Below are 139623 nucleotides of genomic sequence, written 5' to 3'. Positions count from 1 at the left end.
ACAAAATGTCCAGAAAAGGCAAACCAATAGAGATAGAAATTAGATTACTGATTGCCTGGAACTAAGGGTGGGTGTGGGGATGGACTGCAAATGGGTATGGGGATCTTCTGGGAGTGATGGACTGTCCTAAAACTGGACTGGGGTGATATTTGAACAACTCTGAAAATTTACTAAAAAGTAGTCACTAAATTGCACACTTAAACAGGTAGATTTTATGGCATGGAAATTACACCACCACATAACTGTTCAGGGGGAGCATTCTTAAATTGTCCCTTCAAGCCCCCTCCCCTGATGTGCCCTGCAATTGCACTGATGTGAGGAGTCCTTAAATTTTGTGCCCCCGTTTCCTTGCTTGCTCCCCCATGGTCCTGACCCAGATGTAACCTCAGTTAGAAACTACGGACTGTGCCTCATATCCTTCCTTCTCCTTCCCTACTCCATTCAAACCAATGTTCACTGATCTTGATGCAGAAATGTCTCCAGAAACTATCCTTCCTCCCTCTCTCTCTCTTTTTCTCTTTCTCTCTCTCTATATATATAAGATTTATTTTTTTTTTATTTTACAGAGGTGGGGAGGGTAATACGGTGAGAAAGTCTTAAGCAGACTCCATGCTTGGAGCCCGACACAGGGCTTGATCTCACAACCCTGAGATCACATACCGAGCCGAAACCAAGAGTGTGATGCTTAACCGACTGCGCCCTCCCAGGCGCCCCTGATATTTATTTATTTAAGTCATCTCTACACCCAATGTGGGGCTCAAACTCATGACCCTGAGATCAAGAGTCACACGCTCCTCCAATTGAGCCAGCCAGGCACCCCAATAATGTATCCCTTCTTCCCCATCACCACCACCATCACTCTAAGCACTGTGGTGGGGAGTGCCTTAGGTTGAATGTTTGTGCCCACCCCCCCAATTCCTATGTTGAGACCTAATCCCCATAATGTGGTGGTATTTGGAGATGAGGCCTTTGGGAGGTGATTAGGTCATGATGGTGGCTGAACGGATTAGTGTCCTTAAGAAAGAGAGCTCCAGAGAGCTCTGTCTCCCTTCCACCATATAAGAAAACAGAGACAACACCCAATCTGCCAGCACTTTGATCTTGGACTTCCCAGCATCCAGAACTGTGGGAAAGACATCTTTGTTGTTTATGAGTCACTCAATCCATGGTATTCTGTTAGAGCAAACTGAATGCACCAGGACCAGGAGCCACGTCAAGAAATGTTTTTCCCCTGACCTGAAAATTCTCTGGAGGGAACAAGTTGACAACTGTCAGAAGTAATAACCATGGTTGCTAAGGTTTACTGAGTACGAATCCCATGCTAGGTATCATGGGCAGCAATGTACGTGTAATAACTCACTTAACCCTCAGAAGTAGATAGGACTACAATTCCTATTTTTAAAATGAGGAAACAGGAGCACCTGGGTGGCTCAGTCATTAAGCAGCTGCCCTCGGCTCAGGGCATGGTCCCAGGGTCCTAAGATGGAGCCCCGCATCAGGCTCCCTGCTCGGCAGGAAGCCTGCTTCTCCCTCTGCCCACTCCCCCTGCTTGTGTTCCCCCTCTCGCTGTCTCTCTCTCTATGTCAAATAAATAAAATAAAACCTTAAAAAAATAAAATAATAAAATAAAATGAGGAAACAGAGGGACAGAGATGCTAAGAGATTTCCCGAAGGCCCCCAGGATACGATCCCAGACGGTCAGGCTCCCAAGTCTACATGGTGCTTGGTCAACTAGGTCTATTCACAGGGGAAAGAAAAAATGTTGACCCCTACCTCATATCCTATGCAAAGATCAATTCCAGATGGATTGTGTATCTAAATGTGAAAGTCAAACAATAAATCTTTTAGAAGAAAATACAGAAGAACATCTTCATTACTCTGAGGGTAGGCAAAGATTTCTAAAATCGGACGCTAACAAGCACTAACCTTAAAAGGGGACAAATATTATCTGAACTACATTAAAATTAAGAAGTTCTATTGATCAAAGACTCCATTAAGAGAATGAAAAGACAAGCCACAGAGTGGGAGAAGATATCTGCAATCCTTACGTCCGACAGAGACTCATATCTTATTTAATCTCTATGAGGTCTGTATAGATAGATACAGAGCCATATCTAAAATCTGGATACACAGGGACACATAGATTCCTACAAATCAGTAAGAAAAAGGCAGGCAGCGGAATAGAGCATCTCGCAAAAGGGAACACTGAGTGGTCCATCAACATGTGAAAAGGTACTTAATATTAATCATCAGGAAATGTAAATTAAATCTAAAACATGTTACCACTCCACACCCACCGGAATGGCTAAAGGAAAAAGGAGAGACACCACCAAGGGCTGCGGACAATGCAAAGCAGCTGGATTGCTCAAATCCTCAGAGTAAATGGAAAGACTGAAGAGTCTTTGAGACTTTGGAGGAAGGGCAGCGTTTCCTAAAGCTCGATATATTCCTCCCTACAGCTCGGCATTCTGCTCCTTGATGTATACAGTGGAGTCTCATTATTTGCGGATTCCCTACTGGCAGACTCACCAAAGTGCTACGATTTATGTGTAACCCCAAAATCAATACTCATGGGGCTTTTGTGGTCATTCATGGACATGCATACAGGGGTACCAAAAAAAAAAAAAAATAGAGTCACCAACCCGCAGGTTCCCTTGCTTCAGCTCTTAAAAGTGTAAACAAGCGTTTTTTTCACTGGTTATTTGGTGCCAAGGTTTTCACTTTTTTTGTGTGCTTTTCATTATTATTAGTGATTTCACTATTTTTTAAAGATTTTTATTTATTTATGTGAGAGAGAGCATGAGAGCGGGGAGGGTCAGAGGGAGAAGCAGACTCCCTGCCGTGCAGAGAGCCCGATGGGGACTCGATCCTGGGACTCCAGGATCATGACCTGAGCCAAAGGCAGTCGCTTAACCAACTGGGCCACCCAGGGGCCCGGTGATTTCACTATTTTAAGTGGCCCCCAAGCACAATGCTAACTGCTCTGTCGTGTTACAAAGTGCACGCAGGCTGTGACGTGTCTTTGGGGAAAACACATCTTGTCAATAAGCTTCGTTCAGGCTTGAGTTATAATGCCTTTGGCCGTGAGTCTGATGTTAATCAACGAACAGTACATATTAAATGAGGTGTTTTTTAAGCAGAAACATACATAAAACTAGGTGGCATCCTGTTTGGTCAACAAAAAATGCAACCAGAGGCTTACAGAACTCTAACCCTGCTTTATCCCACGCCGTCAATAGGTACTCTCGAAAACCCAACAGAAATGCAAACAAGCATTTGCTGAAGACGGACTGTCAGAATATTTATACCAGCACTGTCCGTGTCAGCCGCAAGCTTCACCAACCCGAATGCCCAGAAATAGTAGAACGAATATATCACGGTAGAGTCACACACGGTAACATGGAGGCATCTTACAAACATAACGTTAAGTGAGACCAGCTGGGTCCCCAAAACAACATACCTCCTGACTTCACGAAGTTACAAAGCTGGCCAAACCCGTGCATGGTGAGAGATGTTAGCTTAGTGCTAACTCTTGGGGAGCAGGTGGTAACTAGAGGGGGCACGAGGGGGTCTGGATATTTGAAAAATTCTGTTTCTTTACCGGGGACTGCTAACACCATGTCACTTCAAGACAATTTCTCAAGCTGCACCTTTATGATCTGCACACTTCTTGGTAGATGGGTTTCACGTCAAGTCCCGTGGCCTCTTTTATTCACACGTAAGGAAGACATGAATTCATGTCCACACACACACACACACACACACACACACACACACACACACACACAGCTTGGCGCGCCTTAGAACACAAATGGCGTTACTCTCCCGGCCCATGCCTGCTTTCCGAGTTTTGCTTGGCGACAGCAAGTGTTTGGAACTGGTGTTGAAACATGTCTCGCTTTTGTCTCCCTGAAAGTTTCAGAGCCCCACACCCCTCCTGTCATCTCGGCTTTCCTGCCTGGTTCAGAATTCCAGGAGGAGGCTGGGAAGGAGACAGTTGTCCTTGTTAAGGGTCCCAGACAATGAGAGGTTCGCTCCTTCCATGCCCCAAATGTTAGTCCTGCTAGGCCACTGGCTGCCACCAATTTGCCCCAGGACTGCCAGCTCCTGTGGTAATCCTGTCTTTTTGCCTTCACTCTCCCAACTGCAGTGTCTTTCCGTGTTATAGCCAGAGGCTCTGGCCCTCACCCAAATCCAACCAGGTCTCATTCCCGACTTTAGAATCTCTTACTGGGGCACCTGGGTGGCTCAGTGGGTTAAGCGTCCAACTCTTGGTTTTGGCTCAGGTCATGATCTCAGGGTGGTGAGATCAAGCCCCCTGACCACGCTCACCGTGGAGCCTGCTTAAGATTCTCTCTTTCGGGTACCTGGGTGGCTCAGTGGGTTAAAGCTTCTGCCTTCAGCTCAGGTCTTGATCTCAGGGTCCTGGGATCAAGCCCCGCATCGGGCTCTCTGCTCAGCAGGGAGCCTGCTTCCCCCTCTCTCTCTGCTTGCCTACTGACTGACTACTTGTGATCTCTGTCAAATAAATAAATAAAATCTTAAAAAAAAAAAAAAAGATTCTCTCTCTCCTCTTCTTCTGCACTCTCTCCCCGTGCACTCTCTCGCCTTTTCCTTAAGCAACAGAGAAACAAACAACCTGATTTAAAAATGGACAGAAGAGGGCACCTGGGTGGCTCAGTGGGTTAAGCCTCTGCCTTCAGCTCAGGTCACGATCTCAGGGTCCTGGGATCAAGGCCCCCATCGGGCTCTCTGCCGGGCGGGAAGCCTGCTTCCCCTCCTCTCTCTGCCTGCCTCTGCCTACTTGTGGTCTCTCTGTCAAATAAATAAATAAAATATTTTAAAAAATAAAAATAAAAATAAATGGACAGAAGACTTGACGCATTTCGGAAGACGACACACAAGCAACAATGAACATGTAAGAAGCATCCCAGCATCACCATCTCATCGCGAAGTGCAAATCAAAACCACAGTGAGAGATGACGTCACACCCGTGGGCTCAAGTCAAAAAGCCAAGGAGTAACAACACTGCCGGCGAGACGTGGAGAAGCTGGAGCCCATGGGCACAGCTGGTGGGAGTGTGACCTGGTGTGGCCTCTGTGGGGCACAGCAGGGCGGCAATCCCACTTCCGGGCACACTCCCAAAAGAGTTGGACGCAAGGTCTCAAAGAGCTATTCCCGCCTCCTGTCCACAGCGGCGTTATTCACAATAGCTCCACATTCTGCTTATCCCTTCATCCTTCAGTGGACATCTGGGTTGCTTCCGCCTTTTAGCTATTGTGTGGGGCGGGGAGAGTGGGCACAAGCAGGGGGAGCGGCAGGCAGGGGGAGAAGCAGGCTCCCCGCTGAGCAAGGAGCCTAATGTGGGGCTCGATCCCAGGACGCTGGGATCACGCCTGAACCGGAAGCAGCCGCTTAAAGGACTGAGCCACCCAGGAGCCCCCAGGAATTGTACATTTAAAAATGGCTAAGATGGTAGATTTTGTTACGTGTATTTTGCCACAATTTTTAAAAATCTTCTTTTTTGTTTTAAAGATTTTATTTATTTATTTGACAGAGAGAGATCACAAGTAGGCAGAGAGGCAGGCAGAGAGAGAGGAGGAAGCAGGCTCCCTGCCCAGCAGAGAGCCTGATGCGGGGCTCGATCCCAGGACCCTGGGATCATGACCTGAGCCGAAGGCAGAGGCTTTAACCCACTGAGCCACCCAGGCACCCCTAAAAAATCTTCTATTTAAACACAAACACACACACACACACACACGCCCTCCTTAGTCCTGAGAACTACTGCACGGTGGGCTGCGTCACACACTATGTCCTCACTTGGTGTGTTTCACATAGAAATGACTAGAGACATGAGGAAGAGAAAAAATCTGGTTAATCATGTGTTCACCACGTATTTTAGGGGGAACCGGGACTTTCTCGGGGCCAAAAAGGGGAGGGGCTATTTGCCAATTTCATCCAGCGGCTTCAACTGACTTTGCCTTGCAGTTTCTTGCTTCTCCTGCTGTGACTCCCTGTCGTCTCGTCTATTTTTTTTTAACGTTTTATTTATTTATTTGATGGGGAGAGAGAGAGATCACAGCAGGCAAAGGGGGAGCAGAAAGAGGTTCCCTGCTGAGCAGAGAACCCAACGTGGGGATCGACCCCAGAACCCTGGGATCATGACCTGAGCCGAAGGTAGAGGCTTAACCCACTGAGCCACCCAGGCGCCCTGTCTTCTCATCTATTAAGCAGGGCTGAGATGCGAGCTGGCCAGGATGGCCAGAGCTATGTGTAAGTGAGAGTAAACAGGCTCGGAGAGAGCCTATGGGGGCTCCCAGAAGCAATGGACACAGACTTCATAGACTCTATTCTGACTCCTCTCTGTTCTTCCTGGTTTCTCCTTGGTTTGTGGCTGAGCCCTAGACGGATGAAGCTCGCTGTGAGATGCACCGGCCTTCCATGCAGCACGAAGACATATCCGTGTTCTCAGGCGAGAGTTCCCGAAAAGTGGGTAACAAGCTCTCCCGCTCCTGTCACAACCCCCTTCTTCCCAGCACAGCCAGACTCAGGTTCGGAGAAGTGCAATCTACCATCCCACCCCTTGAGAGCTCACGTCGTCACCCAGACCCTGGTGTCTGGTGTGAGGCTCAAAATGCAGAAGATTCCCAATGAGCATTTTCTAAATAAGTGAAAACAGCAAGTTACCGCCTCCCAGGTGCTGATGCTGAGTTCTAGGGACAAAAGTCATTGCCCAGACCAGTTGCCAGGCTCGAGAGAAATGCACATGGTCATGGTCATGGTCCACATGTACATGGTCAAACCATATGAAGACAGTCACTGTGGACACCTACCCACGTACGCGATTATGGCACACACATGCCCCTGTGCCCAGCTCAGTCAATGCCAAGTACGGGGTTCTGAAACATACGCACACCCCTGTGCACACTACAGATGAGCTCCTGTAGGGCCAGGGGTCGTGAGGCAAGTGATATGAGTCATTCAAGGACAGAAAGAGTTCCAGGGTTTATTTAAAATTTCGATATTTGGGGCGCCTGGGTGTCTCAGGGGGTTAAAGCCTCTGCCTCAGGTCATGATTCCAGGGTCCTAGGATCGAGTCCCGAGTGGGGCTCTCTGCTCAGCGGGGAGCCTGCTTCCCTCCACCCCCCTCTCTGCCTGCCTCTCTACCTACTTGTGATCTCTGTCAAATAAATAAATAAAATCTTTTTTAAAAAATTCAATATTTTGTATCACAGATTTTTTGTATTAATTTTGATTTTCTTAAATATTATTTATCTTAGTTTCTGACTTTTTTTTGTTTGCCATCCCCTTCAGTTTTGCACCTGAGGCTAGTGCCTCAGTTGCCTCACCCTGGCCCGGGGCATTGACACACTTTCTGCGGGCACACCTTCAGCAGAGCCACGCGGACACACACAACCTCTGCACAAACCTCATTTTACCACTAGGTGTCACCCCAGCTCTTTCATCTTGAGCCCGGGTTTGACTCCCGGCCCCCCTCCCCCTTCCCTAGGAAGAAAATGTCCAATTCACTTATCTGAGTGTCCTCAAGACTTCCTTTTACTTCCTTCCACCTGGGAGATTTACATTTTCCAAACGGGCCCAAGCGAAGAGGGTGTTAACCCCAAATAGTGGTGCCCTATAATGGTGGGATTTGAGGCACAGATAAAGAAGGTGGGGTTTCCTGATGCCTCCCATCCAAGAGCGGAGGTTGAGTTAAAATGGGTAGGGGATGGCCCAAGGGGACAGTTGTTCTCTCATTCCTCCTTTGGTACAAGAGTCCCACTGTTTGAGAAAGAAAGAAACTCTGTGGGAGGAGGAAGGAGATTCATCCATTCACTGAAGTTTTTATTTTAACAGATGCTTGTTGAGCACCTACTGGGCGCCTGGCTCAAAGTCCACCGGACCCTGAGGAGCTGCCACTCCAGGGGGAGACAGACAATGAATGAATGAACAAATTGTGGAGAAGTAGTGACAGGCTATGAAGAAAAACAACAGAGTAAGAGCTCAGAGAGTGGCTGTGGGGAGGTCATGTTAGAAGGCTAGTCAGGGTGGGTCTCCAGGAGGAGGTGTCACTGAAGTAGAAGGAGAGGGAGGGAACAGTGTCCCAGGCAGAAGGAATGGCAAGTGCAAAGGCCCTGAGGTATGCAGTACAAACTGAACTATTCTTCCCTCCCATCCTGTGGGGACCGCAGGGAAGAGGTGACTTCAAATCCACAGAGTGGCCAGTCCAGATCTATAGCTAGATCTTAGGGAGGACTTCCCAGTAGTCAGGAAGTGGGCCTCTTTCACTCAGGGAAAGCTCTCTGGTAGTCTCCAAGGCAGTCACAGGCCAAACCCAGAACATCTGACACAAACCCTGGATGGACAGATGGATGGATGACTCCTTGGACAGGTGCTACTTCCTGTTCTCAGAGTCAAATCCAAACTCCTGTCTATAGCCCACAAGTTCCCACTGCATCTGGCCCCTCCTGGCTTCCCTGGCCTCATCTCTCCGCAAAGTCTCCTCCCCTCACTCCTCTCCAGACACACCAGCCTCCTTGCTGCTCCTCAAACATACCAAGATGCTCGCACCTCAGGGCCTTTGCACTTGTCATTCCCTCTGCCTTGAATGCTCTTCCTCTGGATCCTCAGAAGTCATCCTCTCTGACCTCCCTCAGGGGTCACCTCAAATACCATCTTCTTAGAGACACCATCTCTGGCCACACCCGTTAGAATAGCTGCCCACACCACCACTATCCCTCTTTAATCCCCTGGTTTTTATTCTTCACGTACCTTCACTGTATTATATATTCATTTTGTTGCTGACACTGTATTACACATTTACCCAGGTCTTGCCTGTCTCTCCCACTGGAGGATCAGCTCCAGGAGGGCGGGGGTTTGATAAGTTGATCGCCCCAGGGCTTAACCACATCTGTTGTTCAAATGGACAAATAAAGGATTTCCAGCAAGGACCGCTGGTGGAGCCCAGGACCCATCAGGGACTGAGAAGGGGACTCTGGGACCAGATGGGGGGTGGACAAGGGGCAGAGCATTCACTCTTCAGAGCCTTTCCTTCTCTGGAGCGCCAGACTGGGTGGGCTGCTAGGTGCTGAGGCCAGTTTAGGACGCTGTAGTGCCCGTGGTAGCCGCCTGGAGGCGCTGCAGCTAGTTACAGGACCCCGCCACGCCCAACAGACTACCCCAGTTTAGCCCCGCCCCATCCACTGTTTAGCCCCGCCTTCCTAACCCAGTTTAGTCCCGCCCCCAAGCAACTCCCTTGGCCTCTGGGGGGTCCATAAACTCACCCCCCACCCCACCCCCCACCCCCACCCCCACTCCCGCAGCACCTTTCTCTGCACTCTCCTGCACCACTAGCCAATCTCAGGGCTAGCAGGGATGGAGGAGAATCCAGAGGTGGTGATTCCCAAGGGTCCTTCTTGGAAGCCAAATTCACCTTCCCTCCTGGTTCATTTTGGTGCCAGCGTTCTCTCAAACTTCTTCCTCTTTTGGTCTCTCTTCTCTCTGGCTGGCATCTCAATTGAGCGTCTACGGTGTGCGGCCTGATGCCAGGCACTGGTCACACTTCCCATCCCAGCCGGGATGTGGGTCCGGAGATGGGAAACCAAGAAGTGAGGGCTGGGACCCCACAACCTCTCTCCCTATGGCCTGGAGGTCTATTTAGAGTCGGACCTCCAGCCCTCCCATGGCCCCCTGCGGTGGGCATTTCTTCTCTTGACCAGGAAAGGGAAGGTGCCAGGACTGTTCTCCCTCTGAGCTTCTACCTAAAACACTCTTCTAGTTTCTACACAGGCACTGTCCACACCCACGGAGTGGATTATTTAACAAGAAGGTAAATGTGTGGGCTCAGGCACGGGACTGCCTTTGTTCAATCCTAGGTCTTGCCACTCCTGAGCTGTCTCAGCTTGACAAGCGACTTAACTTTTCTGTGCCTCCGTTCCTTCGTCTGCAAAATGAAGGGAATAATAACGCCCACCAGCGGGTGCCAGGAGGGCCTTCTTTCTCGTTGTGTGCTCGAAACAGCGCCCAGCACATAATGAGCACTTAATAAATGTTAGCTGTATTATAATTATTATTTTAGACTCCAGCTTCCCTCTGTGCTCCTACAGATCTGGGAATTGAGGGGGCTCCCGCCTCCAAGATGGAGGAGGAAAGAGGTTTCCCAACAGCTGAAGAAAACTGGGACACCCCCTCCCATTCTACAAGGCCCCCCAAGCCTGCCCATGAGATGGGGGAACTATGAGGAGGAAGACTTGTTTCTGGGAAAGCATGAATGGGGCATACGAGGCACCAACACACACGTACACGCACACACACATGCATGGATGTACCCGTTTGCACACACAGCTCCTGGTCTTCCCCCTCCCTTTCAAAGAGATTTACTCAAAGGCACAGAATAGCACACAGTCACCCCAAACTCTCACACAGCCACACACCTGGTCATGCACATTTTGTACAACACCCAGACAGACGGAAACAATCGTGGGGACACACACAGATCTGTATACACAGACCTTTATACACGGCTTCAGTTGCCCAAACACGGCCAAGATTAACACAATCCTCACTCGCTGTCACACCACCAGCCACACAGACACACAACTCCAGGTGGCAGGCTCACGAGCCTCGCACTGTCACATCACCCCTCCAGCCACAGCCTCCCACTGTCACACACAGGCTCTCCCTCACGCACAAACACCCTCTCCCATCACACCCCAACTCAAAGCCGAACACACAAACTCTCAGTCACACCCAGCCGTGACACAGACACACACACATTTACCCAGCACCCCTCCAGCACCTCACACACGTTCCCATCAGTCACTCACACGTGAGTCCCGCCCCCTTCCCCACACTAGGGGTGCAGGTGAGGAGAGGGGGGCTGCAAAATTTGGGCACCTCCTGCCATAATGGGGGGGAGTGAAGGGTAAGCAACACCCCAAGGCCCCCCTGAAGTTGCCCCCGCAACCCCACTCAGCTTCAGTGAGATGGCGGGTGTGGGCTCCGGGTCACCGAGAGGATGAGACCCCCGAAGCTGGGGTCAGACTGTCCCCCAAACCATCCCAGCTCGGGGCTGGATGTGAAGCCCCCTTTCCTTTCCCCTAAGCCAGGGTAGATGTCCCAGCCCCTCCCCCGCTGCGACCCCCGCCCCTCTCAGCCCCGGGGCGCTTATGAAGCCCCAAACCGCCTTTCCGTCGGGACCCCCTAAGACCCTCTCCCCTCCTGGAGCCCCTTGCGCCTGCACCTGCCCGCCGGGCCCCTACCTGTCCGGCGAGGCCTGAACACAGCAGCAGCAGCAGCAGCAGCGGCGGGACTGTGAGCGGCCACATGACGCGCCCCCGGCCCGGCTTCCCGTCCCCCCGCCCGCCCTAGCGGCGCCTGGGCGCGGGGACCGCCACCTTGCGCGACCCCGCCCGCCCGGCCGGGGCGACCCTCGCCGCCGCCTCCCCCGCCTCGCCGGCGGCTGGGATTCCGCCCCACCCCCGCCCCCCTCGCGCGCTCCCAGTCTTTGTTGCGGGCTCCGCCCCCCGCCCCGCCCCCAGCTCGTCTGCGGGCGCGGACCCCGCTTGGGTCTGGGGGCGGGGAAGGGGGAGGAGCTGGCACCCGGGAGGAGAGCTGGGGACAAGGCCCGGCAGTCCCCTGGGCCCTATGGGGGCGGGTCACGGAGATGGGGGAGGGGGTTCCGTCACGTGTTTGTAAATTTCACCCTCCCAGGATCTTTCCCACGTTGAAAATGGGGGTGGGATGGGGGTCAAGGGGCAGGGGGAGTAGGAGGAAGACCTGGTAACGTAGAAGAGAAATGGAGAGGCCCCCTCCTAGAAGAACTCAAGAATCAACAGAGAAACTGAGGCAGAGCTTGTGAAATGGGACGTCGAGGGAAGGGGGTCCGTGCTGGGGCCAGGGGGTGGGACGGAGATGGAACGAGGAGTGAGAGACCAGGGACCGAGGGGCATGGCCGGCTGGGTGGGCCTGGCTCGGGGCTACTCGTTTTCCCTCTCCCTCTCCCAGCCCAATCTCCAGGCTCCTCTTCCTCGAAGTCCGCGCTCCCCCGCCGCACCTGAGACAGTTTCTCACTCCCGGTTCAACCACCTGGGAGACCAGATCTCCAGAGGACCAAAATCTTAACACCGCCTCTAAGGAGAACCACCTGCATATGAAGGGCGTCCTCGTTCTGCCTCCAGCCTCGCTCTGCTTCTCCCTCCTCTCTGCAGTCGTCTTCCCCGCCCATAACCCCTCAGTGGCTTTTTTTTTTTTTTTTTTTTGGTGGGGAGAGCGAGCAAGTCAGGTTACGGAGGAGGAGGAATCAGCCAAAACCTACCCGGAGGAGGATGGGGTGGAGGCCCCGCATTTTTCTGACCCTACTGTATGCCAGGCAGATAACAGGTACAGAAATGAGCTTGTCCAACAGAATTGGGTTTGACCCTGGTTTTGTCACTTCTTGGCCATGTAACCTTAGGCAAAGAGCTTTCCTCCTCTCAGGAGACCAGTTTCCTCAAGGAGGTGTCGGGAGACACGTGTGAGTCTTGAGCAAATAGAGCACCCAATCAGCACTCGATCACCACAGTGAGGCATGGAGCTGAGGCTTGCCATGGGATGTGGGACACAGGACAGAATCTGAGCCCGGGAAGGCAACTCCTTCATCCCGCTACGTCCTCTCCCCAGATGGAAGATGGTCCTTTGCTGACTCCTCAGACCCAGCCCCAAGCAGGTGCAGAGTTAGGAAGGGACGTTATGTTGGTTGGTATGAACCAGAAGCTTTTGGCCAAGTGTGGGCTGTGGTCAACACTGGGGGGGGGGGGAGGGCAGGGGGAGTCCCTGCCAACTCTCACCATGTCTGTTTATCACAGAGTGGCACCCTTGTTACAGCTGTGTCTCAGGACCATGAACAATACCCTCTGCGCCCTGAGATGGTCATTGTCATGGTCCAACATGGCCTGTGTTACGCGGTTGACAGTGGTCAGTGTGCCCTTAGGTCCAGGCCGCATCCTTCCCCAGCTCCGCTCTGTTTCAGGGGTGGGGCCCCTCCAAACTACATTTCCCAGGCTCCCTTGCATCCAGTTAGAAGGAGCCAGAGGGAGGCCTGAAGAGAGGTTGGGGTGGGGAGTGGGGAGAAGCCAGAGTGTTTCTCCCTCTCCTTCCACTTTGGCAGTGGCAGCTGAGGATCCTCTGTAGTCTCAGCGCCCCTGGGATGGGAGTCCCCACTGTGGTTCAGGTCCTGACAAGGGGTGGCAGGCTCTGGACTCTGGTAAGTACTTCCTCTCTTCCGCTTCACCAGCTCTCGGGAAGCTGTGGTTGGCTCCCCACTCTAGAGTCAATTCAGCTTCTCCCATATATTCTCTTTTTTTCCTTAAGATTTTATTTATTTATTTGACAGAGCACAAGCAGGGGGAGTGGCAGGCAGAGGGAGAGGGAGAAGCGGACTCCTTGCTGAGCAGGGAGCCACATGCGGGGGCTCGATCCCAGGATCCTGGGATCATGATCTGAGCTGAAGGCAGAGGCTTAACCATCTGAGCCACCCAGGCGCCCTCTCCCATTTATTCTTAAAGCTCAACTAACATCTCTATGGCTAAATCCCCACAGGAGATTTTGCTATGGAACCACCCGGTGTGAGTTTTGTTTTCCTGACTGGATCCTGGCCAATACATCCTGTGCTGTGGTCACGACCACAGCCGTGGTCAGTAATAATTTGTGTCCCAATCACGCTGTGGTCAGTGTCCTGTGGATCTGCGATCTGTGTGGCCATCAGCATCTTGGTTCTGCTGGGGTCAGCAGAGTGGTCAGTTTTGTGGTCTCCACGGGTCATTCTTGGTGATGTTGTGATCAGCGTGCTGGTCAGTTTCCTGGCTGTGATGTGCTCAGAGCCACAATCACTGTCCTGTCATGCTGTGGTCATTGTTCTGACCTTGCTTTGCACGGTGACCTGGCCATGATATGGTCAAAATTACGGTCAGGTCACATCGTGATCAGGATCATACCCAGAGTCCTGGTTGTGCTGTTGTCAGCCTCAAGGTCAGCACTATCACCAGTGCTGTGATGAGCACAGGTCTCCCTTCCTCTACGGTTAATGTAGTGGTCAGAATTCCGGACCATCACTGAAGAGAGATCAGCTTCTCAAGGACCTCATGCGGCGAAAATGATGAACCAGGTGACTCAGGGACTGGCCCTGGGCAGTCTGCTCTCCACAATGTGTGAAGGCAGGACAGAGGATCACTGGGTCCCCGCCAACTCTCACCAGCTCACCATTGGCTTTTCCTAATTAGTGCTTGGGCAGCCATTGACTTTACTCTCCCGTGACCCCTTCCTGGGTCTAGCCAGAGGAAGACACATCAGGCCTTTGTTTTCCCATACTCTGAACAGGGCCCACACAGAGATGACCAAAAGGAATTTAATGAGTGAATGAATCAATGCCACACATGTCTACTCATGCTTTTGCTCTTGTGGGTGCCTCTGTGTATTATTCAGAGGGCCTTTGGTAGCAAGCGGCAGAAAGGCAACTAGAACTGTCTTAACAAAAATAATAATAATAATAATATCAGCTCACGTAACTGAAAAAAAAAATTTTCAGAGGTAACGGAATTCAGGCATGGTTGGATCCAGGGCTCCTGTTAGAGCATCAGGATTCTGTCTTTCTCCATTTCTTATCTCCAAAGCATTATACTGGGTTATTTGTTGCACGTCTTTCCTTTCTTGTCAAATCCACGTGGGCAACTGAGGGTCAGTCCTGCCAAGGACCCTTGGTCTTGAGAGAGGGTAGAACCTGCTCCTTCCTGTTGCCCCACCTGAGGGCGAGGGAGGTGGGTGCTTGTTCTCCAGGTCCTACATGTCGTTGAGGGAGGGCGCTTCCCCGGGGGCGCCCACTCTTCAGCATTTCTAGCCTGTCCAGTGTGTGAACTGAGACAGCCCTGAGGTGGGAAGAAGTGTGCACAGGAATGTGTCAAGGCCAAGGGGATGTGGGCAAGGCATTCACCTCATCTGCCTTTGTCCCATTTTTCAGTTGGAGACATTGAGGTTCAGAGAGCTTACGACACTGGCTGAAGGCCACAGAGAGGATGTACAGCACAGCTGAGACTGTGATTTGGTTCCTGTCTGACTCCAGACATGAGAGTTTTAATGCTGTGTTTGCAGGGGAATAGCTCGGCCAGACCCCGTGGTGTTCACGGCACTGGGAAGGCCCGGCTGCTCAGCTCCCCGAGCATCACCTCTATGCCTCCCAAGCCCATGCATCTCCACGGGGATCGTTCCAGTGCGCTCCAGGTCCAGGGCTCCCAATTCCGCACCTCCAAGTGCTCCCACAGAATGGGAGCTCAGCCCTCCTTCCATGTCCCAGAAGGTTCCCCAGCTCCGCGCTCAACCCTGGGGGCTCCCCGCAGACTGTCTCCAGTGTTCAGTTCCGTCCTCCCCTTCTCTGGGCCATTACTCACTGTGGAACTGCAGCCACCCCGGGACTCCCTCCCTTCCGGGTTTCTCACGTGCACACACGCGCGCACACACACACACACACACACACACACCATGGACACGCAGTCACCCAGAGGCACCACACCACACCAGGATAAAATGGTGTTGTTTGGAACTGGCACACAAAAGCACATGCGACTCACAACCCAATACACACCTCCCAGGCCCGAGGGCGCACAGAAACGCACACGCGGGATCAGATAGTAGAAGAACATCAGAGGCAAAACGGCCATAATGACCCAAGACCTGGCACTCGTGAATACAGTGGGTCCAACACACACACCCACACCCAACACAAAAAAATGCACAAACCCACAATCTGGCCACACAGCGCACATGCACACAGATCCCCAGTGCGGACACGGAGGTCACACCGTACAGAGAAACCCCACACGAACACGCCATCCCATATGGGCATCTGTAGAACAGCACATAGCTCCTACACAAACACATACACCAGGCTCCAGGACAGTCAGGCACGAAAGGCAGGCACTTCCTACACAAGCACACAAAAGAGAAATGTGGTCGGCGCCTGAAACACCCAGTGACCTGCGATTCAGATCCAGTCACACGCCCAAATGCACAGTACAAGGCACGCAGTTCACACACACACGCACACACACACACACACACACGGACCCATAGGGGATCCACAGACACCCTCTGACACGCAAAGCCCAGGCCAGGGCAGCGTGGGAATGAGGTTGTGGGAAGGGGGAGGTGGACAGAATGACTAAGGAGGCCTCTCTGGGGGAAGGGGGGGGAGAAGGAGGGAGGGTAGGCTTGCATCCAGCACATGTGGTTCCCATTACTGGCCTGGGAATTGAGGGATGAGTTGGCGGGACAAGGAGACCCAGCATCGCTTCCCAGCCCTGCCAAGCCAGGAAGGAGCGAGGCCCTAATCGAGGTTACAGGCCCGGAACTTGGCTCGGAATCACAGCAGCTCAGGGTCGACCCTGAGCCAGACCTGGCTGGGACTCCCTTCAACCCCTGCAGCAGTCCAGGGAAGGGTTTCCTAGGAGAGGAAAGTGAGGGACCCAGAGAGGTTAAGCCATTTGCCTGAGGTCACACAGCTAGGAGGTGGTGGAGCTAGGATTGGAGTTCAGGTCTCTGGGTGGCCCTGACTCAAGCCCCGTAGTAGACACACAAGACTCCTCTGTTCATCCACAAGTAGAGACAAGGCACTCGCTCCAGGTCCAGCCTGCCCTAGATTTGTGAGTATGAGTAAGAAAGCCTCTGCCCTCAAGTAATTGAGAGTTTGGTGTATGCACAGATGGGCAGAGCTCTCTCTGAGCCCTGAGCATGTTGGGAGAGCCCTGATCTAGCCTGGGGACAGGGCAAGTCAGGGCCAAAAGTTGAGTAAGAGTTGGCAGGGCTCAGTGGGCAGAGAGAAGAGCAGATGCAAAGGCCCTGAGGCTGCGGAGTGCAGGAGGTTTGCTCGCCTGTTGAGGGATGATGACAAGTGAGGCCAGAGCTGCCAGACGGAAAGACTTGGGGCCTGACAGGGAGTCCTGGAAGCTTGGGAGAGCGGTGAGCGGGAAGGGGAATGGTGTAGTTTGGCCAACTAGCATGAAGACTGCACCCAGGACAGCTAAAGATGTGTCTTCCCCATAACCCTGAATTTCCATTCGTCTATATTCATACACCCCAGAGACATGTATCCATGTGCACAAAGACACATGCCAGGATGTGTGAATGGAACAAAATGGAAAGCACCTAAAAGTTCATGAGTACAACAGACAGCTATGCTGAGGTAAGCATTTAAAATGACAGGATTAGCTAGCAAGGCAAGTTGCCAAAGACATGTTCAATGTTGTACCAGTTAGAGACAGTTCAAGAACTTGCCAAACTATGTGCGTCACCCATGGATACGGGCCCCCGGGATGCAGTAAACATGGAGAAATACTCCAAGGACAGAAGTTCCCATGTTCAAGGGAAGAGAGAAAGCGGGAATTGTGTTTAATGGGTATGGAGTTTCAGTTCGGGAAAATGACACAGTCCCAGAGACAAATGGTGGTCATGAATGCACAACAATGTGAATGTACCCAAGGCCACCAAACCAGACACTTAAAAACGGCTACGTGGTCAATTTTATGTGAGGTATATTTTATCTCAATTTCAAAAAAAAATTTGAGAGGCACCTGGGTGGCTCATTGGGTTAAAGCCCCTGCCTTCGATTCAGGTCATGATCTCAGGGCCCTAGGATCGAGCCCTGCGTCGGGCTCTCTGTTCGGTGGGGAGCCTGCTTCCCCCTCTCTCTCTGCCTGCCTCTCTGCCTACTTGTGATCTCTCTGTCAAATAAATAAATAAAATCTTTTAAAAAATAAAAATAAAGTTTAAAAAATTTGAGTTCATACTCTTTTACCCATAGTGGGGAAAGGAGAGGCAGTCTATGGCAGAAATGTATACAGGGGCATCAAATGCGTGTATGATGCTTTGTTTTTTAGGCGGGGTGATGGGCACATGTTTATTACCAAGTTCTTGCTATATGTATTTTTTCTTTTTTTTTTTTTGAGAGTGTGTGCGCACATGCATACACACACACACACACACACACGAGTTGGTGAGGCAGAGGGAGACAGAAAGAGAAACTCTTTTTTTTTTAAAGATTTTATTTATTTATTTGATAGAGATCACAAGTAGGCAGAGAGGCATGCAGAGAGAGAGAGAGGAAGGGAAGCAGGCTCCTCGTGGAGGAGAGAGCCTGACGTGGGGCTCGATCCCAGGACCCTGGGATCACGACCCGAGCCGAAGGCAGAGGCTTTTAACCCACTGAGCCATCCAGGTGCCCCAGAAAGAGAAACTCTTAAGCAGACTCCACTGGTGGAGCCCAAGGCGGGGCTCGATCTCATGACCCTGAGATCGTGACCAGAGCTGAAATCAAGAGTCTGACGCTTAACCGACTGAGCCACCCAGGTGCCCCCGCACTATATGTATTTTTTATAATAACAGTCTTTTAGCATTTTACCACATGGCAGACATTGTTCTAAGTGACCTACCTATTTTAAGGAATTTAACCCTCACACTATCCAGTGCCTAGGTGCTGCTATTCATGGTGGAGACCGTGGTTCACAACAGTAAAAGTCACACTTGCCCCCGCGGAGGAGCTGGTACTGGACCAGATGGCTTGGCTCTAGCCGGGATAGCACACCGCCTCCATACACCTTCCATATTTCATTCATCGGCTTTGTAACACTAGAAATGGATCCAAGAAGAGGTGGTGTCTTGGAGGGGGCGTGGGAAGGGACATGAGGAATTTCTGGGGTGCTGGAAACAAGTCTGCATCTTGTTTAGGATATGTAGACATTTGTCAAAACTCATCAAACGGAACCCTGATGATCCATGCAAACAAATGTTTAAAAAGAAATATACCGGATCCAGCAATCCCACTTCTGAGGATAGGTCCAAAAGAACGGAAAGCAGGGTTTGTAAGTGATATTTGCACACCTGCGTTCACAGCAGCATTTTTCATGGCAGCCAAGAGTTGGGAGCAACCCAGGTCTGTTGATGGGTGAAAGGATAAACAAGATGTGGGGTACAGGCTAGGCAGGGATAGCATTCAGCCTTAAAAGGGAGAGGAGCTCTGACACTACACACTGGATGACCCTTGAGGATATTATGCTCCGTGAAATAAGCCAATCGCAAAAGACGAACACCGTGCGATTCTACTTATATGAGGTCCCTAGAAGAGTCGAATTCACAGAGACAGAAAGTAGATGGTGGGTGCCAGGGGCTGGGGGAGGGGGAATGGGGAATTGTTCACTGAGGACAGAGATACAGGTTTGCAATGTAAAAAAGTTCTAGAGAGTGGCGCCTGGATGGTTCAGTTGGTTAAGCATGGGACTCTTGATTTTGGCTCGGGTCATGAGCTCAGGGTTGTGGGAGGGAGCCCTGTGTCAGGCTCCTCGCTCAGCGGGGAGTCTGCTTGGGATTCTCTCTCTCCCCCTCTCTCCCTGCCCCTCCCCCCTGCTTTCTCTCTCTGTCTCAAATGAATAAGTAAATCATTTTTCTAAAAAAGTTCTAGGAAAAGAAACTTCTAGAGATCTGTTGCACAATGTGTATCTACTTGACACTAATGAAGTGTACACTTAAAAATGATTAAGATGGTAAATATTGTTATACGCTTTTTACCACAAAAATAAGATAAAATAAAGTTAAATAATACAATAATAAAATTTTAAATAAAATAAAGAGATCTACCAAGAGCAGGGAAAGCCTGTAGAAAGACCAGACTAGCATCAAGTAAGAGGCAGGACAGCCCCTCAAGATCAGTTTGGTCCTCTGTCTGCTCAGGGTCCCTCGTCTTCCCAGTATCCCCACTGTCCCTTTAGGGTACAGGCCCACCCTCTCAAAAGGAAACTCTGGTGTACGGAGCACTCTAGACACAGGGCACATGTGTGCTCTCGTGGGGACAGGCCCTTGTCAGCTTGCATGGTCTGTACCTGTTTGTGAGCCTGGACCTTGTTGTCTTGTGTCTCTGGGTCTGGCTGTGTGAGAAGTCACATGGCACCTTCCCTCTCTCTGAATGAGCATGTTCTTCAAGGATGCCTCCTCCAGGCAGTCTTCCTTGACCACCCTGTCTCAAAGAACACCTTTCTTGTCCTCCTCTCTGTCTTATTTTTTGTCATAGCACCATGTGACACATCATATACATACTTGCTTACTGCCTGTTGGCCCCACTTGAGTGTTAACTCCATGAGGACAGAGATCCTTGTTTGATTCACTGCCGGATCCCCAGACCCTATAACAATGCCTGGCACAAGTAGATGCTTCACAAATATTTGTTGATTGAATGAATGATTGAATGTGCAGAGTCGGGGAGGGGATCTTGGAAGCACTGATGACATCAGTTTACCTGAGCCTGTGTGTGTAGGGTATATGTTGGTGGCATGTCTGTCTGGGTGGGGCTGTGTGTCCCTCTGCCTGCCTAGCATGTACCAGACCCCGGGATTCAGCAGTTCTGGGTGTAACAATGGGGGTCTTGGGTGTGGCTGCACCTCTGAGTGTGGGTTTATGAACATGGCTATGTGGCTGTATGAGGGTGGCTTTGGGTGTGTGTCCAGGCACAACTGGGTGTGTACAACTGTGTGTGTGGCCTGCTATGCGTGTCAGCATGTCTGGATCTGGCTGAAGGTGAATGGGTGTGTGTCTGAGGCCGCCTGTGGATCTGGGGTGTGACACAATGAGGGTCTGATTCTCTGGGCGGTTGGTCGGTGTATGTCCCTGAACCTGAATGTCCCCAGTGGTGTTGCCTGTGTGTGCAAAATTCGCTACTCCACCCACCCCCTACAGCCCTGAATGAAGCCACAGGCGGCTCCCACACCCGCTGCCGTGCCCCAACCCCAGTTCAGAACACAGAAGGTGTAATTGCTCAGGAAGCACAAGTGGTGGGATTAATTATGGCCGCTGGATATGCAAATCAGCTGGGGGTTTTCCCAGCAACCACCTGGGTGCCGGCAATGACGCTGGGTAAATACACAGAGACAAGCGTGAGGCCCAGAGCTCCCTCCTTGCACCTTTGTCAATTACCTGAATTCAGTAGGGCCGAGAATCTAATACTTTAACCAGCTTTTAGTTAATTAAAGAGTACTCATTACACTATTTATTGTTCCTCCCCTCTAAAATACCTGCACCAGGGTGGGTCTGGAGTTGCAAAAGCAGAGCCCAGTGGACCTGCATTTATAAATCCTGGGCTGTGTCTAGGTGTAATGATTTTTATTTATTTATTTATTTATTTGAGAGAGGGAGAGAGCGCACAAGCACACACGCTTCGAGTGGGATGGAGGGGGAGGGGCAGAGGGAGAAGGAGCGAGAGAATCCCAAGCAGGCTCTACACCCCATGCAAAGCCCGACATAGGGTTCAATCTCACGACCCTGAGCTCATGACCTGAGCCGAAATCAAGAGTCAGACGCTTCACCGACTGAGCCACCCAGGTGCCCCTAAATGTAGTTTTTTTTTAAAACGATGGAAAAAAATTCCTCTAAAAGAGATAATGGCTTTTTGTTGAACAAAAATCTCTAGCTCTAGACTCTGGGCAAGTTACTTTACCTCTCTGTTCCTCAGTTCCCTTACTTGCAAAATGGGGACAATAACAGAACCTTCCTCAAATGTTGTAATAAAGAATAAATTAACTCATCCACGGAAATGTTTGATGAACGAGACCTGGCAAGTAGATGCTCAATCAGTAGTCTTTGTTATTAACAGTGTCAGTTGAACTAATCATGGATTGCATGGGGATGAAGATTTGGTGTATAAGGGGGCGCCTGGGTGGTTCAGTGGGTTAAAGCCTCTGCCTTCAGCTCAGGTCATGATTCCAGGGTCCTAGGATCAAGCCCCATGTCGGGCTCTCTGCTCAGTGGGGGGGGGGGGGGGCCTGCTTCCTCCTCTCTGTCTGCCTCTCTGCCCACTTGTGATCTCTGTCAAACAAATAAATAAAATCTTAAAAAAAAAAAAAAAAGCCTCTGCCTTCGGCTCAGGTCATGATTCCAGGGTCCTGGGATGGGGCCCCGCATTGGGCTCTCTGCTCAGCGGGGAGCCTGCTTCCTCCTCTCTCTCTGCCTGCTTCTCTGCCTACATATGATCTCTGTCTGTCAAATAAATACATAAATAAAGAAATCTTAAGATTTGATGTATAAGAAATGTCATGCATGGTTCTTCATAAGAAAGTGAGATAAATTTGATCTAAGTGTACAGTCTCAGAGGAAGGGAATGAGGAAATTAGGCAAGAAGAGGCATCAGGGAGGGAAAGATGGCAGATGGCAGCAGAATCGTGGGAAATCCAGATACCACCAGTGACACCAGGGACTTTTAAGGACAAGGATATTCAATATTAAATTCTAATCTGTCAATATTGCTGCAGTGGGACCTCCCAGTTTGCACACATGCTTACATGCTGACCTTCAGTAAAAATTGGACTCTTTCGCTGTATTAGTCAGGATAATTAATCATAGCTGCTGTAACAAGCAATTCTTAAACATCTCAAGGGCTTTATGCAACCAAGTTACTTGTTTGATGGAATTCCCCTGTAGCATTCCTCCAAGCAGTAGCTCAGAGAAGTTGGCCCCTTTCTAGTTCCATAGGAGACACTCCCATCTTACTTACTTACTTACTTACTGTGATCTCCAAGGTCATCACAGACCGAAAGTGCTCAGAGGATCCGGAGGGAGGTTTTATGGTTACCCACATCCCCACTTGCCAAGACCCAGGCACGTGCCCCAACCTAACTGCAAGGAAAGCTGGGAAATGTGTTCTCAATTAGGAGTGCTCAGGAAGAGGAAAACAACACATAGCCTTGGTGTTATGTTACCATGTGCACCGAGTTAAGAATGTTTGGGAGAGGAACTAAATGGGAAGCAGGCCTGGGTATACATTTGGGTTGATAGAACAGTGTGAAAAAATCAGCAAAAGCAACAAATCAGGAGAAGAGGTAACCAAGGGAACACCATCCCCTCAAGAGTCAGCATCGGTATTTTAGGGTTTCTGGACTCTTCACTGTGTAGAGGATACTTCCTCAAATTTCACATGGCTTTTCCTCTCATCCTTCAGGTCTCTCGCTCAAATATTACCTCTTCAGTGAGATCTCTCCTGACCACCTTCTTTCAAATATCCACCACTCCATCACTCTGCATCTTGTCTGATTTTCCTAAAATCACACTACATAGCTCTATGTTTGTCTATTCTGTCTCTCTCAGGAATAAGATCCCTTAGACACCACATCTTTCTTCTACCCCAGCATCTAGAACAGTGTGTGGCACCGAGTAAACCATCAAGAGAATGAAACAAGTGAATGAGTAAGTGAATGGAAAATAAACTCATCAGTCAACTCCTGAACACCAATATTCTTCATAGCATCAGGACCCAGTAATGTTTATTGAATGCCTGAGGGAATCCAGGACATGCATTCAGATGGCTTTATGGGACCTAGGTGGCAGGGCGTACCCTGGCTTTTGGAGAGACAATTCACCCCAACCTAAAACCCATAACTACGCAAGCCCACCTGACCCAACTCAACTCACACCAGCTCTCCATCACTCCTAACTCAACTCAATTTGGCAATGTCCATCAACTGATGAATGGATAAACAAAATGTGATATAACCAGACAACAGAATATGATTCAACAATAAACAGGAATGGAGTACCGATACACACTGCAACATGAACCTTGAACCATTATGCTCAATCAGAGCAGACAGATCCAAAGGGCCACATACTATATGATTCCATTTATATGAAATGTCCAGAACAGGCAAATCCATAAAGACAGAAAGATTAGCGGTTGCCTACCACTGAGACGTTTGGGGGAAATGGAAAGTGACTGCTAATGGATATGCGATTTCTTTTTGAGGTGATGAAAATGTTCTAAAATTGATTGTGGTGATGGTTGCACAAGTCTGTGAATATACTGAAAACCATTTAATTGTATACTTTAAATGGGTGAATTATATGGTAAGTGAATTACATCTCAATAAATCTATTTAAAAGAAAACCTCAACCCAACATCTAACCCCCAATTCAAGGTACCTCAAACCTAATTCTCATCTTAACTAATGCCATCTTGACTTACCAAACTGCCAATCCCCACTCCCCATTCATAGCAATCCCTACTTACCTCTACTCCATTCATCCTACTTCCCAAATCAACCCTCATTCATGTCAGTCCAACATCTAATTCCAAACCCTAACTTCAATCCGCTGATTGCCCTACCTCCAACTCAGCGGATCCCATCATTAATCCACAACCTCAGACTCATTCTACTCACTCCAAACCAACCTCCTATTAGACTGATCTTCAAACCATTTTCAACGTATCTCACCCAACCCCTACGCCCCAGTATCCAGCACACCTCAAAGCTCCACTTCTAATTCAATCCTCTCTACCCTCAACTCAGCTCCTGAATGGCCACCCAGATGTTTCACCTCTAGTCATTTTATCTCAAACCCAAACCACATCACACGTCACCTCTTGATCCATTCCCTCACCCTCAGTTCAGCCAGCGACTCCAGGACTAATCACGGTCAACATGGAGATCTAGCTATCCTCTCTCCCTCTTCTTCTCCCTCCTCCTTTCTTCTTTCAAAGTTTGAGGTCTTCCTAATAAGTTCACCATTTTTTCCAGCTTTATTGACACAGAATTGACATTTGTGTAATTGACAATTGTGTAAGTCCACGACATACAACCTGTTGATTTGATACACTTGCGTATTGCAAAATGATTACCACTATAGCATTAGCTAACACCTGCGTCACATCACATAATTAGCATTTCTTTTTTATGGCGAAAACATTTACGATCTCTCTTAGAGATCTGGCCATTTCCAACTTTTCTTCTAGGGGCCTGAATTGGTAAACAGATCCAACATCTCCAGGGAGTACCATTATAATCAGATGCTCCCTAGCTCCCAAAGCCACCTGTACCCAAAGACTCAATTAAGAAGGTGGGGGCAGATACCGCAGGTGACACAAGAGCCTGACCTTAAGAAGGATGTAGCGAGCACTAGATGAAAAACACAGGGACACAGTTCACTGGTTTATTCTCAGACTTGAGATGCCAAATATACCCTATGGCCATGGAGGGGAGGGGAACATGCTAGAATCCGTCTCATCATATCCCAGCCCTCCCTAAGGAGGAAGCAGATTAAATATACAACAGAGGGGATTTTCCCTTTTAATCCAGACCCAGGTATAAATAGGGCAGCACCATTAGGATCCTGATTCACCCCCACCATCTTGGCTCCCATCCCACCTGGCATGGCAAGGTGTATGTGGGGAGATTTGGGTGGGGGGCGGTATTCAGAGCCGGGCTGAGGCAGCAGAAGGAGCACCCAGCTCAGTCCGGGGAAGTCTCACTTCCCTCTGTGGTCTGACTTCAGTTCCTTCACTGTGAACCCACCTGAAAATAGGAATGAGTGAAGGGGTCCCAGCCTGGGATCAGGAGACATCCAGTGCTTAACTATGGGAAAGGGTAGCACCACAGGGTGTTGAGAGCACTGCCCAGGGGATGGGGAGGCAGGTGTGGGGGGCATTCGTCAGCTGTGAGTTGGAAGTTCCTTGCATGGGGCATCAGGGGTGGGGAGTTGAGGGATGGGTGGGCACAGAGGGGAGAAAGAGCCAGACTACAGTATGTCAGCTACGGTGCAGTGAGGAGGAAGCCGGACCCTTGGGTCAGGGGTGTGCAGCCCCCAGCCGCCTGGAATGGAGAAGGAATATTGCTTGACCGTGAGGAGCAGACTCTCCCCGGGCTCCACAGTCACAGGAGACGATAAATATGATGGCTTCAAGGCCTCAGCACCAAAAGTACCCCATCGGGGGCTCCCTCATTGTCCCTCCCACCCCAAGAACTCTCAGCTGCTAAAGCAGACAGGGCCCAGTTCAAACCCAAACTTCTGGTTCGTCTGGCCAAAGTCAGTAGCCGCCATGTCCAGCAGAGGCAGAAAGCCCACTCGGGAAGAGCTCAACTCCAAGAGGGTCTTCGTCTGTCCCTTCCGGAGCTGGCCGCGGGGAAGACACAATGGCGGGTGAGCAGGAGGGCAGCCAAGGTCCCTCCCCACCGTGGCCAGCCCCTGCCCCTCCCCTTACCCGGCAGCCATCATAGGGGACAGTGATGGTGGCCGCTGCCATATGGTTGAAAGACAGCTCCTCCCCGTTGGCTCCGAGGAAGCGGACGGAGCGGCTGTGATCGCCTGCAGCTTCGTCCAGCCAGGCGGCAGAATTCTGGCAGGAGTAGGTGAAACTCTGGCGGGCTGTGGCACTCAGCAACTTTAGGAAGTTCATCTGGACCACACTCACTGGGGACCCATCAGCGTCCACATAGGAGAACTGCGGGTGGGATAAAGCAGGAGGTGAGAGTGCCCCATTGACCCCACTTCTTTCTAAGGGACCTATCTCTCAGGCTCTCCATCCACCGACCGACCTGCCCCCTCTGCCTCGCCCCCTTCTCTGGGTGGGCCCACCAGCCATCCAGCACCCACGGGTGCCTGGCGGGCCCCTAGGCACTCACACGTGTCTGCTGAGCACCTGAAATGCACCCGATGAGGAGGAAACTGCTTAAAATGTTAATTAATTGTTGGATTTTAAATTATTTAATTATTTTGTTTGACTGTATTTAATTCACGACTAATAACTGAGCCTCAATCCAGTTATCAGAAAACTTAGGTGTGGAACAACTTGAGTATGTACGAATCTACCTTTTCAACTGCAGATTTTATGAAATCTAAGTACGGATCAAGAGCTTCCAATGAAATTTAGTATCCAAATTACGACGTGCTATAAATATAAAATACGCATCAGACTCTGCAGAACTCGGAGGGAAGGAATTTAAAATGCCTCAGTAACCTTTATATTGATATGACACTCTTTTAGATGCACTGGGTCAAATAAAATATATTATTAACGTGTCATGGGCTTGAGATAACTGGCTGGTCAGTCCGTTCCTTCTGGCTTCCTTCTCTTCTCTGTATCATCTCCACGTTCCCCGACTGACGCTTTCTGGAATCACATCCCAAATAAAGTACTTGCAACTGAGCCTTTGTCGAAGGGTCTCTTTTGGGGGAACCCAAACCAAGATACCCCCACGCTATATTAGAGCTTTGTTTCTTTGGTTATTGTCTGCCTGTTTCCTTGGTTATGTTCCTGGTAGAGTATCAGCTTCAGGAAGTCAGGAGCCATGTTTTATTTGCTGCCACATTTCCGGTGCTTAGCACATACATGTATGTTACATAAACAAACCCCAAACTGAACCCAAGTTCCCCCCACCCATCAAGGCTGTTCTTCCTCTCATTTACATATCTCAGAATCCCTCCCGGGCATCAGCCCACCCACACTCTCCTCCCTGCCCTCCGTCTCAGCAATGACTAGGTCCTACTGACGTCCCTCCCAGAAGTTCCATGCCATGCCCTCCTCCCCACCCCCAAGAGCAGAAGCTCCAGCCTGGACCACCTCTTCACTCTCCCAGACCAACATACCAGTCTCCTCCACCCACTCCACCCTCACCAGTCCCGGAGGCACTCTTCTAACAGAGATTAGATTTGGGTCCTTCCCTCACTTAAACACATTCCATGGCTCCCTGTGCCTCACAGGTCTTTCTGGGGGGTGGTAAGCCTAACCCTCACCTGCCTACTCCACCTCCTTTCTTACTCTTTTCTTCATACTTTCTAGAGCAGAGCAAGTGGCTTTCTCTTGAAATTCACCAGACCCTCTTTTTTTTAACTCTGGGCCTTCGTGTATGCTGTTCCCTCTGCCTGCAACACTTTTCCTTGTCCTCCCTAACTTGCCGACCCAACTCATTGTTTAGGCTTCCGCTGATCTGTGACTGCTACCAGGAAGCCTCTGGTACTTCCAGCACTGCCTCTGGATTTCCACCATACTGTGCATCCCCTCCATCACACATCTAATGCTGTCTCCCCCAATCTGCCACTCCCACCAAGCCTGCAATCACCATGAAGGCAGGGGTCAGTCTTCCCTGTTCCTTTCACTTCTCAGAGCCCCTCCTCCAACTCCCCCTGCACCAGTTCCCACCGGTTTTCATACTATCCCCGCCTTGCCCTCCAGCAACTCACCTTCTTCCCTCTACGGAATGTGCTATACCAGTTTCCGGGCTTTTCCTTGGACCAGGAGGCCATTTTTACCTGGAGACGAGAGGGCTGTAGTGAGCGTAGAAGATGCCCTGGGTGCCCTCGAGGTCTTTCCTGCATTTACCCCACACTGAAAGTTGCAGCCTGTATAGCCAGGACTCTGGGGCTGTTCTCGTGCCATGGAGGTGAGCTTGGCTGGTGCATAGGGCAGCCCAAGGGACCGGGGGTCCCCGCCCTCTGAAGCAGCCCACAACCCATGACTGACAAGATTGGTGGATAAATGCCCACTACCGCTCCCTCTCCCGCTGGATGGGACAATGCAGTCTCCCCGATGTCCCCCAGTAGAACTGAGCCTTTAGTGCCCAATGGTGACATTTTAATCCTCATTGGCTGCCTCCCCCAGACCCTCCCACTCCGCCCCCCTCTTCTCTCCTGGTGCCTCCTGAGATGTCCTTCTAAATCAATGACCTGCCCTCAAATCCTTGTCTCAGGGTCTGTGTCTGGGGAACCAACTCTGGATCATTCCTCAGTCCCCTCCCCAGCCCCTTTGGGCAGGAGGAAGGTGAGCTGATGGGAACGGCTCAGGTCTCAGGGACCAGCAAGCGTTTAGAGGTCAAGTCCTACATGATTTGGGGGTCCTGAGCTTGTCTAAATTCCCATCGGGATGGGGGGGTTGAGCTCCTACTAAACCAGAGCTCTGACTAGTCAAAAAAAAGCAACAAGAAGGACATCACCATGCCTTTCTGCAGGCTCTGTGCTGGCTGCAGATCTTAGCGGCCAGGGAAGAGGCATTAGTACAGGCCCACGCGCTGCCTGTATCTTATCACTGAGCCTGACACGTGCGTCAACACCTCGATGGTACAACCATCCTGAGGCAGATACTGTCTTGAGCCCCATTTTACAGATAAAAACAACGGAGGTGACACCTCTCTCCCAACCCAGCGTTCTAGAGCAGGGGCAGCTTGCCTGCTGCCCTCCACTGCTCAGCCTGGTGCTGGGGCTGGGAGGCTGAGGGCTCCCTGATGGAGCACCCCAGTATTCCTGGGGAACCGGGTGGTCTCACCTCCCAACCCACAGCCTAGAGGGCAACGAGTCTGCAGGCCTATGAGGTAGCAGGTTGAGAGATGGTGGTTAAGGGCTGGGTCTCTGGAGCCAGCCTGCCTTGGGGTAATCCCATCATTTCTCTTTCTTAGTTTCCCTCTCTGGGGATGACGGCCCCCGCACCCCACACCAGCTGGCTGGGACTCAGTGCAAATGCAGCTAAGTGCTCAGAAAGGTCTGGCACATTTATCCCCTATTTAAAGGCTTCCACCATTTCCGTTTTCTTAATCAAGTTTTTTGGTCTATCTTTTCTCACAGACGGCGAGCCCCATAAAAGCAGAGTTTTGTTTGGTTTTTTATTCTCTGCTGTAGTCCCAGCCCTTCACAGGACTTTTCATACAGCGGGTGCTCAAAAAATGTTGGCCGAAGGAAGGGTAAGGATCCGAAGTCTGGTGCGCACGTTGGGCGGGGAGGGGAGATAGATACAGCTTTGGTGGGGGGGGGGGGTTGAGGTGGTTTCCGGAAACCCCCTTTCTCCCCCCCAACCCTCCTCCTCCAGGCACTCACCATCTCAAACTTCTTGTCCGGATAGAGGCAGGTCTCTCCTCCCGCAGTGAAGTTGCAGAAAACCCTGAGCGAGTCCCTCGCACAGCCCTGGTTGGGGTCAATCCAGTATTCCCCTGCCGCAGAGCCAAGCGGGTGAGTGTGTAGAGGCAGGACCCCATAGGCTTACCGCCCGCCCCGCCGGGGAGGGACCTCACCATCGGGCAGGTGCGGGTGGTTGCGGTGTAGCTCACTGCACACGAGGCCCGGGCGCTCAGCCGTGCCCGGAGGGCGCCGCATCTGCTCCAGCTCTAAACTCAGCGACGTGAGTGAGGCCAACACCTCCTCCAGGCCACTCTCGAGGGCCCCTGGGCCTGGGAGAGAGCGCCGGCGCCTGCGCAGCCCGTGCAGCTCCGCTGGGGGACCCTGAGCGGGGGTGGGGATGGAGGAGAGGTGAGCGGAGATGCAGGAGGAGAGACAGGAAGAGAGACAAGCAAAGATGAGAGAGACATGGGAGGTAAAGAGACACGGGTTGTGGGGGGAGCGATAAGAAAGGGGAGAAAGGGCAGAGGAGATAGAGAGGCCGACAGAGACAGAGAGAGATACACGGGAGGGAGAGATAGAAAGACCCAGAGTTGGGGAAAAGCCGAAGTAATAACACAATGAAAGAGAGATTCACAGGTGAGGTAAGGAAAGCGGAGAGAGAAAGAGGGAACGGGAAGAAGAGAGAAACAGAGACAAAACAGGGGAACAAGTATTTGGAATAGAGACAGTAAAAGGCCAGGAGGTGGAGAGAGACGGGGAGAGAGAGATGGAAGGGGAGACAGAGCCAAGCAAGAGGAGACCCATCAGAGCCCCCATGGGTATCCCCCTAAACCCCCAACACAGCCCAGACCCCTCTCCAGCTTTCAAGGCACCTCCCTCCCCGCCTGCATGCCACAAACACCTGCTGTGGGCTCCACCCAGTTCTGGGCACTGGAGGACCCAGGGGAACCCTCTAACATACTCCCTGGGGAACTTACCGGGGGGCCAGGGGGACCTGGGGGGCCCGTGTCACCACGGGGACCAAAGGATCCCTGTAGGGAGAAGTCACTTGGGAGTGAACTCTGTCTATGGAGACCCCTTCCTGCCAACATACATACATGCTCTCACACGCACACAGTCTCACACTCACACGCGCAGTACCGGGGGAGGGACATGCACTGCTTAGCACCAAATATAAAATGCACATTTTCTTTCCATAGCTTAACATCTCTGAAAGCAACATCTTAACATCTTTGGCAAATCACAGTTTCCTTGTCAAAACTGCTTTCGCTCATAGTAGTTTCTAAAATAATGGCTCCTGTTAAAATTGATGGCATCTTAGACTTGATAAAATACAACAGTAGGTGTTGAATAAATATTCATTGAATGTGTGATTGAATGAACAAACAAACGAATGCAAAAGCACTGAGGTGTGGTGATGTTGAAAGGGGGCAGGAAGCCAGGATATAGGGGCCCAAGGGACAGCATATACTCACCGGGGACCCCTTGGAGCCTTTCTGTCCCAGAGGACCCTATTGGGTAGAGACAGGGAGGGCTGGAGTCCCAGCTGGCCCACAACGGTGGCCCCACCCCACAAACCCCTCTTACTCACCGCCACGCCTGGGGGCCCAGGGTGGCCCAGAGAGCCGATGGGACCAGGGGGACCCTGAAGAAAGGAACATCAAGATTATCACGGATGGGGTTCGCCCCTTTATCATGGATGGGGTTCACCCCTTTATCATGGATGGGGTTCACCCCTATAATCCAGGCATATCCCCCCAGACAAGCCTCTAGTCCTCTCAAGAGAACAAGCCACAGACACAGACTCTGACTTGTAAATCCCCAGATAGAGGCCCCCATTTTCCCCAGACACAACCCCTTTCATTCTAGACCCCAGCTTCCCAAACGTGCGCTCTCCAAATGAGCCCCAGTTCTGCCTCCCCACCCACCCCGTCCTCTGAACACTCTTCCCACTTGGGATAGAACTCACAGGTTCTCCCTGGGGGCCAGGGGGGCCCTGCACGCCTGGCAACCCCTGATCCCCTTTCTCACCAGCTTCCCCGGGGGGGCCGATGAGCCCAATTAATCCAATGTGGCCCTGTAAGACAAAAGAGGCACATATGGGGAAAAAAATATGGTGGCGGGGGGGATGCTTCTAGAGCCTTGGGGTTGTGAGTGTGGGAGCAGAGGAGACCCCAACCTGCCAGCCCTCTGGCCAGGGAGGCAGGTAAAGGTGGAGGAGATGGAAGTAATTGGGGGAGAATAATGGAAGGTCATATCCTTACCTTCTCCCCCTTGAGGCCAGCATCTCCCTTCAATCCTGGAAGGCCAGAGGGCCCCTGGAAGGAGGGTGAGGCTCAGTTAGTGAGTCTCAAACGAAATCTCAAGGTTCATGTGGGTGATTAGGGGAGAGTCAAATGGGAAATTACTCAGATTTCAAGTGGGAACTACCAGCGATGTGGTTATGGGGATGGTCAGGAGAGAGGAGGGGTGACAAGGGATAACAAAGGGGTTGGAGCACGGTAACTATGAACAGTCAGTGGTCAGAATCAGTGCGGAAGGTCAGGGTAGACTAGCAAGATAGAGGGTCAGTTTGGCCTATCAAGATGGAGGGTCACTGTGGTCAGTATGAACCACCAAGCTGGAGGGTCAGTGTGGTTGGTCAGTGTAGACCACCAAGATGGAGGGTCAGTGTGGATGAGCAGAGCAGACCATCAAGATGGAGGGTCAGTGTGGATGAGCAGTGTAGACCACCAAGATGGAGGGTCAGAAGAGATGGTTAGTACAGATGGTCACGGTGGATTGTCAGATGGGTAGTCAGTGAGGGGTCAGCCTGCACCACCAGCATCCATAGTCGCTAGACAGTCCCTGGACACCCAGTGTGGTTCTCAGTGCCAGGACATCAGGGACAAAGAAGTCTCTTACCAGGGGTCCAGGAGGGCCCATCTGTCCAGGTGGTCCCAGGAGGCCTGGTTCACCCTAGGTTGAAGCCAAACATGGGGACGCTGCCCTCGGCCAGAACTCAGTGTGAATGCCCTGGCCTCACACACACACACCCCGACCCCCACCCCCAGCCAGGGTCAGTTGCTCTAGATTGTGGTGAGAAACTGTAAGGGAGGAGCTGACCCCACCCCACCCCATCCCTATTCCCACCCAACTCACCACAGGGCCGGGGATCCCTCGAAGACCCTCAGGCCCCACACGTCCAGGGGGCCCTCGAGCCCCCACTGGGCCTGTCATCCCTGGGGGACCATCAGGACCTGGCTCCCCCTAACGGAACAGGGCAAGGGAAGAGCCGAAAGAGTCAGAGGGAAAATTCCCCCGGACCTCCTGAGGGCGGGGAGGGAACTGGGACTCCTGTATTGATGGCCCAGCTGTTGGTCAAGCACCAGCACAGGGACCCTTCCCTGGGTGGGGAGTACTCACCTTGGCCCCTTTCTCCCCTTCTCTGCCTTCTCGACCCATGCGGCCTGAAGGACCCTGAGGACAGAAAGAGGATGTGGGGAAGGAGAGCTTTAGGTAAAGGGAGCCTGTTGGGGTGACAGGGGTCTGTGGGGGTTTAAGGGGACCTGTGGGAGGGAAGGGAGGCCTGTGGAGATGGGTCGGGCAAGGACGGACCCAGGAGATCCAGGAGGCGGGTCTCACTCACCCTCTTGCCGGGAGGCCCAGGGGGGCCAGGTTCCCCAGAAGCCCCAGGTGGACCCTACGAATACAGAACAGCACCAGGATAGTATTAGCTCATGTTGGTGGAGCGTGACTGTGTTTCAGGACGCCTCTGACCCAGACAGCCTCCCCCGTACACCACGCCAACAGCAGCCATCTCCCACCTCCTCACTGAAGTCGCTCACGTTCCTGGGGAAGCCCCAGAGAGGCGAGGCAAGGGCATCTACAGGGGTCCCAGGCATCTCATCCATCTACTTCTCTGTCCCCCCAGTTTACCCCAGTTCACCCATTCCCCCACCCAAGCCCCCTCTACCAGCACCACATCCTCTGCTCCCCCACTCACCGGTCCCCCAACATCGCCAGGGTCTCCCTTCTCTCCTGGGGAGCCATCGGTGCCCTGTGGGGTGGGCAGGGGTTGTGGAGGTACTTAAGGATTTCGGGGTGAAACATGGGGAAACGGGAGGGTTATTTGCTCCACAGACCTTGCCTAAGTCTATGGAGGGTTGAGATATGGGGACAGAAATAGGACTATATGGGAGCTTATGGGGGAGTAGGGCTCATACCCACCGAAACTCCAGGGTCTCCGGGGGGTCCTAGATCTCCTGGGAGCCCAGTGGGACCCTGGAAGACAGAACAAGGACTAAGCACCTCTTTGAATTATCGGGCATTCATTCATTCATTTATTTGCCACATTTATTTGCCACATTTGTCCCTAGGCACAGCTTGGGCTGCTGAGGATGTGCTTGTGAAAAAAAAAAAAAAAACACAAAATCCTCACCCTGGTAGGGTGAACATTCTAGAGTCTAAGGTGTACAGATGCTGAGCTAAACCCATGACATGCATCACCTCACTCCGTCCTCCAGGCGCCTCCCAGCTCAGGACTCACAGGTAGGACTGACCCTCCAGAAAGGGGTCAGATCCAACTTGAGGTTCCGTAGACCCTGAAGGTCCTCACTGCCCTCCCACCCCATCCCACTCCAAGCCCCACCATGATGGTGGGAGGGTCTCAACCTCCACCCTAAGGCCAAATCCCACATCAGCCCCAACTCTGGGCATCGATCTCAGCAGTTCCAACGCTTCCAGAATGATTCCATGTGGAAGCAAGTTGCACCCATACAGTGACCTATAACCATCATTCGTCAGTATTCAGCCACATTCTGGGTTGCCTGGGGAACCAGCACATTGGAGGAGGGACCCCTAGATAGAAGTTGGGGAGCAGGTTCGAAAGGATTCAAGTGCCCCTCCCCGATCTCTTCCTCTACTTCTCCCAGCACTCACCACACTCCCTTTGGCTCCGTCCTCTCCAGGGGGGCCTTTCTTGCCTGGGGGTCCAGCAGCCCCAGATGGGCCAGAGTCCCCCTTTTCACCAATTTCTCCCTTGGGCCCCTTTGCAGAAACAGTCAGAGGTCAGAATGGCCTGGACTCTTCAGAAGTCAAGGGCTAGCTTCCCTGGACTCAGGAATCTGAGTGGTCTGGGACTCTCCTGGGGTTAGGGGTCAGAAGAGCCTAGACTGTCCAAGGGTCAGATGTCGAAGGGATCTAGGGTTTATTGGAGTCAGGGGCCAGGACGGTCCAGCTGCTCAGAGATCATAACCAAGGCTGGTCTGGCCCACATGCCATGCTGGAGTGAATTAGGAAAGGGGATCCCTCTGGGAAGTTCATCCCCCACTCCGGGTTCATGGTTTGGACCCGAGCCCCCAGCTGCACCCTGTCGGTGTACAACCTGAAGAACTCTCGGTAGCAGCCCTATCTGACACCTTCCGGGGTTTGGGGATAACCATAGGTCTGACTCAGGCCTGTCCAGAGGTCAAGGTGGCCCTAGATGCCCAGAGGTCAGGGGTTCCCTGAGATGTGCGCAGGGGCATAGAACACAGTCACTCACAGGGATGCCTGGGGCTCCTGGGGGTCCTGGATCTCCAGCCTCCCCTGGCTCACCCTGCAGGAGGCAAAGTCAGGGTAGGGAGAGCTCTGGTTATGAAGGAAAGGGAGGAGCTCCCCAGAACAGCCATCCCCAAGCCAGACTGGCTATGCCTCCCCCACCCTAGGCAGCCCCCTACCCCCTCTGTCTCACCTTCTCTCCCACAGCGCCTGGCTGACCAACTCCCCCAGGCAGCCCTGGAGGGCCCTGGAGAGACAGCAAGTAGTAGAAGTGGGACTGTGGGATCCCAACAGCCCCTTTTGGGGAAATGGAGGTCCCCACCTCTCAGACATCCTGCCCCACCACCCCCCCCAGCGAGTCTTCACCTCTGATCCACTGGGACCATGGGGACCCCTAGGCCCTGGAGCTCCATGGGGACCCTGTGGGACAGTCAGAATAGCATCCAGTGACCTCATGATTCCCCAAAGGCACCACTAGCCACAAACACCATCCTTAATGCTGGTGACCAGCATCACCTTAAAATGACAATGTGCCCTGTGATACCGCCCCCCCCCAAAATTAATGTAATGGCCACCAATCACCAATCCTCTTCCCCCTCCCACCTTCCCCAGGTTGTCCATACCATGGACCCTACATCTCCAACCTCCCCTTTCTCTCCAGGAGGGCCTGGCAGCCCCTGTGGAAAAAAGAAGAAAGATTGGAGCACAGAATGCAGGGAAAGAGGCCACACCCCCAAACTCAGACACCCACCTGCAGGCCAGGAGGGCCAATCACCCCCACGAAGCCTCTCACTCCATCATCTCCTTTCTGCCCAAAGAGGCCTGGTGGTCCCCGGCGCCCCTGAGCCCCGTCTGCTCCCTGGGAGAAGGACAGAAGCGGGGTATGGGTGGGGTCTGAGTGAAGAGTTGGAGATAAGCTCTGGGTCAAAGTCAGGACTGAGGTTAACAATTACAGTCAGGTTTGGGCTTAGGTTTGGAAAGGGTCAGGGTTGGACTTGGCATTGGGGGTGCAGGTCAAGGGTCAGATTTGGGGAATTAAGTCAAGAGCTAAGTCAAACTTTTCACATGGGCATTGGGTGGTGAGTTGAGGTCAAGGTTATGATATGGCTGAGATGGAATTTAGGGTTGGGTTTGAGATTGGGGCTGAGGTCAGATTCAAAGTTTGAGTTCAGGTTTGGGGTCAGCATTGGAGGGTGGGTCAGAGTTGGGGTTAGGGGTAGGATGGGGTCAAGGTTCAGATTTACAGATAAAGTTGGAGTTGGAGTTGAGGTTAAGGTCATGGATAGGGTTAGGACTGGGACTGGGAAGGCCTTCAGGATTCAGGTTGAGACTGAGATTGAGTCAGATTCTGGGGTGAGTTCCTACTGGATGTCAGCATGGAGGGGTAGATCAGGGCTGGGATTGAGTTTGGGTCTGGGTCATGGTGGAGGACACTGTCCATTCCCACCTGGGATTCAGGAGATGGTCACAAAGCCAGGAGCACTCACCGGGGAGCCTGGGTGTCCCACAGGACCCCGTACTCCTGTTGGTCCAGGTGGGCCCTGGGGGAGGGGACACAGCCAAAAAAAACATCTCAAGTTCAAGATTAGGAGGACCCTCAAGATGTCAATCACTCCCTCCCACTCCACCCACCCGGAAGCAACAGCTGCTTCCCCCACAGCCCTGTCTTCCTAGCCATCAACTGACGGGATCAGACACAGACATCATCCTGAGTTTGGCTCATCAGGACTTTTCCCCAGAAGCCCCTCCAGGGACTGAGCTGGCTCACAGACAGGCAGGAGGCACTGTGGCTGAAGTCCTGGGGGAAGCTGGAATGTGATGCCTCAGAGCCTCCCAGAGTCACAGACAGAGGGAACGATGCCACCAAGGAAAGGGAGAGGAGGAGGTAACCACCTCAGCTCCCTCCCCATTCCCTCGGGATCCCAGCTACCCACCCCATCCTCCCATCCCTCTGCCTTCCCCCAGGACCCCCTCCCTCCCTGGGGCCCCACACTCACCGCATCCCCTTTGTCGCCTTTGCTCCCTTTGTTACCAGGGGCACCCACTTCCCCCTGCAGGGGAAAGAGCATGAGGGAGGACCAACGTGGACTCTCCGTACCCTGAGCCCCTGAGTCTTGCCCTCTCTGTGAACGCTTACCTTGTCCCCATCCTCGCCAGAAGGACCAACAGCTCCAGGGGGGCCGGGAAGCCCCAGGGGGCCTGGGATCCCATCTTTGCCTGTGGGGCCAGGGGGGCCACGCTCACCCTGATGGGGGAGTGGATGGGGGTATGTCAGGGGTCAGGGCAGAGGGAAGGCCTGGTATGTGGGGTCCTGAGGATGCTTGAGGAATGTAGTGGGCAGGCACTCACCGGGGACCCCTTCTCGCCTGCAGGGCCAACAGGGCCTTGGCCTCCACTTTGGCCAGGAAGCCCAATGCCTCCTGCCGGGCCCAGTGGACCCCGCTCCCCCGGGGAGCCCTGAAAACAGGGGTAAAGGGTCAGGAAAACTAGCGAAAGTAGTTCTCACTGATAGAGGCCTTTCAAGCTGCCTGGCACTGAGTTAGGTCGATACCGCTGTCTTGGCCACTCTGTGCCCTTCCCCACAGCAGCCAGAGGGACACCTGAGTCAGGGCACACACATCCCCCTGCTCACCACCCTCCACAGCTTCCAGCTCACTCAGGAAATGGGAAATCCTCCTGGTAGCCCCCAGGCCTTGCACAACCTGCCCCATTACCTCCTGCCCTCTCTGCCTCCTATTGACCCCCTCGCTCCCTTCCTTCCAGCCACACAGCTCCCACCGTTTCCTCCAGCATGCTGCGCACACGCCAGCCCCAGGGCCTTTGCACATGCTATTCCCACTGCCTGGAACGCTCTTCCCCTATATACCCACGTGGCTCCTCCCTCAGGTCTCAGCTCCAATATCGCCTTCTCAGGAGGCCTTCCTTGAGCAGTTCATTTCAGCGACTCTCTCCCTACTGCCCCTTCTCTGTGCTGTTCATGCCACTGATTCCTTATCTCCCCAACCAGAAATAAGCTCCAGGAGAAAGGAGGTTTTTAATCTGTTGATGTCTGGCATGCAGGTAAGTAAGTGTGGGATGGATCATCTCACGGATGGGGCCATGTCACAGGTGAGAAAACTGAAGTCATGGGTGTGACCCAGGCCTGCTTGACACCCAGGATAGGGGACTTAATCACGGCAATGTCCAGCTCCCCAGATGCCCCAAGGCCCCTCCACCCTGCCCCCCACCCAGCAGATGGGCTTACACTTACATTGGCTCCAACAGGGCCCAGGGGGCCTTTGTCACCCTTTAAACCAATAGGTCCCTGAGGGAGGAGATGATTCAGTCAAGAGACGCCCAAGGGTGTGCCCAGGTCCTGTCTTCCTTCTAGGGGCTCACAGTTCCCCTCTTCTTCCTGGGCACTGAAGGTCAGGGGTCTCTCTCCTCCAGGTCCCGCCTGCTGTCATTCCTTTACTTTCATGGCTGTCCCCACCCAGGATGCCACCGCCATGTTCCCCCACCCCCCCAAGCACCCTTCTCCTTTTCTGCTTCACAGTCCAGCCGGGTACATTTGGCAGGGGGGCCCAAAGGGTACTCACTGGATCCCCAGGGGCTCCTTGGGGGCCGGGGAAGCCCCTGGGACCAGGTGGTCCTTCCTTCCCAAGGGGTCCCGATGGCCCCAGGTCCCCCTGCAAGAGGGCAGAGGAGGAAGGTCAGGCTCCAGAGAAGGGGTGTTTCCTCCTAGTCTGTGAATCTGGGGGTCATTCTGAGCCTTGGGGTGGCATGGCGCCATTGGGGAACCTTTGGGGCCACTCGAGATTTTCCAGGGGGTAGGGTCTCACCTTGACACCCTCTCTGCCTTCCAGGCCCGGAAGACCTTGTTCACCAGGAGGTCCAGGAGGGCCTGGGGGGCCCCTCTCCCCCAGAGGTCCTGCTTCTCCTGTCTTTCCCTGAAGAGGAAGGAAGCTTATCTTGAATGGAGGTGGCCCAGCGTGGGGGAAGGGGCTGTCGGAGATGCGCTTCCCCCCAAATATCTCCCAACTGGTGCAAAACTGGGAGGACCTGTGGGGTCCATTCTGACCTGAGGACCCACGACACCAGCCGGTCCAGGTGGGCCTGTCTGACCTTGGAAGCCCTGGGGAGAAAAATTAAAAGGGGTGTCCCATGGGAGGAAGAACTAGAGAGCCTAATGGGGTGAGGGGTCAGAAGGCCAGAGGCCACTCACCAATTCTCCTCTCTGACCAGGGTGCCCAGGACGCCCATCTTTCCCCTGGGGGCCCTGGGAACAAGGTGGGACAGAGATAAGCCATGACCAAGCAGTCTTCCCACCCCCTGGGTTCCCTCCAGGCCACCCCCAATCAGGGTGCACTCACTTACAGGGGGACCCTTTGGCCCAGGAAATCCAGGAGGGCCTTGCAGACCTGGGAGGCCCTGAAATGGAACCAGAAACCATGGCCTCATCCCTCCTGCCGGGGCAACTGAGCCCCGCATTAGGACAAGCTTACTGAACACTTTGTGCACACCGGGCACGGAGCCAGACACGTGACACACACTCAGTCATTTCCTGTGTCACTGCAGCCCTTTGCGGTGGGGACTGTATTTATTCCCATTTCATAGAGGGAGAAAACGAGGCCCAGAGAGGCTCAGTGACATCCCCAAAGTCACACAGCAGGCAAGGGGCAGAGCTGGAACTTAAAGTCACAGCTCCCAACTTTAGAGGCTGTTTCTTCTACCGCATCATGCTGCCTCCCTCCCTCCTGGGTTTGCCTCCCATCCAGAAACACCCACACTCACCTTTTCTCCAGGGAACCCAGTGGCCCCATCCTGGCCCACATCACCCTAGGACACAGTGCATAAGATTCAGGCTGCAGGACAAACCCAACTGGGAGGGCTTCCGGAGGACATTGGGGAGCCTGGGTGAGGGCGCCCACGTGGGGGTCTGATCACCCGCCAGCCCATACCTTGGGGCCTGGTTGCCCGGTGGCACCCGGCTGCCCCCTCTCTCCGCGGGAGCCCTGAGTAGAAAAGAAGCAAAGATTAGAAGTGAGAGTGTGGGCAAGCTAGGAGATGAGCCCGAGTCCTCTGGGCCCCCTCCCTCTGTGATCCCTTCTTGCCCTCCCAGGGACACCGACATAACCCTAACCCTCTCCCCTGCCTACCTGCATAACCTCCCCCCTGCCTCTCCTCCTGCAGCCCCTCCCTCCAGCCCCGCCCCCTCCCCCAGGCCAGGCAGAATGGGGGAGCCATCTTCTTACTGGTGGTCCCCGCTCTCCTTCCAGGCCTGGCTGCCCTGCCTTCCCCTGGAAAATAAATCAGGTGAGGGGAAAGCAGAAGAAAGCTGCGTTGCAAAGACCTGACACACACAAATGCATCCAGGCACAGACCCAGAAAGAGGTCTGCTGCACGTTCATTCACAAGCCTTTCTCTCTCTCTCTCTCTCTCTCTCTCTCTCTCTCACACACACATACACACACACCGTGTGAAGATCACAGACACCCAGTTACACCTGTGAATGCATCTACAGGGTCCAAACACAGGTGTGTCCGCCCAGAAGGACACCCACTTATCCCAGACTTCATGCCGCAGCAGCACACGTTGGGTGACCCACAGCCTCGATGGAAACCCGGAGCTCCCCATGCAATCTGCCCCTTGCACATGTGCACACTCAACACAAACACACGCACACACAAATTCACAGGAGGACACGGTCCTTATAAGCACAGCCGTACACACAGATTCTTGTGGGTAGACACTGTGTCCACGGACCCAGTGACCACACACACACCATGCACGCGTCCGCATGCCATGTACACAGACACACGGGCACCTGTGTGCATGTCCCTACGCTCGCACACACACATTTACGTCTGCGGTCACACATGTGCGTGCAGGCACGTGTCCTTGCGGACCACAGGCCCACAGGCTGCAGCCCCCAGACCCTATCTGATCCACACTGTGAGGCGTGTGCCCACTGGGGATAGGCAGGGATGCCAGGTGGGGTCACTTACCTGGGCCCTGCGCCGTGTATGGGGGTATGTGTGCAGACAAGCATTTCCAGGCTTACATGCAGCCACCCAGGGGCCTCCCCACTGTCCTGCAGAGCCACATGTCATTCCCCTCGCCAAGCCCTACCCTCTCCCCTGACCCCTGGATCACGACTCACCCGCTTCCCTTTCTCTCCTAATGGTCCCAGAGGCCCAGGAAAGCCAGTAGATCCCTGAGTTGAGAGAATCAGAGAGAAAAGTTGTAGGTGAAAAGTGGGTGGTGAGTAAAGTTGACCCCTCACCCTTCAGCCACTCCATCCTTCCAGAAGCTTCTTTGGTCCTTCCAGCCCCATCCTCCTCCAAGGCTTCCTCTTTCCCTATCCTCAGCCCTTGCTCACTCCACTCCGGCCACACTGGCCCCTCAGTGCTACTCAGGCACACTGGTTCTCTCCTGCCTCTGGGCCTTTGCATTGGCTCTTTCCTTTACCTAAACTGCTCTTCTCTCAGGTCCCCACAGGCAGAGCTATTCCTCATCCTTTGGATCTCATTTAGATGTCAACTCCTTAGAGAAGTCTTCTGTCACCGTCCTGACCACCACATCCTCCAAGTCACTCTCCGTCTATCACATTGTCCTATTTTGTTCTCCCAAAATACTTATATTGAAACAACCTCATTCAGGGCGCCTGGGTGGCTCAGTGGGTTAAGCCTCTGCCTTCAGCTCAGGTCATGATCTCAGGGTCCTGAGATCGAGACCCACATTGGGCTCTCGGCTCAGCAGGGAGCCTGCTTCCCCCTCTCTCTCTGCCTGCTGCTGCTCTGCCTACTTGTGATCTCTCTCTCTCTGTCAAATAAATAAATAAAACCTTTAAAAAAAAAAAAAACCTCATTCACTTGCCTACTTACTCATTGTCTGGTTTTTCTGCTAGGATACGCTGCTCTAGTCTTATTCCCCTCAACCTGGTACATAGTCGGAGCTTACTTGATATTTGTTAACTAACTGACTACAGCCCATGCTGTCCTGCCTATCTTGGAGGCATCCTCCATCCACCCAGGGGAGGACATCACAGGCTCTGCTATCTCCTCCCACCCCTCACCATCTTTTGAATCCCAGACCTATCACTAGACTAGCTATGTGGCCCTGGACAAATGGCTTACCCTCTCTGAGCATCAGTTTCCTTACCTGTAGCCTGGGGATACCAACAATACCTCCCTCGCAAGGTTTTGGTGAGGATTAACTAGGATAATGTATAGAAAGTATTTTGCATGGCGTGTGGCATACAGTAAGTGTTTATGACATATTAGTTGTCATTATTCAGGCTGATTATTACTGACTGCTATGGACCAAATATTTGTGTCCCCTCAAATTCATATGTCGGAGCCCTACGCTGAGGAATGGCATTTGGAGGTGGGACCTTTGGGAGGTAAGTAGGTGGTGACAGTGGAACCCTCATGAAGCGGATCAGTGTCTTTAAAAAAAATTTTTTTAACTTATTTACTTGAGAGAGAGTGATCGGAAGACAGAGAGAGAGCGTGAACGGGGGGAGGGGCAGAGGGAGACAGAGAACCAGACTCCCTGCTAAGCAGGGAGCCCGACATAGGACTCGATCCCTGGACTCCGGGACCACAGCCTGAGCTAAAGGCAGACACTCAACCCACTGAGCCACCCAGGCACCCCAGACCTGTGTCTTTATAAGAAAAGGAGACTCAGGGTGCCTGGGTGGCTCAGTGCGTTAAAGCCTCTGCCTTTGGCTCAGGTCATGATCCTAGGGTTCTGGGATAGAGCACCACATCGGGCTCTCTGCTCAGCAGGGAGCCTGCTTTCCCACCCCCAACCTGCTTCTCTGCCTACTTGTGGTCTCTGTCTGTCAAATAAATAAAATCTTTTAAAAAAATAAAAGAAAGAAAGAAAAGGAGACTAGATCTCTCTCTCTCTCTCTCTTTCCCTCCTTCCCTGTCCCCACCTCTCTCTCCCTCTTTCTCTCTCTCTCTGTCCCCCTCTCCCACCCCCACCCCACCATGTGAGGACACCGAGAGAAGACAGCTGTCTGCAAACCAGAGAGTCCTCACCAGAATCCCACCACGCTGGCACTCTGAGCTCAGACTTCCAACATCCAAAACAGTGAGAAATAAATTTCTGTTGTCTAGGCCACGCTGTCTAAAGTATTTTTGTTATAACAGCTAAGACAACAACCTCAACTTAAACACCACACCATGCCTTCTGTCATGTGTTGCTCACTGCCCAAAACGCATGGACTGGTCTTGGCGAAGAGGCTTTGCTCTGACTCCCATGAACTCCTGCTCCAGTCTGTTGGGTTCTGTTCTTAGGTATGGCGCCTTGAGTTTACTCCCCAATCTGTTTATGTCAGTTGCCCTTGCTACTGGAGTCATGTGACTTAAGGAAAGTTTACAACAACTGATGGAATGCAGGAAGGAAAAGAAAGACGTCTACCAAATCTGAGTTAAATGGAAAAGACTCACTAGAAAGGGAAGTCACTAAAAAAAGTCACGTCAAATGAGGCATGCACAAGATAACTGCCAGATGGAGATGACAAAAGTGTGGAACTCTGGAAGGATTTGGCTCTCAGATTTCTTCCTAAGTGTCCAAGTTTCTGTTCCACTTTATATAAACCCAAACTATAAATCTTCAGTGATGTAATGTGGGTGTGGCTTAGGCAGAAAGACCTGTCTAATCAGCAGCCTCATCCATCAAAAAATTGGCAGACAAATGTATCTTTTTATATAAGTGCATTTTATTTTAAGTTATAATTCAACATATGTAAGATATGTATTTTTTTGTGATTCTCCTCCTTACTGGCTTGGTTCGAACCAGCCTCAATCACACCAGATGAGAAGGATCCTATAGTTTTATTATCAAAATTACCAATGTCATTATAATCAAACTGATAAGATAAAGACTACCGGGATCTCCATTTTACAACAAAGTAAGTATGCTTAAGAGACTTGCCCAAGGTCGCTAGACAGATAAGGAGTGGGTATTTGAATCCAAGTCTGATACCAAAGCCCACATCTTTTGCTGTCTCTTAGTGACCCAAGGGGTGGATATCTCACTCCCCTAGACCACAACCTGGCCCTGAATATCTGAATTTTGCCCTTGCCCACTCCCAACCCCTTGGCTTCTTACCTTAGGACCTGGACGTCCTGGATAACCTGGGAGACCTGGCACCCCAAGCTTGCCCTGCAGAGAAATTATGGGACAAAGGTCAGAAATCGCAACCTCAAGTTCAGAAAAGAAAGGACAGGATGGCTGGAGCATGGTGACAGGGGCAATAGGGTGAGATTCAGGGAAACGTGAGTTCAAATCTTGGCTCCTGCCTGCTAGAAGCATGTCTCTGGGCAACACATTCTATTCTATTCTATTCTATTCTGTTCTATTCTATTCTATTCTGTTCCAAATCTTAGTTTCCTTGTCTGTAAAATGGGGATAAAAATGCCTGTTGCCTGTGGTGGTTATGGGGATAAAATCAGATACTGTGCATGAAATTGCTCTGTAACGCTGAGTTAAGAAATTAGAGATGGTAAGTGTGGTAGCAGCCTCCTGAGGTTGGAGATAAAAGAGCCAAGGGTAGAAGGCAAAGGGCCAGGGAGTATCTTGGCTGCAGGATGGGAAGCTGTAGAGTAGACTGGAGAGGGTAACCAAGGTCCATTCACCTTCTCCCCAGCTGAGCCTGGGGGACCCTCCTCGCCAGGCAGCCCCTCCTGCCCCTTTAGCCCTTCTGGACCATCCTCTCCCCGGGGTCCAGGGGGTCCGGGGAGCCCCTGGAATAGAAAGGAGGTATTAGACCCTGTGTTACTCCTGGTCCCTCCAGCCCCCTATCTTAGCCCCAGCATCCTCCCACCTCACTGTCTTCCCCCAAGCGCCTCAGAACCACTAGATACCTCATCTGGAAGTCATCTTACCCGATCTCCTTTAAGCCCCCCATCGCCCTTGAAGCCTGGGTAGCCATCTTCTCCCTGGGTGGGAGAAAGTCCAGAGGTCAGAGGTCAGGGTTTCAGGGAAGGGATACAACAAGAGTTCCATTATTAGGGCTCCCCCCAACCAGGAACCCCCTCCCTTCTCACCTTCTCTCCTTTCTCCCCCTGGAGGCCCCGGTTGCCAGAGGTACCCTGAAAAATAAAAAAGATCTCAAGTCTCTCCCCTGCTTAAGAAGGGCCCTCCAACTCAGTCCCCTGCCCCAAAACAAGTCAGGACAGTCCCAAAAGGATACTGGACAAGAGCAGAAGGGGGCAGCCTTAGAGGAAATGACCTTTCTCCAAAGCCTGCTAGTGTGGTGTGCAAGAGGCTGGCTCTCCACCCCTCTTCCCACTGGCAGCCTCCCAGGGTCATCTGTGTGGGGGTGTGCAGGGAAGGCCAAATTTCCGAGTAATTGATTCCAATCTCCCGGGGACACTGTGTCCACAGTTCCTTCTGGCAGGAGAAAGAGGATGAACATTCCAGGCCCCAGTCTCATTCTAAAGGCAAAGGAATGTTCCCCATTGTGCTGGCTACAATGCGACTCTGTGCCTGGCAACAAGGCGAGTCTGTGCTTAGCTACAGCAAGGCTGCTCTGTTCAAGCCCAGGTGCCCAAACCCTGGGCTTGGGTTGCAATGAAAATTGCACTTGGTTACAATGTGACTGAGCTCAGACACTATCATGAAATTGCACTTGGATACAACATAATTGTGTTTTGACAATAACATGATTGTCTTTAGCCACAAAGAGATACAATGTAACTGAGCTCAGAGACTATCATGAAATTGCACTTGGATACAACATAACTGTGTTTTCACAATAGCGTGATTGTCTCTAGCCACAGAGAGATACAATGTAATTGAGCTCAGAGACTATCATGAAATTGCACTTGGATACAACATAACTGTGTTTTGACAATAGCGTGACTGTTTCCAGCCACAGAGAGACACAATGTAACTGAGCTCAATGTCGATAATGAAGTTGTACTTAAATACAATATAACTGTTTTGACAATAGCATGACTATCTCCAGTCACAAGGGGATTCACTTGACCACAATGTATCCAACCAAGCTTAGGCCACCATGACTCTCTGACCCTGGCTACAATGTAGCTAGACTCAGTTACAACATAGTCTTTAACTATATATAATTATGCCTGGTTACAATGTAACTCTTAGTTTGGCAACCCACAGGACTCTGTGGCTGACTACAATATAGCCACTTTCTTGGTTATAGTATAACTGAGCTTGCCTACAAAGCCAAAATGTGATGAGTTGCCTCTTGGCTACCACCAAACTCTGTTCTTGGACCACAGGTACCAATCTTGCTACAATATAACTAGATTTATATTCGATGTGAATTCCAATGTCCCTGCCCTTGGTCAATAGTAGAGCTATTTCTGTGCTTGAGGATTGCATGGCTCTGGGCTTGCGTTAAAGCCCAACTGTCTGCTTCACTACAGTGTGCTGACCTGGACTGTGTTTACAGTGAAATAGGTCCAGCCTCTGATAGGCCTAACTATTCTCAAATACAAGGCGACAACTACATTGCAATACTTCCCCAGCTGTCCAGCTCCAAGTAACGCACATACTTGTACCTATTGTCACTCAGATTGAAACCCCACTCCTACCACACCTCTCTGGCAGACTGGCAGACACCTCTCACCACACATGGACACGTTTCCCATGAAACTGGTTCCCCAGACCCAATGCCAATGACTCATCCCGACTTGCAGGCACCAAGTATCACGTACCTTCACACCCCGAGGTCCAGGATAGCCCGGGGGTCCTGCAGACCCTTGTGGACCCTGAGATGGAGATAAGATCAGTGCCATCCTGTTCCTCCCCCGCTCCATGGTCCCGGTGCCCTCATCTCTCTCCTCATGAGTCTTGCCTATCAAGCTCATCCCCAACCCAGTCTCTCTACAGGCCACTCACCTGGGCCCCTTTCTCTCCCGTGGGGCCCTCATGGCCTGGGTGACCCTGGGGAAAGAATTCATCAGAGACTGAGATTTGCCATTCAAATTCCCAAGCCTCCCCCTTCTCCCTCCTTCTGCCTGCACCCAGTTCTCACCGGAGGGCCATCAGATCCTGGAATGCCTGGAATTCCTGGGTTCCCAGGGGGACCCTGAAAGAAAATGAACAGTAGGGGGAGTCTGGCATCTCACCAGGAACAGCCTTACTCAGACCTGCAGCTACTCAAGGTCACAGAACAAGCATATGCCACAGGCTAGGAAATTTCTTCCTAGCTCTGCCCAGACTTGCTGTGTGACCCTGGGCAAGTCCCCTTCCCTCTCTGAGCCTCAGAAATCCTCCATCTCTGGGAGAGTTTAGACAAGGGAGGTAAAAACAGTGTGGAGGGGGGAAAAAAAAAACAGTGTGTGGGGGGACTCCTCAGCCACATCCTTTTCTTTAGAAGTTCCTCTGTCTTCGTCTGATGAGAGGTGAGCCCAGGAAGGCATGGGGTGACCCCCTATGTTCTACAAATGGTGAATAGGTCCAGAAGTGGGCCCCTTGGCCCAACTAAGCCGATTAGATTTTCTTCTGAAATTTTGAGGTAAGCGACACCTCGCTTCATAGAAACTACAATGAGATGGATTTGGGTAAAGAAACTATAAGGTCAAAAGGAGCTAGGGGCCGAAATTGTAATTAAAGCAGCACAAAATTGTGTAGAAATAGAACTTGGGCGTGAGGACAGACTAAGATATGTGGAGAAAGAAGCCTGTCTTCTGAGGAGATGGGACAGATGTGCATAGGGATAAGATGACACCACAGGGCCCCAGAGAAAGGGCTCTCCTGGCCCATGGGTCTTACTAATATTTGTGATGACTGGCATCTGTGAGTTCCCCTAAATTCTGAGAATATCCCCTTATGTGATCTAGCCTTGGTGGATTTCTGTTTCTCCCCACCAACCATTCCCCCCAACAATATTTTTTAAACTCTGGGCTTGTTTAAGGAATGTTACAATTTATCATTACCCAGGGCTAATAAAAGGGTCCTGGCGGGGGAGCTTTTCCTGCAGACAGAGTTGAAGGAAGAAGACAGGAAAGGGTGGTGGTGGGTGGGGCTGTCACTCACCTTCTCCCCAGGAGTGCCAATGGGTCCCTGAGGGCCAGGGAGTCCCTAGGGACATAAAAAAAGAAGGTAAAGGTGAGAGCACCTGGGTGGCTCAGTGGGTCAAGCCTCTGCCTTTGGCTCAGGTCATGATCCCAGGGTCCTGGGATTGAGCCCCGCATCAGGCTCCCTGCTTGGTGGGAACCCTGCTTCTCCCTCTCCCTCTGCCTGCCGCTCTGCCTACTTGTGTTCTCTCTCCAACTCTCAAATAAATAAATAAAATCTTAAAAAAAAAAAAAGAGGTGAAGGTGGGGCACCTGGGTGGCTCAGTTTGTTGAGTGTCTGACTCTTGATTTCAGCTTGGGTCATGATCTCAGGGTTGTGGGATTGAGTCCCACATCAGGCTCCATGCTTAGCATGCTTAGCATGGAGCCTACTTAAGATTTTCTCTCTCTCTGTCCCTCCACCGCTTGCTCTCTCTCTTTAATAAAAAAAAAAAAAAGGATAAAGGAAGGCAAAAATGCGTGGTGAGCTGGGAAGTGGAAAGGCTGAGAGTGGTCTATGACCTTGGCTGACTACTGCCACCCCCAATTATTGAAAATGATAGCTCAAACCTGGGACCCGGGATTTCCCTGCTGTCCTGGAGGGCCTGGTTCTCCTGGAGGACCCTGTGGAGAAAGGGGAGGTGCTGTGAAGGTGGAAGGGATCATGGTGTTGAAGTGTCAGTGAAGTTGAAATAGGGGTCATGAGAGTGGACAGGGATATGGATGGATGATCATGGAGTCAGGGCATCAGAAAGCATTAGGGGTCAGAAGGCAGAACACGTACCACATTTCCTTTGGCTCCTGGAGCACCATCAATTCCAACTACACCCTGGGGGAGGAGAGGGTGTGAGACCCGGGCAGATACCACACAGGAGCCTGAGTCTGAGACACCGAGAGGCACAGGTGGAAAGATGAGCCGGCAGAGAAACCAGGTAACAGAAATGGACATGCAGAGGGGACAGAGGTGAGAAAAGGACAAGCAGGGATGTGGACAGAAAGTGACATTCTCACCGGCCGTCCCAGGGGACCAGGGGAGCCTCTAGGGCCGATCAGTCCTCGGGGGCCCTGCAAGGAGGTAGGAGCATTATTCCAGCATCACTGCCGTGAGGCCCCATGAATCATGACTTCTTCCCCTGTGCCAGGCAAAGGATCCAGAGGTCCCTGATACTCACGGGCTCCCCAGCCTGGCCAGTGGGCCCCGGAGGTCCTTCTGCTCCCTGTAGGAAAGCGTTCATCACTTGGTGAGGGAGGAAGAGAAACACTCAGAAAACCACCTTCCCTCGTCTGGGGAGACTCGTCCAAGGCACCCCAGAGTCAGAGCGTGAGGAAGTGACCAGCAGACTAAGCACATGGGATTCAGTCCAGGCCCCTGACCCCAATCCTGGACCTGCAATCCTGAGTCTCACCTACTAACTCTGGTACTAGCCCCCAGCTCTCTGTGTACTCTTTGGAGCCCCACCGAGGCTAATGACACACGCCTCTCACCCTGTCCCCTGAATACTCTATTTCTCTCTGACCTTCATTCTGGCCTTCTAGCTTCTAGACCATTCTGTCTCCTCCAAACTTACCTTCTCACCATCCTCTCCTGGGGGGCCAGGTTGCCCCACATGGCCAAAGTCGCCCTGGAGTTGGGAACAGAGGGAGTTCAGAGTGGAAACGTGGGGTTGGTCCAGGAAAGGATGGGATGAGAGCTCACACACAGCGATGGAGCCTCTGATACTGGGGGTGGAGAGGGTGCCATGGATATCAGGAGGGCTGGTATGGTGGAGGGACCTCACACACTCACCCTTTGGCCCTTCTCTCCAGGCAGCCCTGGCAAGCCATCAAAACCCCGATCACCCTGCACAAAGAGACACCACCTGAGCCCTGAATCCCTGATCTGACAGTCCCTCCACATCCCAGTCCTGACCTTATCACCTACCTTAGGTCCCGTGTCCCCTGGGAGGCCCCGAGCACCATCTGCTCCAGAGCGGCCCTATCAGGGAGGTGACAGCATCAAGATACCTATTACTGTTTGTTGAGTACTTTCCTCCTGCAGAATCCTGGGGGATTCTCTGTGTACCAGTTTAACCTCCCAAATACATCTTGAACCTGTCCATTAGTCTTTACCTCCGGGCCATTTGCTCTAGTCCATGCCACCACCATCACAAAAATTAAAATCTTCAGTCTCCATTAAATGTCCAGCTCTGTGTTCCTCATTGCATTTAAAACTGTCTGGAATTATCTTGTTCATCATCTCCCTCAGTGCACCAGTCTTATCTTCTGCACGTGCTGTTCCCTCTACTTAGAATACCCTTTTTATCCTATTTACCTGGTTATACCTCAGATCTCAGTTCAAGCATCATTCCATCTAGAAAGTCCTCCTTGACTCTGTGACCTGGCCAGATACCTTTGTGACACACTCAGTAGAGCTGCTATTCTCTGTTCTCAGTGCCCTTATCCCACCAATGACACCAGCAGACCCTGGGGGCGAAGAGCCAAGGCTCATGTTGGGTGTTGAGGGATGGATGAGGGATGACCTAAAGACCTACAAGTTACTCACCATCTTTCCCTCCCGGCCAGGGGGCCCAAGAGGTCCCTGAAGGCCTCGGGGACCCTAGGAGAGAAAAAAAGGAGGAAGAAAAAGGAGAATACGAAGGAGGAAGGACTTACTTTAAATCATTCTCTAGGAAGAGCAGTAATTACAAAGGTATCCTCAGCCCCTTTGTCATTGTCCTCAAATAGCACTTTATCCTGTGGCTCTGGGAGAAGGCCCTTCCCATCCAATCCTGTCCCCATCCCCACCAATCTCACCTGTGGCCCCATTTCTCCCATCTCTCCTTTCTGACCAGGATACCCAGGGAGACCCTTGGAGGAAGAGAGATGAGGTAATGGAGTTAGAAGGAGGTTTCCCCCTCCACTGAGGTATCCCCCTCCTCCATAAAGACTCCTTACTCACCACAGGGCCTGGGCGCCCAGTGAGCCCTACTGGGCCAGGGGGACCTTTCATAGACAGCTGGAAAGATAGAGGGGAACAGAACATCAGGTCTCCCAAAAATACCAACACCCTTCCAAAAGGCATCTTCGGGAGAAAAATATCCCCCTGCCTCCTGACTAGCCTTCATTATTCCCAACCTGTCACTCTCTCAATGTCCTCCCATCAGCCCCTGTTGGTCCCTGATTCTCCTCTACTCACCTGAGCTTGTTGCAGTACTGCCTGAGCCTGGGCTTGCTGGAAGGAGACTGGAGGTCCTTTGAGGGAGCTGCTTGCAAACTGGAACTAGGGGGCAGCTAGTCGTGAGGGAAGCCCAAGGAGAGGTCCCCTCCCGGGTCAGGACTAAGCCCCCAAGGATGTGCCACCCTATCTCCCTCTTACCGGCATCATGATCACAGTGCCCGGTAGACCCCGGATCCCATCAATGCCAGGGATTCCTGGGAGGCCAGCGGGACCCTGAGAGAGGGAGAGACACAAAGGGGGATGGAGGGAGAGAGACGGACAGACAGAGACAGAGATGAGAAAGTTGGAGGGGGAGAGGGGAGCGAGATGGAGAAAGACAGAGGCAGGGACAGCAAGAAAGAGAGTAGGCAAGAGAAAGACAGAGAGAAGGAGGGAGAGTCATAAAAAGTGGCAGAGATGGAGAGACAGAAGACAGAGGTAGAACGATGGAGGAAAAGGGACAGGGAAAGACAAAGACAGAGGGAGGAGAGAAAGATGGGGAGGCAGAAGGATGGAGGCAACAGAGAAAGACAGAGACATGGGGAGAAAGAGATGAAAGACACTCAGGGATAGAGACAGACGGAACAGAAAAGCAGGGGAAGGGCCCAGAGAAAGAAGATGGTGACAATTCACAGATGGGGAGAGAGGAGTGGGTTAGGTCAATGCCATCTTCAGCATGATGTCCTCAGTCCCTGACTCTCAGATCCACGTTCAGACATACCAGTTCCCAATTTCCACTTCACAGCCTGAAACCTCACTCCCCCCAGAAGGATATAACCCAGAGGGAGTTTCTTACCGGTAGACCACGGTCTCCAGGGAATCCTGGGGGACCAGGGGGGCCTGAGGGGCCAACCACCCCCTGTTGAGGACAGAGGAACCAAAGTCATAAGAAGTGCAAAGCTTGAGCCAAGCCAACTTCTAACCCACCACTGACCCTGACCCCATGCACACCTCCTTACCCATCACTGAGCCATTCTCTGACCCCTCAAAACTATATTGACCCACATCTATCCCCTACTTTACATCCCAACCCCTATTTTGACTCATCCTATGAGTTTCAAACATGCAATAATCTTTTAATGATATGGCAACATTATACCCCAGCCCTTCACCCCAAGGGCTCAAACACCCCAACTAGAAGAGAAAGGAAAGGGGGGGAATGCAGCCATGACTCACTCTGGGTCCTGGGGCTCCTGGAGGTCCCTCAAACTGCTGTCCCTGAGGGAGAAATGAGTGTGATCCCCACCCTAGCCCAGACTCCTCCACCTCCTCCTAACTGCAGGCCCCTCACCTGTTCAATCACTGCTGGTTCTCCTTTTGCTCCTTTCTCTCCAGCATCCTGGAACAAGGGAATGAAGAGAAAAAAGATGTGAGTCCTGGCCATCATCAAGGAGGAGAGTGTGGACTTTGGAACATCCTGCAGGGTCCTAATCGTGGAGCTGCCTCTCACCACCTGGATGATGGGGAGCAACTTATTCAACTACTATGGCCTCACCTGTAGAGTCAGTAGGTGAATGATAATTGTATATATCCCATGGGAAGAAGAATAAATTAAAACAATGGCTAGGACATAACAAGCACTCAGGGTGAGTTGGCTATGATTATTCCCCTCCTCCCCTGTCCAACATCAAGGCTAGAGCCTGGGCTCCTTCCCTGTCTGCACTATTTTCCTAAGAATCTTAACCAATCCCTTGGCTAAAGGCAGCATCACTCTGGTGTTGATTTCCAAGTCTTATCTCCAGCCTAGACCATGTCCTTTGAGCTCCCGGATCTTCTAAGCAATCACCCACTTGACATCTCCGTTTGGATGCCAAGCAGGGGTTGCCAATTTAACACACCCAAAACGAGATTCTTAAGACTTACCCCCTGCTTTTCCTTTAGGCTTCTCCATTTTATTCAAGGGTGCCACCATGCATCTACCAAGTCATCCTTGCATCTTTCTCCATCTCCAGTAGCAAGACCAAAATGGAGCATGGTCCAAGTCTGTCCACTTCTCTCTATCCCCACTGCCACCACCCTCATCCAGGTCCCCAGGCTGTTGTTGCATAGACCACTGGTTTCCCTGCTGCCCCTCTGGCTCCCCCTACAGTCCATATGCTGTCCAGCAGCCAGAAGGAATTGAAAGCTCCAGATCAGATCATGCTCCGTTTCAAGTGGCTTCTCATCTTGCTTGGACTAAAAGCCAAACGCACCATTCTACCCACAGAGCCATCCATTAGCACAGCTCCTGTCACATTAGCATCGTGCTAATATTTGTTGACTACAGTGGGGTGGTGGGAAGGCATTCTAGGCAAAATAACAAGAAAGCAAAAGAGAAAATGTGGGAGGCAGCTCCAGGCAGGACTCCCTGCCACTTCCCATCCCCGCACAGCCCAAACCCTCAGACTCACAGGAAAGAAGTGGAACTGAGGCTGTGATGGCAGTTCTGCTGCCTGGAAGTCAGGGCCCATGGTGGGGCCATCTCCTTCTTTGTCCTCTTTGGCTAACTTAGTCTCCAGTGTTCTTAGTTCGGTTCCATTGTCAGGGTCCAGGACCCCCTGAGGACATTGAAATAGACCAGAGTTTGCCCCTGGCCTCCTCATTGTCCACTACCACCACTGCCCCAGGACTTTCCCTTCCAGTCCCGTCCACTTCCCACTGACCTCTAGTATGGTGACATTGTGGCCAATGGGCACAGTGGTGGTGATGACCAAAGGTGTGGGAGTTGGAGGCAGAGTTGAAGCTGGTGTCTCTGTTTTGGGGCTGTCGCTGGAGGTCTGCAACAGGTACAGGAGTATCAGGTCTGGGGTTCAGTCCAATAAAGACAAAAAGAGGAGACAGGCTCTGCCCCCCAGGAGTGCCTAATCTGGGGAGGGGAACAAAGGATTCCCAAAAAACACCAAAGGGGTGGTGGAGGCAAATGTGTGCTGACTAGACCAGAAGAGCCAGCAGAGGGAGGCTTCTAGTATGGAAGAGGAGCAGGGCTGAGCCAGGTCTGGAGACCTGGAAGGCAGAGTAGGACTGGCTCCAGAGCCCGGAGATCAGAGTCAAGGTCTAGTACTCAGGGCCAGACTCCTGGAAGCGTATCCTATATGTCTTCTCCCAAGGCAGAACTCAGTGGTCAGCCAGGCAGGCCTCAATCAGAGAAGCTTGGACAGCTGCGGAGGAATTTGGTCAAGGGCAAAAGAGGGTAGGAGAGGCCCAGGTGAGGGGCTGGGACTAAGGAAGGAGTTGGGGAGGGGTTCTTTTTCTGGGCCTGAGTGGTCATTTCTTTCTCTCCACTGATGCTGAGAACAGATGTAGTGCAACCAATGACTCTCCCCAGCCATGGACCTCAGCCAATGGCCTGCACCAAGGATGCCTACCCAGTGACCCATCAGCTAACAAGCCCCTATTAATGGCCTCCAATTATTCCTACAACCAGTGACCCATTATTAACTCCAGTAACTCCAATTAATTACCCCCATCAATAACCCCTGACTAATGATCCCCACTAAAGGACTTAACCAAAGACCCCTCCAACTAATAACTCACACCATTGGCCTCACAGCAGTTGCTCCCATAACAAGTGACCCATCCGTGGTCCCCCAGCCAATGGCCCCAACCAGTTATTCTCCCATCCAGTGACCTCCCCAACTAATGACCTCAACCAGTGACCTCCTCCATAATAAGCACTAGCTAGTGGCCCCTCAACTAATAAGCCCCACCAGTGACCCCTTAATTGATTATTCCCCAACCAGCGATCCTCTAACAATGAACACCCATGAGTGAGCCCAACTCTTACTCCCCAACCAAAAGCCCCCAAACAGTAATTTCACTAACCAATGACCCATCAATGACTTCCCAACTAATAACTCATCAAGGACTCCCAAACCTATTATCTCAACCAGGACCCCTTGTAAGTCATCCCTTCAACTGATGATTCCAGTTGGTGACCCCAGAAACGCCTTTTAATCAGTGGTCCCCTACGATGACCTACCTTCCCAATTGATGATACCTAGCAATGACCTCCTACCATTAACCCTAAATCAGTGATACCAGTAACACCAACAGTGGTCTCTGTCAATGACTTCCAACAATGACCTCTACCTAGGAACCTCCCAAACATCGACCTCAATCAACTTCCCTATAGTGACCCCCCCAACCAGCAATCTCTTTCATTGAAGCCAAACTAGACTCCCCCAATGAATAACCCTTACCAGTGGCCCCAATGAGTCAACCCCAAACAATGATGCTCTAACTAATGAACCCATTATTTACCCCAGCTAATGGTTGCCCTTAGTAACCTTCATCAAGAACCCCTTAACAATAAGGTACTCATCACACACACACACACACACACACACACACACACACACACACACACATAGTTATGAGTCAGCCGAGAAGAGTCAAGGTCAGGGACTGGAGACCAAAGGCAGAGAGCTTGGATTAGGCACCAGCAATCAGTGCAAATCAGAGACCAGAGGTCAGGCAAAAAGCAGAGGTGAGTAGCCACAGATCTCTTACCTCTTTCTCCAGGGAGCCAGGAGGTGGGCTTGGGGTCAAATTTTCCTTGTTCTTCTTCTTCCTGCCCTTCCCCTTCCGACCTCGCCCTTTTTTCTTCCCTTTTCCCTTTCCCTTCCGTCGAGGAGGAGGAGTTTCTGGCTCACCCTGGGGAACCTGGGAACATGACCCCCATCAGGTCCAGAGTCCCACACTGAAGGCTCTATTACTCTGTCATCTGGGACCATGCTGGCACATGCCATTGGTCCTATGTTTTGAAGCCAGGGCTCACTCAGCCTTGCGACCTAAGGTCAATCATATGATCTGGGGCTTGGAATCACTGTTATGTGACCTGGGTCAAGGTCACTCATGCCTAGGATCTTTCTGAGGGCAGGAGCCATGAATAGGGGTCAGAATTCACTCATTCCTGGGACCTAGAGCCAGGGATGACTCAGCCTGTGACCTCAGGACAAGTGCCTCACTCACCCCTGTGGTGGTAGGGTCCGGGCTGTCACAGCCAGGAAGGTATCGCTCACAGGCCTGGAAGGCAGCCTGGGGATCCGGACTTATCAGCAACTCCTGAATATCTCCCTGGTGAGAGGATGGGGGTCAGGGAAGGGAGCCACAGGCTGACTCTGACACCCCATCCCAAGCACCAAGGCTCCCTCTACCCAGAGCAGCCTAAGTACAAGGAGGGGTGGCAATCCCTCTGCCCGTCAAAATTGAGAGTAGGAAGATTCTATCATGGTCATACCAAATCACAACCGCAAACCACACCCCACAATATCTGTCTCATCAGAGGCACATTATTCTTTTGCTCTCAGGCACATGGTGACCCTTAATACGTGCCAGGTGCCCTTCCAGGCTTTGGGGATAAGGAAGAGAACAAGACGGATGTGGCCCCTGGCCCAATGGAGGGAACACATATCACAACCACACACAGCACAGTCACCACACCAGGAACACCTCTGTCACCAGCCACCCAACGCCACGCCTTGCCAGCACCCAACATCACAACCACCCACACACAGTTACTTATCATAACAATCAGTGCTGTCCATGTCCCCGGCTTACTTTCCCCCCACAAGTCAAGTATGCGCCATCATGCATTATCATTCTGTGACTCTACAATCTCGCACACCATGAAGATGCACACTGGACAGCTCCCTTCTCCTCTCTGCTCCACATTCAGGCTGTGGACAAAACTCCCACCCATCCTCTGCCTCGGTTTCCCCTATCACTGAAGCTCTACCTCAAAAGTCTCCTCCCCGAGGTCTTGGGTCCCCAACACAGTGAGTCCAGCTGTGCTAATGAATCGAGGCCCCTGGCCCAATACGGGGAGCTGAGGCTCACAGTCAGCCACCAGAGTCACCATCCCGCCATCCACACTGACTGCCACACGGTGCCACCTGCAAGGGGACAGTCTCAGTGGGGGATGCTTCTCACCCCACTTCTCTCTGGACCCCAACTTTCCCTATACTCACCTGCCATCCATGAGGTTGACTTGCTGGGGAAGGGGACTGAAGGAGTCCCCTAGGAGGCTCAGAGCTGGCCCCAGAACCAGGCCCAACTGCCGAGTACCACCCTCATCATAAATGGAGAGAAGGACAGACTGGTTGGCTGGCTGGCCCCGCAGGGTGATCAGCATGGAAAAGTTCTCAGGAAACTGCCCATCTGAAGGGGCAGAGGGAAAGGGGCATCTCAGATGGTCTAGCAGTGACCCATGCTCCCAGAGTGACCCCCTCCCACCCCTCCTGCCCTGACTCACCTGGAAAGAGCTCCCATGTGGGGATGCCAAGTGTACTGGCCTTGCCAACCCTGAATGCCCGATCGCCCTCTGGGGCCCTCTGGGGACAGAGGCCAGGCCCCTCAAGGACTCCAGCCTGGCCCCCTCGCACGCCCAGGGCCTTCAGCACATCCACAGGGCCTGCTGTAGAGAGAAGCCAGGGTGCAGGGCAGTTAAAACAAACCCAGCACTCCAAGTGAGTAGCTCAGATTTGGGGAATTCGGCCTCCCGCTGTGTTTGTGGGTCCGGGAGAAGGAGCAGGCCTGGGACCTGCACCCATCTCACCACCCCACAGCTGTTCGAGCTTCATCAGCCTGTTGACTCTTTTTTGGGTGTTTTTTTTTTTTTCCCCTTGGTTTTTTGGTGAGGGAAAAAAAAAATGCTGACCTACTTCTGGGATGAATCAAGGCTTCCTGGCCTGAGCCCCGGAGCCAGACTGTCCCCTTCTCTGTACTCCCCCACACCAACTGACTCCCTGGGGCTTCTTCCCCAGCCTGAAGCCCCCTGCCAGGGGAAACCCACTTGGAGAGGAGGGGCTCCTAGTGTGGTGTGTTTTCCCTCCACTTTTTCCCTCCGACCTCCTCCTTTGACCACCACTTCCTCTGAACTCCTCCTCCCTGACCACCATCACCCATGATCTGCTCCCTTTCCCCACGACCTCTCCTGACTTCTTCCTTCTGACCTCCTCCTTGATCACTATCACCCATGACCTCCACCTTCTGCCTATCCCATCTGATCTGTGACCTCCCCATTTTATCACCCTCTCTAGCCTCCTCCTTATGACCACCTCTCTCTAATAACCTCCTGACCTCCTCCCTCTGACCCTATTACTCTCATCCCAGGAAAGGAAGGAACTGGTCTGGCTCAACCAGATCCGAATCCAGGCCATCCTACCAGCCCCACCCCACACAGCGGGCCAGTGCTAAGTGGAACCACATGGTTTGAGCAGGGGAGGGTGGGGGCTTCCCCTGGGCCCAAAGCCCCTGCCTGCTCTCCCCTCCCCCCAGCAGACTGTCCCACTGACCCCCTGACCCAACCTCTTGGCAGAAGCCAGTTCTGTCAAATCCGCCCATGACCTCACCCTGGGGGAGTTTCTGCTGACCTCACCATTGGGAGTCAGGGGGGGGGGCCAGACCTGGGGGAGATAGGGGCTTGGATGAGGGACCCCCCATCCAGCTCCTCCTGGGTCAGATCCTTCATTCTCCAAAACTTACAGACCCCTATTCCAGCCTTGACTCACTCCTGCCCCCAACCTCCTGTTCGTTCTTTCTTCTCTCCCCCTCCCTGCCCTCTCTCTCTGTCCCACTTTCTCTGCTGGTCTTTCCAGGTCCCTCTCTGCGTCCAACTCTGAATCAGTGTCTCTCTTTCTCTCTTACTTCCTAACTCTCTCTCTGTGTCTATTGGTATTTCATATATATGTCTGTGTAGATTACTCTCCCCATCCTTCTCTCTCTCTCTCCATCCACGCCCCCCAATTCTGCTGCCGCCACCAGCCCCCACTCTAATTGCCTGTTCTCTGGCTGGGCTGTTATTAAGAGGTATTTGGGTTACAATCCCCTGGGACTAAGATCTGAGCTCCCAGGCTCTGTCAACCACAAGGGTCACTCCCCCACGGAATGATCATCCCAGCTGCCCCCTCTCCAGGATGCAGCCCAGCGGACAGCTGAGATCCATGACCCCATGCAGTGTGGCTCTCCCCTCACCCAGACCCCTGTCTCTATGCTGTGGGAAGGGGTAGCCTCTCGCCTCAGATGCTCATTCACATTGAAAAAGTCCTTCCCAGCACCTAACCCAAATGTCTCCTGCTTCAATCTTGCATCTCCTCTGTAATGACCTTTCAGAAACTGACTGCCCTTTCTTTTCATGGCTGGCTTTGTGACAAGGAGACACACAAGAGGCATTGAGTCCTGCCTGCAGGCCCAGAGGGTGGGGGTCTGCCAGGGACCCAGCCTGACCTTCCCCCACACTCTCCCCTGTGCTGGTCAGGGCCGCAGGGAGATGTTGAATGGGGTCTAGGATATTAAGGGATGCAGGCAGGCACTAGGCTACTCGTGGTTGGGATCTCCTCAGAAAGGTAGGAGAGCATAGGTGGGAGTGTATGTGCCATTGTACGTGTACATGAGATTGTGCAAGTGTGTCCATGACTCTGTATGGACCAGGGAATGGCTGAGCATGTGATCTGTGGACGTGTGGCGTGTGCCGAGTATCTGGCCTCCAGTGGGGAGACTAGGTGCGGGTGTTCGGTGAGTGGCTGGACATGCATGTGGGCTGGGGTCCTGGCAGTGAGCAGGTGAGTCTGTGATTGTAATAGATCAGACTGGAGATGAGGGAATGTGGTTATACATGAGAGTATGGCCTCGTTGGCAAGCGGGTGACTGGCTGTGAATGCTGACAGGGTTGCGTGGATACCAGCGGAAGCCTGTGCCAGGGCTGCAAGGCGTAGGAGGGTGACAAAGGCTGTGACCCCGTGGCGGGTGGCTGCTGGGGTTGCCTGGGGCGTGGGCACCGGTGTTTAAAAATTCCTGGTGTCCCCCAGGGCTTATATTCTGAATGGATGCCTGAGATTGCACGACTGTGGGGATGTGTGAGCATGGGAATGGGACCTGGGCCAGTTTGGGACAATCCACGTGAACAGGCACCTCCCTGGACTCCAGAGAAAGTGAGAAAGTGTAGGACGGGGTGTGTGCGTGTGTGTGTGTGTCTGTGTGTCTGTGTTGGGGGCTGAGTTCACATTAGGGAGGGACTTCCAGAAGGGCCTAAAGCCCAGCCTCTCTCAGACCAGGGATGCCACTTGAAGGACCATGATCTTCCCAAACCCTTGGGCGCCCCCAACCCCGAACCCTGCGGGGCGGAGCGCGGCGTCCAGCCAGAAGCGCGCAGCTGGGCGTGCGTCAGCGCTGACTCACTCGTCCGGCGGCCCCCGGGACCCCTTGAGGCCCCTGAGAAATTCCTCAGGAAAAACACCCGCGGCTCGCTCAGCTTGGGGGGGAAGAACTTCCACTTCCGCCCCCGCCCGCGCTCCGCCCCGCCCCGCCCCGCGCCCCGCCCCGCCTCGCCCCTCACCGCGGCCCTCCCGAGGCCCTGTCCATGGTGCTGATCGCGGCTCTGGGGAGAGCAGGGTGGGGGAGGGGAGAAGTGGGGGCAGAGGAGGTGGGGGCGCGCCAATTGGAGACAGAGGAGGAAGAGGAAGAATACGATGAAGCCATTAGGGGCGATGCAAAGGAAACTTTGAATCCCCGATTAGCCCCCTCCCATACTCGTCCCCACTCAGCATCACCCCCAGAATCATCCGCTCGCGTCCTCATGGGCCATTTTTTACACCCCCAAATCACAACCGACCCCCTCATCGGGTTACCCAAAGACAATCACACGCGTAACGCGATTATTCTCTAAGTCAGCCCTACACAGACACACCCACAACTCACAATCACACACTCGGCCAGGGATCACCCATCACACATACTCATACCATAATCGTCAACTCCCCCACACAATTTCACTTCAAATGGCCTCACACACATTGCTACACACACACACACCTATAAATTGCATTCACTCCAAGGCATCCACCAGTAAAACTCGGTCACACGTATCCCCCCTCCCCCCAGCTGTCACACCCACAAATTGCCCAGAGTCGGATACGCGCGCCCAAACAGAGCACCCCAGCCACTTGCTACACTCACGCCCCACTCGCACGCCCCCCATTCCTGACTCCACCCCATCTTTTGGGAGCTCGCTAGATCCTGCCCTCCGGATCCTACTCCTATCTCCTTTCCGGCTCACCCGCCTGCGTCCGGAGAAGAAGCTGCAGCGAGGCCAAAAGCAGGCAGAGGCCGGCCCGCGGCTGGCCCAGGCCTCCGCGACTCCCCATCCCGGCGGGGCCCACACGCAAGGCGGGGACCGGCCGGGGCGTCTACGGGGCGCGGCGACTCCTCGGGCTCCGGGCACTCACTCGCCGCGGCCCGCTCCACTCGGATCGGCAGGAGACTGCAGGAGACCCCGCCCTGGCCTCGCCCTGCTCTCCCGCGCCCGGCCGGGCGGGGCTCGCTGGAGGAGGGTGGTGGCTGACAGCTGGTGGGGGAGTTGGGAAAGTTTGTGCCGAGTGCTGATTGGCCGGCTAGGGCTGGAGCCCGGAGCCGGGAGCCGGGGCCCTTCTTGCCCCACCCCACAGTGGAGGAAAAGGGTCACTCCCACCCAGCCTTAGAATTCGGGGTCCCAGACCTACCCCAAACCCTTTCCTCCTAACAGGCCCCCTCAAAACAGATGTTAGCCCCATTCAAACCTTCAGCCTCCATTAGCCTCCACCCAGGCTCTGGAGTTAAGGCTTTATACAGCTTTTTTACACCAAATATTTTCTGTCTCACCCAGGCCCCCAGAAGGGGTCCCAGCCTAATGCCAAATTTTCACCCACTTGCTTTATCCCAGTGGCTTAGACACCATGGAAGGTACCAGCTTCATCCCAGGCCTTCCCTTTGGGTGTCTAAATAAAGAATCCTCATCCCACCCCCAGCCTCACACCAGATTACAAAATGGCGTTCCCAGCCTTACCCCAAACCCTCATTTCTCCACCCAAATTCCATAATTGGATGTCCTGGCCTCACCCCCAAACCTTTGACACAGATTCCGAAACACAGTCCTCAATTTCTCCCAAACTCTTAAACTTCAAATAAAGGTAGCCCTCTCCTCCCCTCTCCCTGATTCAGGTCCCCAAATGGATGTCTTAGCCCCAATTCCAAATCTTCACATATGCCCCCATTAACTGGGGAAGTCTGGCCCTACTTCAAAGCAGGGCACTGCCTTAGGGAGAGGTGGATACCTGCCATTCTTGGGGTGAGGTAGAGCTGCCCTTCACCCTACTGGGACTCTCCACTGTGAAACTCCCTCATCCCCCCACCCCCCCCAGGGGTCACATGAAGCTGTCTGTGCAATTGAACATGCACAGACTTGTGGGATCTGAGGGAGCCTCTCCAGGGAGAAACCTAAGGGGCATATCCTGGGCCCCTAACTGCCCCACCACGGGGAAGAGGAAGAAGCCGGCAGTGTCTCCCTCCCAGCCTCTGGCTCCTTGGACAAAGAGTGTCTGTGTCCCTAGAGAGGAGGGGTGGAGCCCCATCTGGCCTGAGGGTGAAAAGGGGGCAGTGGGGTGGGGAGAAGAAAGGGAATCTCCCCAAGCTGCTGCTTCTCCCTCCTCAGGGACCTCAGAGGCTAAGACTTCTCCTGCTAAAAGATTCTCATCGAGTGCCCTGCCCTGCCTTGCTGGGAAGTTCTTCCTAGTCTACCCCCATCATCTGACATATCTACACCCATTCTCCTCTTTGAAAGGAGCCTTCTGGGACCACACTCTCTGCCACTTTCTCTCACTCTCTCCCTCCCATCAGAGATTCTCTGCCCAGAAGCGACAGGAAGAGAATGCCCCTGCTAATTCCCCCACCCCTGAATGATTTACAGTCATAATAAAAAGACCCTAGTTGTGAGTGTAGCAGTGAGAAGAGATTTTTTTTAAAGATAAAAGAAAGAGGCTATTTTGAGGTTAAAAGATTTCCCCCACCCCCAGCTGCCTGCCCAGGGTCAGTTCAGGATTGGTGTCTTCTGGGGCCCCTTCACCTGGCAGGGGAAAGATGGGAGGGTGTCTAGGAAGTAGGGGGGATGAGGCTAGGACGGGTGGCAGGAGTCAGGTGCTGGCCAGCAGAGGTCACCCATCCCGGGAGGGATCAACATGGCCGACGCACCCCGGACTGTACTGATCTCAGGCTGCTCCTCGGGAATTGGCCTGGAGCTCGCAGTGCAGCTGGCTCATGACCACAGGCACCGCTACCAAGGTTAGAGGCCCAGGGTGGGGCTGGGAGGGGCAGGGGTGGGCATTCTGAGGACCTTCAGCCCTCCTGGCACGATTTCCACTAGCCCATCCCGTCAGCTGTATGTGTGGGCTTGAGGAGGACCGAGGACACATGGAGGCCCCCTTCCCACCTCTGCTCATGAATTATCCCCTCATCCAACAAATATTTCTTGTGCACCTACTGGGTGCCAGGCACTGTTCTAGGTGCTGGAAACACAGCTGTGAACAAAACAGACAAAAATCTCTGTCCTCAGCAGTGATGTAGGGAGGCAGAGGAGCGAGGACAGACAATAAACAGATTTTTTAAAAATTGTATAATATGTCTAATGCTCATAAGTGCTAAGAAGCAAAGTAAGGGTGGTGTATGGTAGGGGGGGAGTAGGAGAGGGTAGGTGATTTTTTTAAAGGGCTGGTGGGGAGGGCTTCCCTAAGGTTCCTCTTGGGCATTCTCTAGGACTCCCCTCCCCCACCCCTCCCCAGATTACTGCTCCAAGATAAGCCTCTTAAGTGACCCTGACCTTGGGGGCTTAAAGGGGGCCTCTAAATCTGGAGACTTAGCCTCCTGCAACTCTGGAGTAAATTTCCTCCACCCATGGGAACCTCTGACCCAGAGCAGGCTGCTGCTGAAGTGGGCAAAAGGCTGCTACGTACAAGGAGGATGCAGGGGGCAAGGGCACTGCCCCAGTTGGCAGAGCAGCTTCTCCCAGCCCTCTGCCCTCTGTCTTAGAGACACACACAGCCTTGGATGGGACGGACCGAGTGCCAGTGCGCAGGGAAGTAGCTGTGCTGTGTGTGTCCCTGTGGACAGGCAGATGAATGTATAAAACTGAAGGATGTTTATGGAGTGCTTACAATGTGCCAGGTTCTGATCTAAGTGTCGTGCATCTAGCAAGTCATTTAATTCCCCTATCACCCCTATGAGGTGGCCACTAACATTAGCCCCACCTTAGAAATGAGGAAACTGGGACACAGAGTGCCAAGGATTCTTGCCCAAAGTCGCCCCACTGGAAAGTGGCAGAGCCTGGATTTGAGCCCAGGCAACCCACACCCCGGGACCACAATTGTCACTGTATGGAGATGCATGTGCTCCCATTCATCTGTGCGACACCCGTGAGTCACACAGGCCCACAGACTATATGAACACGGCCCCCGGTACTGTGCATGCATGATCGTGGGTACATGCATGAAAGATACAAACATGTATATAGGGGTCTGATCTCAGCACTCCAACAAACCGAGGTTCAAATCCCAGTTCTAACACTTACTAGTGGTGGGACAGGCAAGGAACTTCATTTTGCTTAGCCTCAGTGTGCTGATCTCTGTGATAGGGACAGTAACTTTACCTACTTATCCTGGCTACTATTGCTAAAGAACAAATCATTCCAAAATTTCTGGTGTAATAGAACAATGGTAGTCACGGTTTACAAAAGTCATAGTTTACAAAACTCATGGTTTTGTAAAACCATGGTTTTTCGTTTACAAAAGCCATAAATTTGGAAGGGGGCAGCTAGGTGAGTCTTGCTCAGGGTCAAAGGCTACAACTGAAACAGTGGGGACTAGTCACAGGCCTGGGCAGGCATCTCTCCTCCTTCTAATAATGTCAGGTCTTCTCCATGTGGTCCCTCTATCTGGCTAGCTTGGGGCTTCCTCCCAGCATGGTGGCCTCAGGATAGCTGGGCTGCTACAAGGTGGCTGAGAATTTTAAGAGTGAACATTATAGGGCTGCCTGGGTGGCTTAGTCAGTTGAACATCTGCTTCCTGATTTCAGCTCACGTCATGGTCTCAGTGTCATAAGCTCAAACCCTGCATCGGGCTCCATACTGAGAGTGGAGTCAGCTTGGGATTCCCTCTCCCTCTCCCTCTGCCCCTCCCCCTACTCCTGCTCTCTCAGTCGCTCTCAAATAAATAAATAAATAAAATCTTTTTTAAAAAGAAAAAGAATAGGGCGCCTGGGTGGCTCAGATGGTTAAGCATCTGCCTTCGGCTCAGGTCATGATCCTGGGGTCCTGGGATCAAGTCCCACATCGGGGGTCCCTGCTCAGTGGGGAGCCTGCTTCTTCCTCTGCCTCTCTCTCTTTCTCCCTCTCTGTGTCTCTCGTGAATAAAAAAATAAAATCTTGGAAAAAAAAAAGAAAGAAAAAGAAGGAACATTAAAGCAAACAAAGCAGAAACTGCAATACCTTTTCTGACCTAATCCCAGAAGCCACACAATGTCACTTTCACCGTGTTCTGTTAGTGCCCAGCTAGTCACCAGATTCAAGGAGAGGGAAATGAGATTTCATGTCTTGAGGGGAAACAGCAAAGTTCTCAAAGAGCACATGCAGTGAAAGATGCTGTGGCCATCTTTGGAAAATAAGCCCGTTGCCTACTCATAGGGTTCTCGTGAGGATTAGAGACAATGCTTATAAAAGTGTGTAGCACAGTGTTTGGCACATTGTAGATAATCAATAAATCGCCAGTTCTGTGGCTGATGTAGATGTGGCTATTTGTATTTCCATGCACACACAACGCACATATATTGACCCTAAATGTGTATGCATTTCTTTTCTCAAGGCAATGTGTTCTCTATTTACTTTATTGCCTTCCTCACTGGACTATAAATTACGTGAAGGCACGGACTTTGTCTATCTTATTTCATGCAGTCGTCGCAGCACCAAGAATAGAGCATAATGTGTACTAAGTACATGCTCAGTAAATGTTGGATGGAGGGATGGAGGGCTGGAGTGAGGAAAGGATCGATGAAAGTACGTGTAAATGTATTTACACTATATGCATTTGTGGTTGTATAGTAAAATAGGTGTGTAAACCTGTGGGTCTCCACCCCTCTGTGACGGCTCATGCAATAGCATGGAGATATGTAAGTGAATGCACAGGGGAAAGGAACCCAGTGCTTGCCCCAACTCTGCTTTCTGTCCCCAGTGGTGGCCACCATGAGGGACCTGGGAAAGAAGGGGACACTGGAGGCAGCTGCCGGGGAAGCTCTGGGGCAGACCCTCACCGTGGCCCAGCTGGACGTGTGCAGTGACGAGTCAGTGGCCCAGTGTCTCAGCGGCATCCAAGGAGGGGAAGTGGATGTGCTGGGTGAGACTGAACAGCCTCTGGGGTCACCCCCTCCTTCCCTGATCTAAGCACAGGTCCTCATTATAGTGAATCCTCTCCAGTGTCTGAGCACCAGCCTTCTGGCTTCACCAGCAACCTCTAGCCCTGGACAGAAGGGGTAGGCAAGCTGGCTAAAAGCCTAGGGTACCAGTTTATTAGGGTTACAAGAAATAAACTGAGTCCCGGGGGTAGGGTGGATTTTACTGAATAGAACACCATATGGCGTTCTGTTACATATGGTTTTGAAGAAAACCATATGTAGTTGGAAAAGTTACTTTGATGAGTCATTTGGGGAACGGAGCATGATGTAGAAGCAACACATGATCTCTCAAAGACCTTCTAAGAAGGGTGGGTGTGGCTGTTTTGATGCAAATTGGGGTCAGAGCTGAATTGCTCTTGCGTTAAGGGGAAGCTGCTCCCAGCAACCCTTCCCCCAACCTGGAGTTCAGGGTCCTCATAACAAATGTTAAACTATATGTAAAGATCATCAGGGTTCCACAATTGTCCACTCAGGATACTCTGGACTGGCCCTGGATTTGGAGTAGGGGGTGGGGTAATTCAGGGAGTGTCCCTAGAGGAGTGACACTAGAAGGGTTGGGGGGACCTCAAAGTAACCTCCGGTCCCCTCCTTAGTGAATAATGCTGGAGTGGGCCTGGTGGGGCCCCTGGAGGGGCTCAGCCTGGCTGCCATGCAGAACGTCTTTGATACCAACTTTTTCGGGGCTGTCCGTCTGGTCAGAGCTGTCCTTCCTGGCATGAAGAGACGGCGAAAGGGCCACATTGTGGTGGTCAGCAGTGTCATGGGGCTGCAGGGTAAGCCCTGGGAACCCCCCCCTCCGGGAATCCTCCTAGCGTCTGACCCTCCCCAGGCTAGAAGAATGGCAAATAGGTTTTAGCTCATATTCCAAATGAGCCTGTGTTGAGAAGGATTCTGAAACTCTATAGGAAACATTTGTGGATTAGATTATGTCGGCCATGCTGCAAGAGCTAAGCGGTAGTGTTGTAAATGCTGCAACGGCCATGCCCATCCAGAATCAGTGCTACTTCTGGACACCTCTAAGCCCAAGGCAGGGCTCGAACTCACAATCCTGAGATCAAGACTTGAGCTGAGATCAAGAGTTAAGACGATTAAGCAACTGAGCCACCCGGGTGCCCCAGAACTCCTTTCCTGTGACATTTTCTTGGCAAATACCTCTACCCAAGCCCCAGAGATGTCTAGCTTTGGAGCTTTGAGGTTCTGCAGAAAAAGAGAGCAGTGATTGTTCAGCGATATCTGCTATGAGCCTACTATGGAGGCCACTTATTTGCCATCCATGCTCCTGGGTCTTTCCTCCTTGAACCCCTCTAGACGCCCTTCCTCCCCCAGGAAATTCCCCGGGATCTGCCCTGACCTCCTCAGCAGCCTCCTGAAGAAACCACAGTATTTGGGTTTTTTGTTGGTTGGTTGGTTGGTTTTAAGAATTCATCTGATTTGTTACCCCACCGTGGGGAATCCGTAACTACTACTCAGTCCCATCCCTTTGGCCCCTCTTCCAGATGCACCTCCTGACCTCAGGAGCCACATTCACTCTCAATAAGGACAGATAAGAAGGCTGCTGAATAGTGCTTGCCCTCAGGGACCCTGGCAATTCTATGCTCAAGTGACCCAGAGGTTTAGAGGATGGAGGCAAGGAGGGTTTTCCAGGGCCAAAGGCAAATGGAGCGCTGGGAAGAGGCAGCACACGGCACCCCAAGGCAATCTCATCCTAAGCATATGGGCTCATCCTTCCATATATGCTCCCATCATACACACGTACACTCATCCTGTTGGCCTGAGATATCCCCCCCATTCTGATCTTTAAACCCTCTTTGCTCAGTCTCCTGAAAACCCCATATCCCTCTGGACCCACAAGCCTATTGCCCAGACCCCAAAGGGCCCAACCTCCTCCAATCCTCTCAGGTGTGGTGTTCAATGAAGCCTATGCAGCCTCCAAGTTTGCCCTGGAGGGATTCTTCGAAAGTCTGGCTGTCCAGCTGCTGCAGTTCAACATCTTGTGAGGCGGGCGTTTGGGTAGTAAAGGGGGAGGAATGGGAGACAGGGGTGGAGAAGGATGAGGGAAGGGGAGGTGGTGAGAGGACATGGGCTGGGAAGGCCGCGATGGTGGGAAAACAAGGCAGCAGTGAGAACGTGGGGTCCGGAATGGGGGAAAGGGAGTCACAGGACGACAGTGGAGGGGCACGGGAGATGGGCAGTGGAGAAGCTGGGGGAACCAGGAAGGATGAAGTAATGATGAGAGAAATGGGGGGAGAGAGGAGAAGAGGGACCGTAACGAGGCCGAGAGTGGGTTGGGGTACCAGACCCCCTACCCCTACTGATGTCCCCAGCATCACCCTGGTGGAACCTGGCCCAGTGGTCACTAACTTTGAGGGGAAGCTCCTGGAGCAGGTTTCCACAGCCGAGTTCCCAGACACTGACCCCGACACCTTGCACTACTTCCGGGATTTCTACCTCCCTGCCTCCAGGGAGCTCTTTCACTCTGTAGGACAGAACCCACAGGATGTGGCCCAGGTGAGTGGGGAACCCAGAGTCCCAAGACATGGCTCAGATGTGTGAGGGTGCCCCACCCTGCAAACCCCCCTCCCTGAATCCAAGAGCTCAGGGCTCCACCCCATAGGTCATTGTCAAGGTCATCAGCTCCACCAGACCACCCCTGCGCCGACAGACCAACGCCCGCTACACCCCACTGATTGCGCTCAAGACTGTGGACCCCTCAGGCAGCCTGTATGTACGCACCACCCACTGCCTGCTCTTCCGCTGGACACGCCTTCTCAACCTTGGCCTTCGATGTCTGGCCTGTGGCTGCCTCCGCTTCCGAATATGGCCCCGGTGAGCAGAGCCTCACCCAACCCTCCCCACCTCTGAACAGCCAGGCCTCTTCAGTTTCCACCCATCTCAGAGGCCAGTACAGACCCTTCTCCCCTTCCTTCCTTCCTTCCTTCCTTCCTTCCTTCCTTCTTTCCTGGGCATCGCTCTGTGCCTGGGCATTGCTGGACCCCAGAAATTCCTCAGCATCCATCTACACACCCCTCCATGGTCAGGGCTGGGGCAGAAAGAGGGACGCTTGGACTCTGGGCTAAGGAGCCCAGAGTAAGGAGCTGGAGCTATGTCTGGCAAAGCAAGGGAGGCTTCCTGGAGGAGGCAACATTGTTGCTGGACCTTGAAAGATGAGATAGACTGCCTCATTCAACCTCTGGACTTTATTATCTTGAGCCTGGGAATATAAGGGTGATCTAAAACCCCTTCCACATAGAACTGAGTTGACTAAACGGGTCTTCAGACTTTTCTGGTCACACACTCTATCAGCAAAATGTTTGTGCACTCACCGGTAGTGCATGTATATTTTTTTCATAAAATACGTATTTGTATCCATGAGTAATCACTATATTAAATATTTAATAAAGCTCAATTTCTTGTGTCTCAATAAAAAATTTTAAAAAAATAAGGTTCACATCACACACATTAGAACGGCTACTAAAAGTAAAGCAAGCAAAGTAACCAGTGTTGGTGAGGATGTGGAGAAATTGGAGCCCTTAGGCACTGCTGCTGAGAATGTAAAATGGTGTAGTCACTGTGGAAAATAGTATAGAAGTTTCTCAAAAAAAGATGAAAGAAAGAAAGAAAGAAAAGGAAAGAAACGAAACAGAATCATCATGTGGCCCAGCAATCCCATTATCTGGGTATTAACCAAATGAATTGAAAGCAGGGTCTCAAAGCCCATATTGGCACACCCGTGTTCATAGCAGCATTATTCACAATGGCCAAAAGGTGGAAGCAATTCCATCCATGGGTCCATCAACAGAAGACTGGATAAACTCAATGAAGTATATCCATAAGATGGAATATTATCCAGCCTTAAAAAGGAGGTAAATTCCAACACCTACTGCAACATGAGTAAACCTTGAGGACCTTATGCTCAGTGAACTAAGCCAGACAGAAAAAGGACAGATACTGTCTGATCCCACTTAGATGTAGTCCCTAGAGGAGTCAAATCCACAGAGACAGAAGGTAGAGATGGGGGGAGCCAGGCAGGGTGGGGCATGGAGTCAATGTTGAGTTGGGGAGAGAGTTGCAATTTTGCAAGACAAAGAGTTCTGTGGTTGGATGGTGGTCGTGGCTGCACAGCCATGCCAGTGGCCTCAGTACTAATGACGTGTATACTCAGAAATGGTCAAGATGGTAAATTGTGTGTTTTGTACATTTTATCACAAAAGTTTTTAAAAAGCAACCGGGGTCCAAGTTTCTTGGCCCTCGTGTGGAGAGTTTGGAAGCAAATGGACTCTGGGTGTAAATGTTGACCTTGCCTCTTGTTCACCGGGTGACCCTGGGCAGGTGACTTCCTGGTGTCATCTTCTGGAAAGGGGAGCTAACAATAATGGCAGTGAAACGGCAGGAGAAGCACCCTGCACTGTTGTTCCATTTCGCTTGGAGCTTTCGGTGTGGCTCCTGTTTAGCTGTCTCCTTGGAATGCCAGGCTCAAGGCGAAGGTGCTTTAATTAATGTCTGCTCTTGAAGCCTTGTTAGATAGAGGCACTCGGAACCTGCCCGGTCCATAAACGAGGAAACTGAGTTTGTCCAGAGCAGAGGGGAGGGCAGGACTCAAGCCTAGGTCTGTCCAGCTCAGTATATGCTGGGCCTTAGGGGTCTCTAGTAACCTCTTCTAGGACGAGAGAAACTGAGTCCAGGGCCCGTGAAAGAGGTCTCTTTGAGTCAGTGCACATATACTGGGGCCACTTAATATTTTTGGTCAAATGAACCCCTCCGTTCTCCTCCCCGACACTGGATTTTTGAAGCTGTGTTGGAATACGGAAAAGAGTACATGAAAATGGGGCGCCTGGGGGGCTCAGTCGGTTGAGCATCTGCCTTCCGCTCAGGTCATGATCCCAGGGTCCTGGGATGGAGCCCCGGCTCCTTGCTCAGCAGGGAGCCTGCTTCTCCCTCCGCCTGCTGCTCCCCCTGCTTATGCTCGCTCTCTCGCTCTCTCGCTCTCTCTCTCTCTGACAAATAAAATCTTTAAAAAAAAATGTTAAAAAGAATATATGAAAATAGATCATGACGATGGTTGCCCAGCCTTGTGACTATACCAGAACCACTGAATCGTGCACTTTAAAATGGCAAATTTTATGGTGTATGAATTATACCTCAATTTAAAAATTAAATACGTTTTTTTTTTGAAGGAATATATGAAGCACACATGTGCGAGAGGTCTTCGGATTGCCAATAGGAGGCCTCAGCAGGAGCCGAGAGGCAGGGAGAAGAAAGACCAGAGTATTTCTCCCCCAGGCTCCCTCCATGGGGGTCTCTGTGTATTAGCAGCATCTCTCCATCCATCCAAGCCCCCAGCTCCAGCTTCTGAAAACCACTCTGTCCCTTTGCCCCCTTCAGCCAATGACGGTGTTGGGACCCCCACAATTGCCATCAGGATGACACTGCACTATCTTCCCTAGGGATACACACCTTCTGTCTTCACCTTTATGATTGACCCTGTCTTCATTGATCTCCAAATTATCCACTTTGAAAGTATTATCTTTTTCCATCCGGGACTCTGACGGACCCAGTGTATGTGTGTGAAAGAGCCGGGGAGCAAAACGCATGCAGACTAACCCACTGTCAGGCTCCACCATTAGAACGGTACTGATATTTGCTGCCCGCCTTACCCCAAAGGTCTCCACCATCCTGATTTCTAAGTCCAACATTACCTTGTTTTCCAAGAAACTCCCTTAAATAAATTATTTCAAAAGACTAATTTGGGATGCCTGGATGGCTCAGTCGGTTAAGCGGCTGACTTCTGCTCAGGTCATGTTCCCAGGGTTCTGGGATTGAGCCCCTTGGGGCATCATCATGGGGCTCCCTCCCTGTTCAGCGAGGAGTCTGCTTCTCCCTCTGTCCCTCCCCCCAACTCATGCTCTCTCTCTCTCTCTCTCTTTCTCTCTCTCAAATAAATAAATAAAATACTTTTTAAAGTTTTTTTTTGTGTTTTATTTATTTGTCAGAGAATGAGAGTGAGTGAAAGAGAGAACAAGCAGGAGAAGCAGCAGGCAGAGGGAGAAGCGGACTCCCCGCTGAGCAAGGAGCCCAATGTGGGACTCGATCCCGGGACCCTGGGAACACAACCTGAGCCGAAGGCAGATGCTTAACCACCTGAGCCACCCAGGCATCCCTACATAAGTAAATAAAATCTTAAAAAAAAAAAAAAGACAAATTATCTTCTTCCCAAGAAGGAAAAGCCATCATAGTCACCATAAGTGAGGCCAAATTCCATATTTACAGGTGGGGCATACAAAATTCCAAACCCTATACTCATAGGCTCTTGGTGCGAGAAAATACCTTTTTCTCAGATTGGCCTTCTCTCCCAGATGGTCTTGCAACTAGGGAGTAAGCCTGTCACCCCGATTCCACTCAGGTACAGAATTAGATTGGAGAACCCACCACCCAAAGGAGGAGAGATCAGGAAAGGGAGGTAGCGGAAGGGACAGGGGCATTGCGAATGTCCAGGGTCGTCAGCGAAAGCCAGAGCTGCCGGCTGGTCTCAGCTGCCTGCCGGCCTGCACCCTTCCTTTGCCCCTTCCATCTTCGAGGGCTGGTGATTTCATTAGCCACCGATACCCACCCAATAAATTCGTCTGCAGCTTAAATCACCCTGAGTCAGCTTCTGTGGCATCTAAGGAAGAATCATCACCAATCCAGATGGCAACATAAAAGCAAATTCAGCGGAGGAGGAAGAAATGTTATTATGGTCTAGCAGGATGCCACTGCCGACCAGCAGAAATTGGCCAACGTTCAGAAGGTGCTGAAGACGCACAAACCCTTGTTCTTGATTTCTACACTCCCACCTGCCTGTTGGTCCTCCCCGTCTTAGCAAAGAGAAGTCTGTTTTAGTTGCTCATGCCAAAAATCCTGGAGTCATCTCTGCTTCCTCTCTCTCATACCTCACAGCTAATCCGATCTTGTTCACTGGACCTGCAAAATACATTCAGAACCGACCATTTCGCAACACCTTCTGGGTCCCCACCCTAATCCAACCACCATCATTTTTTTTTTTTAAGAATTATTTACTTATTTGACAGAAAGAGTGAGAGAACACAAGCAGGAGGGAACAGTGGGGAGAAAGAGAGGTAGAAGCAGACTCCCCGCCGAGCAGGGAGTCTAATGGGGGGCTCGATCCCAGGACCCTGGGATCATGACCTGAGCTGAAGGCAGATGCCTAACCATCTGAGCCACTCAGGTGCTCCAACCACCATCATTTTTCAGCTGGAGAATTGCACCAGTCCCCTCCCCACTCCCACCTCCTACTCTTGCTGCCCCCTACAATCCGTTCCCCACACCACAGCCCAGAAGACCCTTTAAAAACACCTTCTGAATTGAGAAACTCTCAGTGTTTTTAAAAACCAATACATATGTGTCTATGTACATATAAAAGAATATTTTAAATTTTTAAAAGCAATATTTTATAAGTTCAGAACCTGGGTGGCTCAGTCGTTAAGCGTCTGCTTATGGCTCAGGTCATGATCCCAGGGTCCTGGGGTCGAGCCCCACATCGGGTTCCCTGCTTGACAGGAAGCCTGCTTCTCTCTTTCTCACTCCCCCTGCTTGTGTTCCCTCTCTCGCTGTGTCTCTCTCTGTCAAATAAATAAATAAAATCTTTAAAAAAATAAAAATAAAAATAAAATAAAAGCAATTCTGCCAGCCTCCTCTTTCTCTCAACTGCCTAATTCCCGATCCCCCCCCCCCAACACACACACACCTCAAGTTATCTATCCAGATTTTCCTTCTGATTATACCAGGGGAAAAAAACCTGATAAATGGATAAGCAAACCGCAGCAGACACATACAAAGGAATGTTATTCGGCCTTAAAAAGGAAGAAAATTCTGGCACGTGTTACAACAGGAATGAAACTTGAAGGCATTATGCCCAGTGATATAAGCCAGACACGAAAGGACAAATACATTACAGGATTCCGTTTATGTAAGGTACATAGAATATGCAAATTTGTAGACAAAAAGTAAAACAATGGTTAACAGAGGCTTGGCGGGGGTTGGAAGTGGGAAGTAAGTGTTTTATGGGGACAGAGTTTCAGTCTGGGGAAATGGAACATTCTAGAGATGGATGGTGCGGACGGTTGCACAGTGATGTGAATGTGTTTGACAACATTCTCTGCACACTTGAAAATGATGAAAATGGTAAGTTCCGTGGTGTTCAGATTTTACCACAATTTAAAAAACAAATACGGAGTACTCTAATGGAAAAACAGAATATATAGTTACCTATACATGTGTATAAACATATATATATATATTTATTTAACTTTTCACAGAAATCAGCATACTATACACCTAAATGCGAACTTTAGTTCTTTCCTTGAATAATATGTCTTAGAAGTGTTCCCATATCAGCCCAAGCAGACGTCCTCATTCTTTTGCACAGCTGCGATATATCCCGTTGTGTACGTGGACAATGATTTATGGAACCGGTCCTGTACTGATGAATCTTTGGGCTCTCTCCAATCTTTTCCTATTGTATAAACGGCTGCAATGAATAACCTTGTGTGCATATATCATTTCACACATGTGCAAGTGTTTCTGTCATGGGATTACTTGGCCAAAGAACGATGCATTCGTCATTTTTAAGAACATTATCAAATTCAACTCTATTGGGAAGGCCTGATGTCTGTATGTTAGCACGGTCACTTCCCCAGAGCTTCACCACACTGCACATGATTAGTCTCCTACATTTTGGCCATTCTAATGGGTAAAAATTACTATCTCCTATTTCTCTTATTTAAACTTGGATTTCTCTTATTATGAGTGAGGTTGACTATCTTTTCACATGACAAAGAACCTTTTGTATTTCATTTTTTGTGAACATTGTGACTGCACATTTTGCTCAAGTTTTTCTGTTGGATTGTTCATATTTTTATTATTAATTCCTAGAAACTCTTTACATATTATGGAGATTAGGGAGACTGTAATATGAAGTGCACTTTCCCCCTAATTTTTAACTTTTCTGTGGTGCATTTGGCCTTATTTTCATGTCATGGAATTATTTGTCCTTCTTATTGTTGTTACCTTTGGATTTCAAGTCAGAGTAACAAAGGACCGACCCACACCGATTCTGTTAAAACAGAAAAATAATGTCACTCTTCTTTTCAAAATTCTCCAGTGGTTCCCCCTCTTAGTTAGATTCAAATCCATAACTATGAGGCCTCCTACATGATCTGATCCTTGAATATTAATCTCAAATTATCTCCCACTGTTTCCACTTCACTGACTTCGTTCTAGGAACACTGACCTCCTTACTATTTCTTTTTTAATTTTTTTTAAGATTTTATTTATTTATTTGACAGAGATCACAAGTGGGTAGAGAGACAGGGGATGGGGGGGAAGCAGGCTCCCCGCTGAGCAGAGAGTCAGATGTGGGGCTCTCGATCCCAGGACCCTGAGATCATGACCTGAGCCGAAGGCAGAGGCTTAACCCACTGAGCCACCCAGGCGCCCCCTTACTATTTCTTAAATACTCCGTGCACATTCCTTTTTTTTTTTTTTTAAGATTTTATTTATTTATTTATTTGACAGAGAGAGAGAGAGCAAGGAAGGGAACATAAGCAGGGGAGTGGGAGAGGGAGAAGCAGGCTTCCCACTGAGCAGGGAGCCCAACGAGGGGCTCCATCCCAGGATCCTGGGATCATGACCTGAGCCAAAGGCAGACACTTAATGACTGGGCCACCCAGGCGCCCTCCATACACATCCCTACTTCAGGGCCTTTGTACTTGCTGCCTCATCGGCTAGAACCCTTTTCCCAGGTAGCCACATGGCTCCTTCCTTCCGTTCACCTTCTCAGAGAGGCCACAAGATAGTACCCTGTCACTCCGTCCCCTGAACCTGCTTTATTTCTCATCACCTGACAGATGTTAGTTATTTGTTTTTTGCTTGTGTCCCCTCACTAGAACATCAGCTCCATGGAGAGGAGACTTTGCTCACCTACATCCCCAGCACCTACAAGAGAATGCGGCACAAGGTAGATATCCGCGTATTTGACAAAGGAAAGAATGAGTGGGTAAATGAATGCATCCAAATGAGACTCTCCGTGGCCTTAGAGGGATTTCGAGACCCTTTCCTTACGATTCCTCAGATCACCTCCTTTCCAGGTCTCTGCCTGGGCTGTTCCCTCCCCCAAAGCAAAACCATCTTGCTGTCTCCCTCCCCTAATCCTTCCCCGGATTACCTCTACTTTTCTAAGACTTCCAGGTGTCAGCCTAAACACCGCTTCCTCCAGGATGCCTTCTTGGACTCTCCAGCCTGGAAGGGTTATTTGGGGACAGTTTTCCCTGATCAGGCTGTCAGTTCTGTTGGGGCACCTATCACACCGCTTTCAGACCCAATAATCAACCCCGAACGTGACTGCTGAATCCTTCCCTCTCCTCCCATAGCAAGAGACAAGCTTCCCCTGAACATTCTCCCCGCGAGCCAGACCTCCTTGGACCAGGAGGGGAGGCATGGGATGGATGCCCTTAGGGACCAGGAAGCAAGGCCAGTTCCTGAAGCCTTGGGGAAAACAAGTGCGTGATCAGGGACCAAGAAATGACCGGAGGAGCCTGAGCTGAGACAGAAGTGACCCAGCAGGGTAAGACGCTAAGAGGCTCCTGATACCTCCTACCGGAGCAAGAAATGTCACCTTTCTGAGCTTCGGTTTCCTCACCTGTAAAATGGAAGGGCTGCTGGGGAGAAAGTCCCTACTAAGCGCCGGAACTCAGGTGTTTCAGAAGGGACAGCCAGTCACTGCCATGTTGTTCTGGGCATCACTCCCAGCCTCCTGGATCCTGCCCGGCCTTTCCCGGGAAGCTCTGGGCTGGAAGCCTGGAGAAGGAGGGAGCGAAAACAGAGGCCGCACATCCCTGCAAAGCCGTCCCTCCCGCCCTGCAAACCCGGGGTCCCAGGGAGGGGAAGGCGGGCGGGATCTGAGCGGCGGTAGCAGCTGCTCTGGGCGTCCGGCCAACGTCCCCGCCCTCCACAGCCCGCATTCTTGTGGGAGGAGGCCGAGCGCGCCTCAGTCTGGCTGGAGGCTCGCTGGCGCCCTCTCGCGGCCCAGTGCGAAAGGTTGAACTTGACCATTAACTTGCTGTAGCGGTCCTGGGCGGATCCCACAGCGGGCCTGCGACCCCCTACCCTCCTGGAGCTCCCTCTCAACACAGGTTCGCTTGACTTGACGTGTGATCTGAGGCAAGTCACTTAACCTCCCTGTGCCTCCGTTTCCTAACGACACAGTTAGGTTTTTCCATCTGCAAAGTGGGTCAATGGGAATTCTAATGAGAATGCTGAGAGGCTGAAAAGGGGACCGTCCAGGCGAAGGCAGCTACAGTAGGCACCCGCTCCCTAAGGGGAAGGGGTTTCGGTCCTCTTCACTGCTGTGTTCCCAGCACCTACAGCAAGGACAAGGCATGCAAATGGTGCTCCCGTTTATTTTGTGTATTAGTTATTGAACAAATGCTGCTTCTTCATTTAAGGGACCTGAGGCTGGGAGGGGAGGAGGGGATAGAGAGAGGTATGAGAGGTGAGCTCCTGTCACTCATTCACCCATTTCCACCTCTATGCATTTGTTCATCAGATGATAAAGCTGTATCACCTTGTTTTCAAAGGATTTCCCACCTCCTCTGTTTTTCCCTTTCTGGGCCCACCCTCAAGACAAAAACCAAAACTCAAGGAAGCCGCAGGCTGGAGCATGTTTCAAAAGCCTCAGATAGGCTTGCCGGACCAGGTTTCTCACCAGGGAGACAGAGACACTGGCATGGTGAGCGGGAGCCCAGACTGGACAGAAGGTGGGAGGGACTGAGAATCCCTCACCTTTGGACCGCGCCTTGCTCTGGACACCTAGGAGTCCCTGGGACAGAGGGGGGATGTGGACACCTCGCGTGGGGACCAAGATGTGAAGGGGAGAGCTCACACGCAGCTGAGGGAGGGCTGAACAGAACCGGCAGGGATTCCCTGGGGCACGGAACAGCAGCGAAAAACACCAATACACGGGGACACCAATGTTCTAGAACCTTCCAAATTAGGTCTCCCCTGCTTCCCTGATCCAGGTCTTAATTTGATTCTGCCGATTCTTTGCTTCACAAGGGATTGTTGACCATGGACTCTAGAGCATCACCTGGAGCCTCACGGCTCCCTTGCCCGACCCAGGGCAAGTTGCTTTCGCTCACCAGGCCTCAGTTTCCTTATCTATACAATAGGTGGGAATTCTTACTTTAGCATAAAGGGGCATTTATGGTTCTTCTGTCAGCGCAGACAGAGCACGTAGAACAGCATCTGGCACACAGTGAGGAATAAATGACTAGATCCACACCTGGTTTTATAGCTCTCTACAAAGATAGAGTCTGGAAAGCAGGCACAGGTTGAAACTAATTAACAAGAGGCTATGAGGTTTAAGGCAGAAATGTACCTTAAGCCCTTAGTAAGTCCTCATTAAATGTCCACTCCACAGGGGCAGGGATTTTGGCTAATGTGGACACTGCTGTGTTCCCAGCATGCTTAGGAAGGCTGGGCTCATAGCACATACTTAATGAATCTTTGTGGAATACATGTATTTTGTCATTGTTTCGGGGAGATCTGGTGCTTTCCAATAAGCAAGACTGTCCAGATTGGCAGTGTTGGCTTCACTGGGAAAAAAAAAAAAAAAAGAACCAGACAAACTTGTCTGCTTCTAAGAGGCAGACACCACAAAGTGGGTCCAACATCTTTAAAGGGCATATTAAACAGGCAGTGAAAATTATTTCAGGACAGAGAAAGCCTTCTTCCAGGAATGCCTCAAGCAAGATGTGTTTTTGTCCCTGGTTTAATATGTATAATTTGCCTTCTGGAAAAGGAGCCCAGAGAGCTTGACGTGATTTAGGAACAATGAACAATGGTCACAATTTACCAAGTGTAATTATGCAGAAAGATCTGGAGCCCAGCAAGAGGATTTGACCTGTGCCTTTTTGAGAAGGTTCCATTATGGTGGGTCCTGGGGCCGGATGGCTCGATGCCATGGCTGCTCATGCTCTGTGATTGGGAAATGAAGATATAATCCCTGGGCTGCCGTTTGAGCAGCTACCCCAGAAACTCACCAATTTCACAAAGGCAGAGGTGGGAACAATTTTGTTTCTTCCTGCCCCTCTGGGTCAATCCCAAACCGAGCTCTGAGCCCAGTCTCCCAACCCTAGGCTTCTTGCTGGTAGAGGGGAAGGCTTCCGGGTAAGACCCTATGGGTCATGGAAAGGACAACCCCACCACCACCACTCTGGCCTCCAAGGGGGGACCTGAGATACTTCCTAGTGCAGCTGTCCCCGGCCTCCCGTGGAGGATGGGCTGAGAAGGGAGGAGAAGCTCCCTCTTCCCCCATTGGAGTTACGGGGATTCCCTCCCCACGCCTGTTTAGATATTAACTCAGCCAGAAGAGGCCAAAGCAAACAGAGCAGACAAGAGGACAGGTGTCTGTGGCCTGGGGCTGCACATCACCCCCTACTGCCATGGACGTGCCCTGGCCTGTGGGGTTGATTCTGCTCCTCCTGGGGACCCCTCTTGCCCATGCTGAGCCGCTGTGAGTGTGGGAAACGGAGGGCACCCAGCCGCTGCCTGCGTGATTCCCTGCGCCTGCGCCTGCCTTTCCGAGGCTGCTTCCCCCACTTGAGTCCCACCGCCCCATGCTCCTGCGTTTGTCTACTGACAGGTACATCCTGGTGACCCCCCGAGCCCTGCGGGTCGGCAGCCCTGAGACCATCCATGTACAGGCTCACTCAGACTCTCAGCAGTCCCTCAAAGGGACCCTCGAGGTGAACCTCACCGTATGGGACTTCCCCATGAAGAAGACAGTGGTGGCTAAGAGCCACCTCCTTCTCTCAGAAGCAAACAACTTTATGAAACAGGCGTCCGTGAGGGTAGGTGACAGGCCAGGATGGGTGGCGGCAGAGGGAGGCTCTGGGTCAGCGGCAAGGATGGAGAGGGGCAGACTCCAGAGGGAGAGGAACACTGGAGAACAGAGGCAGGGTTTGGATATACTTACCGCTCCTCTTATGTCCTGTCCAGTTAGAAATCCAAAGTCCCCTGAATCCGGGCTCCAAGAAGGGCGGCGATTAGCCCGTCAGAGATCTCTGTGAGAATTAATCAGAGGCGCCCTCTGCTGGTGGCTTGGGAACCGGACTGTGGACCGGATTGCATTCCCACTTTGGCGGGATGCCCGTGTGGAGGAACAAGCTTCAAGGCCACCTTGCTCCCAGCCCCAGAGCCAGAGGGCCCCCATTCAGTTGTTTCTCCCAAGATCTGGCTCAGGGTTTTGCTCCCAGGGATGGGGACCTCAGCAGAGCCTGAAGCGTGTGGACCTCTCTCCCCAGATTCCCGAGAGCCTGATATACCCCCCACAACCAGGACAGCAGCATGTCATCATCCGGGCCAACTGGGCACCCACCTCAACCACTTCATTCATGGAGAGGATAGTCCCAGTGGCTCCCCATGCTGGCTACATCTTCATCCAGACAGACAAGCCTCTCTACACCCCTGAACACTTGGGTAGAGCGCCCAGGCACTTGGCCTAGGGCAGACGCTGACTCTCATTCCCCGCCTCCCCCAGTGCCTGTCATATTCCACCTCCCAAGGTCACCCTCTGCCCAAAGACCCCTATGTCCTAATGCCCAAGATCCTAACGACTACCTCCCTCTTCAGATTCTATCCAGAACTCAGAGTCTTCCCTCTCCCTCCAGTTCAATACCGGGTGTTTGTTGTGGACCACAAGATGGATCCTGCCCAAAGGATATTCACTCTAGACATCAAGGTGGCCTCTCCTGATGGGAGGGTGGATCCTATTGGGTAGACCCATGAGGTTCTATCGTGGGCTGAAGGCCTGGGGCATGAACTACACCCCCTGTCCCCACAGAACCCGGAGGGGATCACTGTGATCAGCCAGAATCTGCTAGCCAAGAATGGTTTCTTCGCAAAATCCTTTAAACTCCCACAGATTGTCAGGTGCTCTGCTGGGAGCCCTGGGGAAGGAGGGTTGGAGGCTTTCCTCAGTCTCCATCTCTTCTAATTCTCTGTGTCTCAGTTTTGGGACCTGGAGCATCGAAGCCAGTTACCAAAGTGCCCCCAAGCAGAAGTTCAAGGCAGCCTTTGAAGTCAGGGATTATGGTGAGTAGGGTATGATGGGCGGGGCAAGGTGGGATATGCAAGACGCAGGGTTGGAAGTGGAAAAGAGGGATCATGGTGCACCTACTGTGTGCTGGGGCCTAAGCTGGGTGCTGGTGAACAGAACCATGTGTTCCAATCCTTGGGGATTGCAAGAGTCACTGAGGAAATAGTGAACAGGGAGGGAACAAGGAGGGGGACAGCAAAATATGGAGGGTGTTCACTGCCTTTACTCCACCCAGTGCTCCCATCATTTGAGGTCCAGCTGAAGCCAAACAAGACTTTCTTCCACCTCAACGATGAGGCTCTGGGCGTGGACATCGAGGCTTCGTAAGTCCCCTTGTCCCCAGCCTGGCCAGAGGACCAGGAATGCCAAGAAACTGAATGGGTAGAGGAGCAGGTTACTTCTATGGTATTTAAGGTATGGTAGAGGTACTCACTGCCACCCATGAGGTATTCTTGGACACCTACATTGTTTTGTGAGGTTGTCCAGACCACGTCTGCCACATGTAAGTAGTACAGACCATCCCTTCTGGTCTCTGGGGTTGTATAGGACATCTTGCCCACCGAATAAAGTCATGCCATGTCTCACAGCTCAGACCATCTCTGAAGGTCCACAAGGTTGCACAGGAACATTTGCCATCTTATGAAATTGTTCAAACCATCTCCACAGTACTATGAGGTTGTACAGACCATTTGTCTACCTAAGGTTGTAAGGGCCATTTCTGCCACTTCTTAACACTATGAAGACCCTATAGCTTGCTATGCATGCCCCCTAGTCTGCCTGATGAGGTTTTAAGGGCTACCTGCACCATCTTGTGAGGTAGCTCAGGCCGCATCTGCAACCCAACACAAAGCTTTATGAAGCACATATATCACTTCCCAGGGTTCTGTAGGTGAGCAATGAAACCATCTAAGTTTCCAGGGGCCACCTCTGCCCCTCCCAAAGTTTTACCACCATCCAAGCAGCCTCATGAGGTCATACAGGACATCTCTGCAACCACATGAGGTTGTGTAGGTGATTCAGAGCCCAGTGGAACAACCCTCCACCCACCCCCAGGTATGTATTCAAAGAGCCAGTGAATGGACAGGCTCTGGCCATCTTCGGGGTGAAGCTGCATTCCCGTCGGATGACCATCCAGAGCTCCCTGCAGAAAGTGGAGGTAACTGAGTCCTGACCTCTCCCCCACCTAACTTCCCCCTCCACCAACTCTCTTCTCCTCCCCAAGAAACCATCTCCTCTTCTCTCTCTCACCCTGAGAGCAGATTTCTGAAGGCTTGGGTCACGTCTCCCTCCAGAAGAACATGCTGATGTCCACATTCCAAGGCCCAGAAGAGGACTTCATTGGGGCCTCAATCTTTGTCGATGTCACCGTGTTCTCTTCAGGTGCCACCTTTACCCAATCTCCTGGCTGAAGTCAGGACAGTGTCCTTACCTAAACTAGACATTCCACCCATGTGACCATGGGCCACCTCCCAGTCTGTTTCCTCATCAGAGAAATGCAAAAATGCCAGAAAGGCTAGAAGGAGCTGAGATTGTGTTACTATCTTTCCATGTCCTCACCAAGACAGGCCTCCCATACCAGCAGCTCTGTCACTCTCCCAAGAAACTTCACCTCCTCCACAGGCCTCACAGTCCCCTGTCTCTCCAGGGGGTGAGATGGTTCAGGCTGAGACCCCAGGGGTGAAGATTGTCCGGAGCCCATACAACATCAAGTTCATCAGGACACCCCAGTATTTCAAGCCTGGGTTGCCCTTCCACGTTAAGGTCAGAGTCTGACTTCATTCCACCCAGAGACTTGGAGCTCACTTCCCCTAACAGACTACCTCTCAGGAGACAAAAACCACACTGGACTCACCTGTCCCCCACAATACATCTGTTTGAGAACTGAATCCATCATACCTCTCAGACCAATCCCAAGTCTCTCTCAAATCTCAACCCAAGTTGCTCCGAAGAACTGTGATGTCTCCATAATTTCTCTGTGGGGGGCTTAGTGGTCACAGTCAGGCTAGAAGGTGGTGCATAGGGAGTTATCTTTAGGCTACATTTGCACAGCAAGAATGCTAGTTTTACATACATTCATTTGGGGTGACTTTGAGAAGTCTGATGGACATCAGGAAAACCAGAGACATCCTTTGGTGCCAGTCCTACTAAAGACTTCTCCAAGTCCTCCTCATCTCTCCATTCTAATCCCCTCCAGCCCCATTACCCCAGCACACCAACCCCCAGGGCCACCATATATGATTGCACACTGCAAAACTCTAATATGAATGGTTCCCCCAGTGTTGTTCAGTGCACAACTTGTACACCTATACAAGGCAGTCCTGTCCAGATCAGATTCCCAGTACCCACTTCTCATACCAGGCTACCACCAGGCCTGTCTTTCATCTCACCCCTATTCCACCTCAGGTCTTTGTCTCAAATCCTGATGGGTCCCCAGCCTCTAGAGTCCTTGTCCGATGCCAAGACAAACGAGACCGAACCTCAGCCAGTGGAGAGACCACTTTAACCATCAACACAAATGCAAATAATCAGGAGAAGCTCCATATCCTGGTACCAACCTAATGGGGCAGGGATGGTGGAGCTGTGTGGGCTAGAAGAGCTGGAAGTTTACTTGCCCATCACTCTCCCCAGGTAGAAACTGATGAACCTCTCCAGTCAGAAGAGCAGGCTTCAGCCAATATGACGGCTTGGCCTTACTCGACTCAGGGTGGGTCAGGAAACTTGTTGCACATTGACGTGAATACAGTCGCAGAGGTAGGCAGCAGCATCTACCTGAGCCTTGTCACAGAACATCGGAATCCTGAAACCAAGAAACAGATCACTCACTTCACCATTCTGGTGAGTGGCTAGGACTAAAACTTAAGCCAAGGAATGATTTCCCTGGAACATCCCTGGCTAGCTGGTTTGGAGAAACTGTGAACAGTGGTGTGAGGGTGGGAACCATTTGGGGTGGCCTCAGACTAAGGAGCTGAAGCAAAAGAACTGTGAGTCTCCCTTTGAGCTGAGATGGTCTCTGGAAAAGGTTGACCCTACCCTTCTCATTCTTGTCTTCTCTTATCTCCAAGGTTCTGAGTAAGGGCCGGATTGTGGATGTCAAACATCAGTTAAAAAGTGACTACACAGTAGCCACTATTGATGTTACTTCAGATATGCTGCCCTCCTTCCGCATCCTGGCCTTTTATTTACTGCCCAGGGGAACAGGTCGGGATCCTGAACTGGTGGCCGACTCCGTATGGGTTGATGTGAATGACAGATGCATGGGGACGGTGAGCCAAATTCCCTGAAGTTGTACATTACCATCATAAAGCTTGGATGGGCAGAAAAGTCTGTCCAAGTTGAAGGGCTCCAAGTCTAGGGACGGGGAGAGGAAGAGGAGATGTGCCCTTAAAAGCTCAGCCTAGGGCATGGAGCCTATGCAAGCAAATGTGTGGAGTTGTGATTGGCCTGGTGAAGTTCCTGCATGCTTCATCAGACTCATAAGGAGCGTAAACTTGAAAGTGGACTTGGGGAAATCCCTTGGTAGCATATGAGGGCCTTTTACTGACATCTCTCTTTTTTCTGGGTCAGCTGAATGTTGGTTTAAAGAAAGAAAGACCCTTCCAGATTTGGAAACCCAATAGCAATGTGGAATTGAAGGTGACAGGTGATGAAGAGGCCACAGTGGGGTTGGTGGCCGTGGACAAGGCTGTTTATGTCTTGAACAGTAAACACAAGCTCACACAGAAGAAGGTGAGAATACACGGGCTTTGGGCCAGGAGGTTGCCTAGAGGTTCTAAAATTGGGGCTTCAGCTTCTTCAGCTGTAAAGTGGGCAACATTGATGGTTGCAAGGATTCAAGGATTCAAGGATTCAAGGAGCTAGTGCACAGCTAGAGATTGGAAGGTGATAAGAGCTCAATAAATGGGAGGTGGTGTGAGAATTATTATTTAAGCCAGCAATTTCAGTGCACCATTGCTCCTTCCCTGAAAAGGTCACACAGGCTCCAAAGCTAGGTTCCTATCTTAAACCCCCAGGTCTGGGATGTGGTGGAGGAACATGACATTGGCTGTACATCGGGCAGTGGGAAAGATGGACTTGCTGTATTCAAGGATGCTGGCTTGGACCTGAAGATGAGCACAGGGATGCACACCCTGACAAGCTCAGGTACAGGAAGAAACATGCCAGGGGCAGGGTGGGCAGGCTGTGCTGTCTAGTGGTTAAGAACATGAGTTTTGGTGTCAGACAGGCTAAAATCTAGGAGCATCCTACTTATCATGAGTCAGTTACATTTCCTCTCTGAGGCTCAATTTCTCTGTCCGTAAAATGGGGATAATAATAGAAGTGACTCCCTATGTCTTAGTTAAGATATAGGTTTGGCCATGGGTATCAGAGATACAAACTAACAGTAGCTTAAACAAGGTAGAAGTTTATTCCTCACTCAGTAACAGTTCTAAGGTCATTCTGGAGCTCATGCTCCTAGCTTGTTACTCTGCTACAAGATGGCACCTCTTCAGGACCTCCTGCCAGGCAAGAGTATGAAGAGAAGTGGGAAGGGGAGATACTTTCCCAAATCTTACTTGCTGGAACTCAGTCATGCAGCCCTGCCTAGGTGCAAGGGAGGCTGGGAAATGTAGTCTTCATTCTAGAGTGATATGCAAAAGAGGGAGGTTTAGTCCCCATGGATGAAAGGGGAGAGTGAATACTAGAGACAACTAGGAGTGTCTTCTTTCAGCTATAAATAATGATATCAATAACAGTTTCTATCTACTACAAGCTGGACACTGTGCTAAGTACTTTTATATGAATGATCTCATTGATAGAACTATGATTATGCCAATTTACATGGCTGGAGAAATTAATGCCCAGAGAGGTTAAGTGACTTGCTGAAGATTGCACAGCTTTTAAGTGGTGAATCATGAATATGAGGAGGTTACAGGATTAAATGAAATGATGCTTAGAAAGCACTGGGCATTCTGTCAGCACCCAATAAATATCAGGGATGTTGATAATGATCTTGATGACAGTGACCCCCTCATTCTTCTGACCCTCAGACTGGCAGTGCCCTCAGAGTCCCCCTGCCAGCCGCCGCCGCCGCTCCCTGAAGAGGCTGGAGACCAAGAGGAATGCAGGTCAGAGCTAAAGCTGGACATCTCCGTCCTGGCTTCCTAACCTACTGTATTCATCAGAGCTTAGAAGAGAAAAACTGAAACCGCTCTAGGTACTCCAAGCAGAAAGGGAGGGATTTAATGATGGGAGTTTGGTGCTTTCAAAATCATTAGATGGTCTGTAGGAGTGGCTGCTTGCTGGGACTCAAGATCACCTCACTGCAGCTTTGTAACATGTGACATCTCAGGAAACTGCTACCCATATCTCTTGCGATGCTGGTGGGTAAGTAATGAAGTGCAGAAATGTGCCCATTACAAAAACACACATAGACTGGGGTTCACCCTTCAGCTACCACTGCCAGGGAAAATGGCCTCCACCTCTTCCACCCTCCAGATCCTATACAAGAGTGTCTTGGTGGCAGACTCTTATCTCATCTAGAACCCTAGCAGCAAGGGAGTCTGGGAAATGCAGCTTCTAGATATCTAGGCTCTGTGATACAAAAGCGAACGTAGACAAAAGGAGAGATGGGTGCTGGGTGCCCGTGGATAATAACAAACCTGCCATCCCCAAGGCCAGGGTGTGGACCAGAATAAGATGCTCTGAGTCTGGAGTAAAGGGAAGATGGGAGGCAGCACTGAGTGGTGTTGGAAGCATGGGTTCTGCAAATACTAGATTTTTCCGTCTCCTTGAGCCATGCTCATGACTTTGTGAATCTAAATAAAGAGAAAGTAAGTGAAACCTAGTAGAAATTGAGGTAAAACCTTGACCCTAATTTTGGTATTAAATTGTGCTAACCCCCTGGGAAGAGTTTGTAATATAAGCTCTTGTTTTATTTAGGATAATGATGTGTTATAAAATTTAACTATAATTATGCTAATAGTAAACAATAGATTTTTTAACTGCTATATATTATTTATTTATTCATTCATTCATTCATTCATTCATTCATTATTTTAAGGAGAGAGCAAGCGTGAGCAGAGGGAAGAACAGAGGGAGAGAAAAAGGAAAAAACTTTATGCTGAGTGCGGAGCCCCATGCAGGGCTCAGTCTCACGACCCTGAGATCATGAGCTGAGCTGACACTAGGAGTCAGACCCTTGACCAACTGAGCCATCCAGGTCCCCTGAATATTTTTACCTTTAAGTGTATTCCTTCAGTTTCCTAATTTAGAAGCATTCAACTTGACATCATGCTTTATAACATGGCTTGTGTTTTGATTTTTAAAAAAAAAACACATGATGGAAATCAGAAGTTGAAATGTTGGGGTGCCTGGGTGGCTCAGTGGGTTAAGCCTCTGCCTTCAGCTCAGGTCATGATCCCAAGGTCCTGGGATGGAGCCCCGCATTGGGCTCCCTGCTCAGTGGGGAGTTTGCTTCTCCCCCTCCCTCTGCCCCTCCACCTGCTTGTGTGCTCTCTCTCTCTCCTTAATAAATAAAATCTAAAAAAAAAAAAATAGAAGTTGAAATGGCATCTCTAATGTGCAAACATGGCATTACCAATCCCTGTCAAGAAGGGACAGGAGGAGGAGGGGGAAATGAGAAGCAGGAGCAGCATGGATTCTAGTCCCGGCTCTGCCACTTGGGAGCTGTGTGACCGTGGGCCAATAAATTAGCCTCTCTGTTGCTTAGCTTCCTCTTCAGAACCCAGCATATGGGTTCAATGTGAAGCTTCGGGAGGAAGTTACAGGCAAAGTGCTGGGACCAGCATCTGCCAGAGTCATGGGTAAATAGAGACCAGGTATCCGTGGCATTGAGGTAGAGGAGGCCAAGTTTCCTCTAGTTCCTCTCAGCCCCTCCTCTGTCCCTCTACCTCTGGCCCACAGTGAACAAGTTCGAGACAGAGCTGGAGCGAAAGTGCTGTGAGGCTGGGCTCCAGGAGAGCCCCATGGGGCTGTCATGTGAAGAGAGGAAACGGCATGTCCGCCACGGGCCAACCTGTGTTGCTGCTTTCCTGAGCTGTTGCCGTCTGTCTGAGGCCCTGAGTCAGGAAGCCCGGGAGGAGCAGCTGCTTTTGGGGACATGTGAGGAGGCCGTGGTGGGAGGTGGGGGTGTGGGGGTTGGGGCTTGCCTGCGGGGCATGAAGTCCTGTGGGACAAGTCATGGGGAGATGTGGGCCACGAGGGGACAGGGCGGAAGAACCACAGAAGAGATGCTTAGGAGACGCCGCCCCACATCCTCTCCCCGCAGCGGATGAAGACGAGGACTTAGGTGACATCTTCCTGGAGGACCAGCCTATCCGAACCTTGTTCCCTGAGAGTTGGCTCTGGACAAAGTTTGAACTGCCGAAAAGTACCTCAAGGTAGGACCACAGCCCCCTCGTCCCTGGCAGCATCTGGTCCCTGGCCCTTCCAGGCATCAGTGGATGTCAGTCATAGCCGGTGCCCCCAATGGTGACACTGAGCTCAGTATAGTCACTATAACCTCCCTGGAGGGGGATATAAATCCCAGTGGTTCCCCCCAAAGGATGACCCTCTAGTGATGATGTCTCTGATAGGGTGACCCACTGACTCCTGGACAGTGACTCCCCAGTGCAGAGGCTCTGACCACAAACTCACTTATGCCCCCCCTTCCCCCACCACTTCCAGAGGCATCTCCCACCACAGCTTTTCTGTGAACGTGCCAGATTCCATCACCACGTGGCAGTTAGTGGCTGTCAGCCTCAAGCCTGGAAAAGGTGACCCCCACAAGCCCAGGGCTGAGAAGATGGGAGAATGGTGGTCCTGCCCAGCCCCGGGACAGCGGGCCTCTACTCAATGCCCACATACCCCCGGGCTCTAGGTCTCTGCATCTCGGACCCCTTTGAGCTGACAGTTAGGAAATTGCTCTTTGTGGATCTCAAGTTGCCCTCCTCCGTGATCAGGAATGAGCAGGTCCAGATCCAAGCCATGCTGTACAATTTCAGAACGGAGCAGGTCAAGGTGAAGACAGAGCCCTCCCTTCCTCTCAAACTATCCATCAGTGTGTTTTATAAAGGGGTTGGAGAGTGTCCATTATTCAAAGGGGTCAGCGAAGTGGTTGCCATTTGGAAAAGCTCCTAGGATTTTTCTCATTTAAAACGCACAATAATCCCAGCAGATGGCTGCTGTCATTGCTTTTGGTGTACATGTGAGGAAACTGAGGCACAAAGAGGTGAAGGGGCTTTCCTGAGGTCACACAGCCCATAAGTGGCAGACAGGCCTTTGCTCTCAGCCACTATACTGTGCTGTCACCTACTTGGGATTTTCAGGGTGAGGAGAGGGAGGTAATTGTGACTAGGGTCCTAGACGACCCCATGCATCAGGACCCCTAATTGCCCACCCTGCCCCAGGTCCACGTGGAGTTCCCCTACAAGGAGCCACTGTGCAGTGCGTCAAAGCCAGGAGCCCCATCCCGCCGGGTCGTGATCGTACCCCCCACCTCCTCCAAGACGGTGCCCTTTGTGTTTCTCCCACTTGAGATAGGCAAAGTGGATGTGGAGGTCAGGATCAGGACAAGTGAGGTTGCGGACCACATAAGGAAGACACTTCTGGTCAAGGTAATGGGGGCCCCCACCTCTTGTTACTGGTGCAGACAGTGGGGCTTCCCCGGGGATCCCCAGCTGTGATCACAGGACCGACAGGTATGCCCAGGATCAACAAATAGAGCTCTCAGATGGGAGTGAGGGGCAAGAGAATGGATTTGAAAGTTCAATCACAGAGCCTCCACTATGGGACTTTGTTGTCACAGTGGGTTCAACCCTTGTCTCTGTTGTGTGACATTGGACAATTTACTTAACTTTTCTGAGCCTTTGTTTCCTTATTTGCAAGGTGTGATAATCATCACACCCACAGCCGTGAATAATAATCAGAGAGCTGTGAAAATTATATCTCATATCTGGTTGTGCACAACCCATCAATAATACTTTATTTACTTCTCTTATTTACTTAACTTATTTACTTAACAAACACATGTTCAGCACTTATGATATAAACGCTGTAAGAATAGTAACTCTTTGAGCCATCAGAACAACCATGTGAAGTAGGAACCTTTAATGGATGTGAAAACTGAGGCACAGAGAGGTTAAGTAATTTGCCCAAGATCACACAGCTAGGACATAGAAGGGTTGGGATTTGAACCCAGATATTTGGGATCCAGAGTCTGTGCTCTTTACAGCTAACCAATGCCTCCTCCTACTGTCATTGTGATTGTCATCATTACTATTACTGCGGTTGTTTTTAACTTGCTTCATCATTGCCTCTCACAGGCAGAAGGGCAGATACAGCAAATATCCCATAGCATCCTCCTGAACCCCCAAGGTTTGTGGGGTCTGCAGGGATCATGTGGGATTCTAGGGCCACATCAGGAGGGAGGGAGGAGCTGAAATGAGGGGGTCCAGCCAGGTGGGCAGTACGAGCTCCTCTGGGGTCTGCACACCCTGACTTCCCCAACCCCAGAATCTGCTTGTCACAGAAGGTTGTGTCGGCTTAACCTAGGTCAAACCCAGATGGAAGTGGTGCCAAGACAGAACTTTTTCAACATGGTGCCCAATACAGAGGCAGAAGTATTTGTCAGTGTCCAAGGTGCTTGGGACAGAGATGACTCCTGGGGGGAGTGATCAGAGACTGGGGAGCTGGCTCCTCCCACGCCTGCCCAGACACAGGGGGAGGAGGGGCTGGGGTGTCCATGGGGGGTGGTCCGAGAGCCATGGTGGCTTAGGCCATTCCTGAGATGATTCTGTTCATCTGATAGGGGACATCCTTGGCGAGACAATCCTGGGCACACTGACACCTGGAGAAAAATGGCAGCTGCTGAGGGTGCCAACTGGTTGCCCTGAGCAGACACTGAGCAAATTGGTACCTGCGGTCATCCTGACCCGCTATTTAGACGCTGCTGGCCAGTGGGGCAAGGTTGGAGTGGAGCTCAGGGAGCAGGTGATACAGAACATTGTCAGAGGTGAGAGGGGTTTCCTCCTGGGACTCTCTGGAAGGGTAACTGGGGTACCCCCAGGGTTGGGTGTGGACCCCACGGGACTCTCCCCAACAACAGCATTCATAATCCAACTCATCTCCCAGGACGCAAACTGGTATCAAGTCCCACTGGTACCCCTTCATCTGGACCCCTCTCACAGGCTACAGCCTGACAACAAACACCCTGGTTTACCCCCAAAGCAGGAGCCCCCAAGTTCTATTATATCCAGACACTGTCCTAGGTTACACCCAGTCAGGGACATGCCTTGGGTTATACCCCTACAGAACCCCCAAGCAGACAGCTCCAGAATAATCCCGGGTGGTGGTCTCCCCATTACACCTTTCCAGGTTATATCCACACCTCCCAGGTAACAACCAGAGATGCACAGTCCTGGTTATACCCAGACAGAGACCCTCAGGTTCATCAGGGCACTGACCCTTCTTCCCAGTTGCACTCAGACACCATCTCTCCCTCCAGGTGCTCTCAGCCATAACCCTCAGGTAACACCTTGACACTATCACCCCCAAAGTTACTCCCAAACAGTAATCTCCCAGGCAACTTTCAGGTCATACTTTAGTAGCAACACTCAGGACACACCTGAGAGGTATCCCTAGGAGTAGCTTCCCCTAAGCCACACAGACACTGTGACACCCCTAATTTACAACCAAGAAACAACCCCCAAGGAAACTGCCAGCTAGTGGCCCCCAGAGTACCCCCTTTCCTGGGTTCCATCTTCCATAATCCGTCTGAGCAGAAATTCCTAGTCATACCCTTCGATTGCCCAGGTTACTCCCAGATGACCCTGGACACTGGCTCCCACGGTCACACCTGGGCCCCCTTGACCTAGACAAGTCCCCTCCTATGGTTATGCCTCGATAGGAGGCGCCCCCAAGCCACACCCACATCTTGCCCCCCATGTCCATACCTGATGACTGACTCCCCTTTACGGCCACACCCCAATGCCAAATCTCCCCGAAAACCTTCCTCCACCCATCTCCCCAGGTTACACCCACATGCTGACCCACCGGAGTGCACACGGCACCTACCACATCAGCAATGGACACCCGGGAAGCACCTGGTGAGGATGAGGATGTTGGCAGGCCTGCCACCGCCACCACCCTGAATGAAGCCCAAGGGACAGCCTGGGGCTTGATGACCCCAGGGGCACCCATGCAGCAGGGGCTCGGGGCAGACAGCCTTTGGGCCGGAAGTATTGCTACTTGGGTTTTACATGAAGGATTACCCCGGAGTTTATGATTCAGGGGTAACTGTGGGGATGATAGTGTTTAGGGTTACCTAGGGGTTACTGTTGAGAGCACCTGAATAGAGAGTTGGTGTCTGAATGTCAGAGAGAGGGGTTAGCGTCCATGCTGGCCGACATGGAGAGCAGCAAATGAACGGTCAGTCTGGAACAGTCTGGAGCAGCAGGTGTGGACTCCCCTTAGTGTAGATGCCCCTGTCCTTGAATCCCCTTGGCTGCCATTCCCAGTCATCACCCATCCCATCTACCCCCCCCCACCCGCCGACAGGCTCACGAGCTACGTGTTCCGGGTCTTTGCCCTGGCCTACTCTATCATGACAACCAGCACGCTTGATCTGCGGTCTCTCTGTGCCACTGCCAACTGGATCATCACCAAGAGGCAGGCAGAGGACGGGCACTTCTTGGAGAATGGCCCCGTGATCATGGCATCGATGCAGGTGCCCACTGGCCTCCCTGTTCCTGGGCTATTCAAACTCAGGGCTCTGTGCACTGTTAGGGGGAACCTCAGCCCCCTGACCTGTTTGCAGGTAAAACGAGAACAGGAAAAAGCCCAGGGCCCGGCATCCGGCATCACATCTCCCTGCTCTGGACCTCTCTGAGCTCTGTTACAATGTCAGAGAGGCTGGGCACATCTGGGACCCCATCCCTCTCTCACTGCCACTTCGAGCAGGCTCCAGTCCTGGTTCTCTTCCCTCTGAGCTGAGTCTTCTCAAACCCCCGGCCAACACAGCCATCCCTACCAAATATTCCTGCACATCAGCCTCCAGAAATAGCTTTCAAACAGTCTGGGATGTCTCTCCCTTGTTCAAACACCTTCCATGGCTCAAAGTTGTCTATGACAGTATCTCTCTATTATATCCCTCTCTTCTGTATCTCCCCCAAGCCTTACCCCTCACTACTCCTTGATCACGGATCCCTCCAATTCACTGTCTTTGCTTAAGCTGCTCTCTCTGCACGGAATAGCCAAGCCCCATTCCTTTTGCTTTTCTTTGGCTGGCCAGATTGTGTTTTCTCTTTAGATTTAGCTCAAACCCACCTCCTCCAGGGGTCTCCCCTGAATGCCAGCCCTGTGTTTGTCTCTATTATTGTACGTACCACAGTAGGGGTGTCATTTACTCATTCAACAGACATCTATCCAGCAACTGCTCTGTACCAGGCCTTGTACTAGACAGAGGGGAGACATAGCAGTAAACAAGACACTTACAGCCCCTGCCTTGTAGTACTCACAAGCTGGGGTGTGGGAGGAAGATGGAAGTTAGCCAAGTAATTATAATGAATGATTGTTTCAATCACAACTGTGCTGAGTTCCATGGGAAAGAAATAACAGGAGAAAGTATTTAATAGGGGCCATGCCTGGTCAGGGAACCGGCAAAGAGACAACAAAGGAGCAACCTGGAGAGAAGGGATAGACACAGTAGAGGAAGAATGGAAAAGAGAACTCCAGGCAAAGGGATCAGTACATGCAAAAGTGCTGAGGCTTTGGCAGGTCTGAGGAAAAGGAAGGGACCAGAGCCCAAAGATGGGAAAGCAGGTAACCTGTCCCGAGGCCTGAGAGGGAAGAGAGATGCCAGGCCCTAAAACCTGCAGGGCCTTGGGGACCTTGGTGAGGATTTGAAATAGTCTGCTCAAGGTTTGCTTTCCCTGCACTGTGAGTCCTTCCAGTTGGGGGAAGCAGGCCTGATTCATCATAGCTGGCAAGTGTTTGCTGAATAAAACTCTGGTTGAGTGCATAAACCCAGAAAAGACAGATTGCAACCCCAGATGAAGGGAGGAGTTAGGGGGTTGGGAGTCCTGCTGGCAGGAGCCAGATGCTGTACAGGAAGGTGGCACAGAGAGGGGTTACAAACAGGGTTCACAGGCTCACAGAGAGGAGTTTCTTCCTACCGACAAACACTTATCAGGCACCTACAATGTGCCAGGCACTGCTTTAAGCACCGAGAACCTGGGGCAAACAAAATAGGCAAAAATCCCTTCTCACGTGGGGTGGATGTTTTTGTGAAGGACAGGAAATGGGCGTGAGAGAAACCTAAATGGTGTGGCGTGCATGGCAGAAGTGACATGGGGAAAGATGCAGGAAAAGGGGAACCAAGGCAATGGGGTGTCATTTTGGAAGGCTTCATGAAGAGATGATGTTTGTTAGAGACCTGAGGAGGCGAGGGAACAAGTCATGTGGATAATCAGGGAAAGAGTGTTCCGAGCGGAAGAAACACCATGTGCAAAGGCCCTGAGACCGGAAGTGTCCACTATGTTTGAGGAACAGCGAGGAGGCTGGGACAGAGTGAGCAACCCTGGAGGACAGGAGGAGGAGGAGAGCTGAGGGAGGGGGTGGGACAGAGGGTGCAGGGCCTTTGGGGCTGCAGGGACGGCTTGAGCTTTTCCTCTGAGTGAGATGGGAGCCATGGAGGGTTCTGAACCGAGGAGGGACACAACCTGATTCAAGAGTTCACAGGCTTCATTGGCCACCGTGGGGTGCGAATTAATTCTTTGGAGCTCTTGTAAAGAGTACCACAAACAGGATGGCTCAAAACAAGAGAAATGTATTTACTTTGTCATAGTTCTGGAAGCTAGAAGTCCCAGATCAAAGTTGTCAGCAGGGCCATGCTCCTTCTAAAGGCTCTAGCGGGGAATCTTTCCTTGTCTCTTCTGACTGGATGGCCTCTGGGCAGGCCTTAGCATTCCTGAACTTCTAGCTGCACCACTCCAACCTCTGTCCTCATCCCCATTTGCCCCACTTCCTTCTCTGAATCTTCCCATGGCCTCCTTTTAAGACACGAGTCACCAGGTAGGGCCCACTCTAATCAGTATGACCTCCTATTAATTTAACGAATTACATCTTCAAAGACCCTATTTCCAAGTAAGATCAGAGGTTCTGAGTGGACATGAATTTTTTTTGGGGGGGGGGCATTATTCAACCAATGGGAAGACCACCTCTCTGTCCATGACTTCCCTCATCTGGAAGTGGAGCTGCTGAAAGAAGGCTTTGAGATAGTGTAGAGTTTAACACATCACCTTCCATGGCTGTTGGCTTTGGTTGGTAATGCAGACCCTACACATGAGCTGGCTCCTCCTCCTTCTCTCTCCCCCCATCCTGCTTTTGGCATCCTCCAGCCCAGAGCTGAGCACCTGGGAGCTTTTCAAGGTCACACAGGGGAGCTTTTCAAGGTTACACAGGAGAGGTTGGGGAAAGTCTTTCTAAGACACTAGGGGGATCATGGGTGTGATCCTGCCTCCACAGGGCGGCTACCGAGGTTCTGAAGCAGACATATCCCTCACAGCTCTTGTTCTGATTGCCCTGGATGAGGGGAAGGACTTGTGCCACCAGGAGATACCGGTAAGACCCAAAGAGGAGTGCAGGCTCTTCAGAGCCCAGCCCTCTAGATCCTCTGCCCAAAGGAAGTTCCCCCATCCTCATGTTCCTCCCCATGCATCCCTCTCTTCCAACTCCTAGATCCCTTCCCTCTAATCGCCCCCCCTTCTAGTTTGCTCTCTCTAACTTTCTAGAATTTGCCTGCCAGCATGGAACGAGCCCGTAGCTTCCTGGAGGAACGCCTTCCCAAAATTAATACAACCTTTGCCATAGCCATAGTCTCCTATGCTCTGGCCCTCACCAATAGCCCCCGAGCCAATGACCGCCTGGACAGTTTCGCCAGCCGTGGTGAGTGTGGGCCACTTCTTAACCAGCTGTGTGTGAACCACAGCCATAGGGGCAGGGGAGGGGAATTGTGTGATTTAAAATTCAGCAATGTGTGATTCATCACTTTGCATTTATTGGGCATCTATGGTGTGCCAACTCTTGAGTTCAGACTCTGAGAAATCAAGGTGGACAACACTGATGTGGTCCTTGCTCTCGGAGGTCCTACTACCCTGGGGGAAGCAGCCAAAAGATGAACAGATCAGCTACAGACTGAGATAAGCACAGAGATGATAACATATAAGATGGGTGGGAGAGATAGAGAGGGAAGAGGAGTATGGATTGGAGAACTGCCAAGGCCTCTCCGAAAAGGGAACTAACTCCGTAGCTGGAGTAAAAGATAAGAAGGCCCACCTGTGTGACAGGCCAAGGACATTCCAAGCTAGGAGAATGGCATGAGCAAATGCCCTTAGTTGGGAAAGTGCTTGACATGGTCAAAGATGGAAAAAAGTTCATAAAATTTGGTTAACTGAGAGGGTCTGCCTCCCTTGGCCTGCCCAAGGATCCTTATCCCATCCTCCTCCAAGTCAAGAGGAATGGAGTTAGGAAAACTCACTTGCAGTGGAAATGGTGGGACTTGGACGACCTTGAACCTTAATTTCCCCATCTCTAAATAGTTAGAGTCCCTGTCTCCTAGACATCTAGGAGATATCTCTTCCAAAAATAGAATGTCCATATGCCTCCTCAAAGAGTTTCATATAAAGTAAGTGCTCAGTAAAACAGTGGATGAGAAAATTGTGGCCAGATGACACAAGGAGAGGACAGGTTTTGGTGAATGGGCCCAGTTTGGGAAGACAAAGTGGTCATCCATCTCCTAGATAAAACCCACTGGCCCCAGAACAAACTGGACAGGAACTCCCTGTACACCGTTGAGGCCACGGCCTATGCGCTGATGCAGAAGGTGGTGTTGGGTCGGCACAATGAGACGCACGCCATTGCCAAGTGGCTACTGGAGAAGAGGGAGCTAGGCGGAGGCTTCAAGTCCACCCAGGTGACCCGGGCCTCGGAAAGAGGGGGTTGGGGAAGGGACGCTAGCCGAGGTGCTGACAAGGCCAGCCCACCGGAAGGAGCTTCCCGTGGTGCTGATTTGCCACGGGGCACGGTACGGGGGCGCTGTCAGTGGTGCTGATGTGAGGCCCCACCCCCAACACCTAGACCACTGTGGTGGCCCTTGAGGCCCTCACCCTCTTCCGCGAAGCTGTCCCTTTCGATGGTGGCCAGGATCTCCGGGTCCAGATAAGCGTCCCCAAGAAAGCCGTGGACTTTGAGTGGATCATCGATCAGAGCAACGCCTACCATCTGCGGTCAGCAAAGGTAGGGCACAGAGGGGCTGACAGGAAGGTCATGCAGAGGTGGCACTGGGGGTGAGGCCAAGAGTCATGTCCCTGCCAGTGTCCCTCTCTAAGATTTCTCACAACCAGTGTCTATACTGTCAATGTATTGACTCATTTATTCCACCATTTCTTTTTTTTTAAGATTTTATTTATTTCTTTGACAGAGAGAGAGAGAGATGACAAGTAGGCAGAGAGGCAGGCAGAGGGGGAGGGAGGAAGCAGGCCCACAGCTGAGCAGAGAACCCAATGCGGGGCTCGATCCCAGGACCCTGGGACCATGACCCAAGCTGAAGGCAGAGGCTTAACCCACTGAGCCACCTAGGCACCCCTATTCCACCATTTATTGAGCACCTGTTGTGTGTCAGTCACTTTCCTGGGCAATGGGGATGCATTATGAAGCCTCTGCTCACGGGAAACTTACAGTGTAGAAAGAAACTAAGACAAAAACTATTTTAAGCTTTCTGGACATATGGAAAAGAAATGTGTAAAGGGGGAAATACCCCGGGTGTGAGGAAGAAGGTAATCACTATCTTACTCCATGGAGGAAATGATATTTACCTCCAATCCTTTGATCCATCTTTACTGAGCACTCACTGTATGCCAGGCACTATTGTAGGTCCTGGGAATATAGCCATGAATAAGACATTTTTAAAATCCCTTTCCCTGTAGAATTTTATGTTTTAATGGGTGAGACAGACAATAAAGAGATGTGAGGAAGTAGAATATGTAGTGTGTTACATGGTGGCAAGGGCTATAGCTAAAAATTAAGCAGAAAGGGGGGATGGGAACATTAAGGAGTTGCAATTTTAGAAAGGAGGGGCAGGGAAGTTCTCTCCAAGATGGTAACATTTGAGCAAAGACCTTAAGAAAAGGAAGAAGTGAGGCTTGTGGGTATCTAAGCAGAGGAAATAGCAGGTGCAAAGGCCCTGAGGCAGAAGCATCCCAAGAATAGCAATGCGGCTTAAGCAGAGGTGATGGGAATGGATGTGAATTTGTAAAATTTTTCTCTAGTTGGTAAAGGAATAATTATGATGGAAACAAGAGTAGATGCATAGATGCCAGGGAGAAGAATCTCGTGGTGGCTCCATGCACAAGAAACTCTGCAGACACTGTAAAGTGGATGGATTGTACAGATGTACATTAGAACACAGCCTGAGTTGGCAGTAGTAGTTGATCTGTGACAGTGTAGACACCACAAATGCTCTATCAAAAAGAAAAGGTAAAATCATCTATGTGGAGTGAGGGGAGCAGTGAGTCACTAGACCCCAAGTTAGGGAAATCACTGAGGCCTCATTGCCCATGCATGTTTTCCTCCCTAAACCCATTGCATTTGAGCCATGTTTTGCTGCTTCTTGTGTGCTCAAATCCTCTTCTTGCTTCCTTCCAGTTCTCTGCCCAGGATGACCTAGAGATCAAAGCCAGTGGCAGTGGGAGAGGCACAATCTCGGTAGGTCTGGTGTCCCACCACGAGGTCCTTAGCTGGAGGACCTCATGTACTACCACCATCCCCCTTGTTGGTGGGAATAGAGGCAGTTTATTGCAAGACAAGATTGAAATCAGCAATACTTTTAGCTACCATGTAGGGCACTACTATTTACTAGGAACCAAGTTAAGGACACCTCAAAACCTGCCCCTAAAAAGTTGGTTAAAATATGGACTCCATTTAACAGGTTGGGAAATAGAGACTCAGAAAAGTCTTCGCTTGTTATAAGTCAAGAGTCAGGAGAGGTAGAGGCCAGGGGTCTTTGGACCTGTCTGCCCCTTCCATGCTGAGTCCCTGAAGGGATGTTTCTTCCCCTCCCCCCTCAAAGGAAGATTCTCTCTCCAGCATGCCCTCCAATGCCCAGAGGATGACTCCACCCTTCCCCCTCTGCTATATCTTCTGGCTCCATAGCCTGTGGCCCAGGAGAACAGAGCTCTTGTTCACTGAATTTGAGCAACCTGTTTTCATATTTCTGGCAATGGAGTCACAGTTGAATCTCTGCCTTTGTTGTGTGACTTTGGGCATGTTATACTCCCCACGAGCCTCTGTTAAATTTGAATTAAGTGAAAGTAAAAATTCAGGTCCTCAGTTGTGCTAGCCACGTTTCAAGTGCTCAATAGCGACATCTGGCCAGTGGCTACCATATAGAGAGCACAGGGAGAGTCTCCTTCAATTACTACAGAATGTCCTCCTGCAAGGAGGTGGTCTAGACTCTAAAGAATGTTCTGGTCACTGCACCCAGGAATTTGGGGGCACGCAGACTTTGCTGTGAATTATCCACAGGGACAGAACCTGGATAGGCAAGGACTGGAGTGAGCAGGAAGGGAGTAGGTAGAAATGGTCTCTTGACACCTTTCCTTCCCTGGCAGATCCTGACCATGTACCACAGGTCCCCAGAGTCCGAGGAGGGCACCTGCAACCTGTACCAACTGAATGTGACTCTCCATAATACCTTGAAAGGTGAGCCTAGACCCAAGGATCCCAGACCTTCTTTTTTATTACTTTATTTTAGGTTTCATTCAGTAAGCATAATAAGTATTGCCTTATTCAACTCTTCAACAAGTATTTATTGAGCAGACGATGTGTCTTGCCCTGTTTCTGGACCCCGGAACACAGGCATGAGCAAGAAAAAATACCCCACATTCTAGTAGGGGGAGACAAAAAATAATATAACAATAAATAAATTATACTCCTACTGCTATTTATTTATAACAATCTGCATTATAAAAAATAAATATATAGCACACTAGTAGGTGATGATAAGTACCATAAAAAATAAAGCAGAAAAGGTGATACGCACTTGGAGGAAGTCCAGGGGAAGCTGTCTGAGGAGGTGGCATTTGAGCTCAGACATGAAAGAAGTGAGAGAATGAGCCAGGAAGGATCTAAGGGAATAGCATTCCAGGCAAGCAGAACAGCAGGTGCAAAGGTCTGGAGGCAAGAATGAGCTTACCTGGTTTGAAGAAGCCATTGTGGCCAGAGAGGAGCAAGGGGTAGGGTTTTAGGAAAAAGAGTTGGAGAGACAATGGGGGCAGACGGTGCAGGGATTCGTGGGTCATAGTGAGAACTTTGGGTTTTGCTCAGAGTGAAGCGGGAGCTATAGAGGGCTCTAAGCAGAGGAGGGGTATGACCTAGCACAGGTTTGCACAGACTGTAGAAGGCAAGGGCAGAAGCTGGGAGACCAGGGAGGAGGTGACTGCACTGGTCTTTCGGGAGATGATGAGGGCTGAACTGGGATAAGGGGCTGTGGAGATTATAAAAAATGAGATTCTAGAGTTCCTAGTCTGGGGTGCCAAGGAAGAAGAGACAGGACTCTGCCATTGGGAGCTCATTGTAGGGATGAGGGGAATAAGCCTCACCAGCCCCAAGACTTGCAGGCTTTGGCTTGGATTGCATTTCTAAATAGTAGTAGTAGTAGTAGTAGTAGTAGTAGTAGTAGTAGTAGTAATAGTAGTAGTAGTAGTAGTAGTAATGGTAGTAAGAGTAATTGACAGTTATAAAGTACCAATAAGGCACTGCATTAAGTGCTTTATTGTATTAACTCAATTAAACCTACAACTCTGCTGGGTTGGGAATATTATGCTCCCCATTTACCGATTAGGTAACTAAAACATAGAGAGTTTAAGGAACTTGCCCAAAGTCACACAGCAGAGCCAGGAACTGAACACAGGAAGCTGTGTTACCCAGCCTCTAAACTCCTGCCTTCTCTCTGCAGATAATAAAAAGGGGGAAGAGACCTTCCAGCTCCGGATGGAGACAAGGTTAGGGCACCCGGATCTTGGGCTGGGCAGGAGAAAGTCCTCACTTCCTGGTATCCAGACTCCTTACCAGCTCTCCTTATGTCTTGAATGGAGGGTGGGAACCAGCCAAGCTCCCTTCTCCGAGCTTGTCCCTTCATTCTACCACCCATCCTGCCCTCCCCTGCCTATCCCCCCCCACCGCCTCTTTCCCTGCCTTCCCATGCTTGTCTGCCATCCTGCTCCCCAGTCCTGTCCCTCAACCTGCCATGTCCTGGTGGGCTCCATCACGGCAAACATGCTCCATGTCCCAGATGCCCAGGACTGATTCCAAGCCCACAGCTCTCTCTGCCCTCATCTTCTCAAGACATCCCACCGCTCACCCCAGTTCTGCCCTGTCTCCCAGATGTCTTCACCCAGGTCTGCCCCAGATAAAAACATGTGTTGAGCATCTACTGAATGCCAGGCTCCGTTCTAAGAACCGAGGGCACAGCTGTGAGCCAGGAAGCTCCCCTCTGCCTGGTGGAGCTCACAGCCTATCAGGGGAGACAGACAATAACAAAATAATCACCCAGAATCGATGTAAAATGACAACTGTGACTAAATATGGCAAAGGAGAGATCCAAGGAACCATAGGAGAGCAAATTAGAGAACGACCTGGTGCATGGGCAGGAGAAGGCTTCCCAGAGGGAGTGATGGATCAGTGGAAATTGCAAAGATGCAAGGATGTTTCAGGGCAGAAAGAGGAGTGAGGACTCCAGGCTGAGAGGACAGCATGTGCCAAGGTCCAGTGCAGGAAAGAGACACTTCGAAGCAATCACATGAAGGCTGGGCTGAGAGGAGGCAAAGCAGAAGGGTGAGACAAGGCGCCTGGTAAAGGTCGTTAAGCAAGAAAGCAACCCATCAGATTCCTGCTTGCTAAATCTGTAAGCTTGCTGGGGGCAGAAGAGTAACGGGGAGATCCAGGAGGAGGCTGCTGACTGCATTCATCCAGGCATGAGATAGATGATGGCAGTAGGAGCATTGAGGGAGAGGCAAGAGGAGAATGGGAAGAGATAATGGAGCTGTGAAATCCCCAGGTTCCTGGGAAATCGAAAGGCCACAATGAGCATCATAGAAGTCTCCCTACTCACCGGCTTCTACCCCAATGAGAATGACCTCAAACAGGTAATGTAGGTCCCACCTGCCTACTCCTGAGCAGGGTGGGGATGCCCTAGCAACATCCCACATTCCCCCTGTGAGCATGGAGATCAGGGCCCCCAGATTAATGTCCCATGGTCCATAGCCATGATCACACCCGATTGCCTCCCTCCGTGACCTTAGACAAATTCTTGCCCTGATTGTGCCTCAGTTTCCCCGACACTGGTGTTGATGGGGCAAAGGCTGGGAGCTTGAGAGTTACTTCGCACTGACCAGAGCTCCTAGAGCTGGGGACCTCAGTTGGGGGGGTCTCTGACAACCTACAATCCTCACCGTCTGTCCCAGCTTACGAGTACTATGGAGATGTATGCCTTCCACTATGAGATCAAGATGAATTCCACTGACAACACCGTTGTCCTCTACCTGGATAAGGTAAGGAAGGCTGGCTGTCCTCCTCCAGAGGCGTATGGGCAGCCCGGTGGGCAGAGAATCCACAGTCAGCACCTTGGACAGTGTTGCCAGAGACCCACAGGGTCTGAGGTCAGCCCCCCAGGCTACAAGGCCACGTTGTCAGTGTTATAGCCAAGGCCCTGTGGTCAGTGCCCTGGGGCCAGTGGCCCTGGTCAGCTCAGACAGGATTCCCTCTTCCCAGCTCTCCCATACGGAAGACACCGTGCTGGGCTTCCGGGTCCACCGAATGCTGCAGGTGGAGTTCCTGCAGGCCGCCCAGGTCACCATATATGACTACTACGAGCCTTGTAAGCATGGGTAGGGGTTGGGGGCTGGAAGGGTATCCAGAGAGGGGACTGTGAAGCACTGGGCCAGGAGGGAGAGATGAGGGGCGGGGCCAGGAAGGAGGATTGAGGCGTGGCTGGGAGGAGCCTGGGCAAGGGGACGTGGGGAAGAAGGGTAGAATGGTGCTGAAAGGGACCCACACGGGTGTGGTGATAAGGGGCGTGGCCTTCCCGGCAGGTCGAAGTTGTGGGGAGTCTGGAAGGGGGTGGGAGGGAGACGTGACTGGGCGCGGCCTGCGGCAAGAAGAACCGAGTCTTCAAGGGGGAGGGGCCTTCGGGGGCGGAGCCAGGGGTGCCCCAGCCCACAGGGACGCTGGCCCAAGCCCACCCCAGGCACTGGCCCCTCTCTCAGCCCGGAGGTGCAGCTCCCTCTACAACCTGCCCGCAGAGCACTCTTCCCTGAGGAAGATCTGTCACAAAGATGTCTGCAGATGTGCGGAAGGTGAGGTCATGGGGACCGAGAGACCGGGGTTGCCATGCGGGGGATCCAGGAGCCCTTCATCGCCTCCCGGCTGTCATCTAGGCTGAGTTTAGACAGAGAGAGACAGTGAGACGGGAAGACAGAGACCAAGAGAAACCAAAAAGGAGACCCAGAGACAGACTGACACGCACAGCCAGGCACAGCCAGCAATGGAGGGAGACGTAAAGAGACTTGGAGGGGAGAAAGAGACCAAAAGAGACATGGAGGAAATGAGAGAGTATGCTGACTCGGAGACCTAGAGGTGGCTGGCCTGGGGCCAGATGGGGATGAGATGGGAGGAAGCCCCCTCCCTCAGCACAGCCAGAGCAGCTGCCTTCCTGACCCCCCAGAACAATGCCCATCTCCGAGGAAGGACAGTGCCGGACTGCGGCAGGAGGAGCTCCAGGCAGCAGCCTGTGAGACGGGCGTGGACTTCGGTGAGTGTGGGAAGTGGCCGGCGCGGGGAGGAGGTCTGCCTGCAGGCCACGTGCCAACAGGACACCCTCCTGCCCCCGCTTTCCCAGTGTACAAGGTCAGGCTGGAGTCTGTGCAGTCCTCTGCCTCCAATCCGTACATCTATTACGACATGAAACTCGAAGACGTCATCAAGAGGGGTACGTCCGAGGGGGCAGAAGAGGCAGTGCGGGGTTCTACCCTGGGGATCCCAATGTGTGAAAGGGCCAGACCTGTGTACGCTCACACGCTGGGTCTCCTCTCCTCCAGGTACAGACTCTGCCGTGTCCCTCACCAAGCAGAAGTTCATCTCTCACGCCACCTGCAACAACTCCCTGGGGCTGCAGGAACAGGAGACATACCTCATCATGGGCCACGCACTGGACCTGTGGAAAGTCAAATCCGCGTGCGTGGGGGCTCCTGCTGTCCCAGGACTCAGACGGGGCGGTGGGGGGGGGGGCCCTTCCCTACCCCAGTCCAGTCCCTAGTGTCAACAATTCCTATCAACCCCTGTCACCTATCAGCATAAGTCTCAGCTTTCAGGGCTGCCCTGAAGGGAGGTGTAGGCTACGCACTGCTCAACTCCAGCTGGGGGTTGGGGGTGGGGGTGAGTGGGACTCCATTCGCATGTAGATGTTGTAGATAGAAATTCGGTTTTCCAACAGAGGGAGGTAAAGAATCAGAGGAGGTGAGTCTTTTCTAATCCCCAGCCCTGCCGGCTACAGGCTGGGGGACCCAAAATGGCCTGGTGGAGTGGACAGGACAGGCTGTGGCTCTGGGAGGCTGCCTATCAGGGCAGAGGAGCATGGCAGGGAGGGCTCCATGCTTCCAGGTCCCCCGGCTCTCCTCACCCTCCTTGCCATGTCTCACCCACAGTTACATCTACGTCCTGGGCCAGAAGACGTTCCTCATGCAGTGGCCGGCCGATGGGGATGTGGACAAGAAGGAATTGCGGGACCAGCTAGAGAGATTTTCGGAATATATGAGCACTCATGGCTGTGAGACCTGAGACTCTGAGGTCTCTACTGCCCTCAAGAGGTTGTTTCCAAGCAGGCACAGGGCACTGGCTTTGACTCCAAATGATGAGCATGGAGTATCATACCCAAAGTCCGTACATTTGTCCCTGCTCCAACATTCATCAAGGGCCCTGACATCGCAAGAATGTGCCTCCTCCCTCTCCCTCCTACTGCATTTCAGTTACACTGGCCCCCTTTGTGTCCATCCAACACCCAAGTTGATTCCTACCTCAGGACCTTTGCACACTCACTGTTCCCTCTACCAAGTACATCCTTCCTCCAGATATACGCATGGGTTGAACCCTTCCCTAATCTGGACTTCCTTTGTCCTCATGGCTGAATAATATTCCAGAATTGAAGTGTTTAAATGTTGCTTCCTCAAAGATACTTCCTTTAGTAACATATCTAAAGGAGACCCCCTTCCTTCACTCTCTCCCCTTACCCCGCTTTACTCTCTCAATAACCCTTATAAATATATTGCATATGATATTTATCGGTCTGGTTGTGAAATGGACATTTCTCCTGCCTTTACAATGTCGGCTCTTTAAAACCAGGGGCCATGTCTGTCTTGTTCACTGCAATGTTCTCAGTTCACACAGCAGGGGGCTGGTACACAGTAGATGCTCAGGAAATAATTGTTGAATGAATGAATGAGTGAATGAATTATGAATGAATTTGGTGCCCACCCTGCACTTGGTCCTGGATGGAATATTTGATAGGGAACCCCCGGCAACAGGGGAGCTGAGACAAGGGCCAAGGGAAAGTGAATGAGTTTCATCATGTGGCCTGGGATGGGAGTGGGAGAGCTACCAAGCCAAGGCAGGAACTCAGTGTCTCCAGGAATCCCCAAGTGCCAAGGGACTGCAAGGCTCCCAGGATGGCTTGATCTTGGGGTCTCAAGGAGGGACCGAGGTAAGAGGGAGAAAGAGAAAGATGGGGCAGGGAGGCTGCTGGGTTGGCTGACTTCATAAAAGGTTTGGAATCCCAGGCTAGAGGACTTAGTCATTATCAAGGGCAGCAGGGAGCCACGGAAGACGTTTGACCAAGAGAGGAGCTGACCAGCCCTGAGGTAGAAGGCCCAGCTGGTTGATGGATGAGAGCGGAGTTGATGGCAGGAGACCTGGGGAGGAGGATGGAGGTGTGGGGCCCCAAGACTAGCGTGGCGGCCGCTGCCCGAGTTCAGATTCCGCCTCCACCTCCTCCTGGCTGTGTGACCTTGGCCAGTTTGCCACTTCTCTGTACTTTGGTTTCCTCGTCTTTAACATTACTTCCCTCAGAGAGTAATTGTGAGTGCCAGCATACAGTAAATATTCAGTAAATCCTCACCGGCCTTCCAATGAGGAGGACAAGAGGCCATGGGAGAGAGCAGAGTTGCTACAATCTACAGGTCAGGGAAAAAAATCACGTCAACAACTCCTGCTCAAAGCCCTCCCAACACCTGTTGCTCCAACGCCACAGCCCTCAAGGCCCTGCACTGTGGCCCCATCACCTCTCCGATCCCATGGCCCCCCACTCTCCACCTAACTCACTCCAGCCACACTGTCTCCACAGTTCCCAGAAATTTCTAGCTCTTTCTTGCCTCTGGGCTATTGCTTAAGCTGTTCCTTCTGCCCAGAACACTTTCCCCATGATTGCTTACTCTTCATCCCTCCGGTCTCCACTCAGAGACACCTTCTCCAGCCACCCTAGCCAGATGCACTGGACCCCTTTCTCTCCCTGCAACCTGCTTGTTTCCTTCAGAGCACATGCTATAGTGCATGTGGGTCCTTTACTTACAGCTTTGCTGTCTGTCTCCCATATGGCTGGGGAGAAAGGCAATTTAGTCACAGTTATAACTGCAGAAGCCCACGCAGGGCCTGGCACACAGTAGGTGTTCATTTTGCTGAATTAATGACGGAGTAAATGAAAGAGAAGAAAGGGAATGAAAAGGAGAAGGAAAGAAGCCAGCAGCAAGGGGGAAGAGGGCCTCACAGCCCTCAAGCTTAGATTTTTTTTTTTACATTTTAAAAGAGTTCAGGGGTGCCTGGGTGGCTCAGTGGGTTAAGCCTCTGCCTTCAGCTCAGGTCATGATCGCAGGGTCCTGGGATCGAGCCCTACATTGGGCTCCAGCCCTACATCGGGCTCCCTGCTCAGCGAGAAGCCTGCTCCCCCCACCCCCCACTCTCTCTGCCTGACTCTCTGCCTACTTGTGATCTCTCTCTGTGTCAAATAAATGAATAAATCTTTTTTAAAAATAAAAGAATTTTTAAAAGAAGAGTATGTAACAGAGACTGTATGTGACCTGAAAAGCCTAAAATATTTATTACCTTGTCTTTTATGGGAGGGGAAAAAAGTGCCTAGCCCTGAATTAGTGCCTTAGTTTTATCTATTGCTATGAAACAAAATACCCCAAAACTTGGAGGTTTGAAGCAGTAAGTATTATCATTTACAGTTTTGGTGGGTTGGGAATCCACAGGGAGCAACTGAACTGCACGGTTTGGGCTCAGGGGTCTCTCACAAGATTACAGTTAAATGTCAGCTGGGGCTGCTGTCATCTGAAAGCTCGACTGAGGCTGGAGAAGCCCTCTCCAAGGTAGCTCCCTCACATGGCTGGCAAGCTGGTGGGGATTATTAGTGGAGGATTCAATTCCCTACCGTGTGGAGCTCTCCAAAGCGTTCCTTCATGTCCTTATGATATGGCAGCTGGCTTTCCCCAAAGTGAGCAATCGAAGAGAAAAAGGAAGGAGGAAATCACAGTGCCTTTTAAGAGCTAGACTCAGAAATCACACAGCATCATTTCCACAACTCTATTGGTCTCATGAGCCTGCCTGATTCCGTGAGGACAAGGACTATACAGGGCATGACTGTCAGGAGGAAGGGGTCCCTGGAGGCTGTCTTGAAGGCTACCAACCACAGTTTAGTGGCAGAGTTTGGTATCTGAACCCAAGCAATCTCGCTCCAGAGTCTGCATTCACTACCGAGCACATATGTTTTTCAGTGGCAAAGGGTGGGCACACTTGTAAAACAGACCTCATTTTTTAGATAAGTTTTAAATTTACAGAAACACTGAGAAGAGGGTACAGAGAGAATTTCCATGTACCTCTGCAGTTTCCCTATTATCAACATCTTACATTACCATGATCCATTTGTTAGAAGTGGCAAACCAATATATTTTTTTAAGGTTTCATTTATTTACTTGAGAGAGAGAGAGTGAGAGAGAGAGAGAGAGCATCAGAAGGGAAAGGGTCAGAGGGAGAAGCAGACTCCCTGCTAAGCAGGGAGCCCAATGTGGGACTCGATCCCAGGACTCCAGGATCATGACCTGAGCTGAAGGCAGTCGCTTAATCAACTGAGCCACCCAGGTGCCCCACAAACCAATACTGATACATTTTTGTTCCCTGAAATCCACACTTTCGATTTCCTCAGTTTTCACCTAATTGTCCTTTTCCTGTCCCAGGATCTCACCCAGGACATCATATTATATTTAGTCTGTTTCAATTTCCCAGGCTTCTTGTTTTTTTATGTCTCCAACAGTTTCGAGGAATCCTGGCCAGCGATATTGCAGGATGACCTTTTATTGGGATTTATCTGATCTTCTTTCATGATTACACTTGTGGGGTTATAGGTTTAGAGAAGGAATATTGCAGAAGTAAGATGACATCTCTATATTATATCAAGGATATATAAATCAATATGATTCATGACTACTGATGTTGACCTTGATCAACTGACTGAAGTAGTGTCTGTCAGGTCCCCCACTGTAAAGTTACTATCCCTGCTCCTTTTTGCATAGTGCACTCTTTGGAAAGAAGTCTCTCTGTACAGTTCATGCCAAGGGGGAGTTATGTTCCCCTTCCTTTACGGCAGAATAGTTTCATGAATTATTTGGAATTCTTCTGCACAGGACACTAGACTCTTCTCCCCCATTTATTAACCTATTTAATCACTAATTGTATTAATTGGAGTGTAGCTCAATATTACTTGACCTTGTTGCTCAAATCATTCTCTTTAGCCAATGGGAGCTCTTTCAGTGGGTTCCTTGTAGGTGTGTACTACTAAATTAGATCCTAGGAGTGCCTGGGTGGCTCAGTGGGTTAAAGCCTCTGCCTTCAGCTTGGGTCATGATCCCAGGGTCGTGGGATTGAGCCCTGCATCAGGCTCTCTGCTCAGCGGGGAGCCTGCCTCCCCCTCTCTCTCTGCCTGCCTCTGCCTACTTGTGATCTCTCTCTGTCAAATAAATAAATAAAATCTTTTAAAAAAATAAAATAAAATAAAAAAATAAATTAGATCCAAATAGAGTTGGAAGTTTATATTCCCACTGCACCATAGACTGAGGTTTTTCTTTTTTCTCGAGATGAAATTCACATAACATACAATTAATCACTTTAAAGTGCACAATTCAGTTGCTCTTAATATATTTAAAATATTATGCCACCATCACCTCTCTTGAGTTCCAAAATTGTTTCATCGCTCCAGAAAAACACTCTGTCTCCATTAAGTAATCACTCCCCACTTCCCTCTACCTCCCAGACTTGGTAACCACTTTAATCTACTTTCCATCTCTATGGATTTGCCTATTCTGGATATATCATGAAAAAAAATCAGGCAATGGGGCGCCTGGATGGCTGTCAGTTGAGCATCCAACTCCTGATTTCAGCTCAGGTCATGATCTCAGTGTCGTGAGACTGAGCCCCAGACGGGCTCCACACTCAGCCCAGAGTCTGCTTGAGATTCTCTCTCCCTCTCCCTTTGCCCCTCTCCCCCAGTCGTGCTCTCCCTTTCTCTCAAATAAATAAACAAATAAAATATTTTTTAAGAATAAAAAGAATCATGGGGCACCTGGGTGGCTCAGTGGGTTAAAGCCTCTGCCTTCAGCTCAGGTCATGATCTCAGGGTCCTGGGATCGAGCCCCACATCAGGCTCTCTGCTCAGCAGGGAGCCTGCTTCCCCCTCTCTCTGTCTCTGCCTGCCTCTCTGCCTACTTGTGATCTCTGTCAAATAAATAAATAAAATCTTAAAAAAGAAAGAATAAAAAGAATCGGGCAATATGTGACCCTTTATCTCTAGCTTCTTTCACTTGGCATATTTTCAAGATTCATCAAAGTTGAAGCATGTTCTTTGTTCTTTGTTTCTTTTATGGCTGAACAATATTCCATTGTATGGATACACCATATTTTGTTTATCCATTCATGTGTCCTTAGACATTTGGGTCATTTCCACCTTTTGACTACCGTAAATAAGACTGCTATGAACATGGGTGTGCAAATACCTATTTGAGCCTTCCCTGAACATGTCCTGAGATAACTCCCACTTGGCCACGGTGTACAATCTATTTAACGTGCTGTCAGATTCGGTTTGCTAGTGTTATTTATCTGCTAGCTCTTGTTCTCCTGGTTACCTACCAGCTCCTGGTTGAGGTTTGCCCCAAAGGGCATTAATAGCTGTGCACGCTGAGAACCAAGGAGACGCTGAAGAAGAGAACAGAAAAATGTGTGTGCCTTCTTGAGGTAGGATTTGCATTGCATGGAAATGTCCCTGGCAGGTCCAGCTGGAACCCAGGCAGGCCAAGGAGATGCAAAGCAGGGCACCAGGAGGTTACACATACAGATATAACATAGACATGTTACATGTATCTACCCCTGTGCCCATGTAAATATATAATTCCTCTCTCTGAGGCTGCACGATGTTCCAATCCTACTTTTCTATACATTTGTTTCACTCTCAACTCACATCAGTCACACATGAACAAAACAGAAAGTTTTAAAAATTAGTAAAGTTTGGGGCGCCTGGGTGGCTCAGTGGGTTAAGCCTCTGCCTTCGGCTCAGGTCATGATCCCAGGGTCCTGGGATCGAGTCCCGCATCTGGCTCTCTGCTCGGCACGGAGCCTGCTTCCCCCACCTCCTCTCTGCCTACCTCTCTGCCTACTTGTGATCTCTGTCAAATAAATAAATAAAATCTTAAAAAAAATTAGTAAAGGTTATTAGCTTAATCACAGAACCCAACCAACTCTGGCTAATTTAACCAGAAAAGTTTAAGAACACTTAAGAGTGGGAGCATCTGGATGGTGATGTCGGTTAAGTGCCTGACTCTTGGTTCCCACTCAGTTCAGGGGCCTGGGATCCCGCCCCACAAGGGGTCCCACTCCACTTGGAGTCTGCTTGAGATTCTCTCTCCCTCTCCTGCTGCCCCTCCCACTTCTATGCATGTGCTCTTTCTCTCTAAAATAAAATAAAAATAAATAAGGGGCACTTGGGTGGCTCAGTTGGTTAAGCCTTTGCCTTTGACTCAGATCATGATCCCAGGGTGCTGGGATCCAGGCCCGAATCCGGCTCCCTGCTCAGCGGGAGGCCTGCTTCTCCCTCTCCCACTCCCCCTGCTTCTGTTCCCTCTCTTGCTGTGTCTCTCTCTGTCAAAAAATAAATAAATAAAAATGGTTTAAAAAGATAAAAAAAATTTTAAAGGATGAAATATTTTAGAGGCCGCCTGGGTGGCTCAGTCAGTTAAGCATCTGACTCTTGATTTCCGCTCAGGTCATGATCTCAGGGTGGTGAGACGGGGCCCTCCCTGGGACCTGGGCTCCGTGCCCAGGTAGAGCCTGCTCAAGATTCTCTCCCTCCCTCTGCCCCTCCCCTGCCACACTCTCCCTCTCTCGCTCCCTCTCTACAAAGAATAATAAAATAAAACAAGATCTTTTAAAAAGAAAAAAGGAAAAAAAAAAAAGGAACATTTAGGAGCAGCAGCGGGCAAACTAGGCAGAAGATCTGGGTGGAGGCCGACGCGGCGCCCGGGACGGTGGAGCTTACCGCACGCCACTGCCCTGAGCGACAACTGGGAAAGGACCAAGAACAAGAACCCAGCGCCCTCTCACTGCAGACCTCTCTGCGCAACCTCATCACCAACTTGATGAAGGCCTTGGACTTCCTTGTGGACCGCCGAGACCCTCAGGAGTCCATGGAGCGGCGGCGCGCACAGAACAGGTGTTCCTCTTCCCGCCGGGAATTCCGCCGCGAGCTGCGTCACTTTGGGCCGCAAAAGGCCATCTTGTGCGTGTTTGAGGCAGAGTGGGCAGCCACCACCAAATCGATCGCGACATCATCAACAGTATCCACGAGAGGCTGAAAGCCTGTCACCAGAGGGACGGCGACAGCGGCCGGCAGAGCTCTCCCAGGAGCTGGAGCAGTTTCCCTCGCGAGGCCAAGGCCTCCCGGGACCAAGATCAACCACTTTGGGGCAGAAGCAGCGCCTGGTGGCAGAGGGAAAAACCCCCCAGTAAGGCTGCTGATGCCCAAGGCAGCGGCTCCAGCGCCGTGACATGACTACTACCATTACTGACACAGAGAGAGATAAACCCCGGACCAAAAACAAAAATGAGAAACAAGAAAAAAAATAAAACAAACAAGCAAATAAACAAAACTGGGGAGCAATAGACAAAATATCCATACAGAGGAATATTATTGGCAGTAAAAATAATAATAATAATAATAATAATTAATAATAATAATTTGTGGTCCTGAGGCACCTGGGTGGCTCAGATGCTTAACTGTCTGCCTTCCGCTCAGGTTGTGATCCCGGGGTCCCAGGATCAAGCCCAGCACCGGGCTCCCTGCTCTGGGGGAAGCCTACTTCTCCCTCTCCCTCTACTGTTCCCCCTGCTTGTGTTCTCTCGCTGTCAAAAAAAATAAAATCTTAAAACAAACAAACAAAAATCTTGCAGTGCTGACACGGGCTACAGCACAGATGAACCTCAAAACAGCGCGGAGTGAAATAAGCCAGACACACAGGCCTTCACACTCTGTGTGATTCCATTTATATGAAATGTCTAGAAAAGACAAATCTATAGAGGTTACTGGTGGCTCGAGGCTGGAGTGAGAATGGGAATTACCCAAATGGGCGTAAGGACTCTTCCTGGAGAGAGAGAAACGTTCTAACCCTGAGTCACAGCGATGGTTTCACGACTGAGAAAAATTATTAAAAAATCATTGAGGAGGGGCGCCTGGGTGGCTCCGTGGGTTAAGCCTCTGCCTTCGGCTCAGGTCATGGTCTCAGGGTCCTGGGATCGAGTCCCACATCTGGCTCTGCTCAGTGGGGAGCCTGCTTCCCCCTCTCTCTCTGCCTACCTCTCTGCCTACTTGTGATCTCTCTCTCTCTGTCAAATAAATAAATTAAATCTTTAAGAAAAAAAATCATTGAGGAGACACCTGGGTGGCTCAGTTAGTTTAGTGTCTGACTTCAGCTCAGGTCCTGATTTCCGGGTCCTGGGATTGAGCCCTGAAACGGCTCTCTGCTCAGCGGGGAGTCTGCTTCTCCCCCCCTCTGCTAACCAACCCCCCCAGCACCCTCTCACTCTCTCTCTCTCAAATAAATAAAATATGTTTGTTATTGCTGTTGTTTTAAAGAGCTTATTTCTTTATTTGACAGAGAGATAGAGAGAGAGCACAAGTAGGCAGAGTGGCAGGCAGAGGGAGAGGGAGAAGCCTGCTCTCCGCTGAATGGGGAGCCCGACATGGGGCTTGATCCCAGGACCCGGGGATCCTGACCTGAGCCAAATGCAGACACTTAACTGACTGAGCCACCCAGGAGCTCCTAATTAAAATCTTTTTAAAAAATCATTGAAATGTACACTTGAAAAAGGATGATTTTGTGATATGTAAAACCCACCTCAATAAACCAGATTCAAAAAACAGTATTTGGGTACTTAACGAGTTTCCAGGAGAGTGGAAAATAAGGCTCCAGGTCTCAAAGACACAGAACCAGTTCTGAAGAAGATACAACCGTCATGGCCATTGGGTTGAACCACAACTGATAGTGGACCCTGATCTATTGCCAGACCCACTGCCCCAGCAGCCTCAGAAAACTGCATCTTGCTACTCCTGACCATCACTGGTAAGCCCTGCATCGGGCTCTCTGCTCAGTGGGGATCCTGATCCCCCCACCCCCGCCTGCCTCTCTGCCTACTTGTGATCTCTCTCTCCATCAAATAAATAAATAAATAAATAAATAAATAAATAAATCTTTTTTTTTAAAAAGGATTTTATTTATTTATTTATTTATTTGAGAGAGAGAAAGCACATGAGCAGGGGGGAGGGGTAGAGGCAGAGGGAGAAGCAAGCTCCCTGCTGAGCCAAGAGCCCGAGGTGGGGCTCGATCCCAGGACCCTGGGATCATGACCTGTGCTGAAGGCAGACACTTAACCAAGTGAGCCACCGAGATGCCTTAACGGGCATTTTTTAAAGCAAGGAGGGCTATTATATATTAAAAGACATTTGAGAGGACCATCTACCACATGATATGTGTAGGGCTTATTTGGATTCTGGTTTAAATGAATTAACCAAAAATAAGACATTTTGGAAACAAAACACTTTTAGAAAACCTGACTGTTGATTCAGTGTAAGATATTAAAGAATTACTGTTATTTGCTTGTATGTGATAATGATATTGTGAGCATGCCTTTTTTAAAGTCCTTATCTATTAGAGAAGCATGGGAAATATTGACAGGTAAAATTATAGGATGCCTTGGATTTTCTACTCCCACCTTGGGGCACCTGGGTGGCTCAGTCGGTTGAGTGTCTGCCTTCAGCTCAGATCATGATCCCAGGTCCTAGGATAGAGCCCCACATGGGGCTCTGTGCTCCACGGGGAACCTGCTTCTCCCTCTCCCTCTGCCTGCCTCTCTGCCTACTTGTGATCTCTGTCTGTCAAATAAATAAATAAAATCTTTAATAATAATAATAATAAAATAAAATATTCCTGCCTAGAGGTTCTGGTTCTCATCAAGATGGAAAAAGCTCCTTCCATCCTGTCTCTCCCAGGAGTGCTAGAGCAGCTATCCGAAGACTCTGAAAAGCAAATGGATTAAGAGAATATAAACACAAGCCACGAACGGGAGAAAATATTTGCAAAGCACAAGTCCAATAAAGGACTTGTATCCAAAATACACAAAAAAATCAAAGAATTCTAAAAATCCAATGAAGAAAAACAACCAGATTTGAAAATCAGCAAAAGAGCTGAAAAGTCACCACGTAAGGTATACAAACAGCCAACAAGCATATGAAAATATGCTCGACGTATACATCATAAGGAAATTGCAAACTAAAACAATAATGAGCTACTACCACATACCTATTCAAATGGCCAAAATCCGAAACACCGACAATATCAGGGTATCTGTGTGGTTCAGCCGGTAGAACGTGCAACTCTTGATCTTGGGGTTATAAATTCAGGCTCCAAGTTGGGTGCAGAGATTACTTAAAAAAGTAAAACCATGAAAAAAGAAAAGAGCTTGTTGAGATATTCTATACATACATGCATACATAAAATATTTTTTAAAGGGGCACCCGGGGGGCGCCTGGGGGGCTCAGTGGGTTAAAGCCTCTGCCTTCGGCTCGGGTCATGATCTCAGGGTCCTGGGATCGAGCCCCACGTCGGGCTCTCTGCTCAGCGGGGAGCCTGCTTCCTCCTCTCTCTCTGCCTGCCTCTCTGCCTACTTGTGATCTCAGTCTGTCAAATAAATAAATAAAATCTTTAAGAAAAAAAAGGGGGGGGCACCTGGGTGGCTGTCAGTTAAGCATCTGCCTTCAGCTCAGGTCGAGATACCCGTGTCCTAGGATCAAGCCCTGCATCGGGCTACTGCTCAGCAGAGGGGGGCTTAAACACACATACACACACACACAGAGTATCAAATTCTGGCAAGGCTGTGGCACAACAGAAACGCTCATTCATTGGGAATTGGGAATTCAAGATGCTATAACCACTTTGGAAGACAGTTTGGCAGTTTCCTAGAGCTAAACATAGTCTCACTGTACAATCTAGCAATTGCACTCATAAGTATTTCCCAAGTAAGCTGAAAAATGACGTCCACCTGCACACACAAATGTTTATAGCAGCTTTATTCCTTTTTTTTTTTTTTTTAGGATTTATTTATTTGAGAGAGAGAGTGAGCATGAGTGCAGGGAGGGACAGAAGGAGAGAAGCAGACTCCCTGCGGAGTGTGGAGCCCAGTGAGGGGCTGGGCTCAATCTCACCACCCTGAGATCAACACCTGAGCTGACGCCAAAAGTTGGCTGCTTGGGCGCCTGGGTGGCTCAGTGGGTTAAACCCTCTGCCTTTGGTTCGGATTGTGGTCCCAGGGTCCTGGGATGGAGCCCCGCATTGGGCTCTCTGCTCAGCGGGGAGCCTGCTTCCCCCTCCTTCTCTACCTGCCTCTCTGCCTACTTGTGATCTCTTTCTCTCTGTCAAAAATATAAATGAAATCTTTTTAAAAAAAAAATTGGCTGCTTTACAAACTGAGCCACCCGGGCACCCCAAGTCTTTTTTTTTTTTTTTAAGTAAATGGTAGCAGTCTGGTTGAGGAAGGAAACCGTAACTCAAACTGTCACCAAATCAACAATGACTTTGTCATTATTTTTCCTCTGGTATTTCCAAGCCTAGACTTAAAGGCAGCCCGAAACTCAGAACTACTCACTAGGTGAAAACAAAAAGAACTCTTAAAAAACAAAACAAGGGGCGCCTGGGTGGTTCAGTGGGTTAAAGCCTCTGCCTTCGGCTCAGGTCATGCCCCGCATCGGGCTCTCTGCTCAGCGGGGAGCCTGCTTCCTCCCTTCTCTCTCTGCCTGCCTCTCTGCCTACTTGTGATCTGTCTGTCAAATAAATAAATAAAATCTTTTAAAAAACACACACACACACACACACAAAAATCTGGTCTGAAGAGCAGGAAAGGAAGAGCTATGGGTCATAGAGAAGAGGTGGTACACACGGGACAGATCCAAATAGCACCGCGACGTCCTGGAAAACTGACCTGATACGGAACCATATCCTGGAGAAAGTGGGTTGTGACTTGCAACCCGAACCTGAGCTGACTGCCTGGCTGCCGGCCAAAACAAAACAACATTCTCCTTAGGATCTGAAGGAAGCCCAGGGCGCTGGGGTGGCTCAGTCGGTTGAGCATCTGCCTTTGGCGGGGGTCATGATCTCGGGGTCCTGGGGTGGAGCCCCAAATCAAGCTCCCTGCTACAGTCTGCTTTTCTGCCCCTCCCCTAGCTCATGCTCTCTCGCTCACTCTCTCTCTCAAATAAATACATAAACTCTTTTTAAAAATAAAATAATAAAAATAAAAAATAAACAAAACCCAGGAGATCACAATTGAACATTGTGTTATATAGAATATTCAAATTTTCACGAATACAATCCAGAATTACTCAATGTATGAAGAAGTAGGATATTCCCAGCCACTCACAAAGGAAGAGAAAATCATCATATACCAGCCCTAACATAAAGCAGATGTTAGAATCATCAAATACTTAATTTTTTAAAAGATTTTATTTATTGGGGCGCCTGGGTGGCTCAGTGAGTTAAGCCTCTGCCTTCGGCTCAGGTCATGATCTCAGGGTCCTGGGATCGAGCCCCGCATCGGGCTCTCTGCTCGGCAGGGAGCCTGCTTCCTCCTCTCTCTCTGCCTGCCTCTCTGCCTGCTTGTGATCTCTGTCAAATAAATAAATAAAATCTTTAAAAAATTTTTTTAAATAAATAAAATCTTTAAAAAAATTTTTTTAAAGATTTTATTTATATATTTGACAGAGAGAGTGAGCATGAGCAGGGGGAGAGGCAGGGAGAGAGAAAGAGAGAGACAAACAGAGCCTGATGCAGGGCTGATCCCAGGACTCTGAGATCATGACACTTAATGGACTAAGCCATTGTCCATTGTGATCCTGGGGTTCTGGGATCGAGCCCTGAGTCCGCTCCCTGCTCAGAGGGGTGTCAACTTCTCCCTCTCCCTCCGCCCCCCAGCCCCTGCTCATGCTTTCTTTCACCCTCTCCCTCTCTCAAATAAATAAATAAAATCTTTAAAAAAAAAAAGAACCACATGGACGTTTTGGAACTGAAAGATACAATAACCAAAATTAATAGTTCACTGGATGAGCTACGTAGCAGGATGGAGATCAAAAAGGAAAGAGGCAGTGAACTTGAGGAGAGAGCAAGAAAAATTATCCGATCTCGACGCCGGCGCTGTAGCATACTATGAAGAGGTCCAATGCTCCTGTCATCAGAATCCCAGAGAAAGAGAAGAACCCTACTGCAGAAAAAGATGTTTGAAGAAGCGCTGGCGGAAAACTCCCCCAGGGGACAAAAGATAGAAGCCTGCTTCGGGACAGAGATTTTTGTCTGTTTTCCTCACGAGCAGACCAACACTTGGCACTCAGCATCTGTTGGACAGCTGAGACCCGGGTGAGGTGCGGGAGCATCTCCAGCAGATCCGGAGTGGGCACCGGAAAGTTGCCTTTTAACGAGTGAGGCTCTGGTGTTCTGGGAGGTTCGAGAACCAATTCAGCTCTTCCTCCTTCTCCCACCCAATTCCATGCCTGTAGCTTCTTGCATCCCACATACCACCTCCTTCTGGAACACCAGCCAGACGCTCCCTCCTCTACCAGCCTGGATATACATATGGAACATTATGGTTCTTTCCTGAAGCCCCTAGGGACCCTTTGAAGGCAGAGCGGGTATCTCCAGTGTGTCTCATTCTCTCGTTGAACCCTACAATAGGCACAAGTGCTGTGTTCCCATTTCGTGGATGAGCAAAGAAAGGGTTTCAGGAGGTTCAACCACGGGTTTGGGGTCCCCCATGGGTAAGCGGCAGGGAGAGGCCACATTCTGGTCTGAGACCACATCACGTGACAAGAGTCAAAACAGGGGCGCCTGGGTAGCTCAGTGGGTTAAGCCTCTGCCTTCAGCTCAGGTCATGATCTCAGGTTCCTGGGATCGAGCCCCGTGTTTGGCTCCCTCTCTCTGCCTGCCTCTCTGCCCACTTGTGATCTCTTTCAAATAAAGAAATAAAATCTTAAAAAAAAAAAAAGTCAAAACAAACACTGAACACCTGTTACCGGCAGGCTCTGGTCTAAGCACTGCTCACCCACGAACGCCTTTTCTTCTCCCGGCAACTCTTTGAGATGGGGACCGTTTTCTTCCCATTTTGTAAGTGAGAGGACAGAAGTGCTAAAAGTGTGTGTATCTTCCCAGAGTCCCTGATAACAAAGTTCCTCTTTTGATCCTGAACCCTATTGGTTCAGAAATCTGGACATATATTTTTTTTTAATTCTTGTTTTTCATTGAATGTCACTATGATGAAGTCAGGTAGAAAAATAAGTCATTCTTGGGACGCCTGGGTGGCTCAGTTGGTTAAGCATCTGCCTTTGGCTCAGGTCATGATCCCAGGGGTCCTAGGATCAAGTCCTACATAGGGCTCCCCCCACAGGGGGAGTCTGCTTCCTCCTCTGCCCCTTCCCCCACCCGTGCGCATTCTCTCTCTCTCTCTCTCTCTCTCTCCAATAAATAAACTTTAAAAAATCTTTGAAAAAAGAGAAATTTCAAAGGACAAAGATCTCAAGGGGCATCTGGGCTGATCTCAGGGTTGTGAGTTGAAACCTTGTCTTGGGCTTCATGCTGGAAGCAGAGCCTATTTAAAAAGTAAAATAAGTAGAATAGGATAGAATAAGCAGAGGACAAAGATCTGGAAAAAATATCCATCATATTTGATGGAGGTTATCCTACGGGCGAGGGCAATGAGGAGTTACTGTCCCTTCGAGTATTATTATTATTTTGAATGCTACATGAGGACACCCTAGCAAAGAGATTCCCTAAAAAGCTGACGTATAGAAAAGAAAATGTGATGCCCCCCCCCATCTCGAGCCCCCACCCGCTTCCCCTCTCCAGGAACCAGAACTATCTACAGTTTGCTTTCATGTACCCTGTCCCCGTTTCCCCCGTGTTTGTGGATACGCCAGTGGTCTCAGACAAAACCATAACTTAAGGTTTTGTTTTCCTGTGTATACAGACTTCCTCTTTCTAAACCAAACATTTCTTAATGCTTAACTTTTTTTTTTTTCCTTTTTGGTACAAGCACACTAAACTTTTGTAATCAGAAAAAATAAAAGGCAGAGTCCTGTTCTGGGGCAGGGAGCCATCCACCATCTTCGAAATTTCCAAATGTAAAAATTTCAAAATTTCAAACTGTAAAGAGATGAGGTCACGTGGCGTGGCCCAGAGCTTGGGATCTGGTGTGGGTACCTCACACGACCTTTCCTGATACTTCGCCTGTGAGCTTTCTGGAACACAGGGTCAATGATTAACGGCATGTTTCTTCTGCCAGAACACAGGCCACCCTGCCCAGGACTGGAGCAGAGGACTGTCCTCCCACAGGGCCACGCATTAGGAAAAGCAACATAAACCAGGGGGATATGATAATATAAACAGCTACGTGCTCCTTGGAAGGTTACGGTTTGCTTTGTATCCTCTAAGTCAGAACAATCCCATAAAATTATAAGACAAGCCGCATATGAAATTTTACATTTTCTAGTCGTCACATGAATGGGGCAAAAAGAAACTGGTGAGGCGCGCCTGGGTGGCTCAGGGGGTTAAGCGTCTGATTTCCACTCAGGTCAGGATCTCAGGGTCCTGGGATCAAGCCCAGCATCTAGCACTCTGTGGGGCATCTGCTTCTCCCTTTCCCTCTGCCCCTCCCTTCCCTCCCTATGCTCTCCCTCTCTCTCTGTGTCCCAAATTAAAAAAAGAAACCAGTGAAATTAATTATGATAATTTTATTTAGCCCAGTATACCCAAAATATTATCATTTTGACATGTAATAACATAAAAAAGCCAGTGATGTGTTATTTTACCTAAATTTTCAAAATCCGGGAGCGTTTGACACTGACAGCACACCTGAATTAGGATTTGTCACATTTCAAGAGCTCTAATGCCACATGTGGCCACTGGCTGGCTTCCCCGTCAGACACCACAGGTCGACATGGCTTATCTCTATGAACTCATGGAAACTACACAACTCTATTCCCATTTCAGAGATGGGAAAACTGAGGCCCAGGAAGTTTAAGCAAGAGTTAGCAATTGACTCAAACCCAGACTGGTCCAGAGCCTACCCCGCTTGACCTGTATCCTTCCCACCCTCCATTCTAGCTTGACGAGTGGTGTGATTGCAGGCCTGCGTTCGAGTCCTGACTACGTTGTTTTTAAGCAGGGTGCCCTGCGTACTTTGCTTAATCACTCTGAAACTCAGATTCGTCATCTGAAAAAGGGACAGTGACACAGAAGCCAGAAGGCAGAGGAATGCATGAATGACCCCAAAGCCCCAAGGACACCCCACACAGGGAGCCCTGGATACACTCCAGGTATTGTAGCCACTGTAATTTTTCCACTTACTGAATTTATTTAAACAGAGCCCCAAACATGTTACCCAACCTTTGCACATAATGCATTCCTGGAAATGTGTTTGAAGCCGATTTCGCAAAACTCAAACAATAGATTTCTGTGCTGTGAAGAACATTCCATTTACTAAGGACTACGCCAAGTATGAAACCCCAAGCTACTTTTCATCTCTTAGGTGTCATGCTCCAAGACGTATTTCCAGGATTTCATACATATTATTTTTAAAAGTAATTGGGTTTATCTTACTGTGTATTTTTTGGTCCCACTGACAAAAGTGATGGGTGCTTGTTGCGACAAAAAAAATTCAATTGTTAGAGAAATATGCAGTGCGGAAAGTAAAGGTGGTATGGAGATCCCAGGCAGAAACACACACAAAGGGTTGGTGTGCGTGCCCAAGGAGGGGCTGTCCCGCCAAGATGTCAAAGCATCAGAATCCAAAACATGAAAGAAATGGTTAAAATACCACACAGATTGCTTTCGTAGGTTTTGCCAAGTTGCCCTCCCCAACCGTTCTACCAAGAGATGCCCTCACTAACTGTTTGGAGATTTCCTGCTTCCCCAAACCTCCAACTCTGGACATTCCCAAGTTTTCTTCATTTGGTTAAATTGAGGGGAAATTGACTAAATTATGAGAGGCACACACATGCTCCAATTGGGTCCACTGCCTCCACAATTAAACCCGTCACCCAGCTTAAGCCTCCAAGGATCCGGCTGAAAGATTGGCTTCTTTTGACCTGAGTTTCCCTTCCCTCCACTTGCCCCCACCCGCAGTGCCCTTTAGATTCCTGTAATGGACCAAACCTCTTCCCACCTCAAGTGCACAGGCTGCGCCTCTTCGACTAGGAAACTCTAATTCACCTTTCAGAGAGACCTAGAGTAAGTTCCCAAACCTGTTTTCCCATTTGTAATAACCTCACCACCTTTGTGGGGGTGCTATGAGGATCATACGAAATACAGAGTTTCAACCACTTGGCACAGTGTTTCACAGTGTTAGGATTTCAGCTCAAGGGGCACCTCCTCCAGGAAGCCCTCCCTGGCCACCCTGCCCAGGTCAGGATTCCCATGTGTCATCCTTTTTCATGGACCCCTCAATGACTTTTGGGGGGTTATATATCACACATTCGATGTGAGAAACAAAGGCAGAAGAAAAATAATTAAATGTCCTTACTACCTACAACCCATTGACAAGTCCTTGAAACAGGCAAAGTGACCTTCCTCTCGGGACTCAACTGCCTCGTTGTTGAACTTTGCTAAGGGCAAAAGGCAATCTTAGCCCACCCCCCAACCCCCATCATGTAAGCCTACTTTAATAAAAATTCTTTTGGAAGCTTCTTCCTTTATCTCTAAACCCCCCAAGATAGGACATGTTGGCAATCATCGCCCAAGCATATGGCCCACCGATAGATATCTGAAGAGTCTCATGACCAGGGTTTTATTACGCAGTAATAAATGACCTTCTCCCAGCAACAGCCAGCCCCCTCAAGGTCCAAGAAACCTCGCTTCCAAAATTCTTTAGAGACTTATGCTATCACCAAACCCCTCCCAACTTGAATGTGGATCATGGGCCACTCCTCCTGACCCCAGTACAGCTCCTTCTGCCCACGGGTCCTGTCCTCGTGCTTGAATAAAACCACCTTTTTGCACCAAAGACGTATCAAGAATTCTTTCTTAGCCCTCGGCTTCAAATCCTAGCGTTCTTTCCTACATCGAATATAATAATTACTTGTGATATCATCTGCTTTGTGCTTCTCTTTACCATTAAGACCATGAGCGCGCAAAGGGCAGAAATGGTACCCAGCTCCACACCTGCCACCCAAGGATGCACTTGACACCTGTCCATCAAATTAACGGATGTGATGAGGGAGCAGAAGCCTGGCTGAGGACCACGCACAAGCTGACACTCGCAACCCCCACCCCATGTGTGACCTTCCTCCGGGAAACTTCCTACTTACCTTCGTGTTCATGCTTTGCTAGAGGGGAAAACGTATTTACTTGATAATAGCAAGCATATGAAGGACCTTTTGGACACCTCCCTTTGTCCTGACCTCCCTCCGCGGCGTGGTATATAATCAATTCCTCCTCACAACCCCCATGCCACTCTTTCTGCCCACAGGTCCTGTCCACGTGGTTAATAAAACCACCATTGTCACTAGATGTTTCAAGAATTCTTTCTTGGCCATTGGCTCTGGACTTCACCACCTCCCCCAAACCTCACCTACATCCCCAAGCCACATCAAATGGATACATCAGTAAGGGTTCAGTCTTTGACGCAACGAGCCAACGTGTCAGAGGCGATACTTCTTTTTTTAAGATTTATTTATTTGGTGGGGGAAGGGCAGAGGGAGAAGAAGAGGGAACATGTCAAGCAGACACCCCACCGGGCGCACTGCCCGCCTTTGGGGCTCGATTCTGCAATCCTGAGACCAGGACTGGAGCCGCAGTCAGGACTGGGATGCTTAACCCACTGAGCCACCTCGACGCCCTGGGACTAGTTCTGATCCCTGTTATCAGCACATCTCTTTTCTCCCTAGCCACACCTTTCCATAAAGACAAAAGATAAAATGCCGTAATACTCCAACCGACTATCGACGCACCTACAAGCCACACTTGGCCTGGCCAAGATGGCCACAAAGTCAGAAAACTGTTGGTGGGTAGGCAGCGCCCCCATGTGATCGCTGGAAATGTTTGCTTCTCTGTCCATCCACGGTGGCCAAAATGCAATAATACTCTGGTTCTATCTTCTGTTTGTCCTTCCGAATCCACTGCCCTGAGAGGCTGACCGCGGGGCTGGCTCCCCGGCTCTCCCTGCCGTCTGTTGCAGCCAGTGAGAGGCTCCAGCAGGAGATGGGAAGATGGGAGCCGCCAGAAGGAGGGGTCTTGCTTCTCCTCTCCCTGAACACAAGCCGGATCTAGTGACTTGATTTTTTTTTTTAAGATTTTATTTATTTATTTGACAGAGATCACAGGTAGGCAGAGAGGCAGGCAGAGAGAAAAGAAGGGAAGCAGGCTCCCTGCCAAGCAGAGAGCCCGTGCAGGGCTCGATCCCAGGGCCCTGAGATCATGACCTGAGCTGAAGGCAGAGGCTTAACCCACTGAGCCACCCAGGCGCCCCTAGTCACTTGATTTTAACATACGTAAGGTCTTGGTGGAAGTGATGCTGTGTGACTTCCAACACTAGTTATAAAAGATGCAACTCCCACCTGGCCTTTCTTCTCTTGTTGGATCCCCTGCTCTAGGGAGGCCAACTGCCAAGCTGCGGGGGCGGGGGTACACTCAAGCACCCAAGGAGAGAGGAATTGAGCCATCCCACCAACAACAAGCACCTGCCCATCACGTTGAATGAGCCATCTTGGAAGCAGACCCTCCCGCCCTAGTCAAACATTCAGGTGACTGCAGCTCCTGCCAACAACGTGACCAATATTTATGAGAGACCCTGAGCCAGAAAGTCCGGCAAAACCATTCCTAGATTCCTGATGCACAAAAACTCAATGCGACTGTTCGATGCTTAGTGCCTGGAACAGTGCCTGGCGCAGAGTAAGAGCTCGAGATGATGGCCATTATTATGAAAATCTAGCAGATCTGGGGGCACCTGGGTGGCTCAGTCAGTTAGGCATCCAACTCTTGGTCTCCTCTCAGGACATGATCTCAGGGTTGTGAAATGGAGCCCTGCATCGGGCTCTTATTAGACACGGAACTTGCTTAAGATTCTCTTCCCCCCACCCCGTGGCCCCCCCTCCCGCCCAGGCGCGTGTGTTCTCTCTCCTAAAAAAAAAGGAATCTAGCAGACCTGGTTCATATTAGAGCTGGATCGGTCTCCCACCTGTTCGCTGCCTGCTTGTCACCCACCCTGGCTGCAGCCTCCTTCTCCACTGGATAAGTAGTAATTACATTCTATGTATTATATATCCTGTATCTATATAACAAGGGATTCCCCTCCACACCTCCCCCTTTCCTTCAGGATAAAATCCCAGGTACTCTATGCAGCCTCCACGCTCCCCTCTCTGCTGGAAATTCCACATTCAGCCACAAAGAACCATGAACTGTTTCTGTTCACTAATTGGCTCCAGATGGGGTGCACAGACCCACAAACAAAGGTTTGGAGGTCAAGGAGAAAACATTAGAACACCTATATTTTTTAAATCTCCATTTTTGGTGCGTTTGTTAAAGAATATCTTTATGTAATAGAGGCCCCCGGCGGGCTCAGTGGGTGGAGCACGTGACTCCTGCTCTCAGGGTCACGAGTTCAAGCCCCACCTTGGGTGCGGAGCCTACTTTAGGGGAAAAAAAAAAAAAGTGCTAGCCGGGAAGATTCTCCACCTTCCAATTTACGGTGCAGATTCCCAGGAACCCCTAGACTACAGGCTGCTGCCGCCAGACTGTTAGGGACCAGTAACCTCTGTTTTTAACAAGCATCTTCTCGGTACACAGTAGGTGGCCCAGTGACGAGTTAGCCTACCCCAGGTGCTACTACGCGCTCTACCCCGGGTCTCGAATCCTGGCAGACACACACAACCAAGACGTGGCCACTGTATCATCCCCATTTTACAGAGGAGTAAACTGAGGTTCGGAAAGAAGACACGGCCGCGTTTAAGGAACTCAGAGCGAGCACGGGGCCCAGGTCCTCATCCCTGAGGGAGGGGAGGAGAGCGAGCGATGAAGTGGGGGAGCGCGAGCTGAGGGGGGGCACGGAGATTCGCGGCGGCCTTCCGATGCGGCCCCGCCCCCACGAGGGACGTGAAGACGCGGACCCCGCGCAGCGTGGGGACATGTGACCGATTGCAGAGGCCGCGCCGCCTCCACCGCCCGAGGTCCGCGCGCTCCGCCGCAGGGTGCAGACCCCTGGCGCCCGCCTGGGTCTGGGGCGCAAGAGCAGAGGCGGAGCCGGGGCGGAGCCAGAGCGCCCCGTCTACCCCGTCACCCCCAGTAATCGAAAGCGAAAGAGGGGGCCGGGGAGGAAGGGCGGGGCCGCCCGGAGGCCCCGCCCCCTGCCCTGCGCGGCTGCTGGACCCGCGGGCGCGCCCAGGTAGGGGGGCTCCGAACGCGCAGTGCGGACCCTCGCGGGAACCTGCGCCGCCGCCACCATGTCTCAAGAAGGTGTGGAGGTAGGAGATGGCTACGGCTGGGCCGGGGGGCTCGCGAGAGGCGCCGGGGAGGGGCCGGGGGCGCGGAGGGGGCTTCGCAGTTTCTGGGGACTCCATCCGAAGCCCAGACCTACCGCCTGGCTGGCACTCGCCCCCCCTCCCCCGGAAAGGAGAATGACCGCCACATCCCCCGGGTGAGATGAGGCCTCCTCCAGGAAAAGCGGGGGCTGCAGGGTCAAGGGTCAGAGGCCAGGGGTTACCTGGCCAGCCTCCTCCCTTGTCCTGGGACGCTGGCCCCAGTCCGCTCCCTCCCCCAGTGCCCTGTGGGGACTTTGGCTTTTTCCAGGAAATGCCGTAGAGGGATGGCGGGGGTGGGGGGGGGGGGGAGAGACCAAAACCAAGGGTCAAGTTCAGGCTGGAAGAAGGATGCCTAGAGATGGAGGAGGGGCCGTCGCACCTCTCCTTACACGATCGGAACCCCCCTTTGCCCCCCCAAGCTGGAGAAAAGCGTCCGGCGCCTCCGGGAGAAGTTTCATGGGAAGGTATCCTCCAGGAAGGCGGGGACTCTGATGAGGAGATTTGCCAGCGACCACACGGGAGTGGGGCGCTCCATCGTGTACGGTGAGCCGGTTGGGGTCCGGGACCTGGTAGGGGTTGGGAGCCGGGAGCACGCAAAGGAGGTGTGATCTGGTTTAAGGGTAGGAAGAGGCGCAGAGATGATCTTCTGAGAAGGGTCTGTACTGGGGCCCTGGGGGACCCTGAAACTCCCACAAGATCCTTCAAGGTCTTTTTACTTACACTTACTCTTGCCACCAGGGGTAAAGCAGCAAGATGGACAGGAACTGAGTAATGACCTGGATGCCCAGGTAAACTGTCCCCCCCCCAATCAAAGGATGGGGTATCTGAGGAGGGGGAACCGAAGGAACCTGGTGTATCCATGATGAGCCCCTTCTGTGCACCACCAGTCGCCAATTCATGATCCACATAGACTTAACCTTTCCAGCCACCACAGGTCCAACCAGGGAGTGTGCAAACTAGGCGCTCATTACATGGTGATGGCATTGAGTGGGAGAGAGAGACGAAACTAGGCAGTGAAGCAAATCAGGATTAGTGTCATTGTAGAGGACCCTGGAGGTCAGAAAAGGCTTTCTGGAAGGGGTGTGAGGAATAGTGATCCTGGAAAGTGGGGTGGTTGGAAAGGGTCTTCCTGGAAGAGGCAACAGAATGAGCAACAGGCGGACAGGCTAGGATAAACAGAAATGGGGGAGGAGAGAGGGGCAGGGGACCCCATGTGATGAATGAATGAATGAATGAATGAATGAAAGGCTTTGAGGCACAGGTGCAATGTGGCTCCTTTACCCCTTAAATGACTTTGGTGGCCAGAGCACTACGGATCTCACCTGCCTTAAAGCACCCCCCTAGTTGTTAGAGTGTAATAAGGTACGTATTGTATTCTTTACATTTACTCATGTAAAGGGTATGATAAAAATAATGAGAGGGGCACCTGGCTGGCTCAGTGCGGGGGAGGGGAGTATGCAGACTCTTTCTCAGGGTCACGAGTTCAAGCCCCACATTGGGCATGAAGCCTACTTCAAATGAAGAAAAATGATAATAGGAAAGTGAGCGCTCCCCCTGCAGTAGGGTTTTCTTGAATTTCATCCCCATACTGATCCACTGAGACGGTCCCGTTATCACGTCCGTGCTACAGACAACGGAACCGAGATGGAGAGTGATGGAGTCACTTGCCAGGTTCACACAGCAAGCAGGTGGCGGTTGGGGTGTCAGCCATGGCGCTCTGAGATGCCCCTCATTAGTGGTTTGGCCCCACTCCCACAGCTGGAAACGTTGGAGTCAGGATTGGAACCTGCATCTCTCTGAATCCAGAGCCCAAGCACTTAGTGTAGAGCCGCATGGACTCAAAAAGGCGACGGGTCACAGCGCCACCAAGTGTGGAGCATGGGGTCCGGGCCTGCTGGGCCATGCGCACTCAGGGTGATCTCAGGCAACCCCTCTCCCAGCTCAGAGCCTCTGTTTCTTTATCTCAGCAGTGGGGGTAGTAGGTGTGTCCCCACTCAAGGCGACTATGAGGATAACTGAGGTCATGCACCTGACCTTCTCTAAGCTCCTCCCAAGTTAGGGACTCCCTCCTCATATGGGGCCAGGACCTAGCCGCTCCGCCCCAACAAATAACGGTAAAAAGAGGTCCAAGCTCCGCCCCAACAAATAATGGTAAAAAGAGGTCCAAGCTGCATCCCCATTTTCTGTCCCTGATGTCTCCACCCAGGACCCACCGGAGGACATGAAGCAGGACCAGGACATCCAGGTGAGTCCAGGGTATGGGACAGCAGTAGGTAGAGTGGAGGAGGACATCCGTGGATGAGGAGAGGGAGACATGTATGTAGAGGGAAGAGGGCTGATGTGTGTTTAGGTTCACAGTGAGGCGTGACCTCCCTTTTGTCCCCATCCTGCAGGCTGTGGCGACCTCCCTCCTGCCCCTGACAGAAGCCAACCTCCGCATGTTCCAGCGAGCCCAGGAAGACGTCATTCCCGCCGTGGATCGGCAGTTCGCCTGCTCCTCCTGCGACCACGTTTGGTGGCGGCGCGTACCGCAGCGGAAAGAGGTGATGACCCGATACCCCTTCTCGGTACCCATACTTCTGACTTGAGAGTATCAACCCCAACAGCCCAGTCCCTCACCCACAATCTCGGAGCTCGGCCTCCATCTCAGACCCCATCCCTCCGGCCCTCCAGCTCCACTCCTACCGCAGAGCCCGACCTCTGGCTCCACAGTTTTGACAGCTGCCACCGAAATCAAACCTGACCCCAAAACCACAATCCCAGGTCTGGATTTGGAACCCCTGATCAGTGGTGTGCTTCTGGTAAATGCTTAGTAGCCCAGCTAGTGCAGGGAGGTGGGGGGAGAACCCCAGAATTGTAGCATTTGTCAGTTTCCGTGGGGTACCTATTCCCACTGCGGCCAGTATCAAGCTCCAGGGGCGCCCCTCTGACAAGAGCCTGCTCCCCACTCTGCATGCCCAGGTGTCCCGGTGCAGGAAATGTCGAAAGCGCTATGAGCCGGTGCCCTGTGACAAGATGTGGGGTGTGGCTGAGTTCCACTGCCCGAGGTGTCGGCACAACTTCCGGTGAGGGTGCTGACCCCCACCCAACCCCCACCCCCACCCCGCCCTGTCCCCCCAGCCCTGCCCTGGTCCCACCCTGCCCCCGGCCTTACCTTTGGACCCTCACGACCCTGCCCGCCCCCCCCAGGGGCTGGGCACAGATGGGGTCCTCATCCCCCTGCTATGGGTGCGGCTTCCCCGTGTATCCAACACGGATCCTCCCTCCGCGCTGGGACCGGGACACCGATCGCCGCAGCACCCACACCCACTCCTGCTCGGCTGCCGATTGCTACAACCGGCGAGGTGAGGGCCCAGCATGTCCCCCATGACCTCCCTCCGCTCGGGGCAGTCTACTTGACCTTGACTCCTGGGACATCCACCTCTGGGGCCTTAGTACCAAGGTCCCTGCCTGCTTCGACGTGCCTCCTAAGGCCTCTGTCCCCAGAGCCACTTAGCTCATCCCATGGCATTGACCCCTCCTTTCACATCTTCCGTGGCCACCCCCCGTCTCCGTGGCCTCCCAACACCAGGCCACCCAAGACCCTGATCCTCCTAAGAGCCATCAGCCACGTTCTGTGGTCTTGCCCCCGAGGCTCGGTGGTTTCACCCTGTTCATGGCCTCAGCCTCTGCCCCTGTGCTCTGTGTTCTTGGTTCCTGTTTTGTGTCCTGTAGTCTCAGGTGATGCCCATGTCCCTGGGTCTGTTGTGGCTTCAACACCTGTGACTTTCATTTCTGAGTTTCCTGTGGCTCTGGCCCAGGCCCCTCCCCTCTCCTGAGCGCCCCATGGCTACAGCCCCTTTGCCCCCAGACTCTTGGGTGGCCTTAGGCTCCATGGCCTCAGAACCTCTCCCTCCCCAGAGCCCCACATGCCTGGGACGTCCTGCGCACACCCCAAGAGCCGGAAGCAGAACCACCTACCCAAAGTCCTGCACCCCAGCAACCCCCACATCAGCAGTGGCTCCACGGTGGCCACCTGCCTGAGCCAGGGGGGCCTCCTAGAAGACCTGGACAACCTCATCCTGGAAGACCTAAAGGAGGAGCTGGAAGAGGAGGAGGAAGAGGAGGAGGAGGAGGGCGGGCGCAGGGAGTGACCCCAGACAAGGGGCAGAGGCAAACCAGACACATTCTGTGGAGATTTTGTGTTGTTATAAAATATGAGCTCAAACTGAGATCTTAACGCCCTTGGGGAACCATTTGGGTCTGAGAGATGGGCAGGGGGATTCCTGGGTCCCATTTTCAGGCCCCTGGGGAGCAAATCCACACCAGGATGGGCTATGGGACGTGGCCCATGCCAAGTCACAAAGCAAGTGTGGCCAGGACAACGTGGGCTCCTGCTGACAAACGTTCCCTGGGACCCAGGGGACAGATGGACAGATGGTCACAGCCTCAGGGGCCGGATCAGCATGGCAGCCTTCTTGAGAGAGTAAGCCCCACCACGAAACTCAGCCCAGTAGACACCATCTTGGTAGCGGCTGCGGTAATGGCCACCGCGGTGCCACACGCCATTGAGGTTTGAGTGGGCGCAGGCATGGTACCACCAGCCTCCCCGCTGGTACAGGGCACAGTTACCTGAGAAGAGAGAAACCCCATATCCTGTCACCAAAATAAAGGCTTCTTCCACTACCTCACTAGTGCAAGGCTTTTGTCAGGCGTCCCCTGGCCCTTCTCTCTCTTACTGAATATAACCCTGAGGTCCTCTCTCTCCTCCCCAGAGTAAGAGCCCTGGCCCCCATTTTCTTTTTTAGAGTAATAGCTTTAATTCCTTCCCTATCACCCTACCAAAGTACAAGTTACACCTTTTCCACCCTTTTCTGGAAACCAGGAACTCTACCTTTCTTGGGGGGAAAAAAATCACCTTCTTCCTTTCTAGAATAGGATTTCTAGCTCTCACTCCCAGCCTTTCACCAGAACAGGAATCCTGACTCTATTAGGAAAGAATTTGCCTCATCAAAGAAGGAATGTAGGCTTTCCATCCCCTCACCAGAATAAAAGTGCTCTCTGTTCTCTTGCTTACCCTGATCCTTATCAGAGGGAAGTTTCACCCCACTTTTCATTCATTTCCTCCCTAGGAGTCCCACCTCCCATCCCCACTCCCCACCAGAATAAGAGCTCTCCTTACCAGAATAGGAGTCTCGGTCCCTATCCACGGTGCTGAAAGGCTTGTCATTGTGCCAGGAAAGAGAGTCTCCAGCATCTCCATAGTACTGGCCAAGCCGAAGGCGATAGTGGTCACTCTCAGGCTCCAAGGAGAAACCATCATAACGGGCTCGTGCCCCACGCCCTCCCCAGTCCTCCAGGAGAACCAGCAACTCATGGTCCCCACGGCTGGTCAGCTGATGCACAGGTTCCAGGCCCAGCCAGTATTCCCCATCAGGCTGCCCAAAGCCCACCTGGCAGGACAGGGAAGTCAGAAGGTCAGAAACAGGTCCCCCACCCTCTGCCCAGCCCTCCCCCAACCTGCCTGCGCCCACCTTGTAGTGCTGCCAGGTGGTGAAGAAATTGACAGAGCCGTCTTGCCGCCTTTGGATCACCGTCCAGCCTCCACCCTCCAGCTGTTGCTCACACCACACTGACACTACATGCCGGCCCAGTCGCAGCTCATACACGCCACTCTGCCTGTGGCCCGCCTGGTGGGCCTCTGCACAATCCTGCCACGGACCTGTGGGTACAGAGATGGGGGAAGGCAGAGCCAGAACCAACCAACCCCTTATTGGGATGAGTCCTGATTCTACCTTATCCCCTCACCAGAATAGCAGTCCTGCCTCTCCCACTCCCTAACCAAAATAAAAGCCCCAATATCCATTACCTTACCTGAATTAAAACTCTTAATTCATTCTTTTTTCACTACAGCAAATACGGAGCCTGGGGTACTTAAATCCTGGTTCTACAGTCTCACCAGAATAGAAATCCTGAACATGACCCTCAGAACTAGCTTAAACGCTCACCAATAGGCAGTCCTAAATTCCCTGTCCTCTCATCAAAGGAAGAGTACCTCCTTCCCTGTTTTCATACCACAGTAAGAATTTGGGTCTTTACCAGAATGGGAGTCATAGCTCCTTGTTCCATCACCAGAATAAAAGCATTGTTTCCTCTGGTCTCCTTACCATGAGAGAAATCGGCCATTAAAATTCTGGCCCCTACTTCCCTCTATCCACTGCACTGGAATCCCCTGGCTCCTCACACCCTCAACAGCCCTGCCCTCATCTTACCTGTTGGCTTGGTGGGGACAGCAGGGTGCCCTGCGGGCAAGGGAGAGGCCAAGGGGCCCTGCTGTCTCAGGGTCTGGTCTCTCTGGGGCTCTGGAGCTGGGTCTAGCCTTCTGCTGGTGTCATTAGTGCCACCCACCAGACTGACAGGAACCACAGGCACCAGGGGTGGTGGCAGGACCTGGGATGACCAAGAGACTCAGATGTGACTGCAGTAGCCTTCAGTTGGAAAGATACTGGGGCCCTAAATCCCCCAACACCCAGACAGGTGGGAGATCAGGCAGGGGCATGTCCCAGCCCTAGAACTGATACTCCCCAAAGCCTAACTCTAGCTTTCAAGAGTAGAGCTGGGCCTAAATTCACAGCTGAACTGATCTGTGCCTCTGACGCTCCTTTTCTGCAAAGCAGAGATAATGAGTTGAGTACCTCCAATAATGAGTATTAACTTGGAATCCTCCCAACAGCCCTGTAAGGTGTGGGTTGTCACAGAGCAACAATCTTATTCAAAATTGGGACCAGCCATGTTCCAGAATTAAGGATAATATGGCAGCATTTAGAAAGAGTAACATAGGACAGACATCTAATCGCATAACACCTCCATAACATGGGTCTTTAGTCTTTACGTAATAATATGCTCGATTACAGACTCTACGAATATTTATATTAAGTGGATAAGTAATGATATTAAGTGGCCACAGTCGCGTTCTGACCCAAATGAGCTGTGGGAGGAGAGGTCGGAATCCGGTTTGGGGAGCTTTTCGGATTTCAAAACTGCGGATCAGAGATCGCGCGTGGGGTCGCAGGAGCCCCGTCTTAGAAATGTTGCACACAGGAAGTGGCTACGACTCCTGGCGAGCTTAGAGGTTACCTGCTGCTGCTGCCCGCCCGTGCCCCCCGGGCACAGGCGCTCCAGGCGGGCGATGAGGCCACTCTGCTGGGTGACCAGCTGCGCCAGCTCCCGGAACTTGACATCCAGCTGATGGAAGCGGGCGGCGGCGCGCTGCGCCTCTGCTGACACGTTGAGCACGCGCTCCCCAAGCAGCGCCAGCAGCGCAGCGGGCTCCGCCCCCGGGCCTGGCCCCGCCCCCGGGCCCGCCTCGTGCTGCAGCTGCGCGCGCAACTGGCCCAGGCGCGCGCTCAGGCCGCGGCTCTCTTTGCGGAGCGCGCGCACCTCTCCCGCCACGGCGCCATCGGCCGCGGCCAGTCTCTGAAGTTCGCGCAGCAGTTCCTCGTGGCGGCCCACGCGCATGCGCAGCGCCGCCACCTCGCTGGCGTTCACGGCCTCCGCGGCCGGGCGCGGGGCAGACGGCCCGCTCCAGCACACGGCGCCCGTGAACTTCTGCTGGGGCAGCACGAAGGTGTAGGTGCAGCGCGGGGCGCCTGCCCGAGCCCACGTCGCACCCAGCAGGAGCAGCAGCTGCAGCGTGCGCAGCGGAGGCGCCGACATGGCAGACCTGCAGGCAGGGAACGAGCGGGAAGGAGGGCAGCCCCCGGAGCCTAGCTTGGGCCCCAGCTCTCCGGCTGGGCCGAACCTGCTTTGCTCCAGGTCCACGCAGGCTCCCTTCCCCGCCGAGCCCCTCCCCTCCCCCTCCCGCCGCCTGGCTGGAAATGCCCAAATGGGATCCCACCCCGGCCTCTCCATTGAGTTCCAGGCGCCCTGCGGGACAGCATGTCGTGCATTCATTCAACAAGCGTTCAGAGTGCTTGCTGTGTGCCAGCCTCAGTTCTAAGGAATACGGTAGGGAACAAAACACAAAAATCCTTGCCCTCTTGGGTAAAAAACAAGGTCAATAAACTATGGGAATTAATATAGTGTGTTAGATGGTGCTAAGATAGCAGTAAATAGCAGAGAGATGTGGGGATCCGGCCCCGGCATTTTGAAAGGAGGGAAGACCTCCTGGAGGAGGTGACATTTGAACAAACGCCTGAAGGAAGTGAGGGAGAAAGTAATGAGGATGTCTGAGGATGAAGGCATCCCTGCCAGGGGAAACCGCAAATGCAAAGGCCCTGAGGCTAGACCGTTCCTGGGAGGCTGGAGCACAAGCAGAGGGAGAATGGGTGGGAAGAGGTGAGGTGGGGTGAGAGGTTAAGTCTCACTAACTCAGACTAGTGGCAGACACCCCATCTCCCACGTCCTCACACCAAAACCCCAGAATCATCCCCGTCTCCTCTTTCTTCACAGCAGATCCAACCTATCAGCCAGGCCTGACAGCTCTTCTGTTTAGGCCCTGAATTCCTCCTCGGCCCGCACAGTCATCACCCTCCAACATGATCCCAGCTCAAGACTCCATCTGGATTTCCTTATAGCAGCTGCCCCCCAGGCCTCCAGTTGTCTGTCATCAACCTCTGGTCTGTTTCTCCCACAGCTGCCAGAGTCAGGCCATGTGTCTCCCTTTCCTAGAACCCCTCATGGCCCCCAGCTCACTGAGAGCAAAAGCCCAAGTCTTCCCGTGCCCCACAAGGCCCTGCACCATCTTCCTGTCCCATCCCCGCCCTCTTCTCCCTCCCACTCACCCCTCACTCACTCTGTTCCAGGCACACTGACCTTGCTGCTGCTGAAACACACCAAGGCTGGTCCTGCCTCCGGGCCTTTGCTATTTCCTCACTCTAGAACATTCTTCCTAGAATTTTCACATGGCTCCCCCTCTCTCCTTATTTGGGTCTTAGCTCACATGTCCCCTCCTCAGAAGCCCTCCCTGACAACCCCATTGAGCCTTGCTCCTCCTGGGCACTCCCTGTCACAGTCCAACTTTTTCATTTCAGCATCTGTCACTCTGAAATTGCCTCATGCGTTTGCCATTGTTTATGATCTGAATTCCTCCACCAAAACATCAGCTCTCAGAGGCTGAGTCTGGGTTTTGTCCTGTGCCTTGTGCCACCCACACACCCCTCAGCACTCACAAGCCCCAGGTCAGCTACAACCCCCCCCCCCCAGCGTGTTCCCTGGCTCACATAGGTGAGCTCCTGTAAGTATCTTCCCTTGAGGGCATGCACAGAGGCCTCCTAGCCTGGCCCCCATGGCCTCCGTGCATGCTCTCAAGGGAAGATTCTTGGGATTCACCTACCTACAGCCTCTCAGACTAAGGACATACATGCCTCCCGCATGCACTTGCCCACACTCAGAACATGTCATAGGTGTCCACACATCACCCCCGTATTTCCCAAGCCCCACTATGTCCAAAGCCAGACATCCCGGCGGTCACACAGGCTCGCGCCCTGGGGTCTTCATTGTCACGCACATTGCCTTGTTCACACGTTGACCAAGCACTCCTTTAATGCCTACTGTGTGCTGAGAGCTGTTCCAGGCAATGGGGACACAGCCATGACCAATACAGACACACAAAAAAGTCCCTGCCTTCATGGAGCCAACATCGCGGTGGGGAAAGCAGAAGGGGGGGCGGGTAGGGCAGAGGGTGATAAGTGTTTAGAAGAACACTCAAGGAAGGGGGTGGGAGTCCCCGGATAAGGGCCCATTTTACACGGGGTCAGGACTCACTAAGAATATGCCACTTGAGGGGCGCCTGGGTGGCTCAGTGGGTTAAAGCCTCTGCCTTCGGCTCAGGTCATGATCCCAGGGTCCTGGGATCGAGCCCTGCATCAGGCTCTCTGCTTTAGCAGGGAGCCTGCTTCCTCCTCTCTCTCTCTGCCTGCTGCTCTGCTTACTTGTGATCTCTGTCTGTCAAATAAATAAATAAATAATCTTAAAAAAAAAAAAAAAAAGGGAAGAAGATGCCACTTGAGCAAAGACCTGTAGAAAGAAAGAAGGGTAAGAGCATTCCTGGCAGAGGGAACAGCAAGTGCAAAGGCCCTGAGCTAGAACCTTGCTTGATGTGCCCAAGGAACATCAGGGAGGCCTGTAAGACTGGAACAGAGTGAGCAAGGGGTAGAGCGGGAGGAGGTGAGGGCAGGGAGGGAACGGGGCAAAATGGGCAGGGCTTTGTGGGCCTCAAGAGGACCTGGGCTTTTACCCTGAATGAAGAGGGAGCCCCAGAGGGTTTTGAGCTGGAGAAAGGCTTGCTCACCTTCATAGTCGCACACCAAGCAGGAGCTCTCCTTGCCCCCTCCTTGAAGACACCAGGCCTCCCACAACAGGGATGGACCACCCCCCTTGGAGCCAGATTGCATATGCGCAACATCCCCCCCCCCTTGAGGATCTCAACCCGGGGTAAAAGGGAGGCCTAGGGAAGCCCAGGTGTCCCAACAGACAAAATCAGCCTCCACCTGCCCTCCTGCCCTCCCGCCCTCTCACCTCTCAGGACCAAGACCCTGTGTCTGGCAAGGCTCGAAGCAGGCACAAGGAGACCCAGGAGCAGCTGAGGGTCCAACAGGAGCGCCTAAGCGAAGATGGGGAGAGGCTGGTGGGAGAGAAGGAGGGAGGAGGCTGGTCCCCCCAGAGCCTGGGATGAGAGCTGTGGTGCTGAGCCCGGGAGTTCCAACTGTAAATATTTAGCATTTCCCGCATGAGAACCGAGGCAGAACTGCCAGATCCCCCTGCCCAGGCCACCAGAGCCTGATAACACAGGTCAGCGTTCCGGACGTTCCCCCACAGCAGAGCACAGAGCGTGGGAGGCTGCAGGCCCCGGGAGGCTAGCGGAATTCCAACCTCTGACACGCACACACCACAGAGAAAGACAACGACAGCAGACATCAGATCAGCAGCACCTGCTGCATCAGACACGACTCTCGACTCCACACCTTTAATCTCAGTCTTCGAAACCAGCGCTGGTCTCTTCTGTAGGCAGCCGCATTTTACAGCAGGGAAAACTGAGTGTGCAAGAGGGTGAGTGAGTTGTCTGCTGCCACACGGCTGGAGAATGGTGGGACTCAGCCCCGGGAACTTGGCTCCAACATTCACACACGAATAACCACAACCCTCACACACACCAAGGTGCCTGTAAGAGTGCAGACACAAAGACACACGGATATCCAACGAGACATGGGAACCCCTGCACAGAGCCACAAAGACAGACAGATGGAATCTGTGTGTGTGTGTGTGTGTGTGTGTGTGTGTCTCTGCGGATTTACCTGGCATGGGCACCTATAAAGACACACCTGGGAACAGCACAGATTCCAGCAGCAACTCTGTGTCCAAAATATAGCCACAAACACACACACACACACACCACGACTTAAAGGAAAATACCCTGTGGGTGGAGTACATCTGTTCTGTGTCAGACACATACACACCCAGGCACACAGGGTCTCACGCTGGCAAGCACAGAGGTGCTAACTAGGTGTACAGTGAACCCCTGGCACCCGCCCACCTGCCCGCCACAGCGAACATGTTTCCATTTGTCTCCCACACACAGCGTCACATCCTCAGGCCAAATCATGCGGGGACAAAACAGGCAAAAGTAAGCATGCAGTCATTTCTCAGAGGTACAAAGAGACTCACGTATAGCCCCCCAGAGCCTGGACTGGGGTCTCCCACCTGCACAAAGGCCTCACCGACCTGCAGACACAGTCTCAGGGAGCAGTCTTCTTCACCCAGTTCCTACCGTCCTGAACCCGTAACCCGAGTGGACTCCCGGGCTGAAAGAGGAAATGGTCGTCCCAGATCTGAGAGAGGCTGCCAGGCTGGGCTCCAGGCCTGGGCTGCCCCCCCCCACTGGGCCCCATGGCCCCCCACCCGCAGTCCCCTCCAGCTTCCTCCATTGGCAGCAGAGAAGAAACCTCATAAGTCATAGAGAGGGACTGACAGAAGGGAGAGAGAGTCCAAGAGACAGAGGAGGGGAGAGTCATGGGGGAGATGCACAGAGACGGGGGGAGTCAGGAAGAGGGATGTGAAGAGAGAAAATGGGATAGAGACAGAGACAGGACAGATCGAAACTTGAAGGCAATGAGAGGCAACTGATGGCAGAGACAAAGCTGGGGCAGAGGGAGACAGAGATAGGAAGAAGACAGGGATGGGAAGGGAAAGACAGAGGAGAGAAAAGGGGAAAGAATTGGGGAAGAGAACCAGGATAGGGGAAGCAAATGGGGGAGGGGAGACAGCTGAGGGAGGGGAAGCTTATGGGGGAAGGAAACCAATGGGACAGGGAAAGAGACGTTGGGGGCGTCCCTTTCCCCCACCCCAAGGTTCTGGGGTAGAAGCCAGAGGCCTGAAGCCAAGACTGGGGCTTTGAGCGGAAACCGGGAGGAGGTGAGTTATTCACAAAGCTCCCGCCTTGCCCTAAGTTTCCAGAAGGTGATGTGGAGTTTCCATCTCTTAGCCACAGACAGGGCCTCCGGAGAAGACAGCTGGCCCTCAGGAGCTGGGGCCCACATGTCTAACTGCCACGCTCTACCCATTTCTCTGGTTGTTCCCCAAGGGCCTGGTGCTGGTGTGCCAAGCATTGTGCATACATCATCTTTTTAAATGGGTCAGAGGA

General features: G+C 51.5%; 5 protein-coding genes and 1 long non-coding RNA gene across 8 annotated transcripts; 3 read left to right on the top strand and 3 right to left on the bottom strand.

Annotated features, from left to right (window-relative positions):
- Nucleotides 1-24556: 24556 nt before the first annotated feature.
- Nucleotides 24557-61682, bottom strand: COL5A3 (collagen type V alpha 3 chain). The gene is made up of 67 exons (XM_080814132.1): nt 61439-61682; nt 57638-57799; nt 57354-57543; nt 57122-57278; nt 56356-56460; nt 55894-56046; nt 54048-54161; nt 53796-53942; nt 52697-52744; nt 52582-52623; nt 52202-52264; nt 51565-51639; nt 51385-51468; nt 51148-51204; nt 51003-51056; nt 50752-50805; nt 50131-50184; nt 49996-50049; nt 49778-49831; nt 49382-49426; nt 49221-49274; nt 48994-49038; nt 48780-48833; nt 48190-48234; nt 47186-47239; nt 47050-47094; nt 46866-46919; nt 45222-45266; nt 45060-45113; nt 44811-44918; nt 44284-44337; nt 41321-41374; nt 40413-40457; nt 40119-40172; nt 39952-39996; nt 39535-39588; nt 39383-39436; nt 39239-39292; nt 39000-39107; nt 38757-38846; nt 38429-38482; nt 37528-37635; nt 37316-37423; nt 37176-37229; nt 36666-36719; nt 35930-36037; nt 35802-35855; nt 35545-35598; nt 35372-35425; nt 35183-35236; nt 34579-34686; nt 33868-33921; nt 33644-33697; nt 33287-33340; nt 33064-33117; nt 32800-32907; nt 32563-32616; nt 31923-31976; nt 31628-31735; nt 31250-31303; nt 31134-31169; nt 30636-30689; nt 29832-30039; nt 29638-29750; nt 28015-28083; nt 26036-26275; nt 24557-25947 (listed from the first exon to the last, which is right to left on the bottom strand). The coding sequence occupies exons 1-67, from the start codon at nt 61524-61526 to the stop codon at nt 25801-25803; spliced, it is 5241 nt and encodes a 1746-aa protein (XP_080670258.1). The 5' UTR covers nt 61527-61682; the 3' UTR covers nt 24557-25800.
- A 1689-nt stretch (nt 61683-63371) lies between these two features.
- RDH8 (retinol dehydrogenase 8) lies at nt 63372-69460 on the top strand (the record flags this gene model as incomplete). The annotated part of the gene is made up of 6 exons (XM_080826983.1): nt 63372-63474; nt 66411-66572; nt 67224-67403; nt 68530-68623; nt 68955-69138; nt 69245-69460. The coding sequence occupies 6 exons, from the start codon at nt 63372-63374 to the stop codon at nt 69458-69460; spliced, it is 939 nt and encodes a 312-aa protein (XP_080683109.1).
- A 5552-nt stretch (nt 69461-75012) lies between these two features.
- LOC308355983 lies at nt 75013-76929 on the bottom strand. The gene is made up of 3 exons (XR_013968028.1): nt 76850-76929; nt 75694-75739; nt 75013-75139 (listed from the first exon to the last, which is right to left on the bottom strand). It is a non-coding gene; the product is annotated as an uncharacterized lncRNA (long non-coding RNA).
- A 3141-nt stretch (nt 76930-80070) lies between these two features.
- On the top strand, nt 80071-106143 carry LOC308355975 (complement C3-like). 3 transcript variants are annotated; one of them, XR_013968027.1, is made up of 41 exons: nt 80071-80197; nt 80327-80534; nt 80988-81162; nt 81354-81424; nt 81527-81615; nt 81695-81777; nt 82017-82104; nt 82835-82937; nt 83041-83161; nt 83427-83542; nt 84185-84328; nt 84410-84616; nt 84844-85044; nt 85346-85507; nt 85792-85921; nt 86809-86886; nt 88685-88882; nt 89049-89160; nt 89447-89535; nt 89640-89779; nt 90169-90375; nt 91084-91135; nt 91313-91399; nt 91569-91772; nt 92790-92865; nt 93317-93485; nt 96284-96379; nt 96550-96703; nt 97558-97730; nt 97895-98053; nt 99461-99520; nt 100426-100516; nt 101772-101817; nt 102873-102960; nt 103279-103365; nt 103586-103691; nt 104116-104169; nt 104538-104624; nt 104712-104801; nt 104911-105046; nt 105517-106143. XR_013968027.1 is itself a non-coding variant. In XM_080824537.1 (41 exons), exons 1-41 carry the CDS (start codon nt 80127-80129, stop codon nt 105647-105649), a joined length of 4848 nt encoding a protein of 1615 aa, XP_080680663.1. In that variant the 5' UTR covers nt 80071-80126; the 3' UTR covers nt 105650-106143. The 3 variants fall into 3 exon arrangements, 2 of the variants coding, with proteins under 2 accessions (XP_080680663.1, XP_080680662.1); XM_080824537.1 differs by having other exon boundaries at nt 90298-90375; nt 104080-104169; XM_080824536.1 differs by having other exon boundaries at nt 104080-104169.
- A 20464-nt stretch (nt 106144-126607) lies between these two features.
- Nucleotides 126608-131213, top strand: SHFL (shiftless antiviral inhibitor of ribosomal frameshifting). The gene is made up of 8 exons (XM_080808703.1): nt 126608-126947; nt 127424-127547; nt 127743-127792; nt 129211-129249; nt 129398-129547; nt 129966-130069; nt 130194-130348; nt 130905-131213. The coding sequence occupies exons 1-8, from the start codon at nt 126927-126929 to the stop codon at nt 131135-131137; spliced, it is 876 nt and encodes a 291-aa protein (XP_080664829.1). The 5' UTR covers nt 126608-126926; the 3' UTR covers nt 131138-131213.
- Nucleotides 131175-134700, bottom strand: ANGPTL6 (angiopoietin like 6). Its single transcript, XM_080808692.1, has 5 exons — nt 134121-134700; nt 133256-133433; nt 132518-132705; nt 132166-132436; nt 131175-131615 (listed from the first exon to the last, which is right to left on the bottom strand). Exons 1-5 carry the CDS (start codon nt 134697-134699, stop codon nt 131425-131427), a joined length of 1407 nt encoding a protein of 468 aa, XP_080664818.1. The 5' UTR covers nt 134700; the 3' UTR covers nt 131175-131424.
- Between the last annotated feature and the right edge of the window lie 4923 nt (nt 134701-139623).

Source organism: Martes martes, assembly GCF_963455335.1.
Source record: "Martes martes genome assembly, chromosome: 1".
NCBI lineage: Eukaryota > Metazoa > Chordata > Mammalia > Carnivora > Mustelidae > Martes > Martes martes.
This window is presented reverse-complemented; position numbering and strand designations above follow the sequence as displayed.

Coding starts and splice junctions, on each gene's coding strand:
- SHFL (XM_080808703.1), top strand. CDS start 126,927: ATGTCTCAAGAAGGTGTGGAG. Junction 127,793..129,210: donor GTAATGACCTGGATGCCCAG/GTAAACTGTCCC, acceptor GTCTCCACCCAG/GACCCACCGGAGGACATGAA. Junction 130,070..130,193: donor AGGTGTCGGCACAACTTCCG/GTGAGGGTGCTG, acceptor CGCCCCCCCCAG/GGGCTGGGCACAGATGGGGT.
- ANGPTL6 (XM_080808692.1), bottom strand. CDS start 134,699: ATGTCGGCGCCTCCGCTGCGCACGCTGCAGCTGCTGCTCCTGCTGGGT. Junction 133,434..134,120: donor CGGGCGGGCAGCAGCAGCAG/GTAACCTCTAAG, acceptor TGGTCATCCCAG/GTCCTGCCACCACCCCTGGT. Junction 132,706..133,255: donor TGTCCCCACCAAGCCAACAG/GTAAGATGAGGG, acceptor CTGTACCCACAG/GTCCGTGGCAGGATTGTGCA.
- COL5A3 (XM_080814132.1), bottom strand. CDS start 61,526: ATGGGGAGTCGCGGAGGCCTGGGCCAGCCGCGGGCCGGCCTCTGCCTG. Junction 49,832..49,995: donor CTGGAGAGAAGGGCCAAAGG/GTGAGTGTGTGA, acceptor TCCCAACTCCAG/GGCGACTTTGGCCATGTGGG. Junction 39,293..39,382: donor CTGGTCAGAGAGGAGAATTG/GTGAGTGGCCTC, acceptor TTTTCTCCCCAG/GGCTTCCAAGGTCAGACAGG.
- LOC308355975 (XM_080824536.1), top strand. CDS start 80,127: ATGGACGTGCCCTGGCCTGTGGGGTTGATTCTGCTCCTCCTGGGGACC. Junction 92,866..93,316: donor GGACACCCGGGAAGCACCTG/GTGAGGATGAGG, acceptor ACCCGCCGACAG/GCTCACGAGCTACGTGTTCC. Junction 100,517..101,771: donor TCTCCATAATACCTTGAAAG/GTGAGCCTAGAC, acceptor TTCTCTCTGCAG/ATAATAAAAAGGGGGAAGAG.